General features: G+C 55.3%; 2 protein-coding genes and 4 long non-coding RNA genes across 55 annotated transcripts; 3 read left to right on the forward strand and 3 right to left on the reverse strand.

The window, feature by feature from the left end:
* Window positions 1–3,737: 3,737 nt before the first annotated feature.
* Window positions 3,738–16,114, reverse strand: LOC127485494 (uncharacterized). Its single transcript, XR_011388903.1, has 2 exons — window positions 15,366–16,114; window positions 3,738–4,097 (listed from the first exon to the last, which is right to left on the reverse strand). It is a non-coding gene; the product is annotated as an uncharacterized lncRNA (long non-coding RNA).
* A 4,718-nt stretch (window positions 16,115–20,832) lies between these two features.
* On the reverse strand, window positions 20,833–26,640 carry LOC138849769 (uncharacterized). Its single transcript, XR_011388904.1, has 3 exons — window positions 26,507–26,640; window positions 26,244–26,379; window positions 20,833–22,170 (listed from the first exon to the last, which is right to left on the reverse strand). It is a non-coding gene; the product is annotated as an uncharacterized lncRNA (long non-coding RNA).
* On the forward strand, window positions 21,130–26,067 carry LOC138849770 (uncharacterized). Its single transcript, XR_011388905.1, has 2 exons — window positions 21,130–22,579; window positions 25,836–26,067. It is a non-coding gene; the product is annotated as an uncharacterized lncRNA (long non-coding RNA).
* A 7,331-nt stretch (window positions 26,641–33,971) lies between the features above and the next one.
* FAM120B (family with sequence similarity 120 member B) lies at window positions 33,972–104,712 on the reverse strand. Of its 50 annotated transcripts, none has more exons than XR_011388887.1 (13): window positions 104,340–104,506; window positions 97,862–97,909; window positions 79,690–81,087; window positions 73,048–73,228; window positions 61,289–61,390; window positions 54,491–54,663; window positions 50,421–50,513; window positions 43,909–44,115; window positions 42,359–42,467; window positions 38,898–38,990; window positions 37,876–38,042; window positions 34,364–36,580; window positions 33,972–34,221 (listed from the first exon to the last, which is right to left on the reverse strand). XR_011388887.1 is itself a non-coding variant. In XM_070074549.1 (13 exons), exons 4-12 carry the CDS (start codon window positions 79,858–79,860, stop codon window positions 34,377–34,379), a joined length of 1,170 nt encoding a protein of 389 aa, XP_069930650.1. In that variant the 5' UTR covers window positions 79,861–79,868; window positions 79,939–81,087; window positions 97,862–97,909; window positions 104,340–104,516; the 3' UTR covers window positions 33,972–34,221; window positions 34,364–34,376. The 50 variants fall into 50 exon arrangements, 29 of the variants coding, with proteins under 29 accessions (XP_069930650.1, XP_069930653.1, XP_069930649.1 ...); XM_070074549.1 differs by lacking the exon at window positions 37,876–38,042 and having other exon boundaries at window positions 34,364–34,417; window positions 79,690–79,868; window positions 79,939–81,087; window positions 104,340–104,516; XM_070074552.1 differs by lacking the exon at window positions 37,876–38,042 and having other exon boundaries at window positions 33,972–34,226; window positions 34,364–34,417; window positions 79,690–79,868; window positions 79,939–81,087.
* LOC103346201 (uncharacterized) lies at window positions 93,289–98,396 on the forward strand. The gene is made up of 2 exons (XR_515715.4): window positions 93,289–95,063; window positions 97,885–98,396. It is a non-coding gene; the product is annotated as an uncharacterized lncRNA (long non-coding RNA).
* A 197-nt stretch (window positions 104,713–104,909) lies between the features above and the next one.
* DLL1 (delta like canonical Notch ligand 1) lies at window positions 104,910–113,549 on the forward strand. Its single transcript, XM_008251971.4, has 11 exons — window positions 104,910–105,187; window positions 105,312–105,605; window positions 106,136–106,196; window positions 106,309–106,566; window positions 107,770–107,830; window positions 108,275–108,405; window positions 108,512–108,681; window positions 108,799–109,015; window positions 111,762–112,566; window positions 112,683–112,800; window positions 112,883–113,549. The coding sequence occupies exons 1-11, from the start codon at window positions 105,134–105,136 to the stop codon at window positions 112,886–112,888; spliced, it is 2,175 nt and encodes a 724-aa protein (XP_008250193.1). The 5' UTR covers window positions 104,910–105,133; the 3' UTR covers window positions 112,889–113,549.
* The last annotated feature ends 27,017 nt before the right edge of the window (window positions 113,550–140,566 follow it).

Genomic DNA, 140,566 nt, shown 5'->3' on the forward strand with positions numbered 1-140,566 from the left:
GTCTGAGTTTCGTTCAAAGCAGAGGAGCCCCCAGAAGCAGGCAGGGGAATCGGATAGCTCTGGGAACCAGTAACGAGATAGGAGGCGCCCTGACCTGCGCAGACCACCTGTTTGAGTCTGGCTTGCTGGACACAGGGACCAGCCCCTGTCGCCTGACAGCTGCTTGGTGAGGAGTGGTCTGTTTCATGCCCTGAGGGACAGGTGGGTCCCGGCTACAGCTCACTCTTTCACCGTGGTTGTCAAGGGGCCCAGGCCAGGATGGTCACTCTCACTCTGCTCTGACGACCCTGTGCCTGCAGTGCTCACATGGCCAGCCAGGCTGTCAGGTGCACCTTTCCAGGGGTCACACACCCAAAGCACACCTGTCCTGGAAACGCTGCACTCAGTCCCACCCGAGGGTGAAGCCCAGGCTTCTGCGGGTAATTCTTGGCTGGCTCTGCCAGCTGCTGTGTGCTCACGCAATAGTGCACGGCGTGTGGCTGCTTTAGCTACCAGCAAAGACCTCAGGGTGCTCTTTGCTGGACTGACAGCCTTGTTGCCATGTGATCAACATGGAAATAGGGAGTTGTGTTCCAGGAAGGACTCTGCTGACAGCCATCCTACCAGGTGATGGCATATACCAGTCATTATAGGGACAATTTCCTGTAGACGAAAATTTGTACAGGATTTGGTTGTGGGGCTCAGGAGAGCCTAGAGTTGCCAGCTCGTCCTGGGAATAGGCGTGAAGACCTTATGGGGCTGTGTGCGGGACAAAAGACTCACTCCTGCAGAACACGAGCAGAATTAGCAGAAGCGGCTGGCAACGCCTCACCTGAAGCTCCCGGGGAAACGGCTCCATGAGGGCTGGCAGCCCACAGCAAGCTATGCAATCACGCACTCAGTCAGCGCCCGTGGAGTGCTCAGGGAGTGCAACCCCACACACCTATCCCGCCGCTCACTCTCATTTCCCTCAGAGCAGGGGCTACAGGCGCAAGTGGCCCCTGGGGCTGCTCTTAGAGGAAGGGCTCAGGACACACTGCTCCAGGGCAGGGAGGCCAGGGGCCTTGGGTCAGTTTGTGGAACGAAATTAGAGGCCCTTTGAAATTTCCACCTCGCACCTGTCTGCAGGCAAGGCCAGCACAGCATCCACACCTTGGGCTCCCCACGCCCATACGGGTGTGAATTCCTGTCCTCTGGGGTGGGGGTGGCACTTCAGCCCCTTTGATCTCTTCACACTCTTCAGGGCCATTTGTGAGCGAGGGGGAGGAGGGAGCAGAGGCCCCTATTTCTCAGCCAGGTGTCGATGGCGCAGCAGCAGGGGTCCGGCAGCCCCCCAACCCCCACCCTTGCGAGTAGAGAGGAGTGCCAGATGGAGCCAAAGCCACTCACCTTCCTGCCCTCTGCCAGGACTGTGACTGTCGTTTCCTGGGGCCCTCTTGCTCTCACAGCATGTAGACCTGCAGGGCTGGGGCAGGGGGGTCACCCTTGGGAGGTGCTGCACCCAGGGCTGCCAGTCCCTCTCCTTGGAGACTCAGGTGTACAGACAAAGGAGGTCCAGCGGGAGCTGGGGACCTGCTACCACCCACATCAAGGGCCACACGGGTCTCTGGGCTCTGTGTGGAGGCCTCTGTGTGCGCTGAGACAAGCGGGCCACAGCCCGTGCTGCTCACAGCGTGGCTGGGACTGTGCACTGGGCAGGGGAGGCAGATGGGCAAATTTGGGTTGGCGTGAAAAAGACTTCGGGGCTTTACACAAAACCCTTAGCAAAATCTCTTGTCTTGTAGAGGACAAAGGGCCTCCTCCCCAGAGGTCACTCGAAGGAGGCCCCCCTGCCTCCTGCTCTTAACTGCTGTCCCCCCCGACTTCTCACAAATCTCAAGCCTGCTGATTTGAACTTGGTTTTATTTTTTGGAAAGTCTAAGGTGCAGGCCAGGTTTGACTGGCACCTGTGTCTGCACCTCCTCAAACCATCCCTAGAGCTGGACCCCTAAAAAGAAGACTGGGTTCCTCTCACAGGCTGGAGAGGGCAAGCAGGAGGTCTCTGGGGACACCTGTGTCTGCTCTCCTCTGGGCCACAACACTGACAAAAATTCCTGGTCACTGTGTGGAGTTTCTCCTTCAATCAGGGGTAACTCACACACAGGCGGTGAGCTGCAGACACAGTGTCTCTAACACTCACAGGCGGTGAGCTGAAGACTACAGTGAGCTGAAGACACAGTGTCTGTCTCCCATACCCACAGGCGGTGAGCTGAAGGCACCGTGTGTGTCCCACATGCACAGGCGGTGAGCTGAAGGCACTGTGTGTCCCACACACACAGGCGGTGAGCTGAAGACACCGTGTGTGTCCCACAGGCACAGGCGGTGAGCTGAAGGCACAGTCTCTGTCTCCCACAAGCACAGGCAGTGAGCTAAGATGCTGTCTCCCTGGGGGAAGCACGTCCACCCTAGACTACATCTTGCAAGTCGAATCTCTTCAGATTTCCTCTCCTGACAGGTCTGTGGGCCCAGCTTTCTGCTGCGTTCCTTCTGTGGTCTTGCGTCTTGCTTGTCTGGGCAGCGCTTGTGCAAGGCCTCACTGTGGCCATCAGTGCCACGTACTGAGGGGAACTGGTCCAATAGCTCAAGCTGGACTCAGGGAGCAAGCGGTAAGCGTGGATGGGATGGGCTGTGAGACCAAGGATGTGGTGTCACCCCACTGGGTCGCCCTGCTGAGCAGGTGGATGCCTGCTTGTGGAGCTGCCGACTCTGCCGGCCTCGTCGAGGGGGCTGCAGCCCCTGCCACTCTCAGCTCCAGACTTTGCACCCAGCAGGTGCTCAACAAGTGCCTCTGATCTTGCCTAAGGCGTCCACACAAAATCTCTGCCAAGAACGTGGACACTGGAGTGCGTCCTGCATGGGACACAGGCAGCTGGCTCTTGGTGTGGGGACGGACAGAGGCTTGGGCTTGGTGGGAAGAAGCAGCTGAGTAGCTGAGGTGGCAGCACACATGTCCTGGCCGTGGGTGTCTGCTCCGTCTCCTCAGTGTCAGAGCTGACGACCGACCTGACGGGACTCGTAGAGGGAGGGTGTGAGTCCATGAGCGCGACACCCCTGTGCACGTGTGCCCACAGTGTGTGCATGTGAGCCTGCGTGGTGTGGGGCACGTGCATGCTTGTGTATGTGTGTCTGAATGTTCACACGTGTCAGTCTGTGAGAGTGCAGTATGTGTTGTGTGAGTGACAGTGGCGAATGCTTGTGCCCATGTCTATGGCACATCTGTTATGTGTGTGTGTGTCTGTGTCTGTGAATGATATGTGCATGGCCGCGGGTGCATATAGGTTAAGTGTGAGTGTGTGTGCATGAGCGTCTTGTGTCCAGGAGCAGGCACTGTTCACATGACGCTGTAGACGCAAGCAGAGTGGTGTGTGCCTTCCCCACCCCGTCACCTGTGGCTTCCCACAGATTTTTGCTGGTGAGAATGGGCACTGGTCATTTCAAACTTCTTGTGTTTGGAGGGATTTCTTTTCTCATTTATGTTATTCTCTCTTTCTTTCAGTAAAAAATGGGGTGAGTCAGTTGAAAAGCTGATCTCACAAGAGTAGAGAGTAGGAAGGGAGGAAGGGTGGGAGGGCAGTGCCAGGGGGCAGCAGGTGCAACCTCTAATGCTCCACACACAGAAGGAGCTGTGGCCAACAGCACCGAGCTGACAGATTTTGAGTGCTCCAACCCAAAGAAATGATTAATATTTTAGAAACTTTTATTTAATAAATATAAACTTATTTATTTATTTTTTTAAAGATTTATTTATTTATTTGAAAGTCAGAGTTACACAGAGAGAGGAGAGGCAGAGAGAGAGAGAGAGAGAGAGAGAGAGAGGTCTTCCATCCAATGGTTCACTCCCCAACTGGCCGCAATGGCCAGAGCTGCACTGATCCAAAACCAGAAGCCAGGAGCTTTCTCTAGGTCTCCCACGTGGGTGCAGGATCTCCAAGGACTTGGGCCGTCTTCTACTGCTTTCCCAGGCCATAGCAGAGAGCTGGATTGGAAGTGGAGCAGCTGTTCTTGAACCGGCACCCACCCATATAGGATGCCGGCACTTTAGGCCAGGGCGTTAACCCGCTGCGCCACAGCGACGGCCCCTAATAAATATAAATTTAAATTTCACAGGTTTAGCAATATAGCGGTTCTTCGCCCCATACCCGCCCTCCCACCCCACCTCCCATCTCACCTCTTACTCCCTCCCCCATCCCATTCTTCATTAAGATTCATTTTTAATTATCTTTATATACAGAAGACCAACTTTTTTTTATTTATTTATTTTATTTTATTTTTTATTTTTATTTTTTTTTATTTTATTTTTTTTTTTTTGACAGGCAGAGTGGACAGTGAGAGAGAGAGACAGGTGAGAAAGGTCTTCCTTTGCCGTTGGTTCACCCTCCAATGGCCGCCGTGGCCGGCACGCTGCGGCCGGCGCACCGCGCTGATCCGATGGCAGGAGCCAGGAGCCAGGTGCTTTTCCTGGTCTCCCATGGGGTGCAGGGCCCAAGCACCTGGGCCATCCTCCACTGCACTCCCTGGCCACAGCAGAGGGCTGGCCTGGAAGAGGGGCAACCGGGACAGAATCCGGCGCCCCGACCGGGACTAGAACCCGGTGTGCCGGCGCCGCTAGGCGGAGGATTAGCCTAGTGAGCCGCGGCGCCGGCCTATTTTATTTTTTGACAGGCAGAGTGGACAGTGAGAGAGAGAGACAGAGAGAAAGGTCTTCCTTTGCCGTTGGTTTACCCTCCAATGGCCGCCGCGGCCGGCGCGCTGTGGCCGGCGCACCGCGCTGATCCGATGGCAGGAGCCAGGAGCCAGGTGCTTTTCCTGGTCTCCCATGGGGTGCAGGGCCCAAGCACCTGGGCCATCCTCCACTGCACTCCCTGGCCATAGCAGAGAGCTGGCCTGGAAGAGGGGCAACCGGGACAGAATCCGGCGCCCCAACCGGGACTAGAACCTGGTGTGCCGGCGCCGCTAGGCGGAGGATTAGCCTAGTGAGCCGCGGCGCCGGCCACAGAAGACCAACTTTATGCTAAGTAAAGATTTCAACAGTTTGCACCCACCAGACACAAAGTATAAAGTACTGTTTGAAGACTAGTACAACTCATAGTGCAACTCATTAAGGAGAGAGGTCCTACATGGGGAGTAAGTGCACGGTGACTCCTGTTGTTGATTTAACAACTGATCTCTTATTTGTGATGTCAGTGATCACCCAACGCTCTTGTCATGAGCTGCCAAGGCAGTGGAAGTGTTTTGAGTCCACAAACTCCGTATTTAGACAAGGCCATGATCAAAGTGGAAGTCTCTCCTCCCTTCCTTCTCTGACGGCCCCTTCTTTCCCCTGGGATCTCACTCACAGAGAGAAATAGTCATATCTGAGCAGTGGATACGCCACTTTCCTGATCTGTACTGAAATCTCATACTTAACTTGTAAGCACGCACAATTATTACAGGATGTCAGCTAAAAGTCACAAATGAGAACACTTGGTGTGCTGGGTGTTCTTTCTCTGTCTCGGGCATCAGACACTCGCTCTCTCACAGGCCTCCAAGCTGTGTGCCTCACTGCTGTACATCATGCTGCAGTTAGAGCAACCAACAGAGCAGGGCCAACGGCAGTCCTCATTTTAAACAGTACTGTCCCTGGTGAAGTCGCTGTCTCTCTCTTCCTCTCTGTCCCTGTCTCTGCCTCTGTTTCTCCATCTCTCCGTTTGTTGTTCTCTGTCGCTCTCTCAGTCTTTCAGACCTCTGAGCTCGGCAGCCTCGCCTGCACCACTGACCCATGTGGAACGGGAGTTTTGTGAGTGTGTGGGACTGGGTTGTGTGGTGCTCACGGATGCGACAGTTATCGGTTAAAGCCGAGGGGCTCAGGCAGGGCCTGGTCTCTTTCCTGTTGTCCTCTCCACAGCATCCCTTCGGCTTACCTCTTCCCTCCCTCCTGCCCCACACAGCTGTGAAGGGGCCCATGGCCCGCTGAGGTGGGCTTTTCCCTCCACATGGTCTGCGCCCCTTCCCACACCCCAGCACTGCCCCTGCTCTCAGTGCCCCTCAGACCAGGGTGCTATGTTCTGACTGCTGGGTAGAGCTTGCCATGCGTCTCCTCACTGTCGAGCCACCCTGTAGTCTGGCCTCATCCACTCTGTGTTGGCCAATCCTGGGTGTCATCCCTACCAGACACCTTACCCCAGATGGGGGTGGGGACTGGTCTGAGGTCATGAGTGCACCTGGTGTGTAGCATATTTCAGTGTATTCAGGGTGTGGCGGAGTTTCCCCCCAACTCCAGCCAAGCTCAGCCTTCAGGACCCATTCCACTCCTCTTCCTTCTTCTTTTTAAGATTTATTCACTTATTTTAAAAAGAGAGAGAGGTATCTCCCATCTGTTGGTTCACTCCCCAAGTGGCCACAACATCCAGGACATGTCCGGGCTGATGCCAGGAGCCAAGAATTCCAGCGGGGTCTCCCACGTGGGCGGTAGGGGCCCAAGCGCTTGAGTCATCCTCCATTGCTTCCAAGGCACATTAGCAGGGAGTGTATCCAAAGCAGAGGTAGCCAGGGCTCAAACCAGAGCTCAGATATGGGATGATGACATTGCAAGTGGCCGCTTAACCCATTGCACCACAACACCAGCTGTCCACTCACCCTTGTGTCTTGTGGTTGAGGCCCTGCCCTGGCACCCAGCTGGCACCACTGCCACGTAGGATGCTCCCCGGCTCAGCTCGTGAGTCTGTCTCAGCGGTACCCTGGCAATCTCCTCCCCATCAGCGAGCTGTGCAGGCCCCAGTTTCAGGGGAGACCCTGCCTGCCATCCTGGGCTTCACCATCAGCTCTGATGCCATCCTGAAAACACAGGCTGCACGGACGGGGCAGGCGGAGCAGCATGCCCACTCACCGTGAACGCCTCTCCCCTCCTTTCATTCTCCCTGAGGCTTTCGACAGCTCTTGCTGCAGAGTGGGGCAGCTTTCTGAGCTGGGCAGGGCCAGGTTCTGAGGCTCGGGGCACAGGAGCTGGGAAGGCCCCAGGCACACAGGTCAGGGACCCAGCGGAATGGCAGGAGAGGCTTGTGGGAGGTGGAGGGAAGGTGCTGTCCACTGCCCCACCTGCCAATGGTCAGCCCTGCAGACAGCAGGTACATTCCAGTAGTTTCCATGAAGTCTTTGAATGTTTAAAAGTCTTTCTCTTTCTCTCTCTGTCTCTCCCTCTCTCTCTGTAACTCTGCCTTTCAAATCAATCAATCTTTTAAATAAATAAATAAATAAAAAGGGGCTGGCATTTTGTGGCTCACTGGGTTAAGCTGCCGCCTGCAGTGCCGGCATCCCATAAGGGTGCCAATTCTAGTCCCGGCTGCTCCACTTCCCATCCAGCTCCCTGCTAAAGGCCTGAGAAAGCAGTAGAAGACCCAAGTACACTCTTCCCTTCTCCACAGCCCTGGAAACGCCACGGCCACACACCAGCTAGAGGCCTCACCACTGCGCTGTGGTGAGAAGCTGAACCAGGTCCAGGCAGGGGTTCCTGCAGCGGGGGTGGGGAGCGTGAGAACGAGGATTCAATAGAAAGGAAGACACAGGAGGCCTGAGTGGGCAGCAAGGCCGGGGGTCAGCAGGAACCACTTGGGGGGGCAGGTGCACCCAGCATCCACTTTGAGCTTCAGATGAGTGACCACGCTTCCCACGTTCTGCACGGGGGCATTTCAACTGGACATCCGTTTCTTCTTCTGAAAGGCCAACGTTGATACCTGGCCATCCATGTGTTTGGGGCTTTCTGTTTGTTTTGCATTGTGTCTGTGATTTGTTTGGCAGGTGGGGTGCTGGGCGTGGGCGTGCAGTGAGGGCCACCCACCGCCCCGGCCTGTGATGGAAGCACTTGTGCCTGCGCCCTGTTCAGTACAAGTTCTGTCCGCAGAGCTCACTTCCCAGGTTTGCTTCTGAGAGGCTCAGGACTCTGAGGAGAGGTGTGTGGGCCCTGGGGAGCAGGGAGGGTGTGAGGGGCCCGCCCAGGAGAGCTCTGGCAAAGACACCCAGCTTCCTGCCATGAGTTGGTGGGGTGACATGGAGGAGAGGAGACCACCGCTGCTGCCCATGTGGGATCCAAGCACCCACCTGGCTCCCAATCCCAATCCGATGTGCAGGGAGAGTTCTGGGGAGGGATGCCATTCTTTAGTTTAGTTTTTTGAAGATGGACTTATTTATTTGAAAGGCAGAACGGCAGAGAGAGCTTACACCCGCTGACTCACTCCCCAGATGGCCGTGACACCACAGCCTGGCAAGGAGCCAGGAGCTCCATCTGGGTCCCCATGTGGGTGCAGGGCCCCAAGCACTTGGGCCATCACTGCTGCCTCCCAGGCACATTAGCAGGAAGCTGGGTGGGAAGTGGCGCAGCTGGGAGCTCATTGTGCCCCTCCCCTCCCTGTGTTTCGTAAGAGACAGAGAAACCACCCTGAAAACAAAGTGAACCCCAGGCACCATTGATGCCTTCTGGGCTGGGGCTGCTGAAGTAGGTGGGGCTGGGCTGTGGGTGGGGGCCAGGAGGAGGTGCCAGGCCTCTCTGCCCCATGTTCACCCCCTCCCCCAAATGTGTACCCATCATTGGGCACTCGCTGGGGTGGTACGGGGGCTGTCTGATGTTGCCACCTCTCAGTACACCGATCTCCTGCGGGAGGGTCAGCTCAGCCACCCCTTCCCCCTGGACCTGTGAGTTGTCCGGAGGCATAGGCCAGCCTGTCTGCCAGCGTCACTTCATCAAGAACTGCTGTGCACACGCTGTTGTGGCACTCAGCTCAAGGAGGGAGCTGGGCCAGGGTAGCACCTCCTGAGTGGGCACCAGCCCTCCTCCCGACCTCCTTCCCTGTGTGTGCGTGTGCCATGCAGTCTGCATGTGACTCCCTCCTACACGCAGCACGTGACGGTCCCTGAAGGCAGAATGTTGCCTCTGCCCCCATCGCACCTTAACTGCCCTCTCCCACCCCCAGGGCCTGCATGGCCCAGCCCAGGTCAGAGGAGCTGGTCAGGGGCATGAGGCTCAGAAACAGGCAGGAAATGGCACTGGACAGCCACATAGGTGCCAGCAGCTTCAGCCAGGTGGTGAGACAAGAAAAGTGGACGAGAGGTGCTGTGTGAGCTCTCGGTGAAACAGCCTGGGAGCTGGTGTGCTGGCTGGGCTGCTCCTGTGACCACGCCTGTGGGGGGCTGCAGACAATCCTGCCCAAGCCAGCCCTGCCCTCTCCCCAGTCGAACCATGTGCTCTGACAAAGCAGCAAATGTCACGCACCCCTGATTCATTTTGGAATCTGGCTTTCCTCATGTCCCAGGTATTCCAAAAAAGTCACTGTCTGCATGGTGCAAAACCTGGTTTCCTTTCACCACTGTTGTGAGAACAAGAAACCTGGGCCTGGCCTGGGGACAGAAGGGGTCAGATGGCTGGGAGGAAGCAGCAGCGTCTGCCTCCACAGCAGGGGCAGGGCCGGTGCCAAGCCCCAGCAGAACTGAGCAGGTAGCCCTGAATCCACCCTTCCCTCTGCACCCGCTGGGCTGCCAGGGAGCTGGGAGGGGGCTGCAGGATTAAGAGGTCACTCAGGGCCGGCGCTGTGGTGCAGCGGGTAAAGCCGCCACCTGCAGTGCCGGCATCCCCTATGGGTGCCGGTTTGAGTCCCGGCTGTTCCACTTCCAATCCAGCTCTCTGCTATGGCCTGGGAAAGCAAGAGAAGATGGCCCAAGCCCTTGGACCCCGGCATGGGCAACCCAGAAGAAGCTCCTGGCTCCTGGCTTCAGATTGGCTCAGTTCCAGTAGTTGCCGCCATCTGGGGCATGAACCAGCAGATGAAGATCTCTCTCTGCCTCTGCTTCTCTATAACTCTGCCTTTCAAATAAATAAATCTTAAAAAAAAAAAAAAGAGGTCACACAGGACACCTGCATGCCACATCAGAGTGTCGGCTCCAAGTCCCGCTGCTCCACTTCTGACCCAGTTCCCTGCCAGTGCACACCCTGGGAGGCGGTGGCGAGGCCTCCAATACTTGGGCCCTTGCCACCTATGTGGGAGACCCCATGGAGCTCCTGGATGCTGGCCATTGAGGGGATTTGCGGAGAGAATCAGCAGATGGAGCATCTCTCTTTATCAGTCTCTGGCTCTGTCTTACCCTCTCTCTGCCTCTCAAATAAAATCGGAAAAAATAAAGAAGAGAAAAGAATCAGACCCAGAAGTGACTGCACAGACCGGAAGTGGTCTGCACAGACCGGAAGTGACTTATATGGACCCACCACTGTGCCTTTGCACTTTCATTGGTGCTTTCTGACGTAAGGAACAATTTCACCCAGGGAACAACTTATGCTGGAAATGCTGTGTCACTGGTGCCTCTTTTACAAACTGCATTCTCGAAATCCTTCCAGAGAATTCTCCCTTTTTACTGCCACATAGTACTAGCAGGGACACGGCTCCGAAGGGACAGCCCAGCAGGGCCCCAGGGTAGCCTCCAGACCAGACCTGCTGGACTCAGAAAGGGCAGGGGCCTGGGGCTTGCTTGTGAAGCAGCAGCTTAGAGCCACTGCCTGGCGCTGGCATCCCATGTCAGAATTCAAGTCAGATTCAAATCCTAGCTCTTCCGCCTCAGACCCAGCTCTGCTAATGCCTCTGGGAGGCAGAGGTTGATGGCTCAAGTGCTTGGGCCCCCGCCACCACATGGGAGACCTGGATGGAGCTCCTGGCTCCTGGCGTCAGCCTGTCCTGGCCCTGGCTGTTGCAGACATTAGGAAAGTGAACCGGTGGGTGGAAGATCTCTCTGTGTGTCTCTGTCACTCTGCCTTTCAAACAAATAAATCTTAAAAAAGCGAGGAGCCAGGGCCCATTCCCTCAAGCCAGGCTGTGAAAGGTCCCCTCTCCCCCCAGGCTCAGGCACCCCAGGTCCTGCTGTCTCCAGCCTGCTTGCAGAGCCAGGTAGAACATTTCTGACCCACTGTCCCCTCAGCACATTTTGTGGCCACAACATGTGCTCACCAACTGACAAGGCTGCCGGAGAGGGCCACAGGGCGCACGCTCTGACCCCAGGCCCAGCAGCTGGTGTTGAATCAGCTCGTCCTGGTTGTGTCTGAACTGCCCCTGGGCCTGGTCAGTGCCCCGCTCGGCTGTCCAGGGGCATCGGGAATACCAGTTGTCAGTGGGCCCACAGGCGGGGGGTGTGGCATGGCTGCAAGGCCTCCCATCCAGGCCTCCATGTGGTGCCTTAGGGCCTGGTGGCCACTCCTTCTCAGGGCTGTGCCATTTCCCTGGTGCAGCTGCAGGGGGCTGGAGGTGCATTGTGGGTCAGGGGCACTCCCAGCAGGGTCCTCTCCTGGGGAAGGACCCTGGAAGCAGGAGCAGGGATTCCCTCCGAGACCTCTTTTCTCTGTGGTCCACTCAGGACGGGCTGCAGTTGGAGGAGAACGCACAGCCACGACTCGGGCTGGAGCCCCCTGAGCCATCGAGGACTCAGGCTTCTCACTGGCCAGCACTTTGCAAAAGAGTCCCTGGTCAGATCATGGGGCAGGGCCAGTCTGCAGAGCTGCAGGCCCGAGGCAGCCGTCCATCTGCTCTACTCTGTGGGGCCAGTCACACCCAGCCCTTAATGAGCAATGGCCCCTGTAGATGAGCAGGTGACCTGACGGGACAACCTGCATGGCTGCCTGGGAGGCTCTGGGGGTGGCCCACTGTGGTGGGCGCTTCACAGCCAGACTCTGCCAGGCCTCTGTGTCCAGGACATGTTTGTCACTTCTCCTACGTGTGGTTGCATCTGTGGAATCAAGCCGCAGGACAGAGCTGCTGCTTGCATTCCTGGCTCACACACAGCAGGCTGGGAGAGGGAGGTGGGTGGTTATGCCAACACCCACCGGTGTGCCCGGGGTGTGGGCCTCCAGGAGCTCTCCCCTGGGCTCCTGGAGAGGTCTGGAAGTTTGCTATGAAGGAGATGGAACTCCAAATGTGTGCTGATCCCAGGCTCAACAGAGCAATAAGGATGTCCCATAGTCCATCTGTGTGAGAGTCCAGAAATCGCGGCGGGGACAAAGATTCCGCAAACAGGTCTACGTGTGGGTGCCCATGTGCCTGTCACCACTCCTGGAGCCCCAGTCAGTGTGGACGAGAAGTAACTGCTGATTGCCGTCGCAAAGCCAAAAACAAAGACAGGAAGGAGTGGAGCTGCTGTGCAAACGCCGCGCACACCTGTGATCTGGCCTCCCACACCCTGCCTGCCCTCGTCCCTCGTCCCTGCACCTGTGGCTCCGGGTGGGCCGAGTGTCCTCCACGCTGGCAGGGCTCACTTGTGGGTGTCTCGTGCTCGTGCAGTCAGTTATGGGTGCTGTTGTGGCCTCCACGCAGTGCTACATTTGACCTTCCGCACTTCAGCAAATGGAAAACCCTTCGTGGGCTGCTTCTCTGTTCTTGGGTCTTCTGGCCGACCTGGAACTGACTTTGCTGAAGGTGAGGCTGGTTCTCGGGTTTCCTGAGGGACTTCCCACTCTCCCAAGCCCCACCCTGGGGCAGCACACTCCTCCTGTGCGCAGAGCTTTGCTGAATGGTTTGCAGGTGTGTTTGGGTCTGTTCTCTGCTTTCTAAGCGCACACAGTGTCAAAACCAGTAGCACACGGTTCTGACAAGATTTCTCCATGTGTGCCAATGCCCAAGTTTGAGGGGCAACGTGTCCAGGGCCGTGAGTGCTCTTCACAGGCTCGGAGGACTCTGTTCTGTAGCTCTTTCCCACGTGCTGCTGACCACATTCTCAGACGTTCTCTCTTTCTCCATGCTATGATGAAAGGGGTCTCTCCCAGGCTAGCACAGTTGTTTGAGTCCCAGCTGCTCTACTTCTGATTAAGCTCTCTGCTAATGTCCCTGGGCAATGGAAGATGGTTCAAGTGCTTGGGCCCCTGCCACCCATGCTGGAGGCCCACATGAAGCTCCTGGCTTTGGCCTGGGCTCAGCCCTGGCCATTGTAGCCATTAGGGGAGTGAACCAGCACATGGAAAGCTGATCTCTGCCTCTGTTTCTCTCTTTCTTTCCTACTCTTTCTTTTTTAAAAAATAATTATTATTATTATCATTTAAGATTCATTTATTTTACTTAAGAGGCAGAGTTAGAGAGAGGAAGAGACACAGAGATCTTCAATCCTCTGGTTCACTCCCTAAATGGACCAGGCCAAATCTAGGAAACAGGAACTCCATCTGGGTCTCCCACGTGAGCGCAGGAACCTAAGTACTTGGGCTGTCCTCTGCTGCTTTCCCACATGCATTGGCAGGGAGCTGGATTGGAAGTGGAGCAGTGCGCCCATATGGGATGCTGGCATCATAAGCGGAGGCTTAACCTGCCATGCTCCAACACCAGCCCAACTCTGCCTTTCAAATGAATAAGTCTTTAAAAAAGGGGGGGTGTCTTTTCTTCTGTCCTCATTTTCTTGTTTCCACATGGGGAGGCTGCTGACCTTCATTTTAAGCTTGCACTTTGCCCCCAAGTGGTGCGAACAAACATCCTGGACACTGACACTCTGCCTTCCCCCCGGTGAGCGAGAGCGTCTGCTCCTTCCTCTCCATTTCATCAGTCGGTCCACAGCAGACGGTGTCGAGGTGACCGTGTACGTGGGGTGTGTGTCAGTGCGTCCGGCGCTGGCCGCCTCCACTCCCCGGGGCTCCGTCACGGTGGTGACTGCGGGGCTGCTGTGCAGCTGTTGGAGCGCCAGGCTCTCCCTGTCCTCGGGCTGGAGCAGACCAGAGGCAGTGCAGCTGGAAGCCAGCGTGTCCTGCCCCTCCTCCAGGGGCCTGGGCTTGGTCTTCCTGCACATTTGTTGGAAGTTCAAATGAGATATGATGAGGAAATCTCAATTTCCAGTGGAGATAATAGAGTGTAATGGTAGGAGTTTGGCAAAAGTCCATGTTTGCCTTGCCCTTAAATCCATTTGGTGCCCGGCACATGCTCGCTGGCTAATTTGGAAGCTGTTTGAAGGCCGGAGTTTAATCGTATTTGAATAACACTGTTTATGCTCAGGGGCTGTGGTGATGAACGGCACGGGAAAATATAACTCAATAAACGACACAGTCTGTTTGTAAGGAGCTCAGCGGCTACAAACAAGGGTGGTGCAGGTGGAGAGGCCAGGGGCCTGGCATTCTGAGGGGTGGTCTTAGGGTCAGGAGGGGCCATGAGCTGGAGATGGCCACGCTGCTGGGGTAGCCGTTGAGACCCAGGCCACCACGAGGGGCCGCTTTCTGATGCCTCAGAGAGAACTGTTAAGCAGGGCTCAAAAAACCCTGGGCATCAGAGCCGCTGCGCCCCTGGCAGGGCTTCAGGCAGGGCCAGAGGTTTGGGCTGGACTGCGCTGACCTCACTGCAAGAGCTGGGTTCTCCTGTCCCACGGGAGGGCATCCAGGGACACCAGCTTCCCAGCGAGTGTGGGAACAGAGGGGCTGTGTCACTCCCTGCTGCCAGTCTCGGCCACACCAGACCCAGCAGGGCAGACGGCACCTCTTTTCCTGGGTGAGGCCTTGGGTGCCACACTTAGATGGCCCCTTTGGGGGCAGCTCGCTTGGCCCCTGGGGCCTGGCGTGTGGCTCCCGTGGGGCCCTGAGGGGGCAGACCCAGCCCCGCTGCCTGCACGTTCACCACCAGATGGGAAATGGCAGAGACCTGGCACCTGGCACCCAACAGGCAGCTCCCAGGTCTGGGAAAGAAAAGAGCAAGGGTTTGTTTGACCCTGGCCTGGCGCAGCTCAGAGGCTGGCAGCAGGGCTCACCCCACCAACACTGTGACCATGCAGAGGAAGCTTCTGGAACCCTGAGCAGATCATCTCTCAGGATGGTGGCTGTAGACCCCTCTCACCCCCACCCCCCATAAAAACCCTGCTCCAAACAGCTGGAGGTGGCCAGGGGTCCCACTGCCCAGGACCAAATTCTCAGTCCTAGGAAAGCAGCCTGCACTGCTTCAGACAGGAGCCAGGCCCCTCTCAGCATGGTCAGCCATGGCCCAACCTACCTGCTTCCAGCTGGGGGGAGGGTAGCAGGCCAGGAATGGGGGTGCTGAGGGGACTGAGGCGGCCCCTCCCCCAGACCGCCCCTCCCTGCCCATTCCAGAGCACAGATAAAAGTGAAACGTGAGCAGCCAGTGTTTGTGGTGCCGCAGCCAAGCCCGGCTGCGTCTCCATGGCAACGGGGACACTCCATCAGCTCTGTGAACAGATGGCCAGTGGGCAACAGGCAGCATATGTTCCCGAAAGCCCGACACCGGCGCAGATGGTGGCTCGGGACATAACCTGACATTTCCTTGTCTCCCCTTCCCGTTGGGTGCTGCATTGTCGCGAGCAGAGATTAGCGGGCGCTGAATGGCGCCGATTACTCACACTTCAGTGCAGCCTGGAGCCCCGCTTACCCAGAGCCTGGTGAGCAGCAGTCAGAGGCAAACGGCGGCCAGAAGCCCTCCTCGCCGGCCCTCGCCCTCGCCCCTGGTGGCTGGACCCGGCTGCTGTTTCTGGCTTTTACAGGAGATCCCGAGCGGGGGCTGAGCATCCCAAGCAAACACCTCAGGGTGGAGGTGGGCAGGCGGCTCCCGTGGGTGTGGGCGAGCGCTCAAGTCCACCAGCCAATGCAGCCCAGGGGCTTCACCTCGGCAGGCCTTGGATTTTCTCTGGCTGTCCACCAATGCCTGAGAGAAAGGATTTTGGAGATCGCCTTTCACGGGGCATTCGCCCAGCCTGGACCCTGGACACAGCCTGTGGTCACTGGGCAGAGGAAGGGCCGGCCTGATCAGACTGGGCTGCGGAGGAGGGAGCCTGAAGGGGGCGAAGCTGTGCCGGGGAGAAGCTGCACGCGTTCCCTGTGGGCGCAGCTCCCCATGGCTGCTGGGCCGTGCGTCTGGGCCCCTGCTGCGTCCCTGCTCTCCAGTTCAGCTCAGTCCATAGCCTCTCCCAGGTTCTGCCTGCTGCACTGGGCCTCTTGGGGCCTCAACCCCAGCATAGACCCGGACAGTCCTCATGTGGCTCTTGTCTCACTGCAGAACTGACCACAGAGATTTCTACTTGGCTGGATGCATTCCAGGGCCAAGCAGTCCCTGCCAGCGAGCCCCTGGGTGTCATGTGGTGGAAGCCAGCTGCAGGCTCCGCACCTCTCCCCAGCTAGAGTGATCCGGGGCTAAATTCAGCTTGGACAGAAACAAGTGCCCTGGCTCGCTTTGGGGGCACCCCAGAGGCAGGTTTTCCCCCACCTCCCCACCCTGCCTGCTCTGTGCTGGGAGTGACAGCAGAGGTCAGACACCCTCTCTGCTTCTCCCCAGGCATGAGCTGCCTTCACCCAGCTGAGCGGGCACAGGGACATCATCTGGAGCACACCGCAGTCTCCACAGGGAAGACACCATAGTGATGAGGGTGGATGCGGGTGGCGTATCCTGCAGGGGCTTCTAGGTTCCCAGGGACTGCCTCTCACAGGCCCCCAGACAGGGCAGTCAGGGGGCAGAGGAGCCGGGCATTCCCAGGTCACCTCCCCAGTGGCTGAGTGCTTTGCGGGGGTGCAGGGTCCCTAGGAGAGAGCCAGGCTCTGCTGGTGTCATGGACAGAGCTCTGCTGTGTCTGCTGACGTCTGTGGTACGCAGGGCTCTGGTGCCCCTGGCTCTGCTGGCCTCCTTTTATTGGGGAGTCTGGGCCTCGCTGGGTCGGCTTGGCATTTTTGCATTCTGCACTGTGGCCAAGTGGTAGCTCCAGCCCTCTGAGGTTGCACTCCCAAACCATCTCGCTCTGGCGGTGGTGGCGCGGGGAGCAGGATTGACTTGTGAGACTGGCAGCCGGCAGCCGGCAGCCCTGCTACGTCAGCCCCGAGGTGTTGTGCATGTGACCGTGGGAGCCACTCAACCCGTCCCCCCACAGCACTGCCTGAGGCTGCCTCCCAGCCTCCCCCTCGAGCTCAGCTGCCTGCCTCGAAGTTCAGCCTGGGCTTCAAGAAGTTTCTGGAACCTGATTAGGCCACCACGTGGGAATGCAGAGGCTAAACTCAGCTCCTTGCAATCCTGAATCCCAAGGAAATGCTTACAAATGTGTGGCCCGGAGTCACAGCAACTCTGAGCAGCAGCTGCTGGGCTGGGGCACGGGGGCAGGCGGGCAAGGGTGGCAAGGCCCCCGCTGCGGGCCTCCCTGCCCTGCCACCTTGACTGCAGCCTGTGGTAATCCAGGCCCTCCGTGAGCCAAGGCAGTCCTGGCAGGATCTGGAGCCAGAGCTAAGACATGAGAGGCGCCCACCTGCACAGGGACCAAGCTCCGTGTCCCCGCTCCAGAGACTGGACCCAGTGTGTGGCGGCTGTGTGGGAATTACTGCAGAGGTAGTGGCTGAAAACCACAGTGATCCCCACAGTCCTGGTGTCAGGGTTTAAATCAGGCATGGAGGGGCCACTCCTTCTGGAGACCCCCGGGGTCGGGTGGGGCATCCCTGAGTCCTACAGCTCACCCAGCCTGAACATTCCTGGGCTTGTGGCCAGGTCCCTCCCAGCCTGTGATTCACACAGGGCCCACCTGTATTACCCAGATGCTTCTCATACAGCGCAGGGACTGGGGCGCAGCATGCCCTGTGCAGGGCTCCTGGGGCAGAGCCGTCCTGCGCCAGGCTGTACGGCAGCAGCACCCATGTGACTGGCAGGCAGAACATGACGGCGGCTGAGAGATGCTGGGGCGGGCTGTGGGCAGCAAGTGGGAGTCGGTGCCTTGTCTCCCAGGCCTCTCCTGTAGCTGGAGCCTCCAGGGGTGACACCTGTTGGGGACCTTCAGTGCTCTCTGGGCCTGGGAAGGCTCCTTACCCTGCAGTTTGCAAGGGGTGGCTGCGGCCAGGAGGGCTGCCTGCAGCAGCCAGGAGTGGGTGCTGCCCTGTCCCTCTCGGTCGAGGGCCCCTCCTCCACCATGGACTCAGTGTTGTGGGACGGGGCAGCCTCTCCCTGGCTGTTGGTGAGACAGCCACTGGCACTGGACGGTCAGACCCAAAGGGTTAATGTGGCGTCATCTGGGAGGTGCCTAGGTTTCCAGGAGGAGCTGATGATTCAGGGTCTCCTCTTTCTCTCGGGCTACAGCCTTTGCTACTTTGTTTGCTGAGTGAGGGGGGTGCAGATGACCCCTCCCAAGCTGAGGACGGTCATCAGCATCAGGGAGTGTGGCCAGGCCCCATCCCAGCAGAGCTGCCCCACCATCAGGAAGCCCTGGGAAGAAGCAGGACACAGGCCTGGGCTCATGGCCTGTGGGGCCATTCCTAACTCTGGAAAGCTGGACGATGCTGTAGACAGACAGCAAGCCCCACTCCTGGACCTGATGCTGCAGAGGGGCCAGGGGGCTGTGGTGGGTCTGGGGGCTCTGAGGCACCTGTCTTGGTGGAGATCCGCTATGGCGATGCCAAGTCTTCCGTGGACGCTCTCAACACCAGGCCTGAAGCATCTTTGCTGCTCAGGCTCAGCACACGCCTTCTTTTGGACTTTGGTGTTTTCAATACGAACAAAGTAAAAAGCCCTACAGATTTAAATGTGGTGGGAGTAAGGATCTAGCAGATAGCTGATGCTCAGAAAACGTCAATGAGGGGCAGGCCTGGGGCACAGAGCCTCAGATGCTGCTCAGGCTGACTGGTGTAGGCTCGCTTCTGCTTCCAGTCCTGGTTTCTTGCTCATGCACCCCTGGGATGGCTCCAGCACTTGGGTCCCTGCTACCCGCAGGATTTCTCTTGGACAGCCTTGCCTGTTCCAGGCATTCGGGGAGTGAACCAGTGGATGGAAGTGCTCTGTCTCTGTCTCTCTGCCTTCCAAAAAAGTGAAACTTTTTCTGTATGTATTGCCCTTGAACATGACTCACATACGAAGTATCAAATATAACAGTGAGCCTTTATTTTGCTAAAGCAGCAACATGTGTTTTCTTTGTGCTTCTTAACAACTGTGACCTCCTGATTCCAGGTGACTGCTCATAAATCATGCAGGCACACCACCCTAAGGCCACACACAGCCCTCCATGAGCTGTCCCTGGGCTGGTGGAATCTGGGGGCAGCAGCTGTCTCCTGTCCCTGTGGGGCAAGTCCCACGTACAGCAGGTGCTGGACAACACACAGCCACCCCTTCCACCTCCTCTTCCTCTCAGTTTGCCTGTGGGCCCTGGGATGTGCCCAGCGATGCAGAAGAGGTTCAGGCCTGGATCCATCCATAGCACATCACTGGACATGCTGCAGGGTGAGCTCCCTGGACACAGGTCCAGCTCTGTGGTCCTATGAGGGCCCAGAGGGTGTTGTGGAAGACGGCAGCTCCATCCACACATCCTGTCCTGCCTCCTGCACTCCCACACAGCCCTGGACTGCCTTTGACACAGCTCCTCCCTGGCCTAGACCCTGGCTGAGCGACAGCTACCACCCTGCTCACGCACACACTGTGGACAGGGCAGGTCCTGGTGTAGTTCTGGGCGCAGGCACAGGGTTATCTCCAGGGCTTGGCTCTGTGGGCAAATGGAATTGGCTGAAACTCAAGGTCATGACTGAGACCAAATTCAGGGTCAGCCCTGGGATCCTCCTGGGGCTCCGTGTGACTCCATCCAGGCCACTTCTGTGCATCCACCTGCGCACTGGGCAGGATGAGGTCTTCACGTATTTAAATTTCCACCAAGGTAGTGGGGCGAGCAGGACAGGTGTCAGGGCTGAGTGCAGCTGGCTAGCAGAGGGGCTGGGAGACCAGGCCTGCCTGTGGTCATGTCCCCGGGGGCAGGCACACACAGGAGCAGGGCTCAGGGCCTGAGCGTCTCTGTGGCTGTCACAGAACACCAAGGCTGGCTAACTTAGAGGAAGGGGTCATTTAGCTCTGCAGGCTGAAGTCCAAGGCGGGTGTGTGGCCCAATTCCTGGCAGGGCTGGGAGGGCAAGCAGGGCAGGAGGGGCGCGGGGGTGGGCTTGCATTGTGACAACTGGCCATGCAGTGACCAGCCCAGCGCCTCCAGCAAGGACTCAGTCACCAAGAAAGGTTCTGACCCCCAGCACAGGCCTGCAAGCTCCCGCCAGACACACAAAGTGGTGATGACACCACATTTAGTGAGGTCTGGGTTTTAAAAATACAGTCTCCGTTTCCAACTGACTGGTGCAGAGGGTTACCAGAGCTGAGCAATATTCCCTCCGGGGCAGCACAGTCTCCTGACGCTGTGCCAGCCATGCGAGGGAGGGGCAGCAGGGGGCTTGCCCGGCCACGGGCTGCTTTCCTTTTAGAGAAGACACCTCACACTGGCGGAATCGCAAAGCCACAGCCACTCAGCCCCCGTTCCCTTCTGCACACCTGCGGGCTCCGGCAGTGGCTCCCACCGTGCTGCTGCCCGAGGGGCACTGGGGGTTGGCCGGCAAGCATAGTGGCTGGGGAGCAGGCAGCCAGCCCCCGGCCGCCACAGTCCTCAGAAACCGCTGCTCCTCGAAGGCAGAGCCGCTCGGTTGATCTCTCGGGTGCTTTGCCTGACCCATGCTGGGCTTGCAGTCACCCACACAGGCGGGGTGGGCGCCAACTGCTCAGGGCCCGGGGGCCGCTCCCCGTGAGGCAGGGCTGGTTGTGCAGCGTGTGCATTCCAGGCACCTGGCAAGTCCCCTTTTTCTCTCCTTAGCTGGTCAGTTGCCAGGGCAACCCTACCTCAGGGCGAGTCTCTAGAGAGGGCGGGTGGACAGCTGTGCTAAAGCATGGTCAGCAAGAAGGCGACAGAACGCAACCCAAGGCTGCGCTGTCTGTGGGGGGCTCTGCACCAGTCTCAGGGCCGGCCGTCATCCTGGACCCGTTAGCTCTGAACCTGCTGTATTCCAGGTGTCTTGTGATGTGCAGTGGCGCTGACACAGTACAATCAGCAGAAACAGAAATGTCACGGGGTTGTCGTCTTCCGAGACAAAAATTAGAATTCGTTGTATTTATTTGAATTTCAAGAAGAGAGTCCCATTCACGGTTTCTCCGGCATCTCTGCCCCCTCTGCTCCCCGGCCTTCTCCTTTCCCTTTGTCCCTTCCTTCCACACAGCCTACGGCTGCTCTGACCCTGGGCTGCAGGCAGAGCCTCAGCCAAAGCGCCCACGGGTACAGCTCTAAAAATAATGTTACTGAGAATAACCCTCTGCGGTGTCAGATGAATCATGGTGGGGAAACCGGGCGCTTCCACGTGCAGGGGCCGCTCCCCTGTGGCTCTGCCTTCTGCCTCCCATGGCAGGGACTGTGACTGTGGAGGGCGTGTGCCCTCAGTGCGCCTGTCTGTCCACACCTGGGCATGGCGCCAAGCAGGCGAAGGAGCCAGGGTGGCACTGAGTCTGACTCTCACTTTGGCTCCCTTTTCACGTTGCCAGGACAATCTTCCCAAAACTCAGCGCTCACAAAATCTTCCAGGAGCACCTGCCGTCCGACCGGGACCCTGGCTGCACTCCCTCCCTCCCTGCTTCCAGTCTCCGAGGCCTGCTGCCTTCTGCAAGCAAAGCTGCATGCTCGATGCCCAGCTCCCGACCCCTGGAAGCACTGGGCAGCGCCCTGGGGGCCCCCTGGAGCCGAACTGCCGGCCTCGCCGGTGTTGCTGACGCTGGCACCGCCACTGCCGTGTCCTCGAGCCTCCCACGGCGGGGCACTGTGCTCCCGAAGCTGTGCTTGTGATGCACACTCCAGCTGTTCCCCAGAGCCATTCATTGTTTTCCAAGCTTGTAAATGTTTATCACAAATATTTTAACTATATAGCAAACACCATGAACACACGGAATCAGCCTCCTGGATTCACGAACTCTTGGCTGGCTTTTCCTCTGACGTCTTTTGTGAAGCATTAGCTGGCCCTCGTCCCTGCGTTTTCCCTCTCCAGGTTCTGAAGTTCTCACTCCACGGGAAACGAGCAACAGCACTTGTTGCATCGATAAACTGAGACTTCAAGTAGAAATCACAGTGTGACCGGCGCGCGGCTCACTAGGCTGATCCTCCGCCTTGCGGCGCCGGCACCCCGGGTTCTAGTCCCGGTCGGGGCGCCGGATTCTGTCCCGGTTGCCCCTCTTCCAGGCCAGCTCTCTGCTGTGGCCTGGGAGGGCAGTGGAGGATGGCCCAAGTGCTTGGGCCCTGCACCCCATGGGAGACCAGGAGAAGTACCTGGCTCCTGCCATCGGATCAGCGCGGTGCGCCACCCGCAGCAGCCATTGGAGGGTGAACCAACGGCAAAGGAAGACCTTTCTCTCTCTCTCACTGCCCACTCTGCCTGTCAAAAAAAAAAAAAAAAAAAAAAAAAATCACAGTGTGAAACATTTGCGTGCTTCCTGACACCAGGCACTTTCTGTGGGACTCGCGGCGACACTAACAAGTGTTATTTTATACAGTGCAGCCACCCGCACACCAGCACCGGGAAGAGCCATGTGATTCAGCAAACGACCAGAGCAGCTGCTTGTGAGGCAGACGGGGCGCCGTGCAGCAGCGGACGCCACGGACGCCACAAACACCACGCTGCCAGCAGCCTCTGAAAAGCCCTGGCTGCATTTTCACGTGGTATCCAAATGACACCAGAGCCCTCTAGAAGGCCCCAAAGGATCCTCTTTCAAACACCTGTAAGCTACGCTTTCTCCTCCTTCACTCGAAGCACCACAGATCGCCAGACTGAAGCAGAGACACGAGTGAGGATCCAGTGGTCTTGAAAGAGCTTCCCCAAATTATCTGAGGGTGGCAGGGGGAGGAAAAGGAGGGGCTGGGAGGGAGAGAGAGAAAGAGAGAGGAGGGAGAGAGGGAGAGAGAGAGAAGGAGGGAGCGAGGGAGAGAGAGAGGGAGGGAGGGAGAGAGAGAGGGAAGGAGGGAGAAAGAAGGAGATAGGGAGAGAGAAGGAGAGAGGGAGAGAGAGGGAGAGAGGGAGAGGGAGGGAGGGGGAGAGAGGGAAGGAGAGAGGGAGGGGGGAGAGAGAGGGAAGGAGAGAGAGGGAGGGGGAGGGAGAGAGAGGGAGGGAGGGAGAGGGAGAGAGAGGGGGGGGGAGAGAGGGAGGGAGAGAGGGAGGGAGGGAGGGGGGGGAGAGAGAGGGAGGGAGAGAGAGAGTGGGAGAGGGGGAGAGAGAGACAGAGGGAGGGAGGGAGAGAGAGGGGGGAGAGAGAGGGAGAGAGGGAAGGAGGGAGAGAGAAGGAGAGAGGGACAGAGGGAGAGAGAGAGGGAAGGAGGGAGAGAGAAGGAGAGAGGGAGAGAGAGGAACAGAGGGACAGAGGGAGGGAGAGGGCGGGAGGGAGAGAGAGAGGGAGAGCGGGTGAGAAGGAAGGAGAGAGGGAGGGGGAGAGAGGGAGAGTGGGTGAGAGGGAAGGAGAGAGGGAGGGGGAGGGAGAGAGAGAGAGAGGGAAGGAGAGAGAGAGGGAGGGAGGGAGGGACAGAGAAGGAGAGAGAGAAAGGGAGGGAGAGGGAGGAAGGGAGAGGGGGGAGAAAGAGGGAGGGAGGGAGGGAGAGAGGGGGAGAGAGAGGGAGGGGGAGGGAGAGAGAAAGAGAGAGAAGGAAGGAAGAGAGAGGGAGGGAGGGAGGGAGAGAGAGAGGGGGAGAGAGGGAAGGAGGGAGAGAGAAGGAGAGAGGGAGAGAGAGGGAGGGGGAGGGAGAGAGAAAGAGAGAGAGGGAAGGAAGAGAGGGAGGGAGGGAGAGAGAGAGGGGGAGAGAGAGGGAGGGAGAGAGAGACAGAGGGAGGGAGGGAGGGAGAGAGGGAGAGGGGGAGAGACAGAGGGAGGGAGAGAGGGAGAGGGAGGGGGGAGGGAGAGGGGGATAGAGACAGAGGGAGGGAGAGAGAGGGAGGGAGAGAGGGGGGAGGGAGGGAGAGAGGAGGAGAGAGGGAGGGGGAGAGAGAGTGGGAGAGACAGAGGGAGGGAGGGAGAGAGTGGGAGAGGGGGAGACAGAGGGAGGGAGGGAGAGAGGGAGGGGGGAGAGAGAGGGAGGGAGAGAGAGAGTGGGAGAAGGGGAAAGAGAGGGAGGGAGAGAGAGAGTGGGAGAGGGGGAGAGAGACAGAGGGAGGGAGAGAGGGAGAGGGAGGGAGGGAGAAGGGGAGATAGAGACGGAGGGAGGGAGAGAGAGGGAGGGAGAGAGGGGGAGGGAGGGAGAGGGGGAGAGAGAGGGAGGGAGGGAGAGAGTGGGAGAGGGGGAGAGAGAGATGGAGGGAGGGAGAGAGTGGGAGAGGGGGAGAGAGACAGAGGGAGGGAGGGAGAGAGGGAGGGAGAGAGAGAGTGGGAGAGGGGGAGAGACGGAGGGAGAGAGGGAGGGGGGAGGGAGAGGGGGAGGGAGGGAGAGGGGGAGATAGAGATGGCGGGAGGGAGAGAGAGGGAGGGAGAGAGGGGGGAGGGAGGGAGAGAGAGAGAGAGGGAGAGAGGGAGGGAGGGAGGGGGGGGAGAGAGAGGGAGGGAGAGAGAGAGTGGGAGGGGGGAGAGAGAGACAGAGGGAGGGAGGGAGAGTGAGAGAGGGAGAGGGAGGGAGAGGGAGAGAGGGAGAGAGACAGAGGGAGGGAGGGAGAGAGAGAGGGAGGGGGGAGAAAGAGGGAGGGGGAGGGAAAGAGAGGGAGAGAGGGAAGGAGAGAGAGGGAGGGAGGGAGAGAGAGAGGGAGAGGGGGAGAAAGAGGGAGGGGGAGGGAAAGAGAGGGAGAGAGGGAAGGAGAGAGAGGGAGGGAGGGAGAGAGAGAGGGAGGGAGGAATAGAGAGAGGGAGAGAGAGGGAGGGAGGGGGGAGGGAGGGAGAGGGGGAGAGAGAGACGGAGGGAGGGATGGAGGGGGGGAGGGAGGGAGAGAGTGTGGGAGAGGGGGAGGGAGAGACAGAGGGAGGGATGGAGAGGGGGGGAGGGAGGGAGAGAGAGGGAGAGGGAGGGAGAGGGAGGGAGGGAGGGAGAGAGGACAGAGAGAGGGAGAGAGAGGGAGCGAGAGGGGAGAGACAGGGCAGAGAGAGGGAGAGAGAGAGGACAGAAAGAAGGAGAGAGGGAGAGAGGGGGGGAGAGAGAGAGGAGAGAGAGGGAGAGAGGGAGGGAGAGTGAGAGAGGGAGAGGACAGAGAGAGGGAGAGATGGAGGGAGAGAGGGGGAGGGGGAGGGAGGGAGAAAGAGGGAGGGGGAGGGAGAGAAAGTGGGAGAGGGGGTGGGAGAGAGAAGGAGAGAGGGAGGGAGACAGGGAGAGAGGGAGACAGAGGGAGGGAGGGAGAGAGAGGGAGAGGGAGGGAGGGAGTGGGAGAGAGGGAGAGAGAGAGGGAGGGAGAGGACAGAGAGGAGAGAGGGAGAGAGAGGGGAGAGAGAGGGGGAGGGAGAGAGAGGGGAGGGAGAGAGAGGGAGGGAGAGAGAGGAGAGAGAGAGGAGAGAGAGGGAGAGAGAGAGGGAGAGAGAGAGGGAGAGAGAGAGGGAGAGAGAGAGGGAGAGAGAGAGGGAGAGAGAGGGGAGAGAGAGGGAGAGGGGGAGGGAGGGGGAAGCTTTCCTTTCCCCAGGCTTGCTGCCTAAATGCTGGCGCTGAGCAAGGCCAAAGCCCCTTGGCCCTGTCACCTGCTGCCTCCCAGGGCTGACAGCAGCAGGAAGCTGAAGTGGGGCTTGGGCTGGGTCCTGGAAGCAGGCACTCAGTTACGGGGTGTAGGCATCAACTGTGAGGCCAGATGCTTGCCTGCAGCTGTCCATATACTTGCAGAGGTGTAAACAAATCTGCTCCTCCCACAGTCTTCTTAAACATGTATTTTCTAAATACAGGGCTTTTTTTTTTTTCATAAACACTGTTAACATGTAGCTGGTTTATTGTTATTTTTAAATGAATAAAAATGTGGTTTTGAAATTTCTCATTTAAAAGTGTTCAGTGTAGCGGCTGGCACTATGGTGTAGCAGGTTAAGCCAGAGCCTGCAGTGCCAGAATCCCATATAGGTGCTGGTTCAAGTCCTGGTTGCTCCACTTCCAATCCAGCTCGCTGCTAATGTGCCTGGGAAAGCAGTGGAAGATGGCCCAGATCCCTGAGCTCCTGTACCCAAGTGGGAGACCCAAATGAAGCTCCTGGCTCCTGGCTTCACCCTGGCCTAGCCCTGGTCATTGCAGTCAACTGAGAAGTCAACCTGCATATGGAAGATTCTCTTTCTCCATTGCTCCTTCTCTAACTCGACCTTTCAAATAAATTAATAAATATTTTCAAAAACGTTCAGTGCAGTCAGTCTGGAGTCATCAGTACGTTGTAACTGGAAAAGGGTCTGAGACAGCAAGGTGAATCTACTCCCTGGGGCAAGCTGCACTGGGTGCAAAGCCATGTGTTCTGTGCTCTAATCGCTATCTTTGGGGTGGCTGCTGGGGGCTAAGATGCCACATCCCACAGCAGAGTACCTGGTTTCAGTGCTGCTTCTGCTCCCTACCCCAGCTTCCCGGCAAGCACATCCTGGGCGTGTGTGGGCTCAAGTGCTTGGGAGACCTGGGTGGAGTTCCAGGCTTCGGTCTGTCCCAGCCCTGGCGGTTGAATCCTCTGCGGAGGGAAACAGGACGGAGATTTCTTCTTCTCTTAAATAAACGAAATGGATTAACTTCTACCTCTAAATTGTTCATGATCACCTGGGGAGGGCCATGGTTCATTGATCGCTGCAATTGCTTACCCAACTTAACAGGAGAGGGGTCCTCAACTTCTTCCCAGGATAAATCCAGCTTCAAGTTGGGAGGGGAACAACTTGTTAGGGGCAGAGTAAAGCCTGTAACGAGCAAAGGAAGCAGGCAGAAACGCCAGCATCCGAAAACCCTAGATAGGCAGCTGCCCCTGCCCCTGGACGCGGAGGACGCTCAGCTCTCACCCTTCGGCCACAGACTCGGTGCCCCTGGTGTCCTGCAGGAGTGGCCCACAGGGGCTCACACCGTCTCAGCCTCTCCTTGCCCCCAGCAGACTTTCAGCTGATTCGAACCCTACGTTAGGGGCTATGGCTAGAAGTATTGGATTCAACAGAATCATCAGCTTTCCCTAACTTATCACAGCTTCAGGGGTCAAGCAAGGGACAGCACGCCTCACGCCATCTGATACAACATGCACAGGTCGGCTGGGCAGTTTCACCTCTGCTGTACTGTGTCCTGCAAGGTGGGGACCCAGGCAGTGAAATTAGGGAGCAGGAAGCCAGAGGCTAGAGCGCGCCTGGCCTTTCTGGGGCTGACCCCTTGCCTGGGTTCTGTCATGTGGTTTACTAAGAGCATGGTTGTGCTTTCTCGGCCCCTCAAGTGAAATGGCTGCTCTCACGGTTGGGGTGCCCCATGCCACATCTCTCCCTGGGTCCCAGGCCCTTCCTCTGCACCTTCTTGCTTCAGCTTCCCCAGTGAAATCACAAAGAAATGGAGACACAGCTCCTTCTAAAAGGCTGCTCTGTTCAGTCTACTCATGCACACACCTGGTGGGAAGGTGCCTTGGCTCTCGCAGGCACTAATTAGGCATAGAGTTCTCAGGGCCTGTACGGGTGCCGGCCAGTGCAGGACCAGGTCCCAGTCCCAAGTATCACGTCTGCCGTGTGTTCTGAGTGCAGAAAGAGCACGGTGTACTGCTGTAGGCTCGATGTCCCAGTTTTAAAACGCTTTTTTCGAGTTGAAAGGGCCGTCTCTCCTCCAGCAGGGCTCAGAGGTGGGCGACAGATGCCAGCAGCTCCCATGCTGTCCAGCACTGTGAGGGCGAGCTGCTGACCTCAGCTGACCAATTGCAGGGGGCCCTGGATGTGTGTGTGTGGCGACTGATTTGTGCATTTGTAGGAGATGTTAAGACTGTTGGGAGAATTGCATTCTGTTTTCTAGTTAATTATGTGCTAATTCTAGAATCAGCTGCGGGGTCCCTGCATGGTGGCCATCACCGTCATCTGACTGCTGAAACCCAAGAACACAGTTTAGGGCTGGTCACCACCGTGTGGTCTCCCCACCCACTTCACGGGCGTCACTGTGGCCCTTCTCTCTGCAGACGCCTCCCTGGCCCTGGCACAGGACCACTGGCTTTCCCCTCCAGCACTTCTTGCAGACAAATTTGGGGGCAATGGATTCCCTTTGCATTGTTTAGCTGGGAGTCTTAACTTCTCCTTCATGTCTGAAGGACAGTCTTGCCAGACATTGGGTTCTCAGTTGAGTTTTTTCGTATTCTGAGTCTATCAACCTGTTGCCTTCTGTCCTCCAAGGTTTCTGATAAGAAATCAGTGACAATCCTATTCAAAGTCCCTTGTTCACTGATGATACTTCTCATTTGCTACTTTCTTTCATAGTCCATAATGTAGGTCTCTCTCCAAATGTATCCTAGAATTGGTTGAGTTTATTGGGTTGTAGACTCGTGTGCTTTTATCAAATTTGGGAAAATGTCAGTTATTTCTTTGAGTATTTTTCTGCCCCCCCCCTTCCTCTTCTGATGCCCACAATGTGTACATTAGTTCTCTTGACAGTGTCCATAGGTTCCTTGAGCTCTGTTCATTTTTCATTTTTTAATCTTTAAAAGCTGTGATAACTTATTGTCTCATCTTCAAGTTCACTGATTGTTCAAATCTGCTTTTGAGGGACAGGCGTTGTGGTGTGGCAGGTAAAGCTGCTGCCTTAGATGCCAGCGCCCCAGACGGGCGCTAGAGCGTGGCTTGGCTGCTCCACTTCTGATCCCGCTCCCTGCTGATGGCCTGGGAAAGTCAGTGGAAGATGACTCAAGTGCTTGGGAGAACAGGCTAAAGCTCCTGGCCCCTGGCTTCAGCCTGGCCCAGCCCTCATTCTTGCAGCCATCTGGGGGAGTGAACAACCAGCAGATGCAAGATCTCTTCCTGTCTCTCCCTGTCCTAGTAACGTTCAAATAAATAATATATATATATATATACACACACACAGACACACACACACACACACACATATATATATGCTTTTGAACTCTTCTAGATTTTTCATTTCAGTTACTACACTTTTCAGATCTAGAATCTTTTTGGTTCCCTTTTAAAATGTCTCTTTATTGATATTCTCATTTTGTCTACTCGTTTTTTTAGTGGACTTTGTCCATCTCTCCCTTTAGCTTGGGCATTTTTAAGACAGTTCTGTAAAGCCTTGCCCAGTAAGTCTGACAGATGAGCTTCTTTAGGAACAATTTTTGTCTGTTTACTTTGTGCTGCATTTTTGTGTTTCCTTGTACATCTTATGATTTTGTTGTTGATGAATCTCTGCATCTCTGGAAGTCAAATTGCTTCAGGCTGCTTCAGTGCTTGGGACCAGCCTGAGGAGAAAGCTCAAGGTCTCCTCAGCTCTCGTCTGAGCTTCTTTTCCTAGTCGCCACAGCAGCTTTCTAAATCTCCCCTTAAGCATGGTTATTTGTGAATGTCCAAATCCTTAAATGTCTGTCTGGCACCCCAAATAGCAAAAAACAAAAACAGCATGGTTGTTGCTCCTTTAGATCCTATGGAAGCCACTTTAGCCAAGAGGGGGTTGAAACAGCTGTGGCCAGCTCTGTGCCTACACCTCAAAAGCCATAACACTGAGGCCCCCTCTTTGGAGGATGATGTCCGTACTGCCCCTTCTGGCTCCAGAAAACTGCTCCAAGAAGCTGTGCAGTTGTCTGCCACGGGCTGGAGGGAAACTGCTGTCTGGGTGGCTTCCTGGTTCACCACCCTCCCTTCATGAATTTTTTAAAAATTTATTTATTGGGGTACGCACTGTGGTGTAGCAGGTAAAATCACCACCTGCAGTGCCAGCATCCCATAAAGGCGCCAGTTCGAGTCCTGGCTACTCCATTTCCAATCCAGCTCTCTATTGTGGCCTAGGAAAGCAGCAGAAGATGGCCCAAGTCCTTGGGCCTTTGCAACCACATGGGAGACCTGGAAGAAGCTCCTGGCTCCTGATCTGCATAGCTCCAGCCATTGGGGCCATCTGGGGAGGGAACCAGAGGATGGAATACTTCTCTCTCTCTGCCTCTCTGTAACTCTTTCAAATAAGTAAATAAACCTTAAAAAAAAGATATAGTAGAATATTAGAAAAAAAATTTATTTGAAAGATAGAGTTAGAGAGGGAGACAGAGAGGTCTTCCATCCACGGGCTCACTCCCCAAATGGCCAACAGCTGGAGCTAGGCAGATCCAAAGCTAGGAGCTTCTTCTGGGTCTTCCACATGGGTGCAGGGGCCCAAGCACTTGGGCCGTCTTCCACTGCTTTCCCACGTGCAGTAGAAGGGAGCTGGATCAGAAATGGAGCAACTGGGTCTGAAACCAGCACCCATATGGGATGCCAGCACTGCAGGTGGCAGCTTAACCTGGTCTGCCACAGTGCCAGCCCCACTTGGTCAATTTCTGAGAGCTATGTACGTTAATTATTCTGTTTCTCTGTACATTTTGCTTACTTTGACTTCTGATACCAGGGGTATAATATTCTTATGTTTTAGACTTTTGTTTTTACCTTTTCTTCTTCTAATACATAGCCTTTTAGCAAACATTATATGTTTTCTTTTTCTTTTTTAAAAAGTTATTTATTTGAAAAAGTTACACAGAGAAGAGAAGGAAAGGCAGAGAGAGGTCTTCCAACTGCTTGTTCACTCTCCAACTGGCCACAACAGCCGGAGCTGAGCTGATCTGAAGCCAGGAGCCAGGAGCTTCCTCTAGGTCTTCCCATGTGGATGGAGCGGCCCAAGGACTTGGGCCATCTTCCACTACTTTCCCAGGCCATGGCAGAGAGCTGGATTGGAAGTGGAGCAGCCGGCAAACTGGTGCCCATATGGGATGCTGGCACTGCAGGCAGTGGCTTTACCCGCTACAGCACAGAGCCGCCCCCACAGTATACATTTTCATAAAAACATTCAGATTTAATAGAAATGTTGTCTTTTATAGACAAGAAATTTCATATGCCCTTTTGTTTTTTTCATGGGCCAGAAATGTTCACCACTTTCCTTGTAATTTTCCTTCAGATTTTAGACTCCAACTATTTTTATTTGTTCGCTGTTGCAGCTAGGAATACCTGGCAATAACTGCTATCTCACGGACTCCTCCGCTCAATGTTGCCTGCAGCAGTCCAGGCACTGATGGAAGAGGTGCTCATCTGCCCACTGATTTCCTCAAAGATCAGTAGTTTTCTGAAAATGTGCAAGCTCTCTCTCTTAGTGCAGAATGCTAACTTGGTTGAGTAGAGGCTCCTGGACTCTACACTATTTTGCTTAAAGGAGAGATGATGCGCCTGCTCGAGCGTGACGTGGGTCAGGGAAGGCCCTTGTGGGGAAGACTCAGCTGATGACTCAGGAGGAGGGGCCCTGAGGGGCTGAGTCCGAGGTGGAGGGACGGATGTGATAGGAAAGAAGTGGACACGTCCTCTCTCACTGTGGACTCTTTCTCCTGGTACTCTGCTTGAGAATTCTGATCGATGTTGACAGAGGCTTGAAGGAGGCGCTGAAGTGGCTGTGAGGACCCACAGAAAGCAAAGCCATCTGTGGTTGAGGATAAGAAGCGCTGGAGATGAGCAGGCGGGGTCCAGCAGGAGACCATGAAGAGTAACTGGGGACAGGACTGAGTGTGGGATGGCACTGGTGAGGACAACAGGTTCTCGAGCCACACTCCCCACTCCCCACCAGACGGGTGGGCTTGATCTTGGTGTGCGGCTTTACCCCACAATCAAAAAGAGAGCAAATCAGTGGGCGCAAGGAGTATCAGCATCAGGTGTGTGTGTGTATGTGTGGCTTCCTGGGACTGCAGATTCCCTGGCCAAGGTCCGGATGTGCTGGAGTAGGGACCAGCTGTGCCTGTGTCCCACAGAGGCTGCACACCACCATGTCAGCAGTAACCTGACGAGGCCATGGCAACTGGGACGGTGAGGACACGGGAAGGTCAGAGGTCACGGGGAAGGGCACAGCAAGCACTGGCTGTTGAGGGCCAATCCACTGGCAGCCTCAGTGAAAGGAAGCTGGGTGAGGCCTGGACCACCCCTTCCTGACGAATCCCAGGGCGCAGGATACCGGGATGTCAGAACACCCGCGTCTGCACGTGATGACGATTCGCCACATTCGAGATCACCAAAGGTTAGCACCTACACTACTGGAAGGGACCTCACATGTTGTCCAGGAAACACGTGGCCAGGAATATGAAAAGTTGCCCAAAGAACACAAATGGCCAACAAATGAATGGTGGGAAATCCCCACTAACATTCAAAAAAACACAAACCAATGAAATACACCTTTTTGACTACAGCTGGCCAGATGAAATAGTGCCTCTACTGGGGACAGTTATTTGGCAACATCAACCAAAATTTTAAATATATATCTTTTGAAACAGTAATTCTATCAATTTGCACAAGTAGGCAGTTCAAATCCTACAAACTATCTATGTAGCCAGTCAGGAGCTCTGGCTAATAGAATATTGGAAGAAGACAAATTTTCTGTATCTTTGTGTCACCCCAGCCTCAGTGGGCTGACACACTGGATCCTCCTGCTCTGTGTGAAAGCACACACTGTGCACTGCCCCCCCCCACCCCCCGCCACCCTTCGCCCCTTCTCTTGACTCAAAAAGATCCCAACATACTGGATTTTGAAATGTCTTCCAAATAATTAAAGAAGTGGGAAATTGCACCACCACTGATGGTACAATGGCTCCTTAGGCTGGTTAATCAAACTGAACAATTTCATTAACATATTAGCATTTAGATATTATGAAAGGCAAACACAATTTTCAAAGACATCTACTTTCAATCTTAAGAGTGGGGATCTTTTTTTTTTTTTTTTTGCCAAGGGCCATTTGAATATTTATAGCACAATTTGTGATCCATACAAAATTATCTACTTAAAACTTAACTTGCTATAGATTTATTGAATTTTGAGTCCTACCTGTGGTTGCCTTGGCAGGGCCAGGCCAAAAGATTTTGCAGGCCAGGCTGGATGTTCCCCAACCCTTGTCTAAGGGATGAGGAATTTACTAAAAAGTTAAACAAATAAGTAGCACAGAACTGCTAGAAGCAGCAGTGATTTCAAAGGGTGCAGAAGTGGAAAGGGAGAGAGGAGGTGCACACTTGAGAGTGGGAACACTGTTTCCAGAGTCAGGTCCTGCAAGTATGTGCATAAAGAATCAGACAGGCAGAGCCCCGGAGGAGCTGACGAGGGTGGCACAGGGGCTCAGTCACAGAAGGGACATCTGCAGCCCACACCCAGTGCTTGGGTCCAGTTCTGGCTCCACTTCCTGTTAACGTACGCCCTGGGAGGCAGTAGTGATAGCTCAAGTAATTGGGTCTCCACCATCCACATGGGAAATCTGGAAGGAGTTTGGACTCCTGGCTTTAGAATGCCCCAGCCCCAATGGAGGACATTTGGGGAGTAAAGCAGCAGATGGAAGATATCTCTCTGTTACTCTTTCAAATAAATAAAAATAAACTTTAAAAAAAAAAAAAAGGAGCTGAAGGCAGTGGTTAGGGTATTTCAACCTACACGTGGAGACCAATGCCAGACATAGCTGTGTGCACACCGTAACTCATTGAGTGTGACACACAGCTGGTCTATAATGCAGCCAGGGGCTTATTGTCAGCAACAGCCTGAAGGAGTGAGCGTTTCCTACAGAACCAAGCAGCCCGGGAACCGGTGTGACAGCCCACCCAGGTTGAGCAAGGCCTGCGTTTTACTCCTAACCCACAAACCCTTCCATGATCAATATCCTGGCCATTTCCTTTTTCCACAGAGTTCAGGAAAACTTGGGATTAAAATTTCAATTCCTGGATTGTCTGAAAGTTTCTCCATGAAAAGGATTACTCCAGTGTGTCTGGAAAACAAACGCCCTTCATCGCTCACACGCAGAAGCAGCAAACACACCACGGCTGGCTGCTCGGCGGCTGCCTTCCCCACAGGGCTCCTCCCAGGCTCTCTGCGTCCTGCTCGGGCAGCCCAGGCCCCAGAGCCGTGCGAGGTGCTGGCTCCAGGCACAATCAGCCGTCCCACAGGAAGGCCCGGGGCTACCGTGACTTCTCTTGAAGAACTTCTGGCAGCCGAGAGAAGAGACGGCTGGAGACCTGACTTGTGATCGGGATTTCTAACTGGAAGACAATTTCGGAAACATTTGTGTTCAGACGACTTGAGGATGTGAGAGACACCCTCGCAATCCACTGAACAGTAAAAAGAAACAGGACCGTTTGTTTCCAATTTATTAAAAGCAAACATCAACTCTGCCTCATAACATGGACGTCAGGGTGAAGATGTTAACAGCGTCGTCTGGGACGGCCCCTGAGGCGGCGCCAACCAAAGCTTTCCTACAAGACACAGGGCTCGCTCCCGGGAGAGGCAGTTTTCTTTTCTGATCCAGACAGCTGCTGGCAGGTCGAGGCCGGCTGTCCTGGCCGACACCACGCGGGCAGGCTCGCTGCCAGGTGACCACTCCTGGCTGCTCTGGCGAAAGCAAACTTGTCTTGAAGCCACCTGAGCTTGGCACCAGGTCCACAGGGCCTGACGCCGCACCCGGAGGAGTGGTTTCTGACACAAGTGGACATTCTACTTCCTGCCGGAGATGCAGGTGATGGACTTACCTTGTAAGACTGCCTAGTATCTTCTCCACTGGTCATGCTCATGCTGTCTGCTTCCTGCACCAAAAGAGACGCAAACTGAGGATGCACCCCCTCAACACTCAGACGGACACTGCACCTTTCTAAGAACGTGCAGACACACGAGTCACTCGGGACACAGCTGCAGCCTCCTTTCAGTTGTGGCCACCTGCCGCAAAAATGCTGTTCTTTAATTATTCCATTAACATGGAAGCAATTAATTAAGAGGCAGTACCATTAGTGAAGGAAATAGTTTCAAAACTGTTCCTCCCACACCAGCTCCAACCATCTGCGTGGCATCTCAACAGCGCCTCTGAAGACTTTGGAAATGAAAGTTCACACGCAGATGGCTCACAGGGGACGTCCTGCCAAGTGCAGGGAAAGTGGAGCCCAGAGTTCCCCTCTCTCTGCCCGGGTGCCGCTGGCCACGCTTTGCCTGTCTGACAGACAGGGACTGCCGTGAAGAGGCCCAGAGCAGAACCACCCACTGGGAAGCAAAGTGACCAGGGACTGTGCTTCACATCTTAAAAAGGAGCTTCTCCACAAACATTTCCCTGCTCTTTGCTTTCTTTCGGCAGAAGCAGCGGCCTTGAACTTGCCGACCCCTGTGCCTCTCCTGCTGCGGCCCCTTAGCTTCTTGGAGGTGAGGGCTCAAGGCACTTGCATGGGCTGATGGCCGCCTTGTCATCTCAGATCGGCAAAGGCAGCTCAGCAGAGCTCAGGTCGCCTACAGAATCACCAGAGTGCGACGCGAGCAGCAGGGCAGACGTGCAGCCACAGGCCGCGGCCTTTAACACACCCTTCTCCGTGGCAGCACTCACCAACAGCGGGAGAGGGCCCCGCAGCTCCACCAGCCCAGGATGCAGGCCTTCCCTGCTGTGACCCTGACACGTGGCTCCCTGCATGGCCCACACCCACCAAGCCAGCTTCCGGCTCTGGAAAATGCTTGCCAACTTTTTGGCAGTAACTGGTTACTTTCATTATGAGGCATTTTAGTTTTTCTTACATAGAGAAGTCTATTGACTCTGTGGTGAAAAGAAAGGCCACTTTTTATTTGGACTTTTTTTTTTTTAAAGATTTATTTTATTTATTTGAAAGAGAGTTACAGAGAGAGGTAGAGACAGAGAGGTCCTCCATCCACTGGTCCACTCCCCAGATGGCTGCAACAGCCGGAGCTGTGCCGATCTGAAGCCTGGAGCCAGGAGCCTCTTCTGGGTCTCCCATGTAGGTACAGGGGCCCAAGGACTTGGGCCATCTTCTACTGCTTTCCCAGGCCATAGCAGAGAGCTGCATCAGAAGTGGAGCAGCCAGGACTAGAAATGGCACCCATAATGGATGCTGGCGCTTCAGGCCAGGGCTTTAACCCACTGTACCACAGCACCAGTCCCATTATTTGGACTACTTTAACGTCACCAAAAAACACCAGAAGAGATACAGGCATTGGCACAGTGGTTAAGTCAGAGCTTGGATGCCCACGTTCGCTGTCAGTGTCTGGTTGGAGTTCCGGCCACTCTGCCTCTGGTCCAGTTTTCTGCGCCTGGTGAGGCAGCAGATGATGGCTCAGGTGCTTGAGCCCCTGCCACCCACACAGGAGACCCAGATGAAATTCTGGGGTCCTTGCTTCTGCCTGGCCCAGCCCTGGTTTTGGGAGCATTTCTGGGGGTGGGGGCAGTCAATCAGTGGATGGGAAATCCCTTTGTATCTGTCTCTCTGCCTTTGAAACAAACAAAAATAAATAAAAAATTAAAAAATACCAAAATGGATGAGTTTCAAATAGGCAAATGCAACAAAAAATACACTGGTTCCAAAGTCAGCCCCAATGATTAGAACTGCAGGGGGAGGAGGTGACCCGCAGGAGCACGCCCCAGTCCCACAGACGGGCTCACGTGGGAGGCCCCGTGAGAGGCTCCGTGGGAGGCAGAACACAATGCAGCATCCTACCCTTGCCACTACTCAGTCTCTCCCATCCCTGTTCATGATTTTTTTTAAAAAAAGATTTGTTTATTTATCGGAAAGGCTGAGTTACAGAGAGCAGAAACAGAGAGCTTCTGTCCGGCAGCCTCACTCCCTAAACAGCCGAAACAGCTGGGGCTGGGCCAGGCCAAAGCCAGGAGCCAGGAGCTTCATCTGGGTCTCCCACGTTGGTGGCAGGGTTACATTTGGGACATTTTCTTTTGCTCTTCCAGGTGCATTAGCAGGAAGCTGGAATGGAAGCAGAGCAGCCAGAAATCAAACCATCACCCATATGGAGTGCAGGCGGTGGGTTTACCCACTACACTACAACGCTGGCCCCTGAATTCTTAGCAGCTCCATTTGACTTTAATCCAAGGTCTCCTGGAGCAGCTGTCAGCACTAAGTACCTGGGTGCACAACGTTTCGTCGTGTGTTGCTGTCATGCTCCTGGCCCAAGACCTGGATGCACAACCTGCAGTTCCCACGTGCCTGGCTGACAGCTCCTCACAGACTCACTGTGATCTCACGGTCCAGCGGTCACCTGCAGCCTCCATTCTCTGTACCCAGGGAGAGGAAAGGGGCCAATCCTAAGCCAAAAAGGGCAAGTGGAAGGCCCCTTCCTGCCTCATGAGGTTCTGGAGGAGACACTATGGTTCCCGTGAGCGGCCAGCAGCCTCCCTCAGCCCTTGGCGACCTCAGCTAAAGGGGTCCTAACCTAGGGTGCTACCCTCTTCATCTCATCAAGGGTGCTCTAGCACTGAGGATCCAGGCCACTCAGCTCCTAGTGTGGGACATGTGGTTGAAGGGGTGGGGCCCTCCTCAGCTATTACCTTGCATTTCCAACAGCCCAGGTAACAGGTCACGGCCAGCTTCCTGGGGAAGGTCTGGTGGCAGCTGGCATGGAGAGCCCATGCCCAAAGGCTCATTTCTGTTGGTGTCTTGTTCAGAACCAGCCCAGTCCCACATCTGCTTCCCACTGTGAAGCCCACCTGGGTCCCTATTCCCTCTGCCGCAAGACCCCAAGAGACGTGTGGTGGCTGCATCCGCACCCTCATTAAGCCTTGTCTTAAATGTCACCTTACTGGGGAAGTCTGCTCAGCCCTTTATTCAAGGGGAGGGGGAAGGAGAGAAAGAGGCCTTGCCTGTTTAGCTTAAGTGCACCTCTCCTCGCTCTGCTGCCCTGGAACTGGCCTCCCGAATCCCTCTGAGGAAGTGCTGCTGCCCTTGACTTCCTGGAGTTTCCTGCTCACACGCCCCCGGGGAGAAGACCTGCCCATGGTTGCAGGCCTCACGCTCTGTCCACCGCACACCCAGGGTGACAGTGGCAGATGTGGAGCAGGCTCTTGGCCATGAGAAGGGCAGCAGGGTGCTCGCAGGGGCAGCGGCAATGACTCCACCATGGGAGGGTGGGGGCATGGGTTTCACCCTGGGTTCTGGGCAAGTCACAAACCCCCAGCACTTCCGGGTTCCCACTGCGGCTCAGTCCCTGTCTGGAGAATCCTGTAAACTGACAGCAGTCTCCACTCACTCATGGGGTCTCTGACCTTGCACACACGTGGCTCTTCTGATGATCTGGTGGGCACTGAGTGGACATGGTCTCTCTGCTCACTCTCAAGATGGGAAGAAGGTGACCGGGCAGGTCTCCAGGCCAGCTGGGAATCTTGGGGTCAGCCTGGGGGTGCGATCTGGTGGGTGGAGCTCCTGCAGGCCCCTGGGGAGGCACCAGAGCCCATTTAACCTAAAAGCCTGCAGCTGCTCTCTCCCAGGGACAGGCACGTTGAGGGCATTCAGCAGGCGCCTTGGTCTGCACTGAACTGCGCCTGACCTGTGCTGCTCCTGCTGATGTAGGAGTACCAGAGAGGGGCACTGCTCACGGCCCTGGGGCGTCACAGGCCACCTGCAGCAGCTGCCCAGAAAGACCCACAGCCACCGCCTGGGGAAACATCTGGTAGCAATCTGAGCAATTCGGGAGTCCCTGTGGCACAGTTAAGAGGCTGCAAAACTTAAAAAACCCCAGGGCCTAGTGTTGCGGTGCAGCAGGTTAAGCTGCCACTTGACGCCAGCATCCCAAATCAGAGCACCAGCTGGAGTCCCGGCTGCTCTGCTTCTGATCCAGCCTCCTGCCAATGTGCCTGGGAAAGCAGCAGATGAGGCCCACGTGCTTGGGGCCCTGCACCACGCAGCACAGCAGCAAGGAGTTCCTGGCTCTTCTTGGCTGTGGCTTGGCTCGGATCTGGCTCCTGTGGCCATTTGGGGAGTGAAGCAGCAGACGGAAGATCTCTCTCCCTCTTTCTGTCATTCTGCCTTACAAATAAGTAACCTTTGACAACTAAGAGGATAAAATTACAAATTTTAGGTTGTTTCAAAGCTGGGAACTCAAACTCATCAGGGAGTCTTGAGTTTACGGCTGTGACACGCACTGTGCTGGTCAAACACACAGCTACACAGTACAGGCTTGAATGCAGACGTGTGAAACACACAGCGAGGAGGGCACACTGTCAGCCTCTTCCACAGCGCCCAGGTCATGGAAAACAGAAAGCACACAATGACACCACTGGCCTCTTACCTGGTCCCTGGTCCCTCCATGGCTGTCCCTGCCCAGAGCGGCTGTAGCCAGAGCTTGTCCTGTGGGAGCTGGAACCCTGTCTTCCCCATCTCCCTGTGGACACACAGAATCAGGGTGTCAATGGGCCCCATGGCTCCTCCTGAACACATGGGGTCTGACAGTGAGGCCAGGCCAGCAGCTCTTGAGCCTCCAGTGCACTGGGGACCAAACAGCTGCAGTGCCCGGGAGCCGGGCTCGGCAACGGGGAGCACGAGGGAACCTGACTGGGGTGAGAGACCCAGCAGCGAGGCTTGCAGGACCAGGAAGCTGCTCTGTCTGCCAGGGGAGGGGCTGGCCCACACCACTGCCACCATGACCCAACCACCCACTGGGATACTCCCTGAGCCACTCAGAGGCTCTCTTCTCCCCCGTCTCCACGCCTGCACCAACCCACGCTCTCTGTGGTTTAGACACTGCGTGTGCTCCTCGAGCTGGTGTCTGCACTGCTGAGCTGGGCTGGGAGGCCTGATTCAGACATCTTCTTTCTCGGCTCAAGCACAGCTCCATGCGCACACAACACATGGAGGGGAGGACAGCGTGCGGCACAGCGTTTGTGATGCAGAGAGAAGGGGGTGACCCAGGGCCAGCACCCAGGGCTGGGCCCCTTCTGGGCCCCTGTGCAGCCTCCGCTGTCCTAAAGCTTTGTGCTCACTATGTTGCTCCAACACCTTCAAGAGCTTCCTGGAGTGCAGTGGGTAAAAAGCCAGGCCAGAGCCTGGAACTCAACAATCTCCCAGCCCAATGCCTGTCTGCTGTCTCCACCCTTGTCCTATCTGGAGAGTCACAATCCAGCCCCCAACATGTGACCCTGCTGAGCAGAGAAATGACGCCTGGCCCACTGCTGGCTCCGGGGGTCTCCTGGAGCCAGTGCCCAGCACCCTATACTGGCGACTCCATGTTGTGAGTGGTGCTGAGTCTGTGACTGTCGGCCTCATCCTAGCTGTGAACACGTTGAGAACAGCTCAGCTTTGCTGTGCGACCGACTGGACAGCCAACAACAGAGCCAACACTGGAGCCCCCACAACGCAGGAGACACATGTAAACACGGCGTGAAAAGGAGCAGGGCCATGCAAAGCCCAGGACAACTGCCATCATAAACTCACAACCTTAACCAGAACTGGGAGCCAACAGCCCTGGGTGCCTGAGTGCCAGCTGACACCAATGCCAGGATAGGCAGAGCAGGAAGACTGTCACACAGTATTTCGCAGAGATTCAACTTTTGCTTTGGTATCTCCAACTTTGTCTGCAGTCGACAGAAGTTGAAATATGGAAGAAGGGCTGGGGGCTGGGGCGAGTGACACCATCCTGTCATCGGGTCCAGGCACAACGGCCTCCCGGCCTCCAAGGGTGACACTTGAAAGGCCACCGAGACTCCTCAAGGAAGTCTGGGTAGGTGGTGGGAGTCTGGGGTGAGTTCTCATATTGCAATCCAGAAAAAGAGTGAGACTGCTGCGATTATAGGTACAGACACTAAGCAGAAAAGCACTCCAAAAATCATGAAAAGAAACTCCGTATCTCACACAGGACTAATGTGCAGATAGGTCAGGAACTTCAAACACTCAACCACAACCAACACTATAGTTTAGAAATGGACAAAGGACCTGAACAGTTCTCAAAAGTAGAAATTCAAATGGCCAACAAATATACGAAGAAATGCTCAATGTCTCTAGTAATTAGGGAAACGCAAATCAAAACCACAAGGAGACATCTCCTCATCCTGTCAGAACGGCTAGCATAAGGAACGCTGTGAGAATCAACACGTGTGATGGGAATGTGAACTAATGTGGCCGCTGTGCGAAACAGTGTGGAGATTTCTTAAAAAACTAGAACTCCCTATATCAGAGATACCTGCTCCACCATGATCATTCCAGCACTGTTCACGACGGCAAGATATGCAATCCACCAAGGTGACTCCCATCAGATGAGTGGAGAGGAAGGGTGGTGCACACACAATGGCATCCTCTCCAGCCAGAGGAAGGAATGAAATCCTGTCATTTGCAGCATCATGTTGTGAGAAATAAGATGACATGGAAAGAAAAATATTGCATGTTCTCTCTCTCTTACATGGGGAAGCTTAACCCCCCAAAAATAAACCTGCCTCAAGCTGTACCCAGAATGCTGATCACCAGAAGCTGGGAGGGGTGAGGGGACACAGGGAGTGTGGATGCTGGGAGTCAAGTCAGAGCCAGCTGGAAGAAGTCCCCAGTCCTGCACAGCCATGGCAGGCCCCAGCACCCATCACAAAGTGGAGTCAGAGCAGGGAGAGGCCCTGACTGACGAGGACGGGTCATCCATGTGCACTGAGGTGCCACGCTCGTGTCACACTGCCGAAACACACAGTCACTGTCACCACAGCAGTCAAGAAAGAATCTCAACAAAATAACCCAGTGAGACATCAGTTCTGGTGACAGTGAAGTAACGGATCAATGGGATTCATTTTTCATCAAACTGGTTAAAAATTTTAAAAAGAGTTAATAAAAAAAAAAAGTGGCAAGTACTGGGTGCAGCAGGGTAAGCCACCGCTTGGGACACCTGTATCCCATATTCAAGTACCTCGGACCGGGTCCCCGTTCTGCTTCCAATCCAGCTTCCTGCGAATGCACGTCCTGGGAGGCAGCAGGGCATGGATCAAATGCTTGGGCCCGCCCACAGGGGAGACCTGGATGGAGTTCCTGGCTCAGCCCCAGCTTTCGTGGGCGTTTGGTAAGAGAGCCAGTAGATGGAAAATCTCTGACTTGAAATAAAAAGTAAAGTTTGCACTTGGAAGCCGCCAAGGATGCCAAGGCCCTCAGCGAGTGCTGGTGAAGGTGGTCAGGGACATGCTGACCTGTTAGCTCTACAGACACCTTGACCCGCCATCTGAAGAAACGTGCACACTACAGCATGCAAATGAGAAAAAGGTAAACAATTTCAGAGCTGAAAGCTCTGGGAGTGCAGGTAAACACACTCTGTGGCCATCACCTGAGAAGTCTCGTCATATGACCTGAGGACGGCGCTGTGTGGGAGAGCAGGGCACAGGCGCGCCAAGTGTGAGGCACCAGTAGAAGAAAGCACTGACTGTGCCCACACTGTTGTCTTCAGACAACTGAATCAAAGGTCATTTCTATTTTAACTACTTTCTTTACCTTCGTGATTTTTCTAACACATTCTCATTATGCGAAAAAACAACCCCAAGCTCCCGTCAAACACACACGCTCCCCACGCAGCTCCTGTATGTCAGGACTGTGGGCAGGAGGCTTTTAGGGACCGAACCTTTCTGAAACTGCTTTCCTCAGGGAACGAGACTTTAAACCACCTGCCATTTTCACTGTGTTCTTTTCTTCCAATCCCATCAGCCTCTGGGATTATTTTACCACAAGTCACAGGGAGAAGGCCTCACTGTGGAGGACCCAGCAGCACACGCTGCTGGTGCCGCTGCCCACCTGTGTGGTGTGAGTCCCAGTGCGCTCTGCCCACGATGCGTCTGTTCTCCTTCAGGCAGGCCCTGCAAACCACGGCCTTCAGGTTGTGGAACTTGGTGAGCCGAGACCTCTGCAAACAGACCAGAGGCACAGGCTGGTGAGAGAGTGCCGGACACTGCCACAGGGCGGTGCGGGAGAAGGGGTTCTGACAGAGCTCCGCCACTGTGTCTTCTGTGCAGTCAACAATCTTTCCTGAGAGGACCAGGTCTCACTGAGGCAACTACCACACAGTCTCACCTAAAAAACAACAAAAGCCTGCACATCAATGCCCCTCAGACACCGCGTCAGTTGTAGCGACAGTCTGTGCAAGTGCCATGGCCACAGACGACAGCAGCAGGTGGCAGAAGGGAGCCTTTCCCACGCCTGGAATTTTCCTTTAGCTCATATTCACTCTGTACTTTCTTGGTCAAGTGAACTATGGAGAGAAATGGAGACCACGGTGGACACATGGAGACCAAGCTGCCTTCCACTCTCTACAACAATACCCAAATCTGAGTATTTTCCTCTTGTTCTGTTTTGCTGTCTCCATGTAATTTGGGTAGCTTCTAAGTTCTGCACACTCACAGGCCACGTGCCACGGAGCGCTGTCTTGGATAAACAGGGAACACCTCACCAGCTGTCTTCTCTCCGACAGCAAAGTGTGGGGTGCTGGGTCTCGACAGGCCTCACTGCCCTGCACATCCCCGCGCTCATTAAAACACGTTCCAGGCCAGCTCAGCAGGAGGAACTTGAAAAACTGCCAAGGAGCGTGCAGCGGCGACACTTGAGCAGCGGGGACGGCAGCTGCCTTAGGGAACACTTTCAAGTCGGGCGTCCAGGCCGCTCCTGTGGGGTCAGTACGATGCCCGTGGAATCCCTGCAGGAGCGTCAGTTCTTCACTCAAGGGGAGGAAAATCAGAAACCATCAGGCAGGTGGGATGCTCCCTGCTCTCCCCGAGTGGAACCGTGGGGTCTTGGGTCCTATTTAAGAATTTGAGAGGCTGGACTTGTGGTGCAACAGAGGTTCAGCGGCCACTGGCGATGCCAGCATCCCGTAATGGAGTACAGGGCTGAATCCTGGCTGCTCCATTTCCAATCCAGCTCCCTGCTAATGAGACTGGGAAGACAGCAGAAGATGGCCCAAGTGCTTGGGCCCCTACCACACATGAGGGAGACTGCATGAAATTCCTGGATCCTGGCTTTGGCCGTGCATCGACCTGGCTGTTACGGGCATTTGGGGAGTGAACCAGTGGATGGAAGACCTCTGTGTGTCACTCTTTCAGATAAATGTATCTTAAAAAATAATTTGGGGAGTAGGTATTCAACATGCAGACACTGAAGTCTGATGCTTCACACCATCCTGGTTTCTCATCCTCCACTAGAGAGCAGCTGTCTGTAACCCCGTGAAGCCTGGGGCTGGGGATGTCCCTGCTGAGCCTGGTCTACGGCGAGTGGCCGTCAGGACAGACGGCTCTGCTCATCTTCCCAGCATCCCACCCGGGACCAGGATTCAGCGTGCTCCAGGAACTCACATTCTGCTCCAGAAGAACCTCCACGGCGTGTCCTTTCTCAGAGTGCAGGTATTTCTGATGAAAAAGCTTCCCATCAAATACATTCCAGGGCATGAACTCACTGGTCTTCCAGGGAAAGCCGCACGCACTGTTGACCAGTGCCAGAGTGGTGAGGCCACGGACGAGGAGGGAGCCGAGCTGCACAGCCCTAGGGTTGACGTAATCAAGCTGTGGGCGCAGACACAGGGCACAGAGAATGGGGTCAGACGTGGGTGGCCAGAGCACACCACCCCGCTGTCTCCGCCCACGTGAGCTTCACGCACTCAGCTGGGGGTAGGAGGCCTGAAGGGCAGGGCTGCCCGGGGCAGTGGGGGCTCCTGGCGAGCAGCAGTTGCACCCACTGGGCCTGCTCCTCACACAGGAGCCGAGCTCAGCGTCTGCCGCCTCCCACCCTGGCTGCACCCATCCCAGCCGTGGCCTCGTCGGGGAAACACACACAACACGCCTGGCTTCCACGTTTGCTCCTTGAGGGAAAGCTCTCTGTACAGGCTGAGAGGAAGGAGAAAACCACTCAGGGTACTGCTCCGTTCCCTGCCCTCAGACAGGGAATCTGAGATGAACACCCACGATTACAGACAGGAACACGAGGGCTTAAAGCTCTCAAGAAGGCTGACAGGCTGCTTCCAGTTCCTACAAATTAAGACCACTGCACCAACGTGAGATACTTCTCATAGCACTTACCAGTCAGTCACAGCACACCAGTACCAAACACTTCTCTGGCATACCTGCCTACTCTTCTCCAACAGCAGCTGCCCAGGTGGGAAACCACGGGGCACCCGCTTCTCCTGCCAGCACCCTCATGCCTCTGTAGCTCCTGGCCGCCGCTGGCCATGCAAGTGCCCAGTGAGCCCGTAGGTGAGGCAGTGCCCCTCAGTCACTGTCTAGGGTATCCACATCGCTCAAATGGACCCAGAGCCATTCTAAACATCGCGTGCGCCAGAGTTCACAAAGCTGACAGCAGCCGGGAAAGCGCACAGTGCTCCCATCCCTGCCCCACCCCACCCGCCGTGAGTGAGGCTCGCTTACTGAAGCGGAGGGAGCCGCGGGCTCACTTGTCCCAGAGCTAGTCTGTTTAATCTCAGGGGCTTCTGCACAGCATCACTGCTAAAGGGTACCCTAAGAACCACCAGGTGGACTGAACATCTGCCCCTCGCGCAGCTCGCTGTGATCTGCTAGTTTCAACTGGCAGAGCCCTGGGGACTGGCGCCGTCATAGTAGGTTGGGCCTCTGCCTGCAGCACTGGCATCCCATATCAGTGCCGGCTCAAGTCCCGGCTGCTCCACTTCCAGTCCAGCTCCCTGCTAACGGGCTGGGAGAGCAGCGAAAGACAGCACAAGTGCTTGGGCCCCTGCACCCACGTGGGAGACACAGAAGCAGCTCCTGGCTCTCTGTGCTCTCTCCCTCTTCCTCTGTAACTCTGCCCCTCAAATAAATAAATCTTTAAAAAAAAAAAAAAAAAAAAACACATGTCAAGCCCTGCCCCCCTGCCCCTGCACATGCGCTGTCTGCAGCTGCTGTCTGATAGCCAGTGGCCTTGTGCAATGAAATAGGCAGCTTCTGGGTGCCTGTCCTGGCACTCGGGAACCGCGATTCCCACTCAGCAGACAGGGCGGCTCTGGTCTGGGACACCCTCATCTTCCTCCTCCAGGATTCTCCTGAAAACTCAGCCACACCCTGCCCTCCTCACCCAGCCCCAGTGCCCAGCCTGGGATGTGACTGCGACTGTTCAGCCAAGGTCACGTGGTTTCTGAGTGACAGGGTAGGTCTCTGATTTGGCAGATCTCTCTGAAATGGAATCAGTTTCTCTTCATCCCTTCTACATTTGACTACTTTGAAGTAAACTTTAAGCAGTTTACCATCTCCTCTCAGGGCAGAAATCCCACGAATACCACTTGAGTATTCAGCGACCCACAGTGTAGTCAACACCACCAGCAGCCGAATCTTCTGCCCGCCACCTTCTCACCCTACAGATGCATCTGTCTGCATCTTCCTGGGTCTATGCTGCGTGCACACTCAGTCCTCCCAGGGCTCCAGGACATGCTGTGCAGGGTCCACTACGCACTGCTTTCCCAGGCCATTATCAGGAAGCTGGACTGGAAGTGGAGCAACCAGGACTTGAACTGGTGCCCATATGGGATGCTGGCACTGCAGGTCGGGGCTTTAACTCTCTGCACCACAGCGCTGGATCCTAAAGTAAACTTTAAAAGTAGGGGATTCCTCCATTGTTTTCTGTGTTGACTGTGCCTGCAGTGACATGAGCTGTGAGGCTGGCCTGCAGACTGCTGGGTGTGCCTCATGAACAATCACATCACCTAACAGCAGTCTCGTTTCTCCTTTCAAATGCGAGGCTTTGTGTTTTTCTCCTGACACCACTGGCACAGACCCCGAGTCTCACGGAAGCAGCTCACACCACCGAGAGGACCCCAGCCTAACAGAAACTGTGTCAGCCTCGTGTCAGCCGGGCCCACCTTGCTCACATCTCCACTACGAGCAGGCACTGACAGAGCTGAAGCAGGGTTCCTCCATCTGTGATCCTCTTGCTCACTGTCAACCAGGGGGACGTCAATGGCTCTCGCACCTGCTCTGGGCAGGTGCTGAGGGGCGTGGCTGCCAGGTGCCTGGGAACAGCGTGTTCAGTTTTGTAAGGCACAGCCACTTGTCTCCCAAAGGACTGCACCACTCCATGTCCACACCAGAATGAACCGGAGCACCCACGAAGATCAGGTTTGTTTCCTGTTTCCTTAGTTCTTGCTCTTTCCTCTACAGTTTGAGTGGCTCATCTGCAAAGATGTATTCTCAGGCCACCCCTTAGCCTTTCTTCTTGTCAAATACATTCGCTAACTTGCACGTTTTCTTCTGAGAACAGCTTTTATCCTCATGCTGCAAATTCTAACAGGTCGTATGAGCACCACCACTCCGAGTGTTTCACAGCCTGTACTGCGATCTCCCTCTTACCCGAGTTACTCAGAAGTGTACTGCTTAAGTCTTCAAATATCATTTTATTGTTCCTAATTTCTCACTGATTTTTCATGTGGTCACAAAACAGACGATTCCGGTAGTATGAGAGCTGCTGACGCCTGCCTGATGACTATCAGGTCTTGAAATTCTTCTGCAGGCAAGGGAAGTGTTTTCCTGGAGCTTCTGGGAGCAGCATTCCCTACGGCCAAACAGTTGAGCTTGTTGATAGCATTCCAACATCCCAACGCACAGTGATCCTGCCCTGTTAACTCTGGGAGGGTTTGCCGGAGCAGGACAACACTTCCTACAAAGTACCAAGAGGGAGTAGTCTAGGCTCTGTTGGCCCTGTGCGGTCTGTTACCTGCTTTTTAAAAACCCAAGACCCAGGACAGTAAAGAATGCAAGAGAAGCAGCGAAGGGAAATGTAATCTTCGTAGGACAAAGTGCCGGTTGGCCCAAGGAGGACCCTGTCAGTCACCTGCTCTTCCTAAATCAATACGCTGGTCTCTGTCAGGCTCACTCTGGCTTTGCCTTGTTCCTATTTCATGGTTTACAAATAATTTACCTCTTTATCTGTCCACTCAAAAATCACGAAACACAGAATCACAGGCTAAACAGACAAAGCCACCAATGTAGGGTCTGGGAAGGGCAATACTGTACTCAGAGGCCACGCGCCCAGCTGGGGGGACTCGGAGACCCCATGAAACTTCAGTCCTAGAAGCTTTTCTTAGATTTATTTATTATTTACTTGAACAAGAGAACGAGATCAATCTTCCACCCATTGGTTCACTCCCCAGATGGCTCCAACAGCTGAGGCTGAGCCAGGCTGAAGCCAGGAGCCAGGAACTGCATCTGGGTTTCCCACACGGGCGGCAGAGACCCAAGCCCATCACCTGCTGCTTCCCAGGCTCCTAGGCGGGAGCTGGATGGGAACTCACCCACACTGATCTGCAATGTGGCAGTCCTGAGCAGCTTCACCCACCCCCACCCCACCCCCAGCAGGTTTTTCTAGGCACTGATTCAGTTTGCTGAAAATGGATCCCTTCTGCCTGACCCTTGGTGAGGCTGAAGACGCTGACGGGCCACGTAGCTGTGCTGCTGTGGGGCTGGGAACCTCAGTTCTTGCCCTGGCAGCCAGCAGCCCAGCTGCGCTGTTCCCCTAGGCTCGGGAGGTCTGGGAGACAGATTGTAAGTGGCTCCAGAATTGCTACTTCTCAGAATCTGTTCTAAAAGTGCTCCTCAGACATGTTTGCTAGTGCCTTTATTTTATACTGATTACAATGTCAGGGTTAAGAATGGCTGTAGGGCCTTGATGATCCCCTGGAAACAGATGGCTTGAGAAAGCTCAGTGGCCAAGATCAGCTTCCAGGTCACTCCTAACATGAGCTGAGACTCTGAGAGAGACAGACCCCAGCACAGACAGGAACTCGCCTTCCTCCCTGGGGAAGGCCAGGAGTTCATGGGATGCCGAGAGCACCGCCAGTGTGGCAGGGGCTGGCTCCGATCCAAGCTCGGAGTCACCAGGAAGCCACCATCAGTGTGGCTGCAGGCCAGGGCCGTGGCTGTCCATCTCAACAAGGGCAGTGAACAGAGACAGCCTGTGGTGGGAAGCGGGCTTCAGAGCTTTGGAGCAAGAGACAGAGAGAGGCTGAGGCCTCTCGCCAGATAAGCAGCAGAAAGCGCCCTGGGTTCCCAGCGCCTCACGGGAGACATTCAGCAGCAAGCAGCCCAGCGTTTGGTATTCAGTGCCTCGGAGGTGCCCTGATGGGGTCTGCTGGATGCCACAGAAAATGGCATTCATGGGGGACAGGGCTGCTCTACACCAAGGCTCAGACGCTGCTTCCCAGGTACCTGCCCTAGGAGGAGTATGTTTCAAAAAAGTCACAGAAAACAGAATTAAACATGTGAGATTATTTTGGTGCAAAAACAACTTTAAAATCATGCATAGTTTTCCACACTTGATCTTAGCCAAAAGACCAAGAAGCAATGCACAGTTTTCCTAATATGCACTTTCCTCATATTACGAAAGAAATTTTTGTACCAGAACAAACTCACATCTTCAATTCCATTACCCATGAAATTCTGGAGTGTCCTCATAACTGAAATGCCAACAGAGCAAGGAGAACACTAGAAATACACTAGATTTTATTAGTAAACAAAAGAATACAAATAAATGGATTTTCTGGTCCTAAAGTCCTGGTTTAATTGGTGGGCTCTACACCAAAACACTTTCCTAGCATCTTCTGACTGGGGGTGGGCATGGTCTCAGGACGACTTGCAAGGGAACATCTCCCCTTCGAGGGTTTTCGGGCCAGGCTCGGGCACGTGCAGGTACATGATGTCCATCTTCCACTCCCATCTTGCACTCCACCCTGGGGTCAGGATGAGGGCCCTAAGGCGACCCCTCCTCGGCAACACTGCACTTCATGCCGTGCCCGATATCCACCCTGGGGTCAGGATGAGGGCCCTAAGGCGACCCCTCCTCGGCAACACTGCACTTCATGCCGTGCCCGATACCTACTGTCCTCCTCCCCGGTCACCTTCACTGCATGGACACGGAACTGCAGGGTGTGATGAGCCCCAGCTGGTCACAGCCCTGCAGGAGCCTGGCTGTAGCCCCGGACACCCATCTACACGGAGGCCATACAGTGCCGTGGGCAGCAGACAGGCCCTGATACCCTTTCGTCCAGCAGCAGAGCTGTGAGTGCGCACTTCCCACCTCCCTCCCACTACGTGGGTGTGTGGAGAGGACTCCAGGAAGAAGCCACGTGCAAAACATCTTCTGGAAAACAGGCCCTGACGGGTATTAAAAGGATCATCTCTGCAGGGAACATGAGAGACTCTGAATTGCTGCAACCCCATGAGTCCTCCCCTCCCCATCTCGTTCTTCACCCAGGACACAGCGACAGGCACAGGGTCACACAGCTAAGGGGAGAGGGTGACACTGTTAAGTTCTGGAACTCCGCCCTGCAACAGAAGCCTGGTGCCGGGGAGGTCTCAGGTGACGGTCACCTCAAGGCGAGGCCAGCATGGCACAGGAAGCAGGCCAGCAGGCCTTGGCTGCCCTGGGGCCGACAACGGAGACAGCCTCCAGCGGGCAAATTCCTGCTGACTGCAGGATGGGGTCTGACAAAGAAACCACACTGCTCTAGGAAAGCAATTACATGAACAGATTCTTTTTACTGAAGACAGACCACGTCAGCAGCGCCACAGCCACACGCTCACAGCACTCAACACCGGGAGCACAGTGGCCCACAGACATCTTCCGCAAATTGGTCATTTTTTATCGAGCCCTACAACGTGCACACTTGTGAAGGATCCACTGGCACCTCAGTACCTGTGCTCTCTGAGCCAGGAGAGCACTTGATTCCTGGAGATTCCCAAGGCTCAGAGAAGCTCCCTGCCTGGGAACCAAGACTCCAGGCCAAAGCTCCTGCAGGTCCTCACTGTGAAACAGCAGCAAGACTGGAAGACCCCAGCCCTCTGGCCACCGAGAGCTGTCCCTGGGACACTACCTGTAAGTTTACGAGCTGTGCAGTTGACTTTCCTTGGAGGCACAAAGCCTGAGCAATAAAGGCCTGCAAATCCTCCAGGCAAAGAGTGTCCACCTGCAAGGGAGAAAGAAAGGCCATGGTCAGGCTACAGGAAGAGTCCAGCACTTCTTCTCAAGAGAGCTGCGGGCACCACGGCTGCACGCACAAGCACACGGTGGCAGACACGGGCACACATGCGAGGTGCACCAGGCCTCGCATAGCAGATGCTGGGCGTGATGTGTAGGCTCCTCCCTCACCACCACAGCCCCTCTGCACAGGGGAACCTGGACTTCCAGGAGGGTCACTGCCTGGCAAGGCAGAAAGCCCAGCATGTCTGGGAGCAGCCAAGTCCAGGTCTTCAGTGGGCACAAACCACGCCGAGCAGACACAGACAGAGCAGGGCCTCGAGCCCGCGTAAATCAGGATCCCACCCCGAGTCCTGCCGATGCTTGAGGACCACAGGACTGGCTCAAGTGGGGAACAAGGAGGGCAGAGCAAGAACACACAGAATGGCAGCTGTCCATCAGCTGTGGCGAGGGGAGGCAGGAAGCCACGGCGCACGCGCCCTCTGCTCAGCTGCCAGGTTTTGCTACAAAGACACGTGGTCCTGGGCCACTGCACAATCCCACTGTCACCACCAGAACTTTTCGTAAAGGAGCAGATTCTGAGGGGAACAACACACCTATGGATGAGTTCATGATCTGTCCGAGAGAATGAAACTGGCCAGCATGCCTGCCCCCGATGACAACGCCTCCCCACCCAAATCAGGCCTACTTGTGAGGACTCCTGCTCACCCTAACCAGGAAACTCTTGCTGGCTCTTGTCTCTCCATCTGGTGGAGGCCAACAGAGCAGAGGTCTGGCAACTTTCTGACTGACCCCACTGCCCATTCCATTTTAGTCAAAGGAGGCATCACCTCGAGTGACTGCAAGCCCACCTGTCCAGGAAATCTGCGGACGCACACTGTCCTTAAAGCCCAGAAGACCCCAGGCTCAGCAGCAGCGCCAAGCACGGACACCCCTTGAGATGTGTGGACACAGAACCCCACTTTTGTCCTCTGTGACTTTTGAAGAAAGCTCCTCAAATACCAACCCATGAGGACAGAATAAGGTCTGATGTCACATTCTTTCTCATGAACCAACTTCACATCTGTTACCGTTTTTGCAGTTGACAAAGCTAAATCTATCAGAGGCCATCCAAGTTTCTTATTAAATTCTTGTAGAACTTCACCTAGTGCATCGCATTAAGGATCACAAAGTATAATGCGCAATTATACGGCACTTGCTGTACCATAGATTCTACGCACCGTTTCTATGACACAGACGTACTCTTCCAGGGTTTCTCAAGTGCGTCTTGAGTCAAACCTGGGGTTGTCAAGCTGGAGGTCAGCCCGGTTTCCACACACTGACGAGTGTCCAACTACAGATCACACATCAACATGTACACTGTACCTTTTCAAATTTATTTTCCTAGCCTTTTTAATTCTGAATCATCATTCCTAGGACCTTCTTAACCTAACAGATGCCATATTTGCTATTCTCTAGCTTTAGGAATCTCCAATTTAAATACCTCCTTCAAAGCTGAGCTGTCAAGTGCACGTGTGCTGATGTTCACTGAGGAGACTTCACTTAAAAGGCCAGCAGCTGCAATGCCTGCATCCCACGGCGGGGGGCCGGGGTGCACATCGGCGCTCTGGCTCCTGACTCCAGCTTCCTGCTAATGTCAACCTGGGAGGCAGCACAGATGCACAAATGATTGGGTTCCTGCTACCATGCGGGAGTCCTGGACTGAATTCCCAGCTCCTGGCTTCAGGGTCCCCCGTTCTGCATTTTGCAGGTATTTCCTACCAACACACAGAAGCTGTCTTTCCTTGAAAAATAAATAAATAAAAGGGGACAGCGTTTCGTGGTGTAGGGGATTAAGCCGCCACCTGCAATGCCGGCATCCCATATGAGCAACACTTCAAGTCCTGGATGCTCTACTTCTGATCCAGTTAATGGCCTGGGAAAGCAGCAGACCACATGGGAGAACTGGATGGGGTTATAGTCCTGGCTTCGGGCTGGCCCAGCCCAACTGTTTTAGCCATTTGGAGAGTGAACCAACAGATGGAGGAGCTCTCTCTCTCTCCATAACTTTGGCCTTTCAAATTAATATTAAAAAAAAACAAAAAAAAACTTCTGTTAAAAAAAGGTTACAGAAAGAAGAGGGCATTAGCAATGAGAAAAAGGCACGGTGGGGACCTTCCTCCTGCTGCCTGTCCTGTTTGGGGTCTATATAGATAGAGGGTGCAGGTTGCTGTTTTGGGTCTGTGGGCTTTTTCTGCATGGAGTGGATTTTCGTAAGTGACCATCATCTCGAAGAGACCCCCCCCCTCCACTGCTGAAAGAAACAGTTCCTCTTGCACATCCCAAGAGAGCTGCCCTCCAGGCACCCCTACGGCACCCACGGGCACCTGTGCATCGAGAACAAAGCACACATTTCTATGTATGGGAAAACTCCACTTACTGGTATCCACTACTCCCAAATCCCTACTAGCGCTCCATCTCACCTCCAGACTCACCAACAGTGGACAGATAATACTAACTGCTCACATATGCACGACTATTTAGCTTAAAAGTCATTCATGCCATCTTACATTAATTTATGCTTTTCTAAGTCTTGCACAAATAAAGAAGTATTCTACTCAAAACAGAAATTCAAAAACTACAGTTCATGCTGGTGCGTGTCGAAAACAATGCTGAAACAGTGGAAGTTCTCTGGGAACAAAATGCAGAATGCAGAGCTAGCCCCGGGACACCAGAAAGGTGACATCAGTGTAGGGTTCCGTGAGATGTGATCTACAGTGAGACAGGGACTCAGCAGCCTCAGGGTTGAAAAGAATTCCATCCCACAGGCAGATCAGAAGTGCTGACAAGAGGCTACAAGGGGTCAAGAGAGACCAACAGCCAGTCTCCATGCACCACAGGAACAGCAAGGCAAAAATGGCCTTCAGGTAACAGAGCAGAGACACAGGGCTGGGGCGGGAGGCTCAGCCCACCCTCCTTCCACTGGGGAATCCAAATACCACCACGGATATAGAGAACTACTAAAGAGGCAAACCTTTTTGATGGCAGTTACAATTTTCACACAAAAACTAAAACTAGTGGAAAGAAACTCTGGGGCCGGCACTGTTATCACGCGTGAGGCCACCTCTGGCAACACTGGCATCCCATACGAGCACCATTCTGAGCCTTGGCTGCCCCACTTTCAATCTAGCTCCTTGCTAATTGACCTGGGAAGGCAGTGGAAGATGGTCCAAGTGCTTGGGCTCCTACCACCCATGTGGGAGACCCGGATGAAGCTCCAGGCTCCAGGCTTGGCCCAGTACAGCCCCAGTCACTGCAGGCATTTGGGGAGTGCACCAGCAGGTAGAAGATCTGTCTCTCTCTCTCTGAAACTGCCTTTCAAATAAGTAAAACAAATCTTTAAAATAAAACAAAAAACAGTGTGACTGTCAAATGGCCCATAGCACGTGGTGCACTGGTCACACTGGCCAAGTGCTGGTGGCCTGGTGGATACTTACTAGGCTCTGTGCTTTCTAGAACATGCCTGCCCTAGAACACGAGGAGGTAACCATTCCCATTTCCCGTTTCAGCCTAGAAGTAAGAGAGGAGCTGATGACTTTGCTTGGTTGAAAGTCAACACGACTTAGGAAAGCAAAGTGATCAGCCCAGAGGCAGAGGCCACCCAGGAAGCAGCAGATCTCCAGTCAAGTCCTGGTGCCACCCCTAACCCCAAAGCAGCAGACCCAGCCCAGACTGGGGAAGGCACAGCGGGGTCCACAGCTGGAGAGAAGTGAAGCAAGGCTCAGCAGATCTCTTCCCTGCAGGACAGGTGAAGCCATCAAGGCCACTGTCCCAGAGGACCTTCATTTTACTTTTAGAGTACCTCAGGAGGCTAGACATTGGAAAAAGACGACCCGGACTGGCCTAGCACATCCTTAAGTACCACCCCCAAGATGAGACCAGCAGCAAAGGGCAAGCTGCACCCCTGGACCCGCAGTGCAGTGTTACCTGGACAAACAAGTAGATCAAGAGGCAGCACAAGGCTTTAAAGGGGCTTTCGACGGCCTGCAGCTCTTCCTTGGAGGAGGAGAGGTTGAAACAGGCTAGGAGTGTGTCCAAGCGCCGGGCCTGAGCTTCTGGCTCTTGGTTCAGCCATAATATTTTCAAACTAGGCGTTCCCCCTAGTTAAAAAAAATAAATAAATAAAATAAAGCCCCTCCATGTGTTATTATTTTTTGCAGTGGCGAGTTATAATACAACTCCTCTAGAAATTCAATAAGTGGAAACGAGGCTCTTCCTTCCTGACACACGTGGGGCTTTCAAGCTCGAAGGAGCCAAGGGCGTGAACGAGAACACGGCTTCCTAAGAATCACAACAAAAGGGCCAGCATTTATGTCTCACTTCCTCCTCCTCCCCTTCTTTCTAGCGGCTACATTTTAGGGGAAACGAGAGGCTTTGTTCCTCCATGCTGCCCTGTGGCCAGAGCACTTCCCCGACGTGTCTCCAGGACAGAGCCAAGATCCACGCAGCCACCACCCACACCCCCTTCCACCCGTGGTTTTCAAACTCCCAAGTGCAGAGCAGCCAGCTGTGGAGACACCCTGATGGAGGGGCCTGCACCGACCCCATGGCTTGGAGGAAGACCGTCTGTGGACTGGGAAACAAACACAGCTCCTGCAACCTAACTTCTGGTGTTTCCTTTCTGTACTTTATATACACATGTAGATTACAAAAGTCAGAAACCTGGGTGAAGACACATGGCTGCAGACTCAGGGCAGGCAGGAGGGAGCCAGAGCTGACCGGATGCCCCCGAGTCCCTGGCAAAACCGGCCCAACACTCGCGGCAACTGGGACTCACTGTTAGGCCACCCAGCTGTGCAACAGACACAGGCTGAAATGGCCCGCATGTTTATCACGAAACGAAACCCACCAAGCAAAGCCCGTCAGATTCTATCTGACCCTCTACAAAGTCGGCCGAACTCTGATCTATGGTAAACAAAGAGTCTCCATACCACAGTTACTTCATACACTAAGTACTTGAAAAGCATTTTTTTCTGACTAGAGAAGGCAGACATTTTAAGAGTTTTTTTTTTAAAAAATAGAAAAACATAAAGAAGAAAACAGAAATAATTCACAATTCTGCTACCATGTAAAACCACACTTTGGAATGCAGCTGGCCAGTCCTTCCTCAGGCATACAAAAATATCCACCTACACAGCTGTGAGGTCCTTATTTTTCACTTGCTCACACATAAAAGGCTATATAAAAAATGGAGGTTCACAGAATGCACTTGGAACCAACCATGGTGGAAGGGACCGACGAGCGGCTTCCTGGTAGACAGCAATGGCATGCAATGACCTTGGCAGCCAGGGAAGACTGTCGGACAGCAGGGAACAGACCAGTCGCGTGCCAGCCGCCTTCTCACCTGGTTGCCTCTGAAGAGCTAGCAGGAGGTCATGCAAACAAATTACAATGCAAGCGTGCAAAGGTTTTGTCAAACACTGAAAGTCCAAGACAGCAACACAGCAATCAGGGCAGGGGAATCGAGGGGGCTTCTCAGGAGATGGGCAGGAAACGGGAGGCTGGGTTTTCTGATGGAGGCACCTTCTCTGGGGGTTGCAAGGAAGCAGCTATGGGTACACGACACAGCCCTCCTGCACTCCCCTCTCCACTGTCTTAACCCCACATCCTGCCCATCAGCCTCTCCACTTCTTACAGCTGGAGTCAGTGATGTAATGATGGGATGTTGGCAACACAATCTGTGGCTTAATGCACTGTGGCACGTTGGTCCACATGTGAATTTTTTGAAGGACCATTCAGGTTAGCTCTCCTCTAGTGACAAATACACTCCAAGAAAAATGGCTGGCTCTGGTGTGATAACCTGTGAAGGCTGGGACTACCTAACACAAAGGAAATTGTTGGGAATAAAGGAATGTGTATGTGTGTGTGCACATGTGTGTGTGAGTATGTGGGAGCACAAGACTGCGTGAGTGTATGTGTACAAGTTTACGTGTGTGCATGTATGTGAGCACGATAATGTGTATGCACACATGTGAGACTGTGCATGTGTGAGAATGTGTGTATAAGCACAAATGTATGAGCATATGTGTGGGCATATGTGTATAAGTGCTTAAGTGAATGCATGAATGTGAACATGTGTGCGCACTTTATAAGCATATATGTGACTGCATGTGTGGATATGTGTGAGACTGGATGTGTATACAAAACTCTAATCAGAATTAGAGGGCACACTGTCATAGGACAGTAGACCCCTCACACAGGCTAACACATGCTACACTCATACCATCTTACATGCATACACAACTCACACACTCTCACATGGTCTCTCACACATGTGCACACTGGCGCTCACAAGTGTACACTCTCTCTCTCACACACACACACACACCCTCACTCTCTCACACTCAATCTGGCTGTGGTTAAGGACAGACTCAGGAAACAAAGACCAGAGGGCCTTTCCTTTCACCCGAACTCCATGGGTAGTTGAGACATTTGCAGCAAGATTTAAACAAGACACTGGCCAGTCTCCGTCCACCCACCAGCATCATATCCAAACACATCAGTGTCAAAAACCTGGGTATGTGATTTGTAAAAGCTTCTGAGAGACCATGAGGACAGACAGGCTCTGCAGGCCAGGGTACAGTCATATCTCATGAGGGACAAGGCACACTCTACACTTCCACAGCTGCCAACATGGACATGGGCAGACACATCAGATGCCTAGCCGTCACACAACATGCTGACATAATCATGCTTAGGAGTTTTGAGATATTTTCCTCACATATTTCTAGGGTAAAACAAAACAAAAACTGTTCAGTTTGTGTACACTCTGGGGATGTGAGAAGTGAAAGTCTTAGACTTCACTCGCATCTACCTTCATCTAAAGTTCATGTATGAAAATTTTCATTCACAAGTTCAATGTAAATGAGTATTTGTTTAGCATTCTGTTGGTAAAATATCCATGGCCACAAGAAAGCAAAATACAAACGCTGATCACTCACATGTAAGGTGACTCTTCACTCTAGCTGAATAAAGTTTAATAAAGCAACATGCATTCAGCCGTGAGCAGAGCAGTCTTAGCACCTCAAGCTATGGAACTGCGCTTACAGGGAGGGTGTTCACCATCACGCATGCCAAGAGACACCACCACGTGGCTCCTCTACTGCAATCAAAGCACACTGAGTACGGCCACAGAGAGCCTTCAGTGCAAAAGTCAACCCTCGTCTCACAACTGTAGCATGTACAAGAACACTGATGACCCGTCTTGTGACTAACGTGTGCACTGGCATGTCGATAGCCTGTGTCCTGACTCTAACATGGCCACACAATGTGCTGGCAACCCTTCTTAAGACTCTACTGTGTCCAGGTAACACACATATAACACAGCTCACCACTCTGACATGTCCATGTAGCATGTTGATAAATCTGTCTCATGACTCATGTGTCCACTGTCAATATCCTGTCCTGCGACTCCAACGTGTACATGTAACCTGTACTCTAACGTGTACAAGTGGTATGTCAATAACCTGTCTTGTGACTCTTTTAACATGTACAAGTAACATACGTTTATTTGGCACAGCTCCACACTCCTCTCACAAATGGGAGAAAAACAACTGAGCTGCCTCCTACCCATCTGGGTCCCCAGTAGTCGGAGTGACCCAGAGACTGGCGGCCATGCCAGCAGCGCCTCACGGAGTACATGCACTCCGCACACAGAAACTTGCGAGATCGGCCAAGACTTTCTCGGCCTATACGCATCAAGAACCCAGACGAAAACCTCCAGCAGTCTCAGCGACGTGAGGCGCCGGGACCAGAAAACCTCAGTGCGGCTGCTGAAGCTTTCCTACGCGTCCCGCACTGTGTCTGGACAGAGTCTGCAGCCCCAGAGACTTACGGCTGTTTCACAACACACAGCGCAGGTGCAGGGTCAGCGTGTGCAGAGTGTAGACACAAGTCTGAGCGAGGTACAGGGAGAGGGGTGTAACATCTTCCATGACACACTAAAGGCAGCACACACATGCATGTAGGCAAGGATGGGGAACATCGATGGGACTCATGAGCAGGAATGAATCTGAACAAGACAGACTCGTATCTGTTACTCAAGCTGCCATGACAAAACCTGAGTGACATAACAACACAGAGCCGGCGCCGCGGCTCACTAGGCTAATCCTCTGCCTTGCGGCGCCGGCACACCGGGTTCTAGTCCCGGTCGGGGCGCCGGATTCTGTCCCGGTTGCCCCTCTTCCAGGCCAGCTCTCTGCTACGGCCAGGGAGTGCAGTGGAGGATGGCCCAAGTCCTTGGGCCCTGCACCCCATGGGAGACCAGGAGAAGTACCTGGCTCCTGCCATCGGATCAGCGCAGTGCGCCGGCCACAGAGCGCTGGCCGCAGCGGCCATTGGAGGGTGAACCAACAGCAAAGGAAGACCTTTCTCTCTCTCACTGTCCACTCTGCCTGTCAAAAAAATAAAACAACAACAACAACAACAAAGACATAACAACACAGAACCACTTCTCCAGGTTCCAGAGACAGGGAAGGTCAAGGCCAAGGTCCCAGCATGGCTGTGTGTGGTGAGCGCCCAGCTCCCGGATGACTGGTGGCACCTCCTGAGCCTGTTTTCAGAGCTGCAGGGGCAGGGAGTCCACCGGAGTCTCTGTAGGGCATCAGTGCCACCAGTCACAGAGTCCCAGTGTATCGCACGGGGGATGCTGCAGCACGCACTCAGACCTTGGCAACCAGTAATGAGATTTCTTTTTCTGCTCATTGACTGGTCTGGTCAATCTTTAATTCTTCCCCCATCCCAATTTTTAACTGCTTTTATAATTTTTTTCTTCGGTCTTCTGCCTCCTTTCCACTTTGCTGAAAAAAAAAAATCTGTGTTTTTTTTTTCTGCCATTGAAGAAAGCAAACATTAAACCACATGTGCTAATGGAGAAAAGTCTTAAAAAGAGACCTGGAAGAAGATCCTGGCTCCTGGCTTCAGCCTGGTCCAGCTCTAGCCCTGAAGCCATTTTGGGAGTGAACCAGCAGGTGGAAGATTTCTCTGCCTCTCCCTCTCTAACTCTGCCTTTCAAATAAATAAATAAATCTTAAAAGAAAAAAAAATATCTTTGCAGAAAAGAAAACCCAGACACCTGAGACCCTAAGACAGCTAGAGCACTTTCCGGTTCCCAACAGGTCGAGGGAGAGGACCTCCCATCAGCCCATAAGCAGGGAGCTGGGTGGCCTGTCTTCACTTTAATCTATAATCACGTGGCAATTTTCCTTGAGGATACTGAAAAGTATTTAAATTTCAAAATCTTGTCTTTTTTTATTGCCATTATCAAAAACACGGAAAGAGTATTCATCTTGAGTCCTGTTCCAGGTTCGTGGCAGTGGGCACAGCTGTGTCTGTCCAGCCAGGCTCCTCCACACGTGCTTCCACATCCTTTCCCAGGCGGGAGGCAGGCTTGGAACCCCAAGCAGGGGAGCTCCTCCCACACCCGTGTGGCTGCTAGAGTTTATCAACACATTAATCCATAACATGGGCCGGCGCCACAGCTCACTAAGCTAATCCTCCGCCTGCGGCACCGGCACTCCGGGTTCTTGTCCCGGTCGGGGCGCCAGATTCTGTCCCGGTTGCTCCTCTTCCAGTCCAGCTCTCTGCTGTGGCCCGGGAGTGCAGTGGAGGATGGCCCAAGTGCTTGGGCCCTGCACCCCATGGGAGACCAGGAGGAAGCACCTGGATCCTGGCTTCGGATCGATGCAGCGCGCCAGCCACAACGCGCCGGCTGCAGTGGCCACTTGGGGGGTGAACCAACGGAAAAAGGAAGACCTTTCTCTCTGTCTCTCTCTCTCTCTCTAACTCTGTCAGAAATAATAATAATAATAATAATAATAATAATAATTCATAACATAATGATAGCCCAAATGTGAGGGTTCTAACAATTCTTTTCCATGTTATTTTTGGATAGATATTCCAAAATAGCAATTAACACACAGAACAAAACATTTTTGGAAAATTATTTGGTTTTCTTTTTGTCAGAACAAACGTCACTGCATTTAGATTTGCTTTGTAGGAGCTACTTTTCTAGTTGTGAGTCTACCACTGATTAACAGAAGAAAACATTCCCTATGACACCCTTCTCAGTTTCTTCCACAACACAACGCCTACATGAAAGCCTCCTCACAGCGCTTAGACACATGAGGCCAACCACACACTCACCTGGGGGAGGTGGGGTGACAGCGGAGTATCAACATTTCAGAAAATACCTGCTCTCTCAAACAGTGACGCAGGACACTAGAAACAAACCTGCAGCTTGAGGCTCTGCATGGGTAGCAGCCCCAACAGCTACTCGGGAGTTGCAGGAGGCCAGGCTGCTCTCTGGATTTATTTCAGTCCATCTGTAGACAAATTTTGTGTTTCCTTCCCATGCACTGTGCTTTAAGATACTGTCCATAAAAAATAAAACTCTTTTTCCAATCAACTTAAGTCATCCTTCCCTTCCATTTCCAGGTCTATAACTGAACAGAAGACTTTCAGAGACAACAGCTGCTTCCTGCAGAGCACCAAGAACCCAACGCTGCTCACCTCAGTGGTGTTTGCTGAGGGACGACTGTGGGCTGTGGACAGGGTGTGGAAGGCAGAGCTCAGAACAGACTGTGCAGTTCGACGGCCTTACTAGACAGACACTCACTCACTCCGGGCCAGGGCTGGAATGAAAGATCCTTCCACGACGATCCGTTCCTGGACTTAAATCTTACCGTGAACACATTTGTGGATGGCTTAGACTGAGGCTGTCTGTACCTGGAACAGTCATCGGCAGAGGCCTGACGAGGTCTGGGTGCTTCAGGGGGTTCCCAGGGTACACGAACCACTCCTTGACTGTCGGGCCGGTGCTGGTGTCATCTGAGTAAAGACAGCTGGGTCAGCAGGCTCACACTGGGATGTGTGAGGGCCACTCAGTGCTACGTACATGAGTTCTCACACCATGGACACTGAGTCCCATGGAGTGGTGCCCTCTCCAAACCGAAGAAAGTCAGCTCCTTCCAACAGAAGCCCTGCCTTACGTAATTGGCCTGAGGGTGTCTACAGTATCCCTGACCCATCCCTCTGCTCCAGACAACTGCAGAAAAAACAGCTAGAATATGAGTCCTTGCTGGTCTTCAACTTTCTACTTCAAACAGCTTGAAAACTTACTAGGTGAGATATTCAAAGACCTGGTAGAAACAATGTAGAACAAAGGCACGTCTGTGCTAGATTAGCAATGGCCCTAAGAACTCCCTGACTTCAGCTCCCTCATGCCACAGAGCTGGTGTGAAGGAGACGCAATGCCAGAAACAGGAGTGCTGCCGCCCATCCTACTACATCAGCTGCCCCAAGTCCTCGGATTCCATCCCCAGAAACCACTCTGCCGCTAGCCCTTCTGCCTCCCAAGCCTCTTGCTGGGCACTTAACGAGCACACCCCTTGGGCTCCAAGTCCTCTGCTGCTGCTCCGGAGCCCTCACCTCAAAGAAGGGGACTTCGCCTGCTCATTCCCTCATTGGCCCCCAAACAGCTCTGCAAGCGCCGGCAACGACCAACGGCCGCCTGGCTGTGAAATGCAATGGGTGCTGCTCATTCCTTGTGCCCTGCCTTCTCTGTGCCTGGTCTCTCCTGTCCCCTCTGGGGCCTCCCTACCTGGCCTCCATCTTGTCTTCTTGGCAAAGCTGCCCTGGTGTACTCCTTCACTACCCTAGACCACAAAGGCTGATGGCCCCACCCCTCTCCTGAGCTCTAGACAACTACGCTAGGAACACAGGAGCAGTCGCCCCTCAAGGTTGCTGTGAGCAGACCTCTCAAGCAGTCCTCACAACGTGACAGGCAGGCAACAGTGCTACCTCCACACAACAGTTAGAAAAATGCCATCTCCACACATTCGTCAGCTGCAGTGCCACCTCCACACAACAGTCAGGAGCAGTACCATCTCCAAACATCAGTCAGAACAGTGCCACCTCTACACAGCAGTCAGAACAGTGCCACCTCCACACAGCAGTCAGAACAGTGCCACCTCCACACAGCAGTCAGCAAAGTACCATCTCCACACAGCAGTCAGAACAGTGCCCTCCACACAGCAGTCAGAACAGTGCCATCTCCACACAGCAGTCAGAACAGTACCATCTCCACATAGCAGTCAGAACAGTGCCACCTCCACACAGCAGTCACAACAGTGCCATCTCACCCATCAGTCAGCAAAGTACCACTTCCACACAGCAGTCAGAACAGTGCCATCTCCACACAGCAGTCAGAACGGTACCATCTCCACAAAGCAGTCAGAACAGTACCATCTCCAAACATCAGTCAAAACAGTGCCACCTCCACACAGCAGTCAGAACAGTGCGATCTCACCCATCAGTCAGCAAAGTACCACCTCCACACAGCAGTCAGAACAGTGCCACCTCCACACAGCAGTCAGCAAAGTACCATCTCCACACAGCAGTCAGAACAGTGCCACCTCCACACAGCAGTCAGAACAGTGCCACCTCCACACAGCAGTCAGCAAAGTACCACCTCCACACAGCAGTCAGAACAGTGCCCTCCACACAGCAGTCAGAACAGTGCCATCTCCACACAGCAGTCAGAACAGTGCCATCTCCACACAGCAGTCAGAACAGTGCCACCTCCACACAGCAGTCAGCAAAGTACCATCTCCACACAGCAGTCAGAACAGTGCCACCTCCACACAGCAGTCAGAACAGTGCCACCTCCACACAGCAGTCAGAACAGTGCCATCTCCACAAAGCAGTCAGAACAGTGCCACCTCCACACAGCAGTCAGAACAGTGCCACCTCCACACAGCAGTCAGAACAGTGCCACCTCCACACAGCAGTCAGCAAAGTACCACCTCCACACAGCAGTCAGAACAGTGCCATCTCCACACAGCAGTCAGAACAGTGCCATCTCCACACAGCAGTCAGAACAGTGCCACCTCCACACAGCAGTCAGAACAGTGCCACCTCCACACAGCAGTCAGAACAGTGCCATCTCCACACAGCAGTCAGAACAGTGCCACCTCCACACAGCAGTCAGCAAAGTACCACCTCCACACAGCAGTCAGAACAGTGCCACCTCCACACAGCAGTCAGAACAGTGCCATCTCCACACAGCAGTCAGAACAGTGCCACCTCCACACAGCAGTCAGAACAGTGCCACCTCCACACAGCAGTCAGAACAGTGCCACCTCCACACAGCAGGCAGAACAGTGCCACCTCCACACAGCAGTCAGCAAAGTACCACCTCCACACAGCAGTCAGAACAGTGCCATCTCCACACAGCAGTCAGAACAGTGCCATCTCCACACAGCAGTCAGAACAGTGCCATCTCCACACAGCAGTCAGAACAGTGCCACCTCCACACAGCAGTCAGAACAGTGCCACCTCCACACAGCAGTCAGAACAGTGCCATCTCCACACAGCAGTCAGAACAGTGCCACCTCCACACAGCAGTCAGCAAAGTACCACCTCCACACAGCAGTCAGAACAGTGCCACCTCCACACAGCAGTCAGCAAAGTACCATCTCCACACAGCAGTCAGAACAGTGCCATCTCCACACAGCAGTCAGAACAGTACCATCTCCACATAGCAGTCAGCAAAGTACCACCTCCACACAGCAGTCAGAACAGTGCCACCTCCACACAGCAGTCAGCAAAGTACCATCTCCACACAGCAGTCAGAACAGTGCCACCTCCACACAGCAGTCAGCAAAGTACCACCTCCACACAGCACTCAGAACAGTGCCACCTCCACACAGCAGTCAGCAAAGTACCATCTCCACACAGCAGTCAGAACAGTGCCACCCCCACACAGCAGTCAGCAAAGTACCACCTCCACACAGCAGTCAGAACAGTGCCACCTCCACACAGCAGTCAGCAAAGTACCACCTCCACACAGCAGTCAGAACAGTGCCACCTCCACACAGCAGTCAGCAAAGTACCATCTCCACACAGCAGTCAGAACAGTGCCACCTCCACACAGCAGTCAGAACAGTGCCACCTCCACACAGCAGTCAGAACAGTGCCACCTCCACACAGCAGTCAGCAAAGTACCACCTCCACACAGCAGTCAGAACAGTGCCACCTCCACACAGCAGTCAGAACAGTGCCATCTCCACACAGCAGTCAGAACAGTACCATCTCCACATAGCAGTCAGAACAGTGCCACCTCCACACAGCAGTCAGAACAGTGCCATCTCACCCATCAGTCAGCAAAGTACCACTTCCACACAGCAGTCAGAACAGTGCCATCTCCACACAGCAGTCAGAACAGTGCCATCTCCACACAGCAGTCAGAACAGTACCATCTCCACACAGCAGTCAGAACAGTGCCACCTCCACACAGCAGTCACAACAGTGCCATCTCACCCATCAGTCAGCAAAGTACCACTTCCACACAGCAGTCAGAACAGTGCCATCTCCACACAGCAGTCAGAATGGTACCATCTCCACAAAGCAGTCAGAACAGTACCATCTCCAAACATCAGTCAAAACAGTGCCACCTCCACACAGCAGTCAGAACAGTGCGATCTCACCCATCAGTCAGCAAAGTACCACCTCCACACAGCAGTCAGAACAGTGCCACCTCCACACAGCAGTCAGCAAAGTACCACCTCCACACAGCAGTCAGCAAAGTACCATCTCCACACAGCAGTCAGAACAGTGCCACCTCCACACAGCAGTCAGAACAGTGCCACCTCCACACAGCAGTCAGCAAAGTACCACCTCCACACAGCAGTCAGAAGAGTGCCCTCCACACAGCAGTCAGAACAGTGCCATCTCCACACAGCAGTCAGAACAGTGCCACCTCCACACAGCAGTCAGCAAAGTACCATCTCCACACAGCAGTCAGAACAGTGCCACCTCCACACAGCAGTCAGCAAAGTACCACCTCCACACAGCAGTCAGAACAGTGCCACCTCCACACAGCAGTCAGAACAGTGCCATCTCCACACAGCAGTCCGAACAGTGCCACCTTCACACAGCAGTCAGAACAGTGCCATCTCCACACAGCAGTCAGAACAGTGCCACCTCCACACAGCAGTCAGCAAAGTACCACCTCCACACAGCAGTCAGAACAGTGCCACCTCCACACAGCAGTCAGAACAGTGCCATCTCCACACAGCAGTCAGAACAGTGCCACCTCCACACAGCAGTCAGCAAAGTACCACCTCCACACAGCAGTCAGAACAGTGCCACCTCCACACAGCAGTCAGCAAAGTACCATCTCCACACAGCAGTCAGAACAGTGCCACCTCCACACAGCAGTCAGCAAAGTACCATCTCCACACAGCAGTCAGAACAGTGCCACCTCCACACAGCAGTCAGCAAAGTACCACCTCCACACAGCAGTCAGAACAGTGCCACCTCCACACAGCAGTCAGCAAAGTACCATCTCCACACAGCAGTCAGAACAGTGCCACCTTCACACAGCAGTCAGAACAGTGCCATCTCCACACAGCAGTCAGAACAGTGCCACCTCCACACAGCAGTCAGCAAAGTACCACCTCCACACAGCAGTCAGAACAGTGCCACCTCCACACAGCAGTCAGAACAGTGCCATCTCCACACAGCAGTCAGAACAGTGCCACCTCCACACAGCAGTCAGCAAAGTACCACCTCCACACAGCAGTCAGAACAGTGCCACCTCCACACAGCAGTCAGCAAAGTACCATCTCCACACAGCAGTCAGAACAGTGCCATCTCCACACAGCAGTCAGAACAGTACCATCTCCACATAGCAGTCAGCAAAGTACCACCTCCACACAGCAGTCAGAACAGTGCCACCTCCACACAGCAGTGAGCAAAGTACCATCTCCACACAGCAGTCAGCAAAGTACCACTTCCACACAGCAGTCAGAACAGTGCCACCTCCACACAGCAGTCAGCAAAGTACCATCTCCACACAGCAGTCAGAACAGTGCCACCTCCACACAGCAGTCAGCAAAGTACCATCTCCACACAGCAGTCAGAACAGTGCCACCTCCACACAGCAGTCAGCAAAGTACCACCTCCACACAGCAGTCAGAACAGTGCCACCTCCACACAGCAGTCAGAACAGTGCCATCTCCACACAGCAGTCAGAACAGTGCCACCTTCACACAGCAGTCAGAACAGTGCCATCTCCACACAGCAGTCAGAACAGTGCCACCTCCACACAGCAGTCAGCAAAGTACCACCTCCACACAGCAGTCAGAACAGTGCCACCTCCACACAGCAGTCAGAACAGTGCCATCTCCACACAGCAGTCAGAACAGTGCCACCTCCACACAGCAGTCAGCAAAGTACCACCTCCACACAGCAGTCAGAACAGTGCCACCTCCACACAGCAGTCAGCAAAGTACCATCTCCACACAGCAGTCAGAACAGTGCCATCTCCACACAGCAGTCAGAACAGTACCATCTCCACATAGCAGTCAGCAAAGTACCACCTCCACACAGCAGTCAGAACAGTGCCACCTCCACACAGCAGTGAGCAAAGTACCATCTCCACACAGCAGTCAGCAAAGTACCACTTCCACACAGCAGTCAGAACAGTGCCACCTCCACACAGCAGTCAGCAAAGTACCATCTCCACACAGCAGTCAGAACAGTGCCACCTCCACACAGCAGTCAGCAAAGTACCACCTCCACACAGCAGTCAGAACAGTGCCACCTCCACACAGCAGTCAGCAAAGTACCATCTCCACACAGCAGTCAGAACAGTGCCACCTCCACACAGCAGTCAGCAAAGTACCATCTCCACACAGCAGTCAGAACAGTGCCACCTCCACACAGCAGTCAGCAAAGTACCACCTCCACACAGCAGTCAGAACAGTGCCACCTCCACACAGCAGTCAGAACAGTGCCATCTCCACACAGCAGTCAGAACAGTGCCACCTCCACACAGCAGTCAGCAAAGTACCATCTCCACACAGCAGTCAGAACAGTGCCACCTCCACACAGCAGTCAGAACAGTGCCACCTCCACACAGCAGTCAGCAAAGTACCACCTCCACACAGCAGTCAGAACAGTGCCACCTCCACACAGCAGTCAGAACAGTGCCATCTCCACATAGCAGTCAGAACAGTGCCACCTCCACACAGCAGTCAGAACAGTGCCCTCCACACAGCAGTCAGAACAGTGCCATCTCCACACAGCAGTCAGCAAAGTACCACCTCCACACAGCAGTCAGAACAGTGCCACCTCCACACAGCAGTCAGCAAAGTACCACCTCCACACAGCAGTCAGAACAGTGCCACCTCCACACAGCAGTCAGAACAGTGCCACCTCCACACAGCAGTCAGCAAAGTACCATCTCCACACAGCAGTCAGAACAGTGCCACCTCCACACAGCAGTCAGAACAGTGCCACCTCCACACAGCAGTCAGCAAAGTACCACCTCCACACAGCAGTCAGAACAGTACCATCTCCACACAGCAGTCAGCAAAGTACCACCTCCACACAGCAGTCAGAACAGTGCCACCTCCACACAGCAGTCAGAACAGTGCCACCTCCACACAGCAGTCAGCAAAGTACCACCTCCACACAGCAGTCAGAACAGTGCCACCTCCACACAGCAGTCAGCAAAGTACCACCTCCACACAGCAGTCAGAACAGTGCCACCTCCACACAGCAGTCAGCAAAGTACCATCTCCACACAGCAGTCAGAACAGTGCCATCTCCACACAGCAGTCAGAACAGTACCATCTCCACATAGCAGTCAGCAAAGTACCACCTCCACACAGCAGTCAGAACAGTGCCACCTCCACACAGCAGTCAGAACGGTACCATCTAAACAAAGCAGTCAGAACAGTACCATCTCCAAACATCAGTCAAAACAGTGCCACCTCCACACAGCAGTCAGAACAGTGCCATCTCCACACAGCAGTCAGAACAGTGCCATCTCCACACAGCAGTCAGAACAGTGCCACCTCCACACAGCAGTCAGAACAGTACCATCTCCACATAGCAGTCAGAACAGTGCCACCTCCACACAGCAGTCAGCAAAGTACCACCTCCACACAGCAGTCAGCAAAGTACCATCTCCACACAGCAGTCAGAACAGTGCCACCTCCACACAGCAGTCAGCAAAGTACCATCTCCACACAGCAGTCAGAACAGTGCCATCTCCACACAGCAGTCAGAACAGTGCCACCTCCACACAGCAGTCAGCAGCAGACCTGTTGCAGGCAGGGATCTCTCAGTAAAGACAGCTGGGACCACTACTTCCAACCACTATGCTATGCTCTTCCCACAGTGCCTCAGAACCAGCCTACCCGAGGCTGGCTTCACCATTTCCCCCTAGTGCCTTTTCTTACCCTGTTCTCTAACTTGTGGAGGTACTTTCAGCTTCCTGGCTGTGCCGTTCCCATACTGTGTACCTAGGGAACCAGCAGGCACTATGGCCTGGTGCTGGCACAGCTGTCTCCTGCCCAGGTCAGCTGGAACAGACCCTGGCCACTTCCAGTCCTTAGGTTCCTCCTGAGTCAAGTCACTCTGCGCCGTAAAAGGAGGCTGCAAGTGTGATAAGGCTGCTGTCAGATCACCCTCCCTCATGAGCTGCCTAAGGCCTGGAGCACACGTGTTGACCAAGGCATCTGCCACACCCTGCCCTTTGTCCGGGAGGCTCCCACATCTCCACGCTAGGGCATCTGACTCAGCAGTCTGGGCTGGGGTGTGTCTGGGGACCCCACAGAGAACTGGCACAGACTCACACCTCATGTTCCAGCAAAGCTGCGGGACCACAGTCTTCACACCAAGGTTGTTCTTGGCTCCACCTTTGCACACAGCGTCCACTGGTCTAGAACTCTCTGCTCCCTGAGGCTGACCTCTCAGGCTGCCCTTGCTTCTGACTTTCACTTAGGTCTTGGTTCAGAGATCAGGCCCTCAATGACAGCACGCTGCTGGGGCGCTGCAAATGCAACCACAGAGCACTCCTGAGAGCAGAAGCCCTGTTCCCACCTCAAAGCCAGACCAGATGTGCACAAATTAAGATCTGTGAACACATTCAACTCAGCCTTAATTTCACATATATTAAAAAAAAGATGGAGTTTTTTTAATAATTAAAAAAATAACGTCTTCTTTCTATGTAATCATTTGGCTAGGGTCTGCCTCCTTCAACGCCCAGGTGCTCGGGTGATTTGGCTTAGAGGCCCCACAGCAGGGTTAGGCTAGCTCTGGGGTCAAGGTTAGGACAGACCCTGGGGAAGCTCGCAGGCAAGGCCTGAGAGTACATACAGGTCGACCAACTGCCTGGCAGAACACAGTTTGACATTCCTCACAGGATCTAGAATATTCCAGCTTATAATAAAAAAAGACTTGATATGAGAATAAACAAAAGTATGTGGGCCCCTTATGAACAGAAGTCAATAAACAGTCCAGCAGGAGAGGTGAGAGAAAAATCTGATGAAATAATGCTCAATTTTTCAAATCTGATAGGAAATAAAAACAGATTCAAGAAGCTCAAAAACTTCACATGGTAAAACAAAGTAAACCACTCCAAAACCCACTAACCTTAATCGAGAGAAAACTCTTCAACAGGAAAAAAAGAAACTTCAATAAAGGGAACAGGAATAAGAATGACCTTGACCACTGCCACCTCCCAAGACAGAGCAGCAGCCAGAAGAGTCAGCAACAAACCACGCAAAATTCTGTCTACAGCAAAACAACAAATCAACAATAAAGAGGACACAGAGAGGTTTTCAGGGGGAAGACTTGATAAATATACAACTGGGCAACAAAGCAGCATCCTAGCAGGTTCTCTGGCAAAGACAGATGGCAGTGGACATGCACTGGACACATACCAGGGTGAGGGCACTGAGAACCACTGCCAGGGGAGACTCCGTCTCCCTCAGCGACTTCCTTAAAAATTTAACCCAACTTTTTTTTTTTAAAGATTTATTTTATTTACTTGAAAGACAGAGTTACAGAGAGAGGTAGAGACAGAGAGGTCAGTCTTCCATCTGCTAGTTCACTCCCTAGACGGCCGCAATGACTGGGGCTGAGTCGATCCCAAGTCAGGAGCTTCTTCGAGGTCTACCACATGGGTGCAGGGACCTAAAGACTTGGGCCATCTTCTACTGCTTTCCCAGGCCACAGCAGAGAGCTGGATCGGAAGAGGAGCAGCCGGGACTAGAACCGGCACCCATATGGGATGCTGGCACCACAGGCGGTGGCTCCACCCGCTTCGCCACAGCACCGACCCCTAAAATTATCTATTAAATGCCACAATTCAACTGGGGAGGGAACCAGTGGATGGAAGACCTCTCTCTCTGTATGCCTCTCTTTCTCTGTGTAACTATGACTTTCAAATAAATAAATGAATCTTTTTTAAAAAAAAAAAGATAATTTTCAAAGGTTTCAGCCTCCTCCATGTCTCCCACACAGGTGCAAGGGCCCAAGCACTTAGGCCATCCTCCACTGCTCTCCCAGGCCACAGCAGAGAGTTGGATCAGAAGTGGAGCTGCCAGGACTGGAAATAGTTCCCATATGTGATGCCGGCCTGCAGGCAGAGGATTAACCTACTGCACCCAGTTCCAGCCCTGACATACGTCCTTTTACTTGTTTTACAATCAGTTTGGAGGCCGGCGCTGTGGCATATTGGGTATGCAGTGTCGGCATCCCATATGGGCACCAGTTCAAGACCCGGTTGCTCCACTTCTGGTCCAGCTCTCTGCTGTGGCCTGGGAAAGCAGCAGAAGATGGCCCAAGCCCTTGGGCCCCTGCACCCATGTGGGAGATCCAGAGGAAGCTCCTGGCTTTAGAACAGTGCAGCTCCGGCCATTGCAGCCAACTGGGGAGTGAAACATTGGATGGAAGACCTCTTTCTCTCTCTCTCTGCCTTTCCTTCTCTCTATGTGTAACTCTTTCAAAGTAAATAAATAAATCTTTTGAAAAAATCAGCTTGAACTGACTTCTGTGCTTTCGTCCTCAGGTTGGTAAGAATCTGACTCTTGCGGCGCACACGAGCAAAGCAGGGCCTGCTGTGAGGCCGGGAGTCTAACAAGGACTCAGTTCAGAGAACCCTACCCCTGAAGAACAGTGATGATGTTTCACATGATGACCCCATCACTACCTCTAGATTATATAAATGCTTACTTCCTGAAATAGAATACTATTTTTTTTTAAAGATTTATTTTATTTACTTGAAAGACAGAGTTAGAGAAAGGTGGAGCCAGAGAGAGAGGTCTTCCATCCGCTGGTTCACTCCCCATTTGGCCACAACAGCCAGAGCTGCACCGGTCCCAAGTCAGGAGCCAGGAACTTCTTCTGGGTCTCCCACATGGGTGTAGGGGCCCAAGGACTTGGGCATCTTCTACTGCTTTCCCAGGCCATAGCAGAGAGCAGGATCAGAAGAGGAGCAGCTGGGACTAGAACCGGTGCCCATATGGGATGCCGGTGCTTCAGGCCAGGGCTTTAACCCACTGCACCACAGCGGCGGCCCCTAGAATACTATTAAAATAACATTGATATACTTGGAAAAAATGGGTCCAGTTGGGCAAACGGACCAGATACTCTCTCACTGGGATTCTCTGGCTTTTGCTGCTGCCCCAATGTGTGCTAGCCACGTTTCCATCATGCCTGGCCACAATGTACGAACAAGACTGACCCAACGTGCGGAAACCAAACATGGATTTCCAACATGAGGAGCTTATCTGTGCCCTTAATTCCCCCCAAACTATCCCTCGCAGGGAATAGGACGCTAATCTTTTTTTTTTTTAATTTAAAAAGATGTATTTATTTGAAAGGTACAGTAACAGAAAGGGGGAGTTCCATCTGCTGGTCCACTTCCCAGATGACAACAGCCAGGGCTGGGGCAGGCTGCAGCTGGAGGCTAGATTCTGATCCCCCAAATGGGTGGAAGGGACCCAGCTATCTGGGCCATTTTCTGCTGTTGGAACAGTAGCAGAGCAGCTAGGAATTGAACCAGCCACACTGGTACAGGAAGAGAACCACAAGCGGTGGCTTCACCAGCTGCGCAACGATGCTGGCCCCGACTCCATCCCCTGTGCTGGAAGGGCCCTGGGCTGCACCCCGCTGGCCCTTGACGTGCCTCCTCTGCTCTTGCTGCTCAGCATGCAATGGAGCACACGCACCCTCGAGAAACACCTGAGCTTAATTACAAATCTCCAAAGAAAAAATTGTGTTTATATTTTAAAGTATTATGTACTAGACTTTGTAAAACTGTTTTATAAAAATCACATTGTGAGGGGGACTAAGTAGACACCATCTTCACCTAGTAACACACATCCCCTGTAGTCCTATAGGATAAAAGGGTGTCATTCTTTAAGAAGCACAAATCCTTAAGGTATAACAATCTGACATTTTATAGAAACATGCACTCTTCTTTTAATGAAAAGGGACTGACTACTTGTTAATTAGGTATAGATGTCCCATGGCACTTATCCTTAGTTTTTTACATATGTGAGTTGTATTCTGTTACAGATCTAACAGAGGAACAATCTCATTTAGCTATCTCTGTGTCCTGAAAGTATCTGTCCATCTGGCCAGTGTCTCAGTCGAGCTCCCAGTGGCTTCCCTGTGATCCTCACCTTCACTGCCTCCCAGCAAGAGGGAGTAGACACGCTGCCGCACGGGGCGGTAGATGAAGGCCTGGCTGGGAAGGGCCTGGTCCAGCTCGTCCTCTAAGGTGTTGCTGCACTCGATCTCACCGCTGCTCAGGATATTATACACCAGGTAGCTTTCTCCTTGCACGTGATGTGTTCGAGCAATCTGTCAAAGGTTAAATACAACTGATTCTCTTTGAAAACAAAACAGTCATCTTCAGACAGAAACAGTCAACACCTTTCATCACAGCCCAGTGTTTTTAAGGCACTCAGACATGCAAGGGAGTGTCCTTCAAACTCAACTTCAAGCTGGCACTGAATTGTCTTTTGGGCTACCAGGCTCAAAACTGTATTTCTGCTGCTTTTCTTCCTATCAGCTCAGCAGCATCTTCCCCCAGCACCAGCGGCCCCTCCCCCTCCAACCCACCCTCCACCTGTACACTGTCTTCTTGGAAACAGATCCTCACAGCGTTTGCATGGTGATACCCCACAACGTCCGAGGCCTTGCTGTAAGGCCCAATGCCCTCTCTGCACACCTGTGCACCCACAGCAGGCACCACACTCCAGGCTGATGGGGCGTCTTCACTGCTCCCAGCACCCTCTCTGCCTCCCTTGTGCTCCCTGAAAACGCACCCCATCCAGAATGCTGCTCCCCTCCACTCTCCCAACCTCACACCTCGTCATCCTCTTCTCCCTTATGAGTCGTCTGAGGTGTCACCTTCTCCATAAACCCTTCCTTCCTCCCCAAACAAAACTAAACTCACTGCCTTAGGACCCAGCTCAGAAGCTGCCCCACTGCATCATCACGTATGGAGCAGAGCCCAGGGCCAGGACAGGGCTGGCACCCGTGGGCCTGTGGGTGTGCAGATCAGAAGCACTCTCCCACGTGGCAGGAGGATCACTGGGAGGCCCGACTGTCCGTCTCACTGAAGAGTGGGCCTGGTTACGGACCTCTCTGGACTGCAGACTTCATCTCTGCCCCATGTGTTCTCCACAGTGGGTCTGACAGAACCTCCCAGGGCTGCTGTGAGGACTGCAGAAGTCAGCACTTGCTGAGGTTGGGTGCTCGCCCGCCGGTTAGAACCATCCTGCCCCTCTCAGAGTCTGACAAAACGTCGATCTTTTCCTTCAACCCGAGGCAGACCTGCCAGCAGCTGTAGGTCAGGTTTCTGTAGCACAGCCAAGGAGCAGCACTGACACACTCAGTGTCCCTTGCCTCAGGGACTTTCACAGCAGGATCACTGTGCTCACTTCCTACTCCCCTTGCCACAGCTGTTTTATTTTTCTTCTTCTTATTTCCAAGGAGTTAGTCTTCATACAGATTTATGTAGAAAGTTGTGATAAATGGTATGCAGTGGGGCTGGCGCTGTGGCGTAGTGGGTAAAGCTGCCGCCTGCAGTACCAGCATCCCATATGGGCGCCGGTTTGAGTCCCAGCTCTTCTGATCCATCTCTCTGCTATGGCTTGGGAAAGCAGAAGAGGATGGCCAGTCCTTGAGCCCCTGCACCCATAGGGGAGACCTGGAAGAAGTTCCTGGCTTTGGATTGGCTCAGCTCCAGCCACTGCGGCCTTCTGGGGAGTGAACTAGTGTATGGAAGATCTCTCTCTCTGCCTCTGCCTCTCAAATAAATCTTTTTTAAAAATGGTATTTCCCCTACTAAGCAGTCTTTAATTTTGGCAACTGTACAGAACTTGAGAGAGGACATTCTTTTCTGGATGTTTAGGTGTCACTAAGTGCTCCTCAATTACATCTAATCCCTGAGCACACACACAGCAACCCGCACTCGCACAAACCTAACAGGCGCCTACTTTTACAATTCTAAGCAAATCCAGTTTATCCAGCACTACAAAATCCACAGAAATTATTTTACATCTAAGTGATTTTCCCAGATGTCGGATTGAAGCAGGCACAGGGAGGTAGCTGTGGACAGTTTTCCTACCCCAGCAGCTCCAGGGCAACTGGGTGTGGTAACAGATTTTCATAGGAAAATTAAGATTGTTTTCAAAGACACAGCTGGGTTGGGGGACAATCCCCTCCTGCCCACAAAGGTCACACCTGAGCTCCTCACTGACCAGGGCAACTTTCCTGCAAATCTGCCCCTCCCCCATCCAGCTCTCCTCAAATCCAACACGGCCTGCACACTCAACCCAGCGGCCTGTCTGGGCCTGTCCTGCCTTCACCTCCACAGCACTTCACTGCTGACCACTTCTCATTCTCACCACTGCCTCCTCGGCCTCTGGCTGGGCTCCTCTCTGCTCTTCTTCCGCCCATGCCCGAGCCTCCATCCCTCATAATCTTCTACATGTTCTTGGCCATGCAAACAGGTGACTTCCATACGTCTACCTCCTGTTCCCAACAGGACTCAAGGCCTACCTCCCCTGCATGGGCACGTCCGAGTGCCACACAGGAAGGAACTCTGTGAATCTCCTCCCTGTGAGCCCTGGCTAATGGCAGCTCCGCCCCAGTGCTCAGGGCTTCAGACCCATGGCAAGGCGGATCTCCCAGAGGAAGGTTTCGGCCTACCCCCACCGTCTCTCACCTGAGCTGCAGCACCACACCCTCACTCCCCCGCTGAAACACACCCCAGGGTTCCTCAGAAAGCGCAAAATGCAGTCCTAAGTGCTGTCCTCATGTATGTATCCTCTGTGGTCTGACCTAGTCTGTTACAGACCCAATGGCAGGGAACTGGATGAGACAGGGTAGTGCAGAGAAGGTGGATGTGATCTGGCCAAGAGTCACGCTTGGTCCAAAGGCCCAGAGGACAAGCGAGGGGCCTGTAAGGCAATGATGCTGGGTTTGCAAAGAAACTTCCTGTGACGGCCCAACGGGGCCACATGAAGGCCACACACAAACAGGAGACGGAGGCAGTCAGGAAAGGGAGAAAGCCAGATCCAAACAAGCCGAGTGGGTCAAGGGGCTGGCAGGTCCAGGCAGACAGGATGAGACTGCCTCCTACCAGGCTCAGGCACCGCGGCTCAGCTGCTGCCTAGGCCTGCGTTTGACGTCAGACTTTACACAGTGGCCTCAGCAGTTTCCTCCCTTTCAGGCTCTGGACTACCGATCCCAACTGTCTCACCTCCCTCAGGACCAAGAAACCTCGGGGCAGCAGGGAGGGTGGCCAGGACTTTGCCGAGAGTCACTGCGTATGACAGTGGGGGTCAGCGAGCCTCTGCCCCCACGTGAGGAGCAGCATTCGATAACTGAACCACTACAGAAACACACAGTTGAGGGCAAACACCACTCTCTGATCAACAGTAAGCCAGTTTTCCCACACCCACTCTGCAAGTGTTCCGGCAAAGTAGATGCGGTGCTTGTCCGCTTGTTCTGCACACTCCTTGCCACAATACCACTGTCTTCCCAACCAACCCCTCACCATGCACCCCACCGCGGCCATCACTTTTACCTGGAAGCCCACTGCTCCCTCCCTCCCTCCAGCCTCCCACAAGGCTCTCTCCTCCACAAAGTGCTTCCAGAACCTCCAGGCAGAGGTCATCCTTGTGTAACTCAATACTTCTTCACCTGCAACTCTGATACCAGCTGCTTACCACCTGCACGCCTGAGTCAGCTCACCTACCAGGTGAAATGTTCTTAGAGACACGAGAGATCTGCACCTCGTACAGGAGACAGGGGAGAGGCTGCTGAGGAGAGAAGGGAATGATTCATTCAACAAGCATGCAATGGCAGCCACTATGAGACACAGTGCGCTGGGCAGGAGGGAACTCAGTGCAGGGAAAATGAAGCCGGGTCCTGCCCCTCAGCACTGCAGTCTAGCAGGAAAGACGACGGACACACAAACATGAAGTGGCACAGAGATACCAGGAGTGTTCACAAGGAGCAGCGCAGAGTCTGAGACACATCTCAGCTGTGTAGGAGAGACCAGCAGGAGTGAAGAAGCTGTCCCTGTGGGGAAGGGTACGCGCGGGGCCATGAGGACTGTAGGAAGATGAGGGAAGCTGGAGATGCAGTGGGCCAGTTTAGGTTACTGGTTTTGTCCTAAGAGTTTCAAAATGCAAAGCCAGGTTTTATTTCTGTATGCCCCACAGCAAATGCATGCAGATTTCTTGCAAACTGCTGCCACAATCCAGTGTGACACAGCTTGCATGAAGGTGGTAGAAATGGACAATGCACAGATTTCAGAACTGTTTAACAGGTGCAAGTATCAAGGGTCAGAAGGCTGTTCGAGACTCATAAAGTGGCAGATGCCCTAAACTCTGGCCTCAGAATCAGCCCTCAAGGCACTCGGATCAGGGTAAAAAGCCCATGAGAGTTTCTCAGGCATGGAAAGCCAAGACACTGTTGCAAAAAATGACCTAAATGAAACATCTCTGTGAGATCCCAGCGGAAAGAATGGGCCATCAAAGAAGGAGGTACCCTTCTCTGAAGGGAGGAGAGAACTTCCACTTTGATTATGGCCTGTCTAAATAAGGTCAGAGTTTGTGAACTCAAGAGGCCTCCATAGCCCTGGCAGCTCATGACAAGAGCCTCAGGTGATCACCAACATTATAAAGAAGAGTGTCAATTGTTAAATCAACAACAGAGTCACTGTGCACTTACTCCTCATGAAGGATCTCTGTCCTTAATGTGCTGTACTATGAGAATTAACGGTAAAACTACTACTCAAACAGTATTTTACACTTTGTGTTTCTGCGTGGGTGCAAACTGTTGAAATCTTTACTTAGTATATACAAAGCTGATCTTTTGTATATAAAGATAATTAAAAATGAATCTTAATGAAGAATGGGATGGGAGAGGAAGAAGGAGAGGGGATGGTTTGCAGGTGGGAGAGAGGTTATGGAGGCAAAAACTGCTATAATCCAAAAGTTGTACTTTCAAAATTTATATTTATTAAATAAAAGTTTATGGGGCTTCTTCTCAGAAGAAGAAGTCAGTCTGGAGATTCCTCAGAAACCTGAAGATAACCCTACCGTTCGACCCAGCCATCCCACTCCTTGGAATTTACCCAAAGGAATTTAAATTGGCAAACAAAAAAGAGGTCTGCACCCTAATGTTTATTGCAGCTCAATTCACAATAGCTAAGACCTGGAACCAACCTAAATGCCCATCAACGATAGACTGGATAAAGAAATTATGGGATATGTACTCTTTAGAATACTATACCGCAGTAAGAAACAACGAAATCCAGTCATTTGCAACAAAATGGAGGAATCTGGAAACCATCATGCTGAGTGAAATAAGCCAGTCCCAAAGGGACAAATACCATATGTTCTCCCTGATCGGTGACGACTGACTGAACACCAAGAGGGAAACCTGTTGGAGTGAGGTGGACACTATGGGAAATGGTGGCTTGATCAGCATAGCCCTGACTGTTAATGAACAACTAAATACATTATCCCTCTTAGTAAAAAAAAAAAAAAAAAAAAAAAAAAAAAAAAAGTTTATGGGGCTGGTGCCGTGGCTCACTTTATAATCCTCCGCCTGTGGCACCGGGTTCTAGTCCTGGTTGCTCCTCTTCCAGTCCAGCTCTCTGCTGTGGCTCAGGAAGGCAGTGGAGGATGGCTCAAGTCCCTGGGCCTCTGCACCTACTTGGGAGACCAGGAGGAAGCACCTGACTCCTGGCTTCGGATCGGTGTAGCTTCGGCCATAGCAGCCATTTGGGGGGGTGAACCAACGGAAGGAAGACCTTTCTCTGTCTCTCTCTCTCTCTCACTGTCTAACTCTATCTAATAAAAAAAAGATAAAAAATAAAAAAAAAATTTTTTTTTTTAAAAAAAGAAGGTTGCTTGTGAAAAGTGGAAGGGATGAGGTCGGTAGCCTGGAAGAGGGTGGTACTCGTGGCTCTGGGAACACAGAAAGGTTTGGGGTTAGATCCTCAGCTTGGTTTTGAATTAGTTGAGGCCTTTGGGCTATTCACAAGGCCCTGACGTTTACCTGTAAGGATGATACCTATCTCACAGGATGGCTGAGAGGATCAAGTAAGGTGCAATGTGTCTGGCACAGAACTGAGAATGAAATAGAGGCTTAATAAATAGTAACACTCTACCAAAAACCTTCACAGGTTCTGCAGTACTTTCAGAATTGAGTCCAAATCCCCAGCGTGGCAACATAAAGATCTCCACAATCCAGCTTCAGTTTACCTTTTCCCATTTTTCCTCCCTCTTCTCCCTTCAAAGGTCATGCTCCAGTCTGTCTACCTGGGCCCAAGATGGCATGGATGCCAAAGCTACATGTCTAAGGCTCCAATGATCCCCCTCCCCCCATCTTTGCCTATTCAAGCAAGTCTTGGTCCCATTAAGGTACAGGTCTACTTCTTTGAGGGAAACTCTCCTGGTACCTGAACCTGCGGCATTCTCTCTCCTTCCAATTCCTGCAGCTCTTTTCTGTCACGGTCACGTGATGACATCAAGTATAGGGCACGATGTGAGCTTACCCATACATGGTATATGTCCTAACCAGAATCACAGGCTACTGTGCTGTGTCCTTCCACCATAAGTGACCACTGCATACAGTCAACACACAGTCCCCAGCAGACCCCGAGCTGTCAACCATGATCCTGTCAGATCGGGGCCATGACTACAACAGGCAGTCAACACACGGTTCCTGTAGATCCCCTGTGAATACACACTCCAATATGACCATATCAGATTAGGGTGGGCACATCCACCTACCTTTAAGATTTCAGGGTCTGAAATCATAGTTACTGGTTGCTTTATTTCAGGCCCCATAGGTACGGGGTCTTCTTGTCTGATCTCTAGATTTGTATTCATAGATGCTTCTAGCTTAAATTCAGGGCCTGTTCCTAGAGGCAATTTTTGTTTGATTTCAGAGTAAGTATACATGGGAACTTCTGGCTTGGACTCGGGATCTGTACACATGGGAACTTCCTGTTTGGACTCAAAGTCAGCACACACGGGAACTTGCAGCTTGGACTCAGGATCTGTACACATGGGAACTTCCGGCGTGGACTCAGGATCTGTGTACATGGGAACTTCTGATGTGGACTCGGGATCTGTACACATGGGAACTTCCTGCTTCAATTCAGGATCTGATCTCACAGACATTATTTGCTTGTTTAAAGTCATTTCACCTTTAGGTTTCTGGAAAAACCATGGAGACTGCTGTCCTGGCAAAAGATAGGATGCCACTCCTTTATAAAAAAGAGCTTTATTTGGCCCCAAAGGTAGCATCTCCTCCAAGGCTTTCTCACCCTGATGCATGTGAAGCACTTTGGCGATATGGTCTGACACAGCTAGGATCATGTTGGCTTTTTTGTTGACGTTTTCTTCCACAGAGGTGTAGGAAGACAAGCATCTGTAACGGAAGCTTTCAAGCATGCCCTCAGGAACCACGTCATTGCCGAGCAGGCAGGCCAGCAGGGGGAGATCTGCCACGCGGAGACCCAGGCTCTCACACAGCGTCTCTCTGCAGAGCTGGACAGTGCTGAGGCTCTCCAGGCAGAGCTCACTGATGGACAGGTATGGACACGTGTCGTAGATTAAGTAATCAGTGTCTTCTCCAAGAATCCCAAGACAGTTATGCCGGAGGCCATAGGCAGCCACCTCATAGTCTGCCTCCTGCAAGGAGCACAGGGTTTCCTGACCCAGTGTCTTTAGTGCAAAGCGGGTAAATATGGCCAAGCCTGAGGGGATGAAGAACATGTTCCTCCCTGGCTGCTCCCTGTGTGCCTTGAGGTAATGGAAGATCCTGGCTATCTCCTTGCTGTTTCTGCGCCTCCTTCTCACCCACTCATCTCTCTTGCCCTGCTCCACCATTCCATCAAAGAAGAAAACCAACTTGATGCCAACATCTGTAAAGGTTTTAACAAAATCTTGCAAAGCAGAAAAGTATTCTCGCCACTGGCCACCACAGATCCAAGATTCTGGGGTGTACCAGTACCTGAGACAACACATGGCATCGACCACGATGGTTGGAGTGCAGCCAGGATGCCTGGTGCGGTGCTGTTCCGCCAGTTCCTTCAAATTCACCACCGTGCATATATGTGGGCAGGTGCTCCCCACAAATCCCTGTAAACCTCTCACCCCCATCACTGAATCCTGGGAAAGTATCTGGAAAGAAAAACAAAGGAGCAATTAGGGCATGATGGTTAGACACAGCCAAACAAGACAGTGTTCAACATCCACAGGTTAGAGGAGGTGTTTCAGTGGGGACCCAGGAGGGACCCTCCTATGGACTGTGAGGCACAAGTCAGTAGTGGTTATTACAGAGTTCTCAACCAGAGTCACACAGGGGCTAAGTTTTCACAGAAGTAACATTTCCCATCTGGGAATTCAAATGCAAGTTATTTATTTATTTGCCAGGCAGAGTTAGACAGCAAGAGAGAGACAGACAGAATTATAGACAGTGAAAGAGAGACAGAGAGAAAGGTCTTCCTTCCGTTGGTTCACTCCCCTAATGGCCGTTATGGCCAGCACTATGCCGATCCGAAGCCAGGAGCCAGGCGCTTCCTCCTGGTCTCCCACGCGGGTGCAGGGCCCAAGCACTTGGGCCATCCTCCACTGCCCTCCTGGGCCACAGCAGAGAGCTGGACTGGAAGAGGAGCAACTGGGACAGAACCGGCGCCCTGACCGGGACTAGAACCTGGGGTGCCGGCGCTGCAGGCAGAGGATTAGCCCAGTGAGCCACGGTGCCGGCCACAAGTTACTCTTAAAAACCTAAAACATAAATTGCAACGTGCAACAGGAGTGATTCTCAAAATAATTTTGCTGAGTAAGTAAGTAAGGCCATACCCCTCCTGGTCCTCAGGAAGAGTACACTGTGACTCCTTCTGCAGAAGACAACAGTTTATGGGCAGCTCAGCCGACCTGCAGTGTCAGAACGCAGATCAGTGGCTACCTGGGCGGGGGCACAGGGGAGGAAGGGCACGATGGGACACTTGTGGAGTGACAGACACCCGCACTACTGACCGGTCACAGTTTCATGGGTGTATCCACACATAGCAAAGTGTGCAGGCTAAGTACGTGTCAAGGACATCTCAGTAAAGGTGTTATAAAGAAAACTACACAAAAACTAACTGTGTCAAACACGGTAACATCTGAGATAGTGACTGGCTAGCTTTGAATAGAAAACTGTCAATCAAACACACAGCGGCTTGGAGAGTTAGTATTCAAAGTGTAGAAGAACCACAGGGCAGGGCACTATGCACAGAAGACAGCCTTGTACAGAACAAGCTCTTCAAGGAAGCAATGAAGTCCACTAATGGTCAGAAAAAAATCCCATGAGCACATCTTTTATGTTAATGGCCAATTTTTTCACTATAGTTTTCTTTTAGTCACCAGGTCTTCATGCCTTCGATAACACAAATCCCAAATATGCAAACAGTAGCACAGAACAAATGATACCTCCTCCGGACTTGGGACCAGGCACACACCAACAACACGCTCCTGTTACTGAGCTGGGCACTGCACTCCAGCTTTAATCTTTACAACAACCCCAAAGATAAAAACCCATATGCTCTGCTTCGCAAAAGCAAACTCTCTCGGTTGAGATGAGGCAGCTTCACAAGACTCTTGGGAATTTGCTGATTGCTGATGGACACTGGCTCCTGACAAAAGTCAGAAGCCTGTAAATATCACACATTTCACATACGGCATTATTACGCTAGGCTGCATGAATGAACCACGGCACCATGCAACATAAACCAGGCCTCCTAACGTGAGGATGTGAACCAGGAGCCAGTTCTGCACTTTGGAGCCCACACAGTAGGTAGCGGCCAGGCCTCCAAAGGGGAACATAACACACAGGTCGGTCAGAATGGACAAAAAACTTCAGAGGTCCCAGCTTCTAGACTCCTCTGCCAGGCCTAGCTCTGAACTCAGTGAGCCTTGTGGAATGGGCAAGCCACAGGCAAACCTCGGGGAGTCAGGGTCTGTGTGGTGACAGACTCCACTGGTGGGAAGCCACATTCAGGCTGCTCCCAGTTACTGACTGGCCGGCCTGAGACCCACCGGGTGGAGCTGGGGGGACGGAGCTCCTGACAGACATGCCTTGCTGGCCAGCAGCTGCAGCTCCCTGACCATAAAAGGAATTTTTGTTTCAAGCATTTCTTCTGAAACCCTGAGTTTCTCCAAATATTCTGTTTTCCAAAATCAGGCTCAGACCACTTTGATTTCATTCAAATGCGGCACCCTTTCTCACCCCAGTGACAGGAAGCTCTCGGAAGGGGCAGCCCCCTTCCTGCTCCAGTGCCTCGGGGTGCCACATCAGTGCACACCTGGACGGCATTCGCAAAGAGCAGCCAGGTCAGCAGCAGCTGGCCCCGCCCAGCACCCCAGTGTCTTCACATCACACACCCTTCAACGCAGGAAGGGGTGGTGAGGAATAAAAATGTCTAAAAAAACAAAGCAACATCATGATTTTTTAGTTGTAATTTTTTATTTTTCAGTTGTAATTATATATTTCTATTTTATTTAAATAGCACAGAGACAGATACACAGAGATCCTCCACCCACTGGTTCATTCCCTAAACGCCTACAACAGCTGGGTATGGACCAGGCTGAAGCCAGCTGCAGCGCATTCAATCCATGTCGTTCATGTGGGGGCAGGGATGCAACTACCTGAGCCGACACCTGCTGCCTCCCTGGTGCACATCAGGAGGCAGCTGGAACCAGAAGCAGAGCTGGGCCAGCTCCAGCCCAGGCACTCCAGTGTGGAACGAGAGTATCCCAAGTGGTGTCTTAACTGCGGCGCCAAGTGCATACCCCGAGGATATCACTGGAAGTATTTCACAATTTCTGTTGTGCACAGCTAGTCATTATGCGATGACTGAAAATATATATAAAATTCACTCTTCCTACAAATTATACAAGAAATTTGCATAATTTGCATTATCTAGGTAATAGTTGTCTTTGAAAGAAAATGAAACACAAAAGTCTTACTGCCCAAACTACAGTCTGAGACTCTGGGGGAGGCACTGCCGGTCAGGGCCTCTCCCAGACGGCTTGGTCACACAGAGTCAGGCGTGGGGCGGGGGAGCTGAGAGGACCTGAATGAACACACGAACAAGTCCAACGACAGGCACACACGCAGTTCGTCAACTCCGACTGTGGCCAAATAAAGACTGCAGAGAACTGCTGCCCTCAGGCAGCCCACAAAGGGCTTGGGAAACGGCACCAACGCATGCAGTGCCAGCCAGGCGCAGGGCACCAGGACACCAGGATACGGGCAAGTGGGAAAGAGGACCAAGAAGCCCCTGTACTCACAACCTCTCAGCTTTACTGTGCGCAGAGATCAACCGTGCAGCTCAGCACAGACACCAACCCTACCTGACCCCAACAGATGCCGTATGCAGTGCAGGGACTGCCATCCAGGTCACTGTGGACACAGGGACAATGGCTTGTAGACAGCCCATAGAAGAGCAGCAGCATCCAGCGGCTGCGGCTGCCTCGAGACACACTCTGCATCCCTGCTGTGCCAAAGCACAGACGTTGGCAGACTCGGTCAGAACGCACGCAAACGGTGACTGACTGGCGAGGCAGCTCGAAGGCAGCACAGGAAGAGCTGAGTCCAGTCCAAAGAGAAAGGCACCACCACAGGCTAACGCTAGACAACAAGGCCACGGCCTGGAGCAGCTGGCTGTGTCTGCCCACACATCTACACATCAGCAGCTGCTCTCCCTCAGCAGTGGTCAGCAGGTGAGACAGGTACACTCTGTGAGAAAACAAAACATTCTCAGGGCCGACACTGTGGTGTAGCGAGTAAAGCCGCTGCCTGCAGTGCCGGCATCCCATATGGGCGCCGGTTCGAGTCCCAGCTGCTCCACTTCCAATCTAACTCTCTGCTATGGCCCGGGAAAGCAGTAGAAGATGGCCCAAGTCTTTGGGCCCCTGCACCCACGTGGGAGACCCAGAAGCTCCTGGCTTCTGGTTTCGGATCAGCGCAGCTCCAGCCATTGCAGCCAATTGGGGAATGAACCATTGGATGGAAGACCTCTTTGTCTCTGCCTCTCCTTCTCTTTGTGTAACTCTGACTTTCAAATAAATAAATAAATCTTAAAAAGAAAAAAAAGAAAGAAAGAAAACATTCTTGGGGAAACTGTTAGACGAAGGCTTGGCGAGGCAACACAAGACATGAGTTTTCTTTTGACCTTGCTTTCTTTCCAAGTATGTAACAATTTTTCTCCAGTGGCAACTGCTAGTTGGGTCTGCTACCCCACAGATGTCCCCATGGCTGGAGGAGTGCCGGAGTCCTCCTCTGCTGCTCCTCTCCTCCCTACTCACCCCACTACACAAGTGAAACTTCTGGGGATTTCAGAAACACCCCCAGAAACTGAGCACAGGGTCTGAACATCTTGAGAGATTCGTATTTATCCCACACCAGCACATGGGATTGCATTTGCTCAGTGTTTATCGAGCCATGTGAGTGCACACACAGGAACGTGAACAAACGACAACAGTCCCAGTCAGGCTTCGCAGGGCCTCTGTGCAGGGCTCCCTCACACTGTATTAGGCCCGGAGCTCTCTTCACCATGCTTCGGTCTTGGCCTTCAGCGAGAACCCAGCCCTGATATCCAGTCCCGAGGGGCTGCCTTCACAAGGGGCCCCCACAGCCCCACCCATCCCCTCATGCTGCTTGCTGGCTGCACAACTCCAGCCCTCTGTACTGTGCTCAGTGAGTCCCGGCACCCCCCTCTACCGCCAGTCCTAAATGGGGTCTTCCTTGTGTTCTAACACCAGGGTTTTCTTTAACACTGGAACCTCAGAGAAACCCCATGCAAATGAGAAAGTCTGTAAAAATCTCAGTCCCGAGGTCCAGTCTCGGGGGCCCAGGGGTCACCGCAGAACACAGCCTGGCCATGACTCCCAGATGAAGGCACTCTCTTCAAGCTATGCCATGGGCTGATGGCCAGCAGCACAGTGCTGTACACAGGAACCACTCCAGGAAACAGAACCGAGTGCTGACCACCATTCAGCAGTGAGTCCCGAGGAGGCCCTTCCTCAGCACACTCCCTCTTCCTCGCCGGCACCTCGTGAACTGCTGTGCTGTGATTTCATTTACACTGTCAACATCCACCGTTTATCAGTTTTAAGTTTAGTAAAGTCAGGCCAGCACTAGTCAGAAAACTTATTACCTCAAAATTTAAAACAAAGCCATATGAAATTCAACAAAGTTCTGCTATTTATGATTTTTATAAATAGATTACTTTTTAGAAATTATTCTTATTTATTTGAAAGGCAGAATGGGGGAAAGGGAGCTATCTTCCATCCATTGGTTCACTCCCCAGGGCCACTTACCTGGGTGGCAGGAGTCCAATACCTGGGCCATCCCCCACTGCCTCCAGGCACATAGCAGGAAGCTGGATCGGAAGCAGAGCAGCTGGCCTGCAAACTGGCACTCTAACATGGGATGCCAAGGTCAAAGGCAGCAGCTTAACCTGCTGTACCACAACCCCAGCCCCAGATTACTTTTTAATGTTGGGAAATGTACTTACTTGTTAAAACTTTCTGATTTAAAAAGTGTGCTCTCTGCAGAAAATAATTTTAAGCTATCCTCAGTGTCGTGGACATGCGCCTGGTGGCTCACTCTCTTGCAGTCACTCCACGGGGGTCATACTTCTCCAGTCTGCCTGTGTCTTAGTTTGCAACGGACAAGCCAGCACTCCCCACAGTGCCGTCATTAGCACACACACAACACGGACAGGACGAGAAGCATTAGTCCTGCCATGGGGCACTCAGATCATTCCCAGCACTGCACATATAAGAATGTGAATCACTCTTGTATAGAGATCGGGAGCTCATCCCTGACCACTTCCTTGTAGTGACTCTTAGACACGACGCTGTGAGACAGAGCACAAGACGCACTGGTTAACTCTCTCCAACGCTGTGCCAATGACAACCCATCTGTTACTCAGTTCTCTTCTACAACACTGGACAATTTATTTGAAAATAAATTTGGCTTACTCATCAAGCAGGTAGCGGTCTATCAGGCATGATAGTGGACACTGAGATATGAGCCAGACAAATAGGGTCCCTGCCCTCTAGCAGGGAAACGGCTCCAAAGCCACTATCAAGGGGTGTAACCGCAGGGCAGACAGAAGAGAGCGAGGGAGCGTGCGGTGGGGAGACCCCACCCAGAGCCGGACCCACGATGGTCCTGGAGGCCGGAGGGAAGCAGGAACACCGGCATGGGACAGGAAAAGTTCAAAGGGTCATTTGCTACTTTAAATAAACTGTCAAATGGGGCCAGCACTGTGGCTGAGGTTAAACAGCCATCTGTGACAATCTAGTGCCAGCTCAAGTCCTGGCCACTCTGCTTCTGATCCAGCTCCCTGCTAAGATGCCTGAGGGGCAGCAGGTGATGGCTCAAGTACTTGGGTCTCTACCACTCATGTGGGAGACCTAGGAGTTCCTGGCCTCTGGCTTTGGCCTAGCCCAGACAGGCTGTTGTGGACATTTGGGGAGTGAACCAGAAGATGCAGGATCTCCCTCTGTCACTCTGACCTTCAAATAAATAAATCAACCAATAAATAATTTTTTAAAATTGTTAAAGGAGTGCTTCTTTAAAAAAATTGATTTATTTTATTTGAAAGTTAGAGTTACAGAGAGAAAAATCCTCCACCTGCTGGTTCACTCCCCAAATGGCTGCAATGGCCAGGGCTGGGCCAGTCCAAAGTCAGGAGCCACAAGCTTCATCCAGGTCTCCCAAGTAGTGGCAGGGCCCATGCGGTTGGGCCATTCTCCACTGCTTGCCCAGGCAGATTAGTAGGGAACTGGATCAGAGGTGGAGCAGCCAGGACTCAAACAAGTGCCCGCATGGAATGTCCATGTCACAGGTAGCAGCTTAACTTGCTATGCCACAACACCAGCCTCTAAATGATTGTTTCTTGGTTTTTAAAACATGTATTAAGTAGATGCTAAACTTATCTTGCAATTGCATTTATACTGTAAATGTACTGGCCAACCTTCGTTTGGCTAGAACTTCTGTTTAAAGGGATAAAAGTGAGGAGACGGGTCTGGAACAGACAGGGCCAGCAAGGGATAGGGGCTCTACAGACCGTGAGAAGCGTGCGCATCCCTCAAGGCTCCCAAGTGCAGCTCAGAGCACTGCTCTGCCTGAGCAGTGAGAGTGGACAGAGACAAGACAAACCAGAGATGCACGGGGGCCATCAAGGACACTGGCTACTGTGGCTGCCTATTCTGGAAGAGGCCAAGACCAGAGGATAGAGAGCCCCACTTCCTGCTGCAAGAGACTCCTTCTGCGCCCCCAAAGAAATACCACGGGCTTGAGACCTCAGCCCAGCCAAATTCCGACATCCACTTGGAAAATACTCACCTAGTACTTATAGGTCCTGTGGTGCTAAGAGTGAGGTAACAGCAGTGAACAAGATGGTCCGTGACCGTGGGGACAGATCTCCCAAGGAAGCCAAGGCCCTTTGACATTCAGAGGACAGTGGGGGTAGGGGTGGGCACACATATGTCAAAATGGATCCAACTACAGGGTTTTAAGTAAGTACAGCTGGGGCAGACATTTGGTGCAGTGGTTAAGACGCCCCGTGGGATACCCACATTCCACATCAAAGCGCCTGGATTTGAGTCCCAGCTCAGCTCCCAATTCCAGCTGCCAGCTAACGCACACCCTGGAAGGCAGCAGATGATGCTTCAAGTGGTTGGGTCCCTGCCACCCATGTGGGAGACCTGGAATGAGCTCTGGGTTCTGTCTTCTGCCTGGCCCAGGCCCAGCTATTATAGGCATTTGGGGAAATGAACTAGAGAATAGAGAAATCTGTTAGTTTCTGCCTTTAAAATATATTTATATATATTGTATGTGCATATACATGTACATACATACAAATCCACACAGAGCAGACGTCCCCTCTAGTTCGACTGGACTAGACACATTATCCGTTTTCTTCATCCTCTTTGGTCAAAGACTCCACCCACAAAGCAAAGGAGGCCACCAATGGCACAGGTAACATGTGAGGCCCAGGCACCTGCCTGAGACCCTAGACTTCACCCTTCACCCAACACAGTGACAGCTATGGTGGCCTGGTTGCTGCTGATTCTCATGCTTGCCAAGAGGGCCAAAGGCTCACCTGTAGGATGCATCCCCTTAGATATTTCCTTCCCACAGGTTATGCACACTTACTGGCCCTCTTTTGGGACAAATGGGACTGAGGAGGGCCTCTGGCCTTGTCCTGCCCATGGCAATCCTAGGACACCCCACAGAGGCTGAAGAAGCACACTGTGAAAACCAACGTCATGAACAGAGAGCAAATACACACATACACCGATTCAGCAATGCCTCACTGACCCAGAAGTCAGGATAAGAACAGTCAGTACAAGCCAGAGTTCACCAATTAAAGCTGAAACAACCTGGAACTTGCCCAGGCTTTTATCATCCATGGACTATTATTCTCACCAGTTCCAACAACTGGCTCCTAAACCCACAGAAGGGAAAGCACGGACCAGGCCACTGTAGGCAGGTGTAATGGCAGCTGACACAGGGAGACAAAGGGATGGAAAAGCTAACACTCTGAAGGCCAGCAGCCAAACAGCTGGAGAGAACAAGAGAGGCCTCGGAACACTCACTAGTGCTTGCATCACAACAGAACCAATTATGTCCAAGGAGACCATTAAGGAAATGTTATCCACATTCAGAACGCAGAGAAACCTTTCAGAAAGACTCCCATTCTAAACGGGATACTTCGGGGCTTAAGAGAAAAAAACCTAAACTATCCAGAAAACCCTGCTACTCAGAAAGTTACTTTCCTCTTGTCCTAGTTTGCCATGGTTTTATTATAAATGTATTTATAGTAATGTCCATATTCTCTGCACTAAAGACCTAATAAAACACTGTTAATACTGCCCACTTTTAAACCATAGGATATACAACAGTACTTCAAAAAGTCCATGGAAAGCTTAATTAGTACTTTATTTTGGTGCAAAAAGTTTTTTGAAACTCATGCATTTTTAAAGATTTATTTATCTGAAAGTCAGAGTTACAGAGACTGGGGTGGGGAAATCCATCTTCCATCCACTGGTTCACTCCCCAGATGGCCTGAACAGTCAAGACAGGGCCAAGCTAAAGGCTGGAGCTTCATCCGCGTCTCCTACATGGGTGCAGGGACCCAAACACTTGGGCCATCCTCTGCTGCTTTTCCTGAGGCCACTAGCAGGGAGCTGGATTGGAAGTGGAACAGCCAGGACACAAACTGGCACCCATATAGGATGTCTGCACTGCACACAATGGCATTACCCACTATGCCACAATGCCAGCCCTGCGATTTTTTAATACACATTTTCTGTAAACTTTTTGAAAACTTCATATATGCATGCATTTCAAAATTTTTGCACCAAAATAAACTTAGCTTGTAATTCAGTTTCCCATGACCTTTCTGATGTACGTCACCTACATGATGCCTGCAGACAGCTATGGACACAGCCAAACTGCAGGATGCAACTTGGCCCATTCTACACGAATGCTCCCAGTAAGTGCTGGTTCTACCCGCAGTGGGGAAATCAGTGCCCAGGAGGTGGCCTTCATTCATCTGTTTCTGACTGGGCCACTGCAGGCCCTCACTTGTGGTGTGACTGAAGACAAATCACTGCACCTCTCTACATCACTGATGTCCTTATCTGTCCCACATGGGCACTGGTTCGGTCCCGGCTGCTCCACTTCTGATTCAGCTCCCTGCTAATGTGCCTGGGAAAGCAGTGGAAGATGACCCAAGTCCTTCGGCCTCTGCAAACACATGGGAGACCCGGATGAGGCTCCTGGCTTCAGCACGGCCCATCCCACTTGGGGAGTGAACCAGCGGATGGAAACCACAACCCTCCCCCCATGTGGCTTTGTCTGCCTCTGCCTCTTCCTCTCTGTAACTTTCAAATAAATATTTTAAAAAAATTATAAAGAAAAAAACAACCCATGGCATTAGGGTGCCTCATTCCTAACCAAGTCAAGGCCTGTGAATGGATGTCCAGTGTCTGACCCATTTCCACAGCACCAAGCTGCTCCAAATCTCAACGAGGTGACCTGTCCTCATCAACCTCTTCTGAAAGAGGTGGCAACTCCACAGTGACAACCTGGGACACAAGTCACAGAGCCTGGGCCCAGCACGCTCCGTCACCAAGCTTTCACATCTCTCTACTGACAGAACAGCAAAACAAATGGATCAGCGCCAGTCTGACCCTGTTGTACTAGTTGAAGCCACCACCTGCAGGGCCAGCATCCCATGTGGGCACTGGTTCGAGTCCTGGCTGCTCCACTTCCGATCCAGCTCTCTGCTATGGCCTGGGAAGGCAGCAGAAGACGGCCCAAGTGCTTATGTCCCTACACCTGCTGAGGAGACCTGGAAGAAGCTCCTGGCTCCTAATAGGCGCAGCTCCAGCTGTTGCGGCCAACTGGGGAGTGAACCATCGGATGGAAGACCTCTCTCTCTCTCTGCCTCTCCTTCTCTCTCTGTGTAACTCAGACTTCCAAGTAAATAAATAAATCTTTAAAAAATGCATCAGTTCCTTGTTCACATTTTCTCTGCAAGCCTCAATCATCACTACAAGAGGCAGCGGTCAGGAGGGCAAGGACAGAGGGAGAAGGCAGATCTCACAGCAGCAGGACAAACAGCATTTTACAGGCCCAAGCCTGGAGTCCCTCTTGAAGAAGACTCCACAGGGCCAGCCTGTGGTGCAGCAGCGTAAGCTGCTGCTTGGGATGCCCACACCACTGCAGGGTGCCGGTGTGAGTCTCAGCTGCTCCACTTTCAGCTCAGCTCCCTATTAATGTACCTGGGCGAGCACTGCAAGACGACCCAAATACCTGTGCTCCTGCCACCCACATGGGACACCAGGACGCAGCTCCAGCTCCTGGCTCAGATGGGCCCAGCCCCAGCGGCTGCAGCCATGTGGGGAGTGAACCAGAGGACGAAAGACCTCTTTCTCTGTCATTCTGTCTTTCAAATAAATATTTTGTTTTGAAGAAAAAAAGCATGCAAATTACAAACCCGACTGTTAAGGCCCTGGCATGACAGACGGAGCCCCATACGTGAGGGACCAGAAGCCCTAACTTCTTCAGTTCTACGGTAAATCTGCCCCATTAACCGATACTCAGATTCAGGTCCACGGATGGTCAGAACCTCAGATGCTGCCTACAGCAGTCTCCTCAGCTGGCCGGAGGTGACCAGAAGTTGCAGTATGCTTGCAAGATCACGTGCCCGCAATTCAAACAATGGGGCAACAACTGTGAAGTCGCTGCTTGGGACACAGGCCTTCCACATCAGAGTGCCTGAGTTCAAACCCCGGCTGCCGTGCCTCTAACCCGGCTTCCTGCTGATGCAGAGACAGCCGGCCCAAGTGGCTCAGTTCCTGCCACCCACGTGGGAGACCAGGATGGAGCTCCTGTGGCCTGGCCCAGTCCCCTTTGTGGCCGCATTTGGGAAGTGAACCACCGGATGGAAGAGCCCTCTTCTCACTGCCTTCCAAATAAAAATGAAATAAATAAACGAATGAAACAAGCCAAGTGACTGCAAGGTAAGGTGGTCCAGGGCTGGTATCAACAGGTCAGAGGCCGGGGACCTGACACGGCTGGGGCGCAGCTCGCGGACATAAGGGACCCCAACCACGGGGGGCGAGGATCGGCGTCCGGAGAGCGGTGGGGACTGTGCCAACGGCAGAGCGCGGCCACACACAGCAGACGCCATGCAGGGCGGCCAAGCCGGGTCCCGGCCGGCGCAGCCGCTCCCGAGGTGCCCCGCCTCCCCGGAGCCCCCTGCACGCACGCCAGCCGCCGGCCACCCGTCCCCGGCACCGCGGGCCGCGCCGGGCCCGACCCCTACGAGCGCCGGGCGCGGCGGCCAGCCCTTGCGAGGGTGCCCAGGAGCCCTGTCCCTCGCCGCCCATGCCCGGACCTGACAGCCCTGTCCCTCGCCGCCCATGCCCGGACCTGACAGCCCCGAGCGCAGGAGGGGCGGCCCGGAAGCCCGAGGGGAAAGGCGCGCGCACACTGCCCCGAAGACGGGGCGGCGGGACCACGGCGGCCACCGCGGCTGAGGCGGGGGCGCTCGGCTCGGCCCTACCTAGAGACGCACCAACACCAGCCGCAGACGCCCCCGGTCCGCCCTCTGCCCGCCGCGCGGGCCCGCTCACTTCCGCTTCCGCCCCAGGACCCGCCCCACCGCGGGGTCGGGGGCGGAGCCTCGGCGGCCCCGCCCCAGCGGCCCTGGCGGAGCGGGGCGAGGCGCGCAGGCGCCAAGGGCGCGACGCCGAGGGCCGTTGCCCCGCAACCGGCGGACGGGCGGATGCCCGGGCGCTGGCGAGGCAGGAGCCCTGCAGGCCCTGCCCCGCACAAGCCGTGCTGCAGGTGGGTGGCGGCCTGACGCCCGCGTGCCCGTGTGCGGAGGCCGCAGGAGCCCGCACGGAGCACGCGCCGGGGTCCGGGGACGGGATCCCTGCGCGCCTCCCGGACGCCGGCGTCGGTTACCTGAGCCAGCCCGCAGCCGAACGCACCCGCGAGAAGAGGAGTGAGGACGGATGACCTGAGCCCAGGCAGCCCGCCCCGACCGCGGGCTCCGCGCCCTCCCCAGCCCGCCGCGTGGCCTCTGGTTCTGGGGAGCGTGGCTGCGGACACACAGTGCATGCTAGGAGATAAGGCGTGTGGTAAGGTTGGCAGTGCGTGTCCCGCCACAATGCACTATTCTTCTTTTATATTTTAACTTTTTAAAAATTCGAGAGGAATACGCAGGGCTTCACCCACTGGCCACTGCCCAGAGCCGGCCCACAGCTGAGGTGGGGCCAGGCCAGGCCTAGGAGGAGGCCAGCCGGGCGCCCGTGTGGGTGGCCAGGACCCGACCGCTGGAGCCATGTTGCTCCAAGCTGCACGTGAGCAGGAGACGGAGCTGGGACTCAAACTCGCATCTCAACCGCGCGACGACGACCACCGCGCCTCCGAAATCCTCAGGTGACAGAAATGGGCTGTGTGGTGTTACCGGAAGCGCAGTCTGAGGAGTCGGGCCTGATGAGGCCGCCACCTGAGAGCTGCGGGGAGCCAGTGCCTCTCGTGGGTAAACCATCCTGGCTGTGTGGCAGCCTGAGTGGACTGGGACCGGGGTGTACTAAGCCTGAGGCCCAGAGGGTCTGAGAGGCAGGATTGAGGAGGTAGGAATCCCGGGCTGTGAGGGGCGACCCACACTGGAGTGTGCACAGCGGTGGAGGCCGGCAGCCCAGAGCCCCTTCACCGCCCCGCGAGGCACCAGCTGGCAGTCCTCACAGGCTGCACGGAACTTCCAACAGCACATTTGCCTCGCTCCTGAATATATGCGGATAATCAAGAGCAAAAGACATTTGTGGAGAACAGCCAAAAAGGAAAAAAAATAAAGATACTAGGAGGAAAAATGTTATTAAAAAACTATCTGTAGTCCCTGAATATAATATACCCATGAAAGAAAAAGACACATACAGGACAGTCAGAGTAACAGTGAGCTCTTCCAAATTCGAAAAGCAGGGGGTAGCGTCATGACCCAGCAGGTAAAGCCACTGTTTGGGATGCCCACATCCCATATCAGAGTGCTGGTTTGAGTCCCAGCTATTACACTTCCTATCTAGTTCCCTGCTATTGTGTCTGGGGAGGCAGCAGACGATGGTCCAAGTACTTGGGCCCCCGCTGTCCTCATGGAAGATGTGGACAGAGTCCCTGGCTCTGGCCCAGCCTTAGCTGTTTGCAGCCATTTGAGGAGTAAACCAGACGATGGAAGACACCTCCCTCTATCTCTTTTACTTTACCCCCCGCCAACTGCTGCCACCTTTCAAATGTATCTTTTAAAAAAATAAACAGAGTTCAGGAAAACTCCCCAGATCATGGTGTTCTCACTCTGAAAAGGGGAACAGCTGTGGCAGCACAGCAGCACTGAAGAGACCCACGCAGGCCAAGGCAGCGTCACAAGATTCAGAACACCAGGAGCAAAGCAGCGTCCGTTTAAGGGGTCAGATAGGATGGCATGGAGTTTACCACAGAGCTCCAAGAAGCTGAAATTCACTGGATCATGACCTTCAAAACTGGAGAATCAAAGAAAGAGCATGGCTGTTGGTCAAAACACCAGGTAAGTCTGTGGGTAGGACAGATGTATTTTCAGAAATGTACACTTTCGGGCTGGGAGCATCGTGGAGTAGAGGGTTAGGCCATGGAGTGCAATGCCTGCATTCCATGTGGCCATTGATTTGTGTCCTGGCTGCTCCTCTTCCTACGCAGCTCCCTGCTAATGCTCCTGGGAAAGCAGCAGCAGATGTCCCAAGTGCTTAGGCCCCTGCCACCCATGTGGGAGACCAAGGTGGAGCTCCTGGCTCCTGACTTCAGCCTGGCCCAGCCCTGGTTGCTAATGGCTATTTGGGGAGTGAGCCAACAGATGGAAGATCCCTCTCTGTTTCTTCCTCTCTCACTGAAACTCTGCCTTTCAAATAAATAAATCTTAAAAAAAGTACACCTAAAACCTCCAGCCACCTAAACACCATATACTTTATCCCAGAAATATTCTCTAAAATTCAAGTGTCAAAAAGAGGGAGGTTTAGGGTCCAGAAAAAGAGAATCCAAGTGGAAAGCATGAGGAATAGAGGTTCCATGATGAAAATAAGAAATTTCTAAATTGGGGGTAGAGACCTCCAGAAGCATTCCCAGAAAAAATAAAATAAAATGGAAGCCCATGGAATAATTGATGTGTTGGAATATTTTAAAGGAGGAGGGGCAGGTCTAGCTGTTGAAACCTCATTTACTATGCCTGTTTCCCACATCACAGTGACTTAGTTCAGTACCTGCTCCTGATGCTGACTCCATATGCCTACTAGTGCAGACCAGAGTGCAGACCACTAGGGTGACAGCTCAAGTAATTGGGTCCCTGTTACTCACAAAGGAGACTGGGATTGAGTTCTTGGCTCCTGGGTTTGGCCCCGTGGGCCACTGCAGGCATTTGGTAGCATCAAGGATGAATAAATCAGAGTTTGGTGATGCCAAGTAATAGCTACATAGGAAAGTCAGCAAGCAAATAAATAAGCAAGTTCTGCATCCAGCAAAGACAAAACGATGTACAGGAAAGGAAAGTCATTACAGCATTGCTTCAGTTGGGAATAATCACTACATAATTATAAGGAAACTATTGAATGGTAATTTCATCAAAAGGATGCTGTACCTGTTTTTGGGAAAAGGAGGGTGACATCCTGTTACAAGTGTGTGTCTAGGAAGTGAGGTCGAAGAGTTAAATCCAGATCCCCAGAACTGGGCATCCACAACTGAAAAGACAGGCTGACATTTTTAGAATCCAGAAGAGGAGGCCAGTGTTGTGACTCAGTGGATAGGCTGCTATTTGTGGTACCGGTGCTGGTATGAGTCTTGGCTGCTCCATTTCTGATCCAGCTCCTTGAAAATATGCCTGGGGAGGCAGTGGAAAATAATCCCAAGTGCCCCTGCCACCCACATGGGAGACCAGAATGGAGTTCCTGGCTGCTGGCTTCAGCTGGCCCAGACCTGGCTGTCCAGGCCACTTGAGGAGTGAACCAGCAGATGGTAAATCTCTCTCCCTCCCTCTGTAGCTCTGCATTGCAAATCAATCAATTTTTAAAAATATTTAAAAAATAAAATCTGGAAGTAGCTAAGAAGTAAAGATAGAGGAAGGAATTGAGAAGGAATTTGTGGACATCTGCTAACTTTACTACAAATCTAGAAACACTATTTGATAAAATCTGTTAAGTATATTATCTTGATAAGAGAAAAAGTTGTTTTGAAAAGTGGTTAAATAACTAGTGCAAGTGGTAATCAGTGATACAATTTACTCAGACTGCAATCTGTGGAGTCCACCTCTTTCTAACATTACTGCAACTCCTCAGGGAACGAGGGCAAGGTCAGAGACACTCCACGTCTCTCTGAGGCCAAGAGTTACCACCTCCTGCTTCCTATCACAGACTCTTTCCGTGTGAGAGGATCTAAGGACGGAGTGAAGGAGAGAAAGGGAGAAAAAAGAACACCTGTAGGTTAAAGCTGGGGGTTAATGGAGAGTGAAATGATGAAGAGGAAGAAGACTTCCCTCCAGTGAAGAAGGAAACAGAAAATTAAATGGGGGTGGCTGGGGGAAGTCTGGAACAGATGTTTCTTGGTACGTGTTGACCCTTTAAATAGACTGCAAGATTTATTTACAAATAGCTTTTATTTGGATGCTGAACTGAATTTCCACGCATACAACACCACTTGAGCCAAAGATTTCATAAGAGTAAATTTACCTTCCAAAAAGCTACAGCCACAAAAATACTAATTTTGTCATAATTGGTGTACATGAAATGCTCCTGAAGTGTTTCACTGGGGATAAAAGATGGGAAACACTGCTATGTCCCTGGTGTCTGGGATGGTGGCAGATAAAGCAGTCAGGAAACAGAGCTTACCCACAGGCTCAGCATGGCAGAGCATAAAGATGAAGGGTCCTTTGGGCTCAGATGATGTGGCTGAGCTGCCAAGTTCACTAACATTCAATTATAAATCAGTTACTTGAGATGATGCAGGTAAGTGTTGAATCAGGCTTTTCTGATACTTGGCAACCAAAAGGATCCTATCTGTTTCAGCTTCTACCCAGGAAGCAGTAATTCTTAGAGAATTTGTCCTCTTACTTTGAACAGCCAGAAGTTGAGACACAAAAATTGCTGTTTTCAGGAGGTGAAGGATGGAGGATCTGGTGGGGGGAGGAGGGGCAGAGTGGTGAGTCTGTGGCTGTCCTGATTTCTGCTGGGTCTGCATAAATGCCCAGGAAACAATAGACGGTTCTTGGACTGCAGCAACAGAACTAACGAAGACGACACTGCAGGGGCTCCAGAACACTCACAGGAAGTGCGGATTATGAAAACACCACTAAAATGAATTTACCTTTTAATTCCATTTTCCATCAGCTGTTTGAAGTACCTAGTTCTGATCCTGAGGAGAGAAAATACAGATTATGGAAGACATTATCACTGGAGATATTTCACAGCAAATGGACAAAGGAACACTGGACAACTTTAGATAGGCAAGAAATTCCTTGAACCCAGAAGAGAAAACCTGCCTAGTTCTGTATTTATTAAAGAAACTGAATTTCTAGAGCCAGCGTTTTTGTGGTGCTGTGGGTTAAGCCACCCACCATATGGGCCCCCAACCTTAGTGTCACAGCTGCTCCACTTCTGATCCAGTTCTCTGCTAACAAGCCTGGGAAAACAGTGGATGATGGCCCAAGTGCTTGGACCCCTGCCACCCACGTGTGAGACATGGATGGAGTTCTAGGCTCCTGGCTTTGGCTTGGCCCAGCTCCAGCCATCGCAGTCATCTGGGGAGTGAACCAGCAGATGGTAGATCTTTGTCTCTCCCCTTTATCTCTGTAACTCTGCCTTTCAAATAAATACATAAATCTGGAAAAAAAAAAAAAAAAGAACCTGAACTTCTAGGAAAGATGGTCTCACTGGTTTCACAAAGAAATTTTAATCCCATAAGATCTGTTCCATAAGATGGAATATCAGGAGAACTATTGGACACCCCCCACACACCCCCTGATCTGCATGGGGGCAGAGGGCAGGTCCAGTTTCACTGTGGAGCCCAGCGCTGTGATGGTGAGTGAATGAGAGTAAAGAGGAAATAGAGGCATCGTCCACTTCCTACCATGTCTGGCCCCAGCTCCACCTGCTCTAAGTCAATCGTGGTTCCCATTTGTCTAGAGAGCTGGCTGGCTCCAAGCTGAGGAGTGAAGGGCTCTCTGCTGGCAGTGGGTGGGGTGGACCCCTGCCAACACTGAGGGCCTGGGCCTGTGCCCACCTGGAAGCACTCTGTGTATCTTGCTCTGTCCACTTAGTAGTGATAATAGAGCTGCTCCAACCACCACCACAGTCCATCAATAATCCGGGCACCTGAGATACTGGTTGTGATGGCTACGCACACCGCGTTCCGTTTTCCTGAGAGAAAACGAGCCAAGATGAATCATGGTGGTGACTGCTGTCCCCATCTGTGTTTCCTGATGCGAGGGGCTAGGAACGGAAATGACTGGAAGGAAGGACTCGCGGCAAAGCCAGACCCACAGTGCTTAGAAAACACTCAGAAACGTACCGACCTGAAAGTGGAAATCTTGCCTGGGCCTGCCCCTCTCCCTCCAGTGCTCCCCTTCCCGTGTGTCCTTCGGGTCCCTTTCTGCACAGCCCATTTGCTGGAGGAGGGTTTGGAAAGCCGGTATCCTAGCAGCCAGCGCAGAAGGCCCATTCATATACAAGGGAGGGGAAGGAGAGAGGTTTGTTTAAATGGCCTCTGTCTTCATTCACAGTCTGATGTCCATGTGCATTGTGTCAGCCACAATGGGCTAAAGGACTCATTGTGGTCGAAAACAAACCAAATAGAATGAGGGATGCTAAGATAAAGGAGGCGAGCTGCGAAAGTGCTGAGGAAATCGAGGTCTTACATCTGAGATTTATGTTACCTTCGCGGTGAGGCCCATTGACCGATATTTATAATAACCACTAGAGTTTAATACACAAAAAGGCCCATGGGAACCTTGTGTACATGCTACCCGGCCCTTGCGCGGGAGGGGTGCGTGCGCCGGCCTCGTAATTACGGTCCCTCCCTCGCTGGCACCACGTGCGGGCGGGGAGCCTCACCGCACACTGGCCACGACCCACGCCCCACTCAGCAGCAACAGGTGCAAGGTTGAATAACTTCACACGTTCGTCGGGAGGGGGTGGGCGGGAGGGAAGGCTTTTGGGAGCCGATTTAAGGATTAGATCAGATGTTATTGCTGGTGAAAAATTAAACAGGCCGGTGCTCTGGGGAGAGCAGATTAATACATTAGTGACTCGGCGCACAAAGGCCGTTCATTGTGGCGGCGTCTGAATGCCTGTGAATGGGGGAACATATGCGGCCTGTCACCGCAGGTGCCCACATCTGTTCCCCGCCGCGCTCGCTGAGGGCGCGCGGAGGCACGGGGACGCCGCGGGCCACGGGGGCCGCGCCCGCCGCCCTCTCAGTGCCTTTCTCGGCTGGTCGCTCTGCGCAGAGTCGCGGTGACCGCCCGGACCGGCACCGACCCGGACCCCACCACCGGTGCCCGCGGGCCACGCCCTCCCAACCTCGGACCCACACCGCGGCCCCGCCTAGTGCCCGCTGGGCGACGCCACCGCCTCCAGGAAGCCTTCCGGGGCGCCCGCTCCGTGTCGCGGGTCTCTGGCCCAGCGCACGCTAAACCGGTCAGTACGGCCCCCACCGACCGTCCCGGGCCCCGGCTCCGGCTCGGGCCCGCCCCGTGGGCAGGGGCTTCGGAGGGGCCGCTCGGGCCTGGCGCGGGCGGCCGCGAGCAGCTGCCGCGTAATCGGATCCCAGGACAAAGGCGCCCGCGGTGCCGGCGCAGGTAACCGCGCTTTGTCATGGAGATGAGGCGGCGCGGGGGCCGCGGCGGGGCTGTGCGGGCTCTGGGCGAGGCTGGTGCGGGGCGGGCGCGCTTGCGTGCAGATATGCGCGTGCCTTCGCAGGCCCGAGGCTCCTCGCACGCCCGGGCCCCTGTCCGGCTCCATACACGCCCGGTTTGGCCTCGACCCCGCGACCACTGCTCCCAGCGGGCCGAGTGGGAGGCGCGCGGTTGCCCCTCGCAGTAAGATCCTCAAGGCTGGCCACAGAGCAGGGACCCGCGGCCCGGGGCGCGAGGAAGGTCGGGAGCTCCGGCGGGGCCGCCGCCCCCGGGCCGCCACTGACCCTCTTTGCGAGACCCGGTGCGCTGCAGGCTGCACGCCCCCTTCCCGCTGGCCCCAGCACAGGGGCGGGAGCTCGGTGCCCCTCCTGGCTTTTCCCCGCCGAGGGCGAGTGGGCCGGCTAGGGGAGAGCCCAGCAGCGGCCGGCCGGCCGGGTGGACCGCGGCGCTGGGCCTTGGGGAGGAGGGACCCCCGGCGGCGCGGCGCGCGGAGCCAGGCATTCACAGCCCGCAGGCCAGTGCCCCTACTATTCTGCCCGCTTTCAGATTCCAAAACCGTGGCTGTCGCAGAAGGGGCAGAAGCGGGTGAGGGGCGAGAGGCGATACTAATACTCATTAATACGCAGGCTCGACGCCCCCTGCTTCGTCTTCTTTTCTCAAGTGAGCTGGCATGTTTGACCAACACCAGCTTTGCTGCCTGGAAGTTTTTTATTTTGTTGTTGTGAACAAGGACCCTAATTCTTCTCAGGGAGAAGAGAACCTCTCTGTTGGGTATACAGCCTTCAGCTGGGCTGAGAACACAAGCCCCACTCAAGCCTCCACACTTTGTTTACACAGAAAACTGAACCTGGGCAGCGGCCTCTGCAGCCCACGTGGGCGCCTCACCTTCAGGGGGAAGGGCAGTGGGGACCCAGAGGACGCCAGGATGAGCTCCCATCCCAAGGGCCCAATGAAGCGTGGAGGGGGGCAGGAGCCCACGCCTCAGCCTCTGGGAGTGTGCGCCATGCCTGCAAAAGACAAGCCACCATCGGGTGAGGCTGACCCTAATGAGCCTCACTTTGTACAGTAAATTTGCTGAGACATCAAGAAGTGTTTAAAAGAAAGTTTCCTGTTTTTTCCTAGTGAGCAAGGTGAGGATTTATGGTGCGTGGGGAGCCGGGCCAACGGGGAGGCCGCTCGGCGGAACCAACTCTGTCTCTGCTCCCTCCCCGTTGGGGGGTTCCGGGCGCTGGGCTGTGGGAGTATAGAGACATGCAGTTAGGGAGTGAAAAAACGCCATTTGGTTCGGAGCAGATGGCTGGCTAGGGGGCCGATGGCGTCTAAAGGCGTGTCACCCCCTCCAGCTCACATCCCCAAGGGCTCCCCTTGTCTTCCCAATCAATGAAAATTAAAGTGCAGAGAAAGGGTGAATAGTCGGGCCTCGAGTCTCTCCTTTGTTCATCCCCGCTACTGGTGCGCAGGAGTTAAACTACAACAGGCCCCATAGAAACCCTGAAGTTAAACAGTCTCCCCAAAGAGGGAGGGGAAGAGGAACCAGCTCAGGGGTGGGGGCAAAGGAGGAGGAGGAGGAGGAGGGCGAAGAGGAAGGAGAGGGGGAGGAGAAAAGAGCTTTCTGCTTGATTTCCCCAATATAGAATCGCGTGGCATAAATTAAGTTGGAAAAGAATGAACCTTGGGCAGGATTCTGATGGATTTTACGATGCCTTTCAGTCCCGCTTTGCCGCTGTAATCGAGAAATCTGTGCCATGTCAGTTTAACAAATGCTTGATGCTAAGGGGGGTTGTTAAAGATTTGGGGCAAGTGTTTCCCCCCAAGGTCTAAGCCCTTGCGCGTGGAGCTTTTTATTTCGTTTTCTAAACAGGCATTCAAATGAGCCTGCTTCCCCACTTCCATTTTCTAATTAAAAGGTTCCTGATATTTTGTTTCTTACTGAAATCTATGCCCAGTGTCTTGCAGGCACAGAGGATTCTGGATTCTGACCTCAAGTCTCTTTCTCCCCGGCCCAGAACCTCTGCCCACCCCCTCTCCCCCAGCCCCCGTGAACTGCTCCAGAGCACTGACGAAGGGGGTTCTCTGAAGTAGGAAGCAGACCCGGTGGAAAAGGCTCGCTGACACTAGGTGGCAAGATTAAATTAGGATTGGAGCCAGCCCAGCCCCAGCCTTGGGCGCACGCGGAGGACAGCTCCCAAGGCAGAGAGGTGTCAGGGACTTCTGAAGCCTGCATTTGCTCTGAAACAAACTGCAGGGGTCACGGTGGGGTCCCAGCCTGCCCCGCACCTCAGCCTGAAACATTACTTTTGATTAACTCTGCCTTTCCCTGAGGCAGACAGAAAACCTCAAGTGTGGGTCTCTGTTGATGCTGCAACTTTGTAGTTATTCAGGAGATGAGGTATGGCTAGAGGGCTGGGTCACCTGGAAAGGAGCCACAGAGTGGCCTCCCAGTGTGCCAGGGCCGCAGACCACTGTGGATGACTTCACAGGGACTTTTAGATTGCTGTTGTCTGGGGCTTTGTCCAGTGCGAGAGGGGCTCCCTTCTTTCTGTGCGTCCTATACTTTGTGATCAAGTGTGGAAGACAGCGCACGTTCTCGCCAGTGCAGGGGGGCTACACACCCCGAGGAGCACCCCTTGCACCCGATGAAGCTGCTCTGGGGTTTGGTTTGAGGAGGGGCAGACAGGGCCAGGAAGGACATGGCAGAGTGCGTGTCCAGGACAAAGCTGGATGCCAAAGTACTGGCAAGAGCCTACGCCCCAACTTCCTCCGCCATCCCGCCTGTGAGTGTGAGAGCAATTTAGATAACTCATTGTGTGAGACTGTGTTCTCAGCCCTCCCAGTAAACTCGTTTTCCTTTAAAAAAAAAAAAACGAAAACAAAAGTTCTAGTGTCTGACGGACATGTAAAAACCTACGAAGGTGACGGTTGTGTAGAGGTTGGCGGGGGGGGGGGGGGGGGGGGCCTGGAACATGTGCCGGACATTGTTGCAGAGGCCTGGGCGCGCGCGGAGGGGAGCTCGCCCGCTCCGCATTGTGCAGGGAGCAGGTGCTGTCTGCATTACCATACAGCTGAACGCACAAAGAGCCAGTGACTCAGCCGCGCACAATAACACACTGCCTTAATGACAGCCACGCGAGCGACACACACCAAGCCCACTTTTTACCAAGCCGGGGAGGCCGAGGGGGGAATGCCCGGGAGAGAGGGGCCGAGACCCAGAGACCCGCTCAGGGGAGGACGTGTGCGGGTCGGGGAGGGGCTCTCCCAGCTCTGGGGATGCGCCGCGGGGATCTGACCCCCAACTCTAAGCCCCAGGGGCCCCGGATGATTGCTGGGGTACCTGGGGGGCTCCCTGGCCCTGCCTTAGGCGCGCAGGATGTGCGCGCCCCGAGGCGCACTCTCGGTCCTCAGCCGGGAGCTGAATCCTTGCCGACCTCCCCAAACTTCCAGAAACTGCCCCCGCTCCGCCCACTCCTTTCCTACGGGCGACCCCATTCCCCCGGCCCAACCCCAGGCTTCTCCTCGGTCGGTCGGAGCCTCCCCCGCAGAAGAAGGCCCAGGAACTCGGTCTTGTAACGCGGACCCCCCCCCCCACGCCCCTAAACCCGGGGTCGCCGGCGAGGAGCCCACGGGGGGCGCCGCGGCCCGGGTCCTTTGGGACCAGAAGAGGATTCCAGCCGCGCAGGTCGGGCGCTCCCGGTGGGGCTGCAGGCGCAGCGCCGCCCCCGAGCGTCGCCGAGGTCTGTGCGGCCGCGAGGGAGCGCGAGGGGCCCGCGCGGAGGGGCCCGGGCGGCGGCACCAGCTCCGCGAGCGCAGCGAGTCTCGCCGCGAACGTTTCGCAGGAATGTAAATGAGCGCGTTTTGTGTGGGACTAGCGGAGGGGAGGGGGCGGGGAGGGTGGGGGCGGGGAGAGGGTTGCACATTTTACAGCTCACTGACCATTTGGCGATCCATTGAGCGCAGGGTTTGGAAAAGTGGCTCCTTTGTGGCCGCGCTCGCCAGGCTGGGGGGCTGGCCATTTGCATCTCATCAGCCATGCGGGCGGCCGGCGCGATATAAGCGCGGGCGCAGCGCAGCCGCGGCCAGGGCGCAGCGGAGACCCGGCCGGGGCGGAGCGGTGAGGGCAGCGCGCAGAGCCGCCTCCCACGCCCGGCGAGCCTGTGCGCGCCGCCGCGGATGGCATTGGCTGGATTCGGCGGAAAGACGCGGGCCTTGGCGGTGGCGCAGGAGAACCGGGCGCCGAGTGCTCGGTGACACGGCCGACCCCGGGCCGCCGCCGCCGCCGCGGCCGCCGGCGCCCAGGTCCCCTCCGCGCTCGCCGCCGGATTATCGCCTCGCCGGGATTTCTAATCGGCTCGGAGGCTTCCTCCGCAGCGCCCTTGGGAATTGGGCTGGCCGTGGGGACGCCTCCGTTCCCTCCCTCTTCTCTCTGAAGACGCTCGAGACAAAACCAGGAAGCCGGCGACCCTAACCCACTCGCGGATTGGAAGGAAGAGGAGGGAAACTGAAAGCGGCGACCTCCCGAGCGAGTCTTTCCTGCCCCGCGCCCAGCGCGGCCCGCAGCCCCGGAGCGCGGACCGGGGACAGCAGCCTGGGCCGGGCGGAGACGACCCCGAAGAAAGAGCCTGGAGCCAAGCAGGGCGCTCTCGTGCCGCGTCCGCCCCGCTCGCGTCCGCTGCCCTTTCGGGAGGACGAGAAGGGGACACCACAGGGCGAGCGCGTCAGGGGGTGCCATGGGCCGTCGAGGCGCGCTGGCCCTCGCCGTGGTCTCGGCTCTGCTGTGCCAGGTGGGTTTTCCGGTGGGAACCGGGGCGCGCGGCGGACCCGAGAGAGGGTCGAGCGCACGCCGTCGACCCCAAGGGGCCCTCCCTTGGCCAGCCCGGCGGCTCACGCCCCCTCCTCCTCCGCCAGGTCTGGAGCTCGGGGGTCTTCGAGCTGAAGCTGCAGGAGTTCGTCAACAAGAAGGGGATCCTGGGGAACCGCAGCTGCTGCCGTGGGGGCGCAGGGCCGCCGTGCGCGTGCCGGACCTTTTTCCGCGTGTGTCTCAAGCACTACCAGGCCAGCGTGTCGCCCGAGCCGCCCTGCACCTACGGCAGTGCCGTCACGCCCGTGCTGGGCGTCGACTCCTTCAGCCTGCCCGACGGCGCGGGCGCCGACCCCGCCTTCAGCAACCCCATACGCTTCCCCTTCGGCTTCACCTGGCCGGTGAGGGCGGCACCTGCGGGCGCCAGGCTGGGCTGGGAGCGGGGCGGGCGACGTACCCCACCTGCCCGGGCTCCAGGCGCGTAGCGGGGCACCCCCGCGGGAACCTCGGAGACTCCTGCTCCACGCAGGCAGGGGGCGCCCTAGGGGGCCTCGCCCGCGGCGTCGACCCCCGGGTCGGGAGTGACCGGGCCGTGGCTGCACCGGGTCCTCCTGGGGGTGAGATGCGAGGAGGCCAAAGCCCGGATGGTTCTCAGACCCCGGTATTTCCGTGCCCCGCGCCAGACGGGCCCACGCGGGGACAGTTCTCCTGGCCCTGCGCCTCGCCCACCGCGCGGGTCCCCTGCTATGCGCACCTTAGGACCCGAGTTCCTTCGCTAAGGGCCAAGCCTAGGCCGGAAGGCGCCCTTTGAAAGTTCTTGGCCTTGGGGGAAGGGAGGCCCCTCTGCAGCCTCGGCTCTGGCTAGGGCATCCCGAGTGACTTGGGTTTTGCTTTGTTTTGTACATTTCCGGCTTACCTTCGGTTCTCCCAGGGCACCTTCTCCCTGATTATTGAAGCTCTGCACACAGACTCCCCGGATGACCTCGCCACAGGTAAACACAGACCCCACCCCCACCCCCAGGAACAGCGCTGTGTTCTCCACAGACGGTTCTGTGGCTTCTCTGTGGGAACCAACACCCCCCACCACCACGTTTTCCCGTCCAGAAAACCCAGAGCGGCTCATCAGCCGCCTGGCCACACAGAGGCACCTGACGGTGGGTGAGGAGTGGTCCCAGGACCTGCACAGCAGCGGCCGCACCGACCTCAAGTACTCCTACCGCTTCGTCTGTGACGAGCACTACTACGGGGAGGGCTGCTCCGTGTTCTGCCGGCCCCGGGACGATGCCTTCGGCCACTTCACCTGTGGGGAGCGGGGCGAGAAGGTCTGCAACTCTGGCTGGAAAGGCCAGTACTGCACGGAACGTGAGTCCCTCCGAGGGACCCAGGGGTCCTGGGGGGGCTCTGAGCCCAGGGAGCAGGGAAGCTGCCTCCCGGCCAAGGAGCACTTTCCAGGCAGGGCCAGAGGTCAGGAAGTGAGGCTTGTGCTGCCCAGGGCGTGTGTCGTGTGTCGGGGAGGGAGGGGAGGAAGGAAGGGAGGGACGGGCCGGAGTGCGGGGCTGCTTCCAGGAGTCCCCCGTGCCGTGACAGCAGCCGAAGCTCCCTCGCAGTGGCACATGGGACTGGCACGTGTGTGTGTGTGTGTGTGTGTGGAGAACACCTCCGCTCCAGGGACTAAAGAAGCTGGCACTGGCGCACCTGGACCTCTGTGGGCCGCTGTGCAGCTGTTGGGGCCCGCAGGGGCCCAGAACCCCTGAGAATGTGGGCAGGGAGGGGCTGTGACTTGTGCCTGGGGGGAGGGTGTGTCTTCACCTGCCTGGAGTGCCAGCCATCCTCCTGCGGGGCTGAGCTGCTTCTGTTTAAAAACCTGTGGAGCTGCTGGTGACTGCGTTTCGTAACCAGCAGAGTGAGCCAGCTCAAAGCCTCAGCCGCTGCCTCGGGCCCCTCCGGGGCGCCCCCACCCTGGCTTTCTCCTTTCCTGTTCCCCGGCTGGGCTCGGGGTAGCCAGGAACTGAAACTTTCTTTTTATTCAAATACCGGAGTCCCAGCTCGCGTGCCATAGATTAGATCTCTCGGGATGGGCGGCCAGGACGCCTGCCTGCTCTGGCAAAAGCGCGCGCGCGCGCGCGTGTGTGTGTGTGTGTGTGTGTGTGTACACGCTGGGGGTGTGTGGGGGGTGGGGACGTGGGGCGGGGGAGGCGGCATTGTTGTGCCGGGGCAGCTGCTGGGAGAGAAGACACAATGGAGCAGCTGTCCTGCCCTGGCACCCTGCATGCCAGCTGTCCACTCTTATCTGCACTTTCTGGGATATTAAGAGGTGGAGCTTTGTGCATAGAACTGGGAAGTGGGGGAGGGGAGGGGAAGACTTCTGACCCTCTCTCAGAAGAAAAGGGGATGGGGTGGGGGTGGGGGCTCCGGAGAGCCCTTTTGTCCTGGAGCCACTGTGCTGAGAGGAATGCCGTCCCTGGGCTGAGGAGAGTCTGGAGCCAGCAGGCGGGTGGGCCGGGCCCCCACAGGCAGGGCTGGGACTCGCGGGTGGGCTCAGTTCTGTCTGTTTTTGGCTCGCAGCGATCTGCCTTCCGGGGTGTGACGAGCAGCACGGCTTCTGTGACAAGCCCGGGGAGTGCAAGTACGTTTGCAGGGGCTGTCCTTTGGGTTTGTGTGTGGCCTTGTCCGGGTGTTGGTGAGGCATCCCCAGGTGGTGGGAGCACTCAGCAAGGTTAGGTGGGCGGTGTTTCTACTTAATAAGTACTGGGAAATGTGTAAGGTCGTGGGCTTGCACTCAGGCTTGCTCCACGATGGTTATAAAAATTAGCAGGTAGCAGATAAAAAAGAGTTGGCACAGAAAACGCGAGTTCACCTCAATGCTGGAATCGCGGAGGGGCGAGGCTGCTCTCCTGAACCAGAGTCGGAGCCTGCTGTGTGTGGGGGGAGGTAGACAGCCCAGGGTCAGGCGTTTGAAGGCTCCCCAGGTGACGTGTCTGAGGCCCCAGGGTTTATTGGTGCTCCTGGAGGGTGGACTGTGGTATGTGAACGTACCGTCAGCCTCACCTCAGTGTGCTCTTTCCCCAAGGTGCAGAGTGGGCTGGCAGGGCCGGTACTGTGACGAGTGCATCCGATACCCAGGCTGTCTCCACGGCACCTGCCAGCAGCCCTGGCAGTGTAACTGTCAGGAGGGCTGGGGGGGCCTCTTCTGCAACCAAGGTAAGGGCAGCCTGGATCCCCTATGACGGGGTCCTGGAACAAGAGAGTCTCACTGCATTTGACACTGAGTCTCCTGTCCCCCTCTTTCCCTGTCTGCCCCTGGCAGATCTGAACTACTGCACACACCACAAGCCCTGCAGGAATGGAGCCACCTGCACCAACACAGGCCAGGGCAGCTACACGTGCTCCTGCCGACCTGGGTATTCCGGTGCCAACTGCGAGCTGGAGATCGACGAGTGTGACGCCAGCCCCTGCAGGAACGGTGGGAGCTGCACGGTGAGGCGGGGGTCCGTGGCGTCTCACGGAAGCCTGGGAGCCCTGGGCCCAGAGCGAGCCCGGAGTGTGTGTGGTGTGGAGCGGTTTTGGCAAGTGTTCTCTGATCTTGTCACACAGGACCTAGAGAACGGCTATTCCTGCACTTGCCCTCCTGGCTTCTATGGGAAAGTCTGCGAGCTGAGTGCCATGACCTGCGCCGATGGCCCCTGCTTCCACGGGGGTCGCTGCTCTGACAACCCGGAAGGGGGCTACACCTGCCGCTGCCCCGTGGGCTACTCCGGCTTTAACTGCGAGAAGAAGATGGACCACTGCAGCTCTTCACCCTGCTCCAATGGTGAGGGCAGAACCCCTGATCGGTCAGAGACTGCCGGGCTTAGCAGGTGCCCCATGTTCCTGTGGAGGTCGTTGCTTTGTGAGTGCCTTGTTTGTGGGTTTATGCAGTCGGGGGTTCTCTGTGGAAGCCGTCCTCTGCCAGGGGGCCAGAGAGGCAGGCCATGGAATGGCTCGCTCAGGGCCACGGAGACCGCCCTTAGCCCAGGAGGTCGTGCTCGCTGGGAACCCAGCCAAGCCCAGGTTCACACCTTTGCCCAGTGTAGCCCCTGCTCGTGTGCAAGGGCCAGGGTGCCTAAAGCAAACCCACAACCAGGGAGCTGGACCCAGATGGCCCAGAACAGGCCCGGCTCAGTGGCCGACCCTGGGCGTGAGCATGGTGTCCTCGGTCAGTCTTTGTTCCCATGTGTACTGGGGTATGGTGCTGACCGCCCCCTGTCAGGTGTGTGTTGAAGCTCAGCACAGCTCAGGGGTCCCAGCAGCGCCCGTCAGAGCATGGCTGCCCGGGACGCACTGGCTCTTGCTTTTGCTTCTGATTTGTGCTTTGGGACCTGTAGTCCTGCAGCAGCCTCATCTTGGAGGTCAGAGAATGTGTGTGTTGCCTTCAGCAAGGGTTTGTTCAGGACACAAGCTGTCTGGCTTGGCTGGTGTCTCCTGGTGCCTGACACAGATGCAGAGGCTGTTTCAGGATATATGTGGAGCACACAGTGTGACTGTTCCTATGCCTGTGTCTGGGGTTCACATTAGGTCAGGGTGTGTGTGGAGGACATGGTGTGATTATTTCTGTGCCTGTGTCTGTGGGGTCTGTGTGACATCAGGGTGTGTGTGTAGGACACGGTACGACTGTTCTTGTGCCTGTGTCTGTGAGGTCTGTGTGACATCAGGGTGTGTGTGGAGGACATGGTGTGACTGTGCCTGTGCCTGTGTCTGTGGGGTCTGTGTGACATCAGGGTGTGTGTAGAGGACATGGTGTGACTGTGCCTGTGCCTGTGTCTGTGAGGTCTGTGTGACATCAGGGTGTGTGTGTAGGACACAGTGTGACTGTGCCTGTGCCTTTGTCTGTGGGGTCTGTGTGACATCAGGGTGTGTGTGGAGGACACAGTGTGACTGTGCCTATGTAGTATCTGTAGGGTCCATGTGACATCAGGGTGTGTGTGTAGGACACGGTGTGACTGTGCCTATGTAGTATCTGTGGGGTCAGTGTGACATCAGGGTGTGTGTGTAGGACATGGTGTGACTGTTCCTGTGCCTGTGGGTCAACGTGACATCAGGGTAGTAGAGGACACAGAGTGACTGTGCCTGTGCCTGTGCCTGTGGGGTCTGTGTGACATCAAGGTGTGTGTGGAGGACACGGTGTGACTGTTCCTGTGCCTGTGGGTCAACATGACATCAGGGTGTGTAGAGGACACAGAGTGACTGTTCCTGTGCCTGGGCCTGTGGGGTCTGTGTGACATCAGGGTGTGTGTGGAGGACACAGTGTGACTGTGCCTATGTAGTATCTGTGGGGTCAGTGTGACATCAGGGTGTGTGTGTAGGACATGGTGTGACTGTTCCTATGTAGTGTCTGTGGGGTCTGTGTGACATCAGGGTGTGTAGAGGACACAGAGTGACTGTTCCTTGCCTGTGGGGTCTGTGTGACATCAGGGTGTGTGTGGAGGACACAGTGTGACTGTTCTTGTGCCTTTGCGGTCTGTGTGACATCAGGGTGTGTGTGGAGGACACGGTGTGATTGTTCCTGTGCCTGTGGGTCAACGTGACATCAGGGTAGTAGAGGACACAGAGTGACTGTTCCTGTGCCTGTGCCTGTGGGGTCTGTGTGACATCAGAGTGTGTGTGGAGGACACAGTGTTACTGTTCCTGTGTAGTGTCTGTGGGGTCCATGTGACGTCAGGGTGTGTGTAGGACATGGTGTGACTGTTCCTGTGCCTGTGTCTGTGGGTCAGTGTGACATCAGGGTGTGTGGAGGACATGGTGTGATTGTTCCTGAGCCTGTGCCTGTGCCTGTGGGGTCTGTGTGACATCAGGGTGTGTAGAGGACACAGAGTGACTGTTCCTGTGCCTGTGGGGTCTGTGTGACATCAGGGTGTGTGTGGAGGACATGGTGTGACTGTTCTTGTGCCTGTGACTGTGGGGTCCGTGTGACATCAGGGTGTGTGTGGAGGACACAGAGTGACTATTCCTGTGCCTGTGTCTGTGGGGTCAGTGTGACATCAGGGTGTGTGTGTAGGACATGGTGTGACTGTTCCTGTGCCTGTGTCTATAGGTCTGTGTGACATCAGGGTGTATGTGGTAGATGCACCATAGCTGTTCCTGTGCCTGTGTCTGGGTTCACATGATGTCAGGGTATGGGGACACAGTGTGACTATTCCTGTACTGTGCCTGTGGGGTCCATGTGACATCAGGGTGTGTGGAGGACACAGTGTGCCTGTGCTTGTGCCTGTGGGTTCACATGATGTCAGGGTATGGAGGACACAGTATATATATTCCTATGCCTGTGTCTGTCGGGTCCATGTGACATCAGGGTGTGTGGAGGACACAGTGTTCCTGTGCCTGTGTCTGGGGTCCTTGTGACATCAGGCTGTGTGTGGTTGACGCACCATGGCTGTTTCCGTGCCTGTGCCTGTGGGTCCACGTGACATCAGGGTGTGTGTGGAGGACAGAGTGACTTTCCTGTGCCTGTGTCTCTGGGGTACACATGAGTCAGTGTGTGCAGAGGACACCCCGTGACTGCTCCCACCCTTGTGTTCCAGGTGCCACCTGCATGGACCTTGGCGATGCCTACCTGTGCCGCTGCCAGGCTGGCTTTTCTGGGAGGCACTGTGACAACAACGTGGATGACTGTGCCTCCTCCCCATGTGCAAATGGGGGCACCTGCAGGGACGGTGTGAACGACTACTCTTGTACCTGCCCCCCGGGCTACACAGGCAGGAACTGCAGCGCCCCCTTCAGCAGGTGCGAGCATGCACCCTGCCACAACGGGGCCACCTGCCACGAGAGGGGCCATCGCTACGTGTGCGAGTGTGCCCGGGGCTACGGGGGCCCCAACTGCCAGTTCCTGCTCCCCGAGCCGCCCCCGGGCCCCATGGTGGTAGACCTCACGGAGAAGTTCGTGGAGGGCCAGGGCGGGCCTTTCCCTTGGGTGGCCGTGTGTGCCGGCATCGTCCTCGTCCTCATGCTGCTGCTCAGCTGTGCCGCTGCCGTCGTGTGTGTCCGGCTGCGGCTGCAGAAGCGCCGACCGCCTGCCGACCCCTGCCGGGGCGAGACGGGGACCATGAACAACCTGGCCAGCTGGCAGCGGGAGAAGGACCTGTCGGTCAGTGTCGTCGTCGGGCCCACGCAGATCAAGAACACCAACAAGAAGGCGGACTTCCATGCGGACCACGGTGCCGACAAGAACGGCTTCAGAGCCCGCTACCCTGCGGTGGACTATAACCTCGTGCCGGACCTCACGGGTGGTGAAGCCCGCAGCAGGGACGCTCACAGCAAGCCGGACGCCAAGGGCCAGCCCCAGGGCTCTGCCGGGGAGGAGAAGGCTGCCCCGGCCACACTCCGGGGGTGCGTGCTGCGGCTGGGAAGGCGGGCGCGGCGGGACGGCCTCCTGGGGCGTTGTCCTGCAGTCTCTGGCCCGTGCTTTCCCACCTTCACTGGGGTTCTGTCTGGGTTTCTTGTAGAGGAGAAGCAACTGAAAGGAAAAGGCCAGAGTCCGTCTATTCCACTTCGAAAGACACCAAGTACCAGTCGGTGTACGTCATATCAGAGGAGAAGGACGAGTGCGTTATTGCCACCGAGGTCAGTGCGGCCTGCCCGGGGCGGAGGCGGGGAGCCGGGGCGTCCCAGGGCTCGCCTGAGCTCACTTCCCTTCTGTCTGCAGGTGTAGACTGGAAGCGATGTGGCAAAATTCCCATTTCTCTGACATAAAATTCCAAGGATATATGCCCCAACGGATGCTGCTGAAAGAGGAGAGGGAGGCCCTCCGTGGACTGCTGCTGAGAAGCTCACTCCAGACCGAGCTGGTTCTCTTCCCAGGTCGCAGAGGCACCCCGGCGCGCGGCCGGTCGCGGGCCGGCCGCCGCGGCGCTGCCGTCTATGCCGCCCCATTGCACTATGGACAGTCGCTTTTAAAGGAGTATGTATTTAAGGAGTGGCGTGGTGACCACGAGACGCATGCACTGCCTGAGTGTACCTTTTGGATTCCTGTGAGCCAGTCTGTTCTTGAACTAGAAACACAAACACTGCCTTTATTGTCCTTTTTGATACTAAAATGTGTTTTTCTAGATGGAAAAAATGTGTTATTTTTTGATTTGTAAAAATATTTTTCATGATATCTGTAAAGCTTGAGTATTTTGTGATGTTCATTTTTTATAATTTAAATTTTGGTAAATATGTATAAAGGCACTTCGGGTCTATGTGACTATATTTTTTGTATATAAATGTATTTATGGAATATTGTGCAAATGTTATTTGAGTTTTTTTACGGTTTTGTTAATGAAGAAATTCCTTTTTAAAATATTTTTCCAAAATAAATATTATGAACGGCACCACAGGTGTGGTTGCTCCGTCGCCCCCTCCCTGGGCACCCCTGCCCGGCCCGTCCTGCCCCCCGCCTCTGTCCGTGGAGCGGCTGCCCCCAGGAGGCGTGTGTCTGTCTCCAGAACAATACTCAGAGTAATGCTCAGGCCTTCACTGGTTTGTAGCTAATTTAAAAACCTGAGTTGCCTTTTACTGCAGTGCCCTGAGTGGCACCAGGTCCTGGCCCCTTCAGCCACCCGACTGCAGTCCGGCGCAGCCCCGCAGCTGTGCACCGCGGCCCAGGGCCCGGGGCGGCGGGGCGGGGATTTGCTGTGCTCATCTCAAAGGTGAGGAAATGGCTGCGAGCGGGCAGTTCCTTGCTGAAGCGGTCAGCGTCCAGTTCCGGCAGTGTGGTCCCAGCCCCCGTTTAATTCCTGGCCACTGTGGGGGACCCTGGCAGTGCAGAGGGCAAGGCTGCATCTGCCGTGTCTCCAGTCTCGGCAGAGCCAGGGTGTGTCGGGGGTGCCGCTTAGCCCCCCAGCCTGGTTCTCGTGCATCGGCCTGGAGCACTTGGTCTCAGCTCCACTATCACCTTCTGACTTGGGCAGGGAACTGAAGACTGACGACTTCACCTGTGTTCAAACAAATGTCCCGTGCCCGCCCCATGAAGAACCTCGAAGTACTGTCTGTCCTACCTGTACAATCAGGAAGTGACCTGCCTGAGGTGAGGCTGGTGCCGCCAGCCTTTCTGCTGGGAGCCAGGGTCTGCAGGGATGTCCACCCTCCACGGCCCATGGTTACGCACAGACCAGCACGGTAGCCATGCTGTGCTCTCCCAGGAAAGCAGGAACAACAGGCACATCAACCGGACAAGGCAGAAAGCTCAGCTCCTGGGCGGGCTCAAGCCCTGGCTCCACTTCTGATTCCAGCCTCCTGCCACTACACACCTGGGAGGTAGTCGCACACCTGAGTCCTACCCACGAGGGAGACCTGGATGGAATTCTCAGCTCCCAGCTTTGGCCTGGCCCAGCCCTGGCTCTGGTGGGCCTTTGGGGAGTGAACCAGCAAATGGGAGCTCCCTGTCTCTGTCTCTCTGCCCTCGAAGTCAGTAAAATAAATCCACATTGAAAAGAAAATGGCACCTGCTTTCAGCCAGATGTGGAGCCTAGGGCTGTGTGTCCAAATCTGAGCAGCGCCCAGAGTGTGGCTGAGGGCCAGTGCTGGCGAGGCCGGGGCCTTGCAGGCCTGGTTGTCGACAGCAATGGACTCTGGATCAAGGCCACATTCAGTGTGCAGGCCAGCAACACAGCCATGGCCAAGAAAACTGAACCTGATCACAGCTCCTAATCCATGAGCAGTGTAAGGAACACAGGGGGCTCTGAGCACCATCCAGGACAGCACCAGGCTCCACCCAACAGGAGGAAGAGGAGACGAGGGGAAGCGCAGAGAAGAGACAGCTGTCAGTCAAGGGCAGGCCCTGGACTGGGTTCCTGTTTCAAGCATTTTAAAATGCTTGGGCCAGTTGGAGAAATTTAAAGTGTTTATTTATTTTCATCTACTTGAAAGGTAGAGCAATAGAGAGAGAGAGAGAAAGAGAGAGATCTTCTATCTGCCTCTCCCAAATGCCCACAACAGCCAGGACTGAACCAGGCCAGGAGCCAGGAGCACCATCTGAGTGTCCCATGTTTGAGCCGTCACCTACTCTGCTGCCTCCGGGTATGCATTAAAAGAGAGCTGGGTTGGAGGCCAGTGCCCTGAGACGTGTGTGCCCTGAGTGACAGCTTAACCTACGGTGCCACAACAGCTGTCCTTCCCACCCCCACCCTAAGTAGAGAAATGGAAACACTTAGGAGATACTTGGATGACTTTGGAGTATACTTGTTGAATTCTTTTTCTTTTTTCTTTGAGAGGGAGAGAGAGAGACCAGGTAGTGACCGTCTGCTGGTTCACAGGGAATGCCTACAGCGCCAAGCGCCAAGCTGGGGTTGAAGCCAGGAGCTGGGGACCCGGTCCAGGTCTCCCACACCGGGTCAGAAGCCCAATCACTGGAGCCCTCACTGGGGCCTCTCAGGGTCTGCATTAGCAGGAAGCAGAATTCGGGAACCAGAGCCTGGAACCAAGCCCGGGTGCTTGGCTGAATGCCCGGCCTCCCCTGCTAGAATGTTTGAAAGATGCGATGTCGCTGTGGAGACGAACAGAAAGCTCCCTCATCTGCTAGAGGAAACTTGTGGAATATTCATGAATGAAGCAAGAGGAGGTTTGGCGTTTGCTTGAATTGGGACAAGTGAGTGGGCACAGGCGCAACGAGAGGACCCGCTGACAGCTGCCGAAGCTGAGTCACAGGCCCAAGGGAGTTAATGCGAAACTTTCCATAGCAGAAGCATGAAGACAGCTTGCACAGTGAGTACACGCGTGTGCACAAGCATGACTTGCTGGGGCATTGCTGCCTAACGGCTTCTGGAGGGCTTCTCTCTCCACACAATTCAGACCAAGACCAAGCAAATCCACAGGGAAGTTGGGTCAAGAACTTGGATACTGAGAGTCCTGGTTCGGGCTCCGCCTGGCGAGTGTCCGCTCCACCCGGACGAAGGCCCTGTGTGGGGATGGCCCAGCCCGTTGCCTCCAGGGGACTTTCCAGAAGGCAGATCCGGCAGTGCCCAGATGAAAGCAGCAAGTGGCTTCCAGGGCCTTGGGCAGAGCTCTCCGACCCTGGCTTGGTCCTCAGGCCCTTGCACAATCTGGCTCCGCGCTGTCTCTGCAGTCTCCTACATTCCCCCCCACTCATCGCTGGAGCGCAGGACTCCAACAGCCCCGGGCCAGCACCTGCACACAGGTGTCTTCCTACAGAAGTCTGTGGCCTCCTCACGGCTCCCACCTGTGCTCACAGCACTTGCACAGCCCATGGGACACCGTGCTTGCCCGATACATCCCCAGATGGCGTGGGAGGTCAGCTGAGAGCCTCTCTGTGAGCCCGTGTGAGCCTGTGCCCGAGCACAGTGCCTCCTGCGACAGGGACAGGGCTTCGGAAACTACTTTCCCCAGGCAGTGTCATTTAGAGCAACCTGGAGAGTTTAGGATTGTTTGAGCCAGGACCCCTTGTGAGCATTGCCCCTAGAGCAGCCTTACTCTAATAAGTGAGCATTTGCAGTGTAGACAAACTCATCTGACCTGGGGCAATGTCATCACCGTGTCTTCTTGTTAACCCCTGGAAAGCAGTGCCCATGGCGGGCGTGTGCACAGCCGGTGCCTTAACAGAAATGAGAGTGAGAGACCCAGCGAAGCCAGAATGGAACAGTGTTTTAAAACGTGTGTGTCCTGCGACATTCGTGTCCAAGATTCCGGTTACCCATTCTGCTCCTGAAGAGGAAGCCATCGAGCTGGAGCTGCTGGGCTGCTCTCCCACCGTCACCCAGGGAAGGCCGCCGGGGCTGTCCGTGGATTCTGGGCAGGGTCTTCCTTCCACAGGATCTCGGCGCTGTCCCAGCCCTCTCCAGCTTCATGACTTTCTGCTCCCTCTTGCTCTGTGCTGACCGCCCTTGCTCGGCCGCGTACCCAGTTTCCCTCTGCCGTCCCTGCCACGGTCGCACCAGCACTGACACAAAGCTGTCGAGCCAGAAGGAAAAGCGCACCTGCTTTGTGGACCTGGATACCTGACAGGAGTGGCAGTGGGCTCCGAGGCTCTGGGACAGGACTGACTCTGCCACCTCCCCCTCCCTGCTGCCCTGGGCTCCCAGGTCTGGAGTCACAGCCTGAGGTGACCCAAGGCAAGCCCCGTGGTCCGTTTCTGTGCGGGGGTCGCCCTGAATCTGGGCGCTCTGGGGAGATGGAAAAGCAAAGGCAGGCATGAAGGGAGGACTCTCTGCAGACCATCCCACCCGTGGGGGCGGCACTGGCCTCTGCCATCAGGGGGTCACTGTCACAGGCCTCAAAGCTCCACGGGGCAGCGGACAGTGTTGGGAGGAGCCCACATCTGGTCTCAGAGGAGCAGCAGTGGACAGCGGTCCTGGTATTTGAGGCCATGCTGCTGCCTCCCCGGTGCAGTGGACACTGTGGGGGTCCCTTGTGAGGAGGGGAGGAGGGGCTCCTGCACCACCCCACCCCCCAGGCAGAGCAGGGGGCCTCGCAGCTCGGCCCGCGGTGGAGCCAGGCCTGTGGCTGTTTCTGAGAGGCCCTGTGCCCTCTCGGTCCAGGGGTGCCGTGGTGGACAGCCCTGCCTGAAGTCTGGTTTAGCATGCAGAAATGAGCCCAGGGTGAAGCCTCCTCAGCACAGTGGGGCTGGAGGGAGGTCTCGGGACACAGGGTGGCCCCGAGGACTTTGGGAGTGACGGAGGTGCGGCCGGGAGAGCTGGGGTGGCCCCGGAAGTGGCAGCCCTGCCGTCGCACCTGCCCTTCCTACCCTGTGCTCCAAGTGGCTCTCCTGATGGCTGCAGGCAGACTGAATCAACTCAGGACATTCATCGAGCTCTGCACGCAGCTGTGCGTGTGCGTGCATGACGTATGTCTTGTGTGGCATGCACATTGTGTGTGGTGTGTGATGCTGTGTGGGGTATGTGTGCTACATGCGTACTGTGTAAGTAACACCCTGTGCAGGGTCCCTGGCGTGTGTCTCCAGTGACACGTTTGTGTGGCACGTGTGGTGCTGTGTGTTATATGTGTACATCTGTTACTTGTGTGTGGTACTGTGTAAGTGTGACATGTTTGTGTGGCATGTCTGATGCTGTGTATGGTGTATGTGGTGCATGTGTTTGTGTCTGTGGCATGTGTGGTGTGTGGCACACATGTTATGTGTGTGCTACTATGTATGTGTGACACGTTTGTGTGGCATGTGTGGTGCTGTGTGTGTTATATGTGTACATCTGTTACTTGTGTGTGGTACTGTGTGAGTGTGACATGTTTGTGTGGCATGTCTGATGCTGTGTATGGTGTGTGTGGTACATGTGTTCGTGTCTATGGCATGTGTGGTGTGTGGCACACATGTTATGTGTGTGCTATGTATGTGTGACACGTTTGTGTGGCATGTGTGACACTGCATGCTGTGTGGGGCGTGTGTGGTACTGTGTGTGGCACGTGTAATGCTGTGTGTGTGGCATGTATGCACACACGTGGTGTGTTTGGAAGCAGCATCTGCATGTCTTCTGCTTCCCCACCTTGAAAGACCGCATATCTGGGCAGCAGACACCTCTTGGTCACTGCGGTGATCCTGCCCCCAGGATGACCCAGTGGGAACTGGCTCTCACTCCCTCAACCACGCCCCTTCAGGGTAGCAGAGTGACACGGGACCTGGACACACACAGGTCACCTGGATCACAATGCGTGGGTGCTGCTGTACCGGCACCATCCCTGACGCCCCAGGGGTCTGCCCCATGGGGACGGCGCCATGCCCTGCAGAGGGAACATGCTTTGAGCCTGCCCAGCAATAAGGACTGCCCAGTGCTGGGGTGCTGGTGAGACCCGGAGGGGCAGGGTGGCTGCCGCCCCAGGGCGGCTGGGCACGTCTGAGCCTGCTCCTGCTCTGGACACGTGGGTCATCTGCTGGCAATCCCGACAGCTTTCCCGGGACGTCCTCGTGCACAAAGCCTGTCTCCTTTTCATTAGAACCAATTCCTAAAAGTGGGGTTATCTTGTCAAAGAGAACAAGCAGCTTCAGGACTTCTAATATATATACACATATGTATGAATTTCCACTAGAAATTACGTCAGACAATATGATCTTAAAGGCTCACTTTCCAATCAACAAGTAAAAATAGTGCCTCAAACACTTCCATTCTAATTTGTGCCTCGGGTGTTCGAGCTGGCGTTTCTTCCAGCTCAGCCCCAGGCGTGGGGGCCTCCTGTCTGGGTGTTTATTTGCAGTGTTGCTCTTCCCCGAGGCCCGGGGCGATGGAGCAAAGGCTGCTGCCCAGGCAGCTCACGGCACGGGCCTGGCCCCAGCGAACAGCTGTGCCCAGGAAATCGCCCCGTGCGGGGTCCCTGGAGTGGGACCAGTGAGTGCCTCGAGGGTCCTTGGTCCTCTCTGGGCGAGTGTCCCTTCAGTCTGTATTGTCCGAGCGGCTGCATGTGGATTATAATTTACACACCCTGGGCAGACACATTTCTAGCGCAGGGCGGCTGAGTTTGGGAAGTGCCTGTACTTATGAGGCCATCGTCCCAGAAGGCGCTGCCCCGTGCCTGCTGCTGACCTGACTTCTGCTGCAGGTCTGTATGCCCCCGGGCAGGGACTCCTGTCCTTGGCTGTGTCTGGGCAGTCCTCCTGTGGCAGGATCAGCACTCTCCCGCCCCCGCACTGTTCCAAGTGAGGTGGGGCAGGGAGGGGAGGGGGCCCCTCCTCTTCACCCATAGCTGGAAGGGCAGGAGTGGGGTCTCCACGCCTCTGCCCGCCCGCAGGCTCCCCGTGGAGGGCGCCTCCTGCTCTCCCTTCCTGCGCCTGGGAACAGAGTCTGGCTAAGCACCGGCACCGGCTCCCTCCCTCTGGCTGTGGCCACAGGTCCAGCCCTCTTGCAGGAGGCTTGGAGACCAGGGTTGAGACAGCTGTGGGGTAGCTTTTCTGAGCAGCCCCAGGGAGGGGCAGCCCCAGGCTGCTGCTACTGCCCCATCGCCTCACTTGTTTGGTTAAACCGTGAGATGTTGGCCCTGGAACACGGTTTGGGGTGGGTGCTTGGGAACAGGTAGGGAAACAGGTCGGGGCTCTGAGGGTCTGGTGGGTTGAACGGGGCTCTGCAGCTGCTGACCATAGCAGCACGTCCCTCCTGCCCCACCTCCACCTTCCCGGGTGTCGCCATAGAAATACAGGAGCTGGACAAAAACTTGAATTCTTCACCTCGGCACAAACCAGCGGCAGTTGTAGGTACATTTCTCACATTTTCCTCCTGACCACTACTGCCCTGCCCCCCGGCCCATGTGACTGTTCTTTTTCTTTTGCGACACAAACACACCTGTTCAGAAAGACCACCTGGTTGAAAGAGACAGCTGTGCCTGGCTCCTCGTCACCCAACTCAGTGTGAGTGTGCTGTCCCTCGGGGCGATGGGGCAGCCAGAGCTCGGGCCAGGCCACCTATGCTTTCAGCCTGCTTCTCCTTCAGGGGCCTGTGTCACATGGGGGCCCCTCTCCCTGTGCAGGAACCACTCTGGGATTGGGACCCCACCTCGAGCGTGTGGCATCAGCCAACCCCTCGTCCAGTGCCCGGTGCCTCCTGCTGCACCAGAGTGTGAGAGCGCTCACGGACAAACCGAAGCAGGCAGGTCCTGAAGTGGTGACTGAGACTTTGACCCAGCCCACCACGACCTGAAAGTCCTGGAGTCTCAACAGGAAGCAGAGATGTAGCGGCAGCAGTGAGGGGAGAAGGGCCAGGGGCAGGTGCCAGCCGGCAGGGCCTGAGTCTCCATGCCACTCATTTCCCAAGTGACTGGAGGCCACTGGCTCTCACCCGACTCCATAGCCTGTGTCAGGGGCATGATGGGCTGCTGTTCCCATTACCTACCTTTTGCCCCAAACCAGACACTTGTTCTCAAGCTATTTCCACCCAAGACAATTATCCAGTAGACTTGAAAATATTTTAAAATAACTCAGAACCAAAACTCAATATGAGGGTTTCAGTGACTTGGTCACAATAAATCAAGCTGCTGGGGCCCACGTTGTGGCACTGAGAGTCCCAGCTGCTCTGTTCTCATCCAGCTCCCTGCTAATGTGCCAGGGAGGTCAGCAGATGAGGCCCAAGTACATGGGTTCCTGCCATCCCTGTGCGAGGACAGATGGAGCTCCTGGCTCCTGGCTCCTGGCTTTGGCATGGCCCAGCTCCAGCCATTGAGGCCACTTGGGGAGTGAACCAGCAGATGGAAGATCTTTCTCTCTCTGCCTCTCAAATAAATCTTTACAAATCCACCTGTTATACCAACTGCCGTTGGATGTGCTGTGGGTGACTGATGCGAGCACGAGTGTTAGTACAACAACACAGAAGACTCAAGAGTAACACGTGTGCGGCGACTGGGGCAGAGGGAAAGCAATTCTGGGAATGCAGCGATGGTCAACACTGTGCGGTTCCTTGTCCCACGTGAGGACGGTGCCCAGGCTGTGGGCGAAGACAGAGCCTCACCCTCCTGAGGAGCCAGCCGGGGGAGTCGCCTTGCCCTCTGACTCTAGCCCGGGGGCACCCTGCCAGACTCCTGACCTCAGGGGCCGTGGGTGACTCCTGTGTGCAGCCGGAGGAAGGTGGCAGGTGGAGGCAGGCCCGGGGCAGCTCAGCCTGCAGGCTGCTCACCGGGCCTCCATGATGGGAGCTGCACAGGGCACTGCGAGGCAGGAGGCAGAGAGGGAGCCGAGCAGCTGGGGCAGCTCTGCTCACAGATGCCCGCGGTCTCAGCCGCTGGTGCGGTCCATGGTGCTCTCCAAACTGCTGTGGCGGGACAGCTGCCCCGGACCCTCCCCTGGAAGACCCAGGCCCCACAGTTGTTCTGCTCGGACACTCTCGGCGATGTTTCCTGCTTTCTCTTAGAGGCAGTGCCTGTTTTGCTGTGTCTGACCTGAGTCAGGAGGCCTGGGAACAGTGAGAGCAGCAGGTTGGTGGGAAAACCTGTTGACCTCTGCAGCTGCGCTGGAATCGCAGTTGGTCCTTCACTCACTGGCATTGTTCCGAGGTGGACAGCAGCTCCCAGCCAGCGTGGGCTGTATGCACACAGCCCATAGGCTCACCCACGTCCTGGGCAGAGGCTCCCAGGCTGTGCTCATGGACACCCCTTGACACAGGTGCCAGCCTCTCCCTCAGCCAGTATTTGCCAGGTTACTTTGTGCTGGGCCTGGCTTTATAGCCCACAAAACAGGTGTGAAGTGTGCTCATGCCCGGCACAGGAGACACAACCAGGGCCTGGTGCTGGCCAGCAGGAAGCGCCATGACTGGCAGGGTCAGCGGGCTCCCCAGGTCCCTCGTGCACTATGAGCTACCCAAAGGCGAATCTTTCCCATGCTTGAATTTTGTCCGTTTTTTGCACCCTCTGAATGGTTTGACTTGTCAGTGAACTGATCTCAGCTTGATGACTGCCCAGGCCCCCAACACACTCTCATTCGCCAAGAGCGAGATGTGGCCTCCAAGGCACTTCGTAGTAACAGGTAACACGTGCTCACCATGTGTTCAACCTGTGTGAAGGAAACACCTGCCCCGAGGTGGGACAGTGGCAGCAGACACTTCGGAGGGTGGCACCAGGCTGTCAGGGCCAGGCATCTGGTGTCTGGTGCTGCGAGGTACAAAGGTGTCGGTCCTGGCTCTACCTCTGAGTCCAGCTTCCTGCTGATGTCCACTGCAGGAGGCAGCAGGAGATGGCTCAAGTATTGGGCCCCTGCCACCCATGTGAGAGACCCAGATGGAGTTCTAGGTGTTGACTTGGCCCAGCCCTGCCTGTTATAGGCACTTAGGAGATCAATCAGTGAGTGGGAGATCCCTGTCTACCTTTCAGATAAATTGAAAATTAATAAGTAAAGATTAAAAAGAGAATGTTGGGGCTGGCGCTGTGGAGCAGTGCATTCCCAGAATTGCTTTCCCTCTGCCCCAGTCGCCGCACACGTGTTACTCTTGAGTCTTCTGTGTTGCACTAACACTCGTGCTCGCATCAGTCACCCACAGCACATCCAACGGCAGTTGGTATAACAGGTGGATTTGTAAAGATTTATTTGAGAGGCAGAGAGAGAAAGATCTTCCATCTGCTGGTTCACTCCCCAAGTGGCCTCAATGGCTGGAGCTGGGCCATGCCAAAGAACAGTGAGAACAGAGCAGCAGCCGGCGTCCCATATGGGCACCAGATCAAGTCCCGGCTGCTCTACTTCCGATCCAGCTCTCTGCTAAGGCCTGGGAAAGCAGTGGAAGATGACCCAAGTCCTTGGGCCCCTGCACCCGTGTGGGAGACCTGGAAGAGGCTCCTGGCTCCTGGCTTTGGATCAGCTCAGCTCCGGCCATTGTGGCCATTTGGGGAGTGAACCAGTGGATGGAAGACTCTCTCTGTCTCTATTTACTCCTGGTAACTCTGTCTTTCAAATAAATAAAATAAATCTTTAAAAAAAGAGAGAGAGAGAATGTTACCTTCACGGTCCAGAGCACCCTGGCTCTTAGTGTCGCGGCACAGCCGTCCCATCAGGCATCTGCAGGGCCTGAGTCTCACCTGCCTTTCTCTCCCACAGGCCAGAGCACCCGTGGAGGTGTCCTGAAGATACGGGTGGTGGCAGGGGCCCAGGCTCTGACACGGGTGAAACTGCTGGGCTTCTTGGTGGCCGGCAGTCTGGTCTTTTGTTCTTTCCTGCTGGTTACCAGCTCTAAGTGAAAACGGAAATCAGCCACTTGATTGAGCCACCTTCTCTGAGGCTGTTGTTGAGACCCCGCCTTCTGGGGGGAGGGGCGGTGCTTGTGTTCCCTTCCCAGCCCCCGTGGGCAGGGCCCTGGCCAGGCCAGTTCTGTGGTCTCCCTTCCAGTGGCCTCCTTAGCGGCGTTGGGAGAGAGCCGCACAGGCCCCGGGAGGAGGGGAGGAGGAAGCGGCTGGACTGTGCTGGTGCTTAGTGGCCTCAGGACTGGGGGGTGGCGTCAGGGAACTTCCTGTCCTTCCTGGGGTCCAACTGGGCGAGGCCAGCAGACATCTATTTTCCCACAGTTTTGGGAACCAAAACTCTGCAATGGAGGTGCTGTAGGGAGACCTATCCCAGCTGTGGGGTGAGGTGGGCAGCTGTCCACAGGGCTCCACACCCCACACCCCCACAGCTCCACAGGTCCCACAGCTCCACACCCCCACACCCCACCTTCCACACACCTTCCACCCCCACCCCCACACACCCATACCCGCATATGCTCCACACCCCCACACCCTACACCCCACCTTCCATACACCTTACACCCCCACACTCCCATACCCGCATATGCTCCACACCCCCACACCCTACACCCCACCTTCCATACACCTTACACCCCCACACTCCCATACCCCCATATGCTCCACACCCCCATCCCACACCCCACCTTCCATACACCTTACACCCCCACACTCCCATACCCCCATATGCTCCACACCCCCATCCCACACCCCACCTTCCATACACCTTACACCCCCACCCCCACACTCCCATACCCGCATATGCTCCACACCCCCATCCCACACCCCACCTTCCATACACCTTACACCCCCACACTCCCATACCCCCATATGCTCCACACCCCATCCCACACCCCACCTTCCATACACCTTACACCCCCACACTCCCATACCCCCATATGCTCCACACCCCATCCCACACCCCACCTTCCATACACCTTACACCCCCACACTCCCATACCCCCATATGCTCCACACCCCATCCCACACCCCACCTTCCATACACCTTACACCCCCACCCCCACATTCCCATACCCCCATATGCTCCACACCCCCACACCCTACACCCCACCTTCCATATACCTTACACCCCCACACTCCCATACCCCCATATGCTCCACACCCCATCCCACACCCCACCTTCCATACACCTTACACCCCCACCCCCACACTCCCATACCCCCATATGCTCCACACCCCCACACCCTACACCCCACCTTCCATATACCTTACACCCCCACACTCCCATACCCCCTTATGCTCCACACCCCCATCCCATACCCCACCTTCCATACACCTTACACCCCCACACTCCCATACCCGCATATGCTCCACACCCCCACACCCTACACCCCACCTTCCATACACCTTACACCCCCACACACCCATACGCGCATATGCTCCACACCCCACACCCTACACCCCACCTTCCATACACCTTACACCCCCACACTCCCATACCCGCATATGCTCCACACCCCCATACCCTACACCCCACCTTCCATACACCTTACACCCCCACACACCCATACCCGCATATGCTCCACACCCCCACACCCTACACCCCACCTTCCATACACCTTACACCCCCACACTCCCATACCCCCATATGCTCCACACCCCCATCCCACACCCCACCTTCCATACACCTTACACCCCCACCCCCACACTCCCATACCCCCATATGCTCCACACCCCCATCCCACACCCCACCTTCCATACACCTTACACCCCCACCCCCACACTCCCATACCCCCATATGCTCCACACCCCATCCCACACCCCACCTTCCATACACCTTACACCCCCACACTCCCATACCCCCATATGCTCCACACCCCATCCCACACCCCACCTTCCATACACCTTACACCCCCACACTCCCATACCCCCATATGCTCCACACCCCCACACCCTACACCCCACCTTCCATATACCTTACACCCCCACACTCCCATACCCCCTTATGCTCCACACCCCCATCCCATACCCCACCTTCCATACACCTTACACCCCCACCCCCACACTCCCATACCCCCATATGCTCCACACCCCATCCCACACCCCACCTTCCATACACCTTACACCCCCACACTCCCATACCCCCATATGCTCCACACCCTATCCCACACCCCACCTTCCATACACCTTACACCCCCACACTCCCATACCCCCATATGCTCCACACCCCACACCCTACACCCCACCTTCCATACACCTTACACCCCCACCCCCACCCTCCCATACCCCCCACATGCTCCACACCCCACACCCCACATCTCCATACTCCACCCCTTCCCCCTATACTCCCAACACCCCCACACCCCACACCCCCACATGCTCCACTCACCATTGCCTGTGGACACAGCCTTCATCTCTGCTCTCTTGTCTTCTCTGCGGTCTTCTTCTCTTACGAGGACACTGATGCCTGCCGTTGGATCCCAGCCTCATCCCGTGTGACCTTATCTTCCCCTTAACTAACTTTGAAGACCGCACTTCCGAACATGCTCACCTGATGGGGTCCTGGGTGGCTGTGGATTTTGGGGGACACCGCTCCATCCGCTGAGGTCCTTTTGTGGCTGGCAATAACTGACTTTCCAAAGCTACTGGGTGTTTTGAGAAGCTGTTGCTGCAGCCATAGGTGAGGCTCATCAGCAGGGTGAGCATCCCAAGGCAAGCAGTGTGGGGAGAATGTTCTAGACCAGACAGAGGCTGCAGGAATCCTGGGAGACGACTGTGTGAAGGAGGGCCGGGGTCACAAGAAAAGCCTTGGGCCGTCACAGCCCGCACAGGAGCCTGGGCTGGCGCAGTCTCCAGCCCAGGACCAGCCAGGCAGAGGGAGCAGAGTCACCTACCTTTTGTTCTAGAAAAATCCATTCCACAATTTTCTCCATCCCTGACAACCGGGATTTTAAATCCCTTTATCTGGAGACAAACAGAATAATTGGAGCTGATACTCCTGCCAGCTGTTGGGGACACATGCAAAAAAAAAAAAAAAAAAAAAAAGGCAGTGACATCTGGCTGTCGCTGACATTTTGTGACAGAAGTGTTTTTTTTTCCTGGGGGTGTTTTCCAAGAAACTGCAACTCAGAACCCTTCAGTCTCCAGCCCCTAGCCGTTGACCTCTGAAAAACAGGAAGCAAGTGACTCTGTTGAGTGCAGCCAGTGGAACCCCCAGCAGTCGCACAGGTGGTGGTGGCGGCGGCGGTACGCTCCTGCAGATTAAACAGCGGCCGAGCACTTGCTTTCTCCCACTAGGCTTTCAGCTCCAGCACCCCCAACCCTGAGCCACACAAGGGCAACCTTGCGGCGACACACAGGCCCTGCCCACTGCCCCACGCCCCAGGGCAACCTTGCGGCAACACACGGGCCCTGCCCCACTGCCCCACGCCCCAGCCCTCAGACCTCTGCTCTCGGGGATTCAGTCTGAATGGCCTGAGACTGAATTTCTCTCTGGAATGGTCACATTCTTTGTGCAGCCAAGAACGCTGATGCAGTGGCCAGGCATGGAAAGGGGGTGGCCTGGACCCTAGCGGCCGGCTGGTGAGGCCCCTTTGCGGAGGAGGTGAGGCTGTGGCCTGCTCTGGCTCCCTCTGCCTCCCTGTCCCTGCCACTGCTTCCAGAGCCTCGGTGCCCCCGTGGGACCCTGCCTGCTGTCCCCACCGCACTTACTGGAGCCAGTGCTCCGTCAGGACGAGTCAGGAGCCCACCCCAGCACACAAGGCTGCTGGACGCCGCTGTTGGAGCCTCTCTTTCCACAGAGGGGGAAGCTGAGGAATCCATCAGAAGTCCACTCCAGGGCCGGCACTGTGGTGTAGGTGGATAAGCCGCCGCCTGCAGCACGGGCATCCCATGTGGATGCAGGTTCGAGTCCAGCTGCTCCACTTCCGATCCAGCTCCCTGCTGATCCGCTTGGGAAAGCAGCAGAAGATGGCCCAGGTCCTTGGGCCCCTGCACCCATGTGGGAGACCCAGATGGAGCTCCTGGCCCCTGGCTTGGGCCTGGTCCAGCCCTGGCTGTTGTGGTCATTTGAGGAGTAAACCAGTGGATGGAAGACTTCTCTCTCTTTCTCTCTCTCTGTAACTCTGCCTTTTAAATAAATAAAACAAATAAAAAAAAAAAGGGGGGGGGTGCTGGTGCTGTGGCGCAGTGGGTTAAAGCCCTGGCCTGAAGTGCCGGCATCCCATATGGGCACTGGTTCCAGTCCCGGCTGCTCCACTTCCCATCCAACTCTCTGCTATGGCCTGGGAAAGCAGTAGAAGATGGCCCAGGTCCTTGGGCCCCTGCACCCACATGGGAGATCCAGAAGAAGCTCCTGGCTCCTGACTTCAGATCAGCACAGCTCTGGCCATTGTGGCCAATTGGGGAGTGAACCAGCAGATGGAAGACCTCTCTCTCTCTCTTCTCTCTGTGTAACTCTGACTTTCAAATACATAAAAATAAATCTTAAAAAAAACAAAAAGAAGAAGTCCACTCCAGGCTCCCCACCCCCTGCTGGCCCTGCTCCTGGGCTGTGCAGCCATTGCTCCTGATAAGCCTGGGCCCAGGGAGCCCTGTAGCCACGGGGAGTCTGCAGTGGCTCCTTCCAGGGGCCCCAACCTGCTCGCCTGAGGCTGCCCAGGGAACAGACGTGGGACGGCTTTGATCCTGGGGGAGTGGGGATGAGGCTCGGCCCCCTCCTCACACAGGCATCTCCTCAGGTGATGTGGTAGAGGGCTCTTCACTTTGCTCCTGCCCAAGGCCTGGGCTGCCCTGCCCTCTACTGCGGTGGACACAGGGCCCCTGCAGAAGCCCCGGTCCTTCCTCACGGTTTAGTTCTGAGAGCAGCGGAAGGAGAGTGTCCGCGTGAGCTGCCGAGGCCCAGGGAGGTGGCAGGCAGGGCAGTGTGGGGGCGCCGTGTCACTAACACGGATTCATGTCTCGTTGCTGGTGACATACTCGGGTGAACACTGGCCCTGGCTCACTGCACCGAGCGCCAGTCGCTCACCAGCTGGGCGGCTGCTGAGGATCCCACGTCCCGAACCTCACAGTCTAGCTGGGATGTCCTTCAGGCTCAAAGGACACTGGAGACTCCAGGTTCCATCAAAGGGTCGAGGGGCCAAGAGGGAGGAGGCGCTCACGGGGCCAGGGTGGGCCTTGGGTGGGCTGCAGAGGGCTTGCCTTCTCAGGAGAGGAGACGCCAGGCAGACTCACTTCTACACCCAACCTTCCATGGAGGTAGGCGCCCTCGTGTGTGCTGGACGGTGGGCCCCAGGGAACGGCCGCCCTGCTTTCCCTCAGTGGCCCTCATGGCCATGCCCCGGCCTATGCACGTCCCAAGCTAGAGACCCAGGCGCAGATCTCCAGGCGTGAGACAGGCCCAGTGAGTTGCTCTTGGTTAGGAGTGGCTGACCCAGCTCCCCAGGCAGGTTCGCCATGGCCTGTGCTGGACAGTGCTCCCACAGGGACAGGTTATTTCCTTCTGTGCTCCCCCAGCACAGGGGTGCTGTGTGTGGAGGTGGCCCCCCTGCCTGTGCCGCAGGTGGGATGGGAGTGGCCCTCGGCTGCGCTGGCCATGCTGTGTCCTGGAGCCACCTCTGAACACCACCAAGAGGGAGGCAGCCACCCTTCTCTGCACCGTGGAGGTCGTTGTAGTTTCAAACACTCTTTGATAAAACAGTAAAGCAGAAAGCTTGGAAAACAAGGCCCCTTCTCCAGGCACCCATTCTCCGTCACGAGGTCATAACCTCCTCCGTGATCAGTGCGGCAGGCCTCTCTGAAGGGCTATGCCCGTGGACATCCAGCCTGCTTTGAACATCTTCACTGCAGCCAATGACTTGGCCGCCAGCAGCCGCCACGCTTCCTCCTCCCACCCAGTGAACCCCGGCCAAGGGACGTGGACGGGCTGTGCTCTGGACAGAAGTGGTGGATGCTCCCTCTCCCTTCGAATCCAGCCAATGAATCAGAGCCCCTGTTTTGTCACAAGGTAAATAGCCAGCAATTACTTTAATGGCGCTGTTTGAGCAGGAGCGAGTCTGGCCAGCGCCTCCCTCAGATCTGTGTGTCCCTCTCACTTAGGTCTGACGGGACACAAGTGGCTCCCAGCAGACAGTGTCCGTCGGTGTGACTGTGCCACGTGGCAAGCAACTCACGCTCAGCCTGGCTGGGACTCCCTCAGCTCCAGGTCTCGGCAGAGGCCCCGTGGCTGCTGTTCCTTCAGCAAGGTTCACGGCCGTGCTGACAGGGGCGCATCAGCTGCCGGGGGCACGGCTGTGCTGGGTGATGGGTGTGGCGGCAAGCTCAGCCTCTCTCCAGTGGCCGTCCTCTGCCAGAGCTGCTGCATGGTGCAGTGACGTCCCAAAGGTTAGGGTGGACGAGGAGACCCTGCCGCCTCCTGAGCCTGTGCCGCGCTCCAGGTGGGGAAGAGGAGCCTCGGGCCAGGGATTCTGTCAGTGTTACAGATTCGCCTTCGGGGAACCTATGGAAATTCCCAAGAAACCTCTCTGCCTCTCCAGCACGGGCACGGGACGGCCACGGAAGCCACTGCCAACCTGAGGGACAGAGTGGTGGGGCTCCTGGCCAGGAGCTCATCGTGGGGCAGGGAGAGGCTTCCTGGGCCCTTGTCGCTCCCCCTCTTCGTGGAGGAACGACACAGGACCCTGCGCTGTTCTTTCGTCTGCTCAGCCTCCCCGGGTTTGCTGCTGGTTCTTCCCGGGTTGGCTACTGACCCTTCCACCTCCGTGGAAGGGCGGTTCCCCCTGCCACATTCCCCACTTCCGCGGGGGAGCGGCACACCGCCGGCCGGCTCTCTCGGGGGCTGCACAGGTGTTCCCCTTAGATGTTCCTGGTGCATGTTGTCTCTCTCCTCCTTTATAGTCCTCTTCTGCCAATCCCAACTCTGCTACCCACAAGCTGAGTACGCTGCTCTCCTCCAATCAGGAGTAAGTCCTACAGTTTATTGGTTGAACTGGAGGCAGCTGTGTAGAAGCTGTTTCTCCCTTCTCAGCGCCATATTGTGGGAGAGCAGATGCATAGAATAAGTCTTAATTCCAGTAACTTAGTCTAGTCCGAGTTGCTCCCCACAGATCCCCCTTTCTTTTTATTTTTTGGCGTTGATACGCGCCTGTCTTCGGTGCCCCGCGGCACACACTCTGCTCTGCTTGCTAGAGTTGCCCACAGGTGCTTACAAGTCCTATCAATCAGGCAAACCGAATCCGGGTCCTCTCTTCGCCATGTTGTGAGGAGGTTTTTAGGTGCTGATGCGTGCCTGTGTTCGGTGCCCTGCGGCACATGCTCTACTCTGCTAGAACTGCTTGCAGGTGCTTACAAACCCTATCAGGCAAACCGAATCCAAGCCCTCTCATTGCCGTCTTGTGGGGAGACTTATTAGTGTTGGTTCATACCTATCTTCGGTGACCTGCAGCTCATACTCTGGTCAAGCTGCCTACTGGTGCTTATCGCCTTAATCAGGCAGACCGAATCCAAGCCTTCTCATTGCGGTATTGTGGGGAGACTTATTGATGTTAATTCGTGCCTGTCTTCGGTGACCTGCGGCGCATAAGCTGCTAGCCGCCCGCAGGTGCTCACCACCTCCCTAATCAGGCAGACCGAATCCAAGCTCTCTCATTGCCGTGTTGTGGGGAGGCCTTATTTTTCTGTTTCTCTATCTCCGGGCATTCCTATTTCTCCTATTTTACTTCTATCTACCAGCATTCCTATTTCTCTCATTTTACTTCTAAACTTCTGTTTCTCTCATCTGCGCGGCTTCCCGGCACCCGCCCTGCGGCGGGCTCCCGGCTCTGCGCGGCTCGGCTTCACGCTCTGTGGTCTCCACGCCCTTCGCGCCCGCACCACGGCCTCGCGCCAGCCCCGCGTTCCCTATCTATTCACGCCCCATGCTCTCTGCACGCGGTGGCTTCCGCGAGTCACACAGCGTAGCTTACGTCTCCGCCACTAGCATTCAATCCAAGTTCCCCGGACTAACCTGGCGAATTCCAACCTGGCGGCCCACGTCTCTGCCTCTGGTTCCAGATTTTCGCCTTTTGCTCCCCGGGCTGACTTGAAGAATTCCAAGGTGGCTTACGTCTCCGCCTCGGCCTGCACTCGCGGCTTCATCCTCCCTAACATTTTTCTCTACCCGGTATGTTTCCCTAAGTTTTCTTCCAACAATATTCCTCTCATTTCTCCTGGCTTCTCCCCACAGTCCGTATCCGAGTCCAAGCCTCCTCCAGGTTTCACTTTCGCTTTCAATCTCCTAGCTTCCCCGCCATAGTCCGCATCCGAGTCTATGAAAGCTTTCACTTTCGCTTTCAATCCTAACTTCTTTCCCACAGTCCATATCCGAGTCTATGCCTAGGCTTTCAATAGCTTCTTCCGGCACCTTTTCCGTCCAGCTTTCCCCTAGGCTCTTTGCTAGTCTCTCTCTCCGGTATTTTCCACTTCTTCCCTCCTAGGTTTCCTATCCGAGTCACGGCACCATTATGTCGCTCCCCGTCTTCATGGAGGAACGACACTAAACCCTGCCTAGGCTTCATATCCGAGTCACGGCACCATTATGTAGCTCCCCCTCTTCACGGAGGAACGACACAGGACCCTGCGCTGTTCTTTCGTCTGCTCGGCCCTCCCCGGGTTTGCTGCTGGTTCTTCCCGGGTTGGCTACCGACCCTTCCACCTCCGTGGAAGGGCGGTTCCCCCTGCCACTTTCCCCACTTCCGCGGGGGAGCGGCACACCGCCGGCCGGCTCTCTCGGGGGCTGCTCAGGTGTTCCTCATAGATGTTCCTGGTGCATGTTGTCTCTCTCCTCCTTTATAGTCCTCTTCCACCAATCCCAACTCTGCTACCCACACGCCGAGTACGCTGCTCTCCTCCAATCAGGAGCAGGTCCTGCTGTTTATTGGTTGAACTGGAGGCAGCTGAGCAGAAGCTGTTTCTCCCTTCTCAGCGCCATATTGTGGGAGAGCAGATGCATAGAATAAGTCTTAATTCCAGTAACTTAGTCTAGTCCGAGTTGCTCCCCACAGGCCCTCCTTGTGGCTGGACCCCTGGCACCTGGATCTGTGGGAGGCATTTCACTGGCCCATATCCTTTCTAGATTTTATCTTTCACCCGAAACCGCAGAGTTGATGGTGGGTCTGTGGCTCTGGGCCCAGCGTGGATGTTGCTCGGTTCTTTTTCTTTTTGTCCTGTTGTGGTGACCCAGAGGCACTGGTCTGAGCTGCACACAACCCGGAAGTCCCGTATCTGCGCCGTATGCACAGGACAGACTCGGGAGCTCGGTCCCCAGTGGAGCTGGTCCAGGTTGTCGTTTGCAGTTAGCAAACAATAGCTGTTCACGGGAAGCACACCGTGAGTCCCAGCTGACGGCCCCTTCCTCCTGGCAGCCGTCCCTCTCCATGGGACCCTGGGACAGGTGCTGGGCCCCTGCCTCCCCTCCAGGCTGCAAGCTCCTGCAGGGACACGGTGTGGTTTTCACCTCTTCCTCCTCTGCTGGAGCAGTTCCTGGTGCCTCTGCAGTGCAGATTTGAACATGAGAGGCAGGGAGTTGCGTCTGCACCAGCTTTCTCCTGCACCTTGCTCGCGGGATCCACGGCATCTGCCAGGTACAGGAAGCCGTCAGGACTCAATGCCCTCTCTGCGTCCTTCCTGGCGCGTGGGGCGGCTTCCCCCGCCCGTCGTCCTGGCTGCTCAGCCTGATGGCAGGCCCACCTGGCCCAGTGGAGCGTGTCCTGCCCCTCGCCAAGGAGAACTGATTCCCGCACTTTTCAAGGGTAACTGAGGTGCAGCCAGCTGGCCCTGCTGGCAGGCAGAGTGAAGGGCAGCCAGAGGAGGCCTCGGCTGAGCGGCCTCCTTCCCAGGGCTCTGGATACTGAGGGCAGGTGGATGAGGTCGTGCCTGGGGTCCCCTTGGAAATTTCAGTGGAAGACTGGTGGTGTTTTGCAAGGATCACTGTGGGTCAGCAGCAGCAATGCTTGCTCTGTGGTGGTGACGTCCAAGGAACCTCAGGCCAGGCTGGCCATGGTGTGCACTGGACCCTGACCCTCCCCAGGGAGCAGGGGCGTGGGGTGCTGAGCTGTTTGTGTGACGGCTGCTTCGGCTTTGGGGAAATGCTCCCCTCTTCACGCAACCTCAGCTTGGACCACTTTGTCAGGGCCCTGGTCTGACACACGTGATGGCTGCTGGCACCAGCACCGTGGTGACAATTCCACAGCATTTCCCTGACAAGCTCTGGGGACGCCCACATCCAGAGAGAGACCAACCCCCCAGGAGTGAGGTTTCTGTAGAGCGGGAGGCACATCCACTTGGCCAGCCTGGCTGGAATGGACAGCCGGTGAGGAGGACTGGGTCTGAGGCGAGTGTCACAGCTCCTGGGGACCCCGCAGGAAGCAGGGCAGGGTCAGGGCTGGTCTGACTGTACACACTTGCTCTCTAGGTGGGCAGCATTTTAAAAAAATATTTATTTATTTGAAAGGCAGAGCTACAGAGAGGGGGGGAGAGAGGGAGAGATTGAGAGAGAGAGATCTTCCATCTGCTGGTTCACTCCCCAGATGGCCACAACAGCCAGAGCTGAGCCTATATGAAGCCAGGAGCCAGGAGCTTCCTCTGGGGCTTCCATGCAGGTGCAGGGGCTCAAGGACTTGGGCCATCTTCTACTGCTTTCCCAGGCCACAGCAGAGAGCCAGATGGGAAGTGGAACAGCCAGGACTTGGCTCATATGGGACGCTGGTGCTACAGGTGGCAGCTTTATCAGCTATGCCTCAGCGCCAGCCTTGCAATTTTAGCTTTTTAAAAATTTTTGTTTGTTTTATTTATTTAAAATGAAGAGAGGGAGGGAGAGAGAGGGAGGGAGAGAGAGGGAGGAAGGGAGAGAGAGAGAGCGAGCGAGCCTCCACACACTGGTTCACTCCCCAAATGCCTATAACCCCCGGGTCTGGACCAGGCCAAAGCCAGGAACCAGGAACGCCATCTTGGTCTCCTACATGGGTGGCTGGGGCCGAGCACTTGAGCCATCGCCTTCTGCCTCCCAGGGTGCACATTGGCAAGAAGCTGGAATCAGAAGTGGAGCTGGGACTGGAACCCAGGCAGTCTGATACGGGACGTATCCTCAGGCCGTCTTTGAGACAGGCTGTCCGCCAGGGCCTGGGTGGACCACACCTGAGTGGACGGTGGACTGCCTGGCCTCGTTTCCTCTCGTCTGTTTGCAGCTCATTTGTTGCTGCTGGACCCCTGCTGCCAGCCGTGCAGTTGGCACAGGCGCAGGTGCCGGCTTCAGTGGGGATGCTGAGGCAAGGCTGCCAGCGTCTGGTCCAGGTGCTGGGGGGCTGGGGCGCAACTCTGTATTCCGAGGCCTCCTGGAAGGCCGTGTGGGCTCAGCCGCCCTTTCCTTCCCTGTGGTGGGAGAGTCAGGTCTCTGCCTGTGCAGGTGAGGGCCCAGGCCACCAGGCGCACAGGGTGAGTGACCAGGATGCGCTGTGCCCTTGCTGTCCTGGAGGTGGGCTGCCTGGGCCCTGGTTTGGGTCTGACCACGGCTGGCTGTGTGGCGTGGGCCAGCAGTGTTGCACTGAGCTGTCAGCTCCACACAAGGGGCAGGAACGGGGCACCCCTCCCCCACCCTGCCCTAGGCCCTTGGGGTCTGCAGCTCCCCCATCCATGTTGCCCCTAGGGCGGCCCCAGGTCCCCCCAGCGAGTGCCTCCTCACCATGACCATGTGTGCAGGCTCTGAGGTCCGCTTAGGACAAACACATTCATTTCCTCAACAGACTGCATGTCCCTGGGGAAAGCCCCCAAAGCCTTTCTTGAGCTGCAGGCTTCTCCCCAGAGGCGCAGGTGCTCCACTCCCCAGAGGTGCAGGTGCTCCACTCCCCAGAGGTGCAGGTGCTCCGCTCCCCAGAGGCGCAGGTGCTCTGCTCCCCAGAGGCCCAGGTGCTCCACTCCCCAGAGGCGCAGGTGCTCCGCTCCCCAGAGGCGCAGGTGCTCCACTCCCCAGAGGTGCAGGTGCTCCACTCCCCAGAGGCGCAGGTGCTCCACTCCCCAGAGGTGCAGGTGCTCCACTCCCCAGAGGCCCAGGTGCTCCACTCCCCAGAGGCCCAGGTGCTCCACTCCCCAGAGGCGCAGGTGCTCCGCTCCCCAGAGGCCCAGGTGCTCCACTCCCCAGAGGCCCAGGTGCTCTGCTCCCCAGAGGCGCAGGTGCTCCACTCCCCAGAGGCGCAGGTGCTCCGCTCCCCAGAGGCGCAGGTGCTCCACTCCCCAGAGGTGCAGGTGCTCCACTCCCCAGAGGCGCAGGTGCTCCACTCCCCAGAGGTGCAGGTGCTCCACTCCCCAGAGGCCCAGGTGCTCCACTCCCCAGAGGCCCAGGTGCTCCACTCCCCAGAGGCGCAGGTGCTCCGCTCCCCAGAGGCCCAGGTGCTCCACTCCCCAGAGGCGCAGGTGCTCCGCTCCCCAGAGGCGCAGGTGCTCCGCTCCCCAGAGGTGCAGGTGCTCCGCTCCCCAGAGGCGCAGGTGCTCCGCTCCCCAGAGGCGCAGGTGCTCCGCTCCCCAGAGGCCCAGGTGCTCCACTCCCCAGAGGCCCAGGTGCTCCGCTCCCCAGAGGCGCAGGTGCTCCGCTCCCCAGAGGCCCAGGTGCTCCACTCCCCAGAGGCGCAGGTGCTCCGCTCCCCAGAGGCGCAGGTGCTCCGCTCCCCAGAGGTGCAGGTGCTCTGCTCCCCAGAGGCGCAGGTGCTCCGCTCCCCAGAGGCCCAGGTGCTCCGCTCCCCAGAGGCGCAGGTGCTCCGCTCCCCAGAGGCCCAGGTGCTCCACTCCCCAGAGGCGCAGGTGCTCCACTCCCCAGAGGCCCAGGTGCTCCACTCCCCAGAGGCGCAGGTGCTCCACTCCCCAGAGGCGCAGGTGCTCCACTCCCCAGAGGCGCAGGTGCTCCACTCCCCAGAGGTGCAGGTGCTCCACTCCCCAGAGGCCCAGGTGCTCCACTCCCCAGAAGCGCAGGTGCTCCACTCCCCAGAGGCGCAGGTGCTCCACTCCCCAGAGGTGCAGGTGCTCCACTCCCCAGAGGCGCAGGTGCTCCACTCCCCAGAGGCGCAGGTGCTCCACTCCCCAGAGGCGCAGGTGCTCCGCTCCCCAGAGGCCCAGGTGCTCCACTCCCCAGAGGCCCAGGTGCTCCGCTCCCCAGAGGCGCAGGTGCTCCGCTCCCCAGAGGCCCAGGTGCTCTGCTCCCCAGAGGCGCAGGTGCTCCGCTCCCCAGAGGCGCAGGTGCTCCGCTCCCCAGAGGTGCAGGTGCTCCGCTCCCCAGAGGTGCAGGTGCTCCACTCCCCAGAGGCCCAGGTGCTTCGCTCCCCAGCCTTGGCAGCCACCACTAGACTTTTAGCTTCTGTGAGGTCACTCGATAGCGAAGACCAAGCAGTCCAATTAAAAATGGGCAATGGGTCCAAACAGACATCTTTGAAAGGAAGACGATGGCCAACAGGAAGAGGGACAAATGTTCAACACCACTTAGCATCAGGGAAATGGGAAGCAAAGCCATGAGGAGCTGCCTCCCTCAGCAGAGAGAAGAGGCAGCAGGCACCCTTGCACAGGTTGCTGGGGGCACCAGGGAGCCCTCAACATGCTGAGAATGAGCGGCTGCAGTGCCCGGTGACCCCGTCCTGGTGGACGCTGGTCAGGGGCCCGTCTGCAGCCCTGTCCACCACACCCAGGAAGGGACACAGTGCAGTGTCCATCCACGGTGCCCGCATGCAGCAAAGATCATCCACGTGCCCAGCACTACAGCACTCAGCAGCAAAAAGGATGAAATCGTGTCACCTGCAGCAGTGGAGGAGCTGGAGGTCACTGTGTGGAGCGGAATTAGCCAGGAATGGAAAGGCATGGAGAGACACGGAGAGACACACGTCACTGGAGCTCTCGCGAGCTTGGGGTTTCCAGCCTAGCAAGCCTGCTGACTCAGCATCTGCACATCACAGTGGGGACTATCCTCTAGCCAAGTGTGCGCCTGCCAAGGCCAAGGGAGAGAGATGGGGATAGACAGAGACAGGGAGGGAGAGAGAGGGAGGGAGGGAGAGGGAGAGGGAGAGAGGGGGAAGGAAAGAGAGAGGGAGAGAGAGAGAGGAAAAGGGAGAGGGAGAAGGAGAGAGGGAGACTGACAGGGGGAGGGAGAGAGAGACAGAGATATGGGGATAGAGGGAGAGAGAGAGAGGGAGGGGGAGAGAGAGAGAAAGGGAGAGGGAGAGAGAGAGGGAGAGGCAGAGAGATGGGGAGGCAGGGAGGGGGAGAGGGTAGGTAGGTCTGTGAAGCCGCCAGGAGACGGGTCTGCAGAGCAGCTCCGCGTCTGGGCTGGGAGCCTCAGCCTCATGGGGGACCTCGGCTCTCCCAGTTTGCTTGTTTAACTGCGTCTAGCAGGAATCTTAAACATTTAGGCAAAAAGTTATCTTTTAAAGGTAAATTTTAATAATTCCTAAGGACAATGTAGGAAACTCAGTCCATGGCACACAGGTTCAGGCCTGGGGCCCACATGGGGGGCCCAGGGGCCAGAGGGCTGCTCCCCAGGGAGAGGCTCACGGCTGTTCCGGAGCAGCGCCAGCGGCTTCCGGCAATCCCCAGGCACAGAGCAGCACCCCAACCAACTTCCCTGCCCACCGCGGTGTCCCAGCGTCCCGGCTGCAGCTGCCCACAGATGTGGCAGAGCTGGCTTCAGACACGCGTGACGTCAGGTGTCTGCCGGGTTCGCCTGCGTCCTGCCCTCCAGGCCAGGGACAGAGTTTGGCTTCCAGCCCAGGACCTGGGCCTCTCCCTAGGCCAGCACACTCAGGGCAGCTGGTGGCGTCCCACCCTCCAGGCCTGGCTGCGGATGCTAGTGCCCAGTGCAGCGAGTGAGGTGAGACGAGGCGGAGGCTGCTGGCCTGGGAGGGCGAGCAGGGCTACACGCAGACCTCCTGGCCGAGTCCACTCCGGTCGGCGCGTGCCTGGCATCTGGCTGCCTCTGAGCTTCAAGGTCAGACCTGCTCTGCAGCCCCACCCTGCCTGGGGGGTCCTGTTCTTTCCCAGCCTGGGCTGCACCCCACACTGGGAGTCCCAGAGGCCTGCTGGTCAGCCTTCCCCGACCACAAGCACTAGCCAGCCCAACCTTGGGCTGTAGTGACCAGGGCGGGGTGAGTAGGAGCTGCTGTCAGGACTCACAGCCATTACAGACCCCTCTCAGCCCACTGAAAAATCTCCCCCCACCCCAAACTCTCCTATTCTACTTCCTGCCATCAGAGTGAAGAACTCTGTCAGTGAGGATGGGAGGAGGGGAGGAAGGAGTGAGGGGCAGGAGGTACGCGGAGGGGCATTAAGCTCGGGCTGTCACACCCTGAGCAGTGAATGTGGGAGGCACGAATGTGAACAGATGCGTGTGAATATGTGAGCGCATGTGTGCACCTGAGCACCGTGCACTGTGGGGGAGGGGTGAGTGTGCACAGGGGAGTGCGTGTGAGTGTGCACAGGAGTGTGTGTGAGCCTGGGTGTGAGTGTGCACAGGAGTGTGTGTGACTGGGTGTGAGTGTGCACAGGGGTGTGTGTGTGTGAGTGTGCACAGGGGAGTACGTGTGAGTGTGCACAGGAGTGTGTGTGAGTGTGCACAGGGGAGTGTGTGAGTGTGCACAGGGGAGTGGGTGTGAGTGTGCACAGGGGAGTGCGTGTGAGTGTGCACAGGAGTGTGTGAGCCTGGGTGTGAGTGTGCACAGGGGTGTATGTGTGAGACTGGGTGTGTGTGCACAGGGGTGTGTGAGACTGGGTGTGAGTGTGCACAGGGGTGTGTGTGAGCCTGGGTGTGAGTGTGCACAGGGGTGTGTGTGTGAGACTGGGTGTGTGTGCACAGGAGTGTGTGTGTGTGAGCCTGGGTGTGAGTGTGCACAGGGGTGTGTGTGTGAGACTGGGTGTGTGTGCACAGGAGTGTGTGTGTGTGAGCCTGGGTGTGAGTGTGCACAGGGGAGTGTGTGGGGGCCTGTGTGTGAGTGTGCAGGGGCAGAGCAGGGCAGGGGACGGGTGTCTCTGTCCGCTGGGGGCGCCCTGCTCAGCTCTGCTCCCAACCCCACCTCTTTCTGGGAGCAGCTTTGCCGGTGACTGGGGAGTGCAGCCCCCTTCCCCCTGGGCAGGTGCGTCTCCTCTCTCCTCGTCCTGGTTTGGTTGAGGGGCTCAGGATGGGCCAGCAGCTACTTCTCCTGATGGCAGCTTTCTCTGAGTCTCCTTTCTCCAGCCCAGGACCTTGCTGCAATGAGGCTGCAAGTGTGGGGAGCAGGCGCCCATGGAGCAGCCCCCGAGGCACGTACACCCCACTCAGAAACCCTTCCTGCCAGCCCACAGCACCCCTAGGGTTCGCCGTGTCACCCACCGAAACTCCGGTCTCCACAGGGATGCTTGTGGAGAGGATTCAGCTCTCAGGGCTTAGGGTCCTGGAAAGTGACCCCCACAGGAAGTGCCTAACATCGCCCGTCTGGGGTGAGAGGTGAGCGCCTGGCTGTGCCCAGGGCACAGAGCTCCCTGTGGCCTTGCCCTTGGGGCCCCGTGTTACCAGACATCCACGCTGTCTCCTGTGGGGCCATGTGCAGGGATCCTACCGGGCATTTGGGGGGCTGCAGAGAGGCTGGAAACCTGTACCTGCGGGGAGGGGGGGTGGCAGTGAGCCCTCAGGGAAGTGGCAGGGCTGTTAACCCTCAGCTGAGCCTGATCCTGGCTCCTGAGGGCCTGTCCACGCATCCCGCCCATC

The sequence above is a fragment of the Oryctolagus cuniculus genome, chromosome 5 (genome assembly GCF_964237555.1).
Source record: "Oryctolagus cuniculus chromosome 5, mOryCun1.1, whole genome shotgun sequence".
NCBI classification, from domain to species: Eukaryota; Metazoa; Chordata; class Mammalia; order Lagomorpha; family Leporidae; genus Oryctolagus; species Oryctolagus cuniculus.

Bases quoted from the DNA above. Each gene is read 5' to 3' on its own strand.
- DLL1 (XM_008251971.4), top strand. From the start codon at position 105,134: ATGGGCCGTCGAGGCGCGCTGGCCCTCGCCGTGGTCTCGGCTCTGCTG. The intron at 105,188-105,311 runs GTGGGTTTTCCG...CTCCTCCGCCAG, and splicing joins TCTCGGCTCTGCTGTGCCAG to GTCTGGAGCTCGGGGGTCTT. The intron at 106,567-107,769 runs GTGAGTCCCTCC...TTTGGCTCGCAG, and splicing joins AGGCCAGTACTGCACGGAAC to CGATCTGCCTTCCGGGGTGT.
- FAM120B (XM_070074523.1), bottom strand. The intron at 50,514-54,490 runs GTAACACTGCAC...TCTCCCTTGCAG, and splicing joins TGATCTACTTGTTTGTCCAG to GTGGACACTCTTTGCCTGGA. The intron at 42,468-43,908 runs GTGAGTTCCTGG...GTCTGTTTGCAG, and splicing joins AGGTTCTTCTGGAGCAGAAT to AGGTCTCGGCTCACCAAGTT.